The sequence below is a fragment of the Lissotriton helveticus genome, chromosome 6 (genome assembly GCF_964261635.1).
Source record: "Lissotriton helveticus chromosome 6, aLisHel1.1, whole genome shotgun sequence".
NCBI lineage: Eukaryota > Metazoa > Chordata > Amphibia > Caudata > Salamandridae > Lissotriton > Lissotriton helveticus.
Window position 1 is genome coordinate 1,857,890,070 of NC_136067.1, and position 144,179 is coordinate 1,858,034,248.

The following is a 144,179-nucleotide window of genomic DNA, read 5'->3' on the forward strand; positions in this document are numbered from 1 at the left end:
CTTGTGTTGACCACCAACGTCAAACTCCATGAGACCTGCTCTTCACGGTAAAAGCTGCCATTTGTGATGACTGGAAACGCAACCCCACCACTTCTCGCTACAACAATAACAGACGGTGGTGACTGCCAAAGTAACGCTCCAGTGAGGACCTGATCTTCCACTACAGCTACAACTCTCCACAATGCTCTACCTGCTCTTTGCACTGAATATCTCCTCCAACACGAAGGGTACTGTTTGCATGGGACTTAAAAAGGTAACTCTTCAGTTGGATTTACCTAGTCCCTGTATTCTACTAAGCAAAGAAAACAGAAAACAGTGGTCCTGGACCAATACCTATTAAGTCATAAATTAATTTCAAAAGGTACTGATATTCTCAACCGGAGCTACTATTGAGTCAGCTCACATCATCTAAAAACTGAAAAATAAATGTGCACCAAACATAATCATTTCAATACAGTTTCTTCCAAAAGGGCATATATATTTTATTTCACAAAAATGTGTATATAGTACAATAAAATTCTGATTCAGAAACAATCCAGAAGGAAAGAAGAACAGGGTTGCTCCAAGAGGGAAACGTGAAGGAAACTTGTGCTCAAGTAAAAGGAGATTGTAGAAAAAAGGGGAATTTCGAAAGAGTTATAAAGCATATATTTACATACATTAATGTAAGCCTGTTATCTCTTGACCAGTCATCAGAAATGTGGCTCAGTAATGGTTCATGTGTTGTTATTTACAAAATCAATTTCTAAACAAATGGAGGGTTATGTCTCCTTTGAGGAAGGGGCAATGGAAAAGAAGGTCCAGGTTTCTAAGGTTGAAGGGGATATAATGTCGACATTTCGACCCGACTTGACGGCAGATGAGGGAATTTTCGGACCTCAGACACGCGGGTCTACTTCAGGACAGGGGACAGAAACAGGGGTGGGACAGCCCTCACAAGGTCATGGGTGACACCCATATATTTTAAACCTGCCTGATCAGTGAGGTATGATGCCTCATGAATGGGAAAGATACAACGCAACGATTATGCGGGGTGTTTTTTACAAGGAAGGGGCCTGTGTATTCATTTTCTACAGGACCCGCATTGAATACATGTACGAGAATCCCTAAAAAGTGAATTCTTGGAAGGTTGGATAACCTCAACCTAGCTGGGGCTTAAGCCCCGTCAGTCACAGCATCTCTCAGCTGCGGTGTCAACCAACTTGTGGTGAACTGCGAGAGGGTATTCCTCTAGCAGTCTATAATGGTAGGCCTGATCATGTGACTTTCTGCCGGTCTAGCATGAATAGATAACCATGGGTGGTGCTTTCTGCTTCTTGGCATTAATTTCACTAATAACGTGAAAAATCAATATCTTTAGTTCTAGTGATGGGATTTTTGCCATTCTGTATCAGTTTATTTATTACAATTTATTGTATTTTTCTAAATTGGCTTGAGATTTTCTTGTGGTCAGTTTTCACTTTATTACTGTTTGAGTACTGCATAAATACTTTACACTTTGCCTCTAAGCTAAGCCGGAATACTTGAATACCAAGCTACCAGAGGGTTAACCGCATGCTTACTGTGGTGATTCACCCTGACAAGGTTTGTGGTTTCTGAGTGAGTGGGTCTACTATCCCTCTCAAATGACAACCCAATTTCTTACAAGTATTGTACTTACTACAGGCAATATTAATTTTTGGTCTGGAGGGATTTTTTATAGGACTTAAACAATTAACAATGAAATTCATCTGACATGGAAAATGAGAAAGCCCTTCTACAAACATTTAAAAACAGCAAAGCCAGTGGAAGGTCTTACCCTTGTGTTGTTACCAAATGGTCCCTTAAAGAAACGGCGAAGAATTGGACTGAAATGGACAGAGCAAGGGAGCTACCTCTGTGATCTGATTTGGAGGTAGAAACAAGACAGCTCATGAAACGCGTACGTAAGCACACCCATAAGGACCACTCTCACAGTATGGCTCAGGGTGAATGTCAAATCACATTTACCTACTTTTTCCTCCCCACTTACCCCCATACATAACAACCAAGCTTTTACACCCGCTCTTGAACACAGCCCTTTTCATGAATGTAAAAAGGATCATTGTCTCACCAAATCCAATATGCTCCAAGGTTCAGAAAATCTATTAGCACTCTTCACTCCAATTGAGAAATTTGTACAATTAGCTGGGATATTTTAGGGTCCCATAACGTATCTTTTCAGCCTTTTAATTGAGTCTTCTTCACCACCCAGCCATGTAAACATGTCTTTTTGAAATAAACTTTTGAGGGTAAAGTCAATGGGCGTCACTATGACAAGATACTCATAAATATTCCCACTCCAAGGGAGGTCGAAACACGCATTTGAAAGTTATGGACTGTAAGGTCTATGTTGGTAACCTTGGGAACAACGGAAACAAGACCGAGTTGGAGCGCGCTTTCGGGTATTATGGACCACTCCGGAGCGTGTGGGTGGCACGAAACCCACCTGGTTTTGCATTTGTTGAGTTTGAAGATCCACGAGATGCGGCAGATGCTGTGCGAGAATTAGATGGAAGAACACTGTGTGGCTGTCGTGTAAGAGTTGAGCTGTCGAATGGCGAAAAACGCAGTAGAAACCGTGGTCCGCCTCCATCGTGGGGTGGAGGCCGACGTCCAAGAGATGACTACAGAGGTCGAAGAAGCCCGCCTCCTCGTCGCAGGTCGCCACGACGAAGGAGCTTTTCTCGCAGCCGAAGCAGGTCCCTCTCTAGAGACCGAAGACGTGAAAGATCCTTATCCAGAGAGAGGAACCACAAGCCTTCACGTTCATTCTCTAGATCTAGAAGTCGCTCTAGGTCAAATGAAAGGAAATAGCGCCGCAGCCTTCAGAAGGAAATGTACGGAGCATTGCATTTTGGAAATGTTTTGTTTAAATACTTCATAAGCTTGGTGCATTTTTTAAAATGTTTTAGCTGTTGATTTACTTTGTATTGTCTCGTAACCAGTGACTGTTGTAAAGATGTGAATCTGTATATGGTTTTTGAGCAGATCTTATGACAACTGTAAACCTAAACTTTTGCGTTGTAAAATTCCCTTGAATAGCTTGGGCATTCCATTTGTTTTGCATAGACTCCAAATAAAACCATTAATTTTGTAATTGCGACTGGTTTTTTAAAATGAGACTTCGGGGGTTGTATGACATTGTTCAAAGTGATCGGAACTTGCCCATATGTCTATGCAATTAAACGCCCTCAAATAGAACGTGCAGGTACTGACATTTGTGTACTTTGATTAAGTTGCCTTAAACTGAAGTTATAACCGGTTTACTTCATATTCTGTTGGGCTTTTTTGCTGATCATGAAAGTCAGTTTGTAGTCGACCATACTCTGGCACCTTCTGTGAGTTGTACATACTATGTCATTCCAAGAATGTTGCATTACAGCTGAGTACTTTTTTCCCTGTTGTGTTCATGGGGTTCGGAGAAATGATACTGTAAAGTATGTAAAGTGCTATGTAATTGGAATTAAAGTTTTGGTTACAAAATGTAAAAAAAAAATTAAAAAAAAATAAAAAAATGAAAGTTATATTTAACTGATATCTTTATATGTCTAAATCGGCAAAATTGTATCCAACAACTAGCCCGTTATGCTGGAGAGGTTGTGGCATGATAGGTGACTTTAGGCACATTTTGTGAGCTTGCCAATGCATTAAATAGTTTTGGAACGAAATCCTAGCATTAATGACATCACTGTTGTGAAATCCTATCCCAGACGCATAAATTAATCTATCCCTACATTCTCCAGACTTAAAATAATAAACCTTTTTAATAAAGTCGAATTGCCTTGGAAGAAACGAAAACCCCTCACAGGATTACTGTGTTTTTTCAGAGTTTGGCATACTGGCAATGGAAAGCCTCTCAAATGTGCTGTAATGAATGATCACCGTAAAACTTGGAAACAATTTGGAACCCATTAATTGAACACCTCTCTAAATACTGCTTCTCGTAGATCTGTGATCACAATCTATTATATTATCTTGTTACACTTCAATAAAAACTACTTGATTAAAAAAAAAAATGTTTTATTTATGAGTTGGGATTTCCCGAGTTTCACTGAGCTGTTTGCTTTGATTTTTTATTTTTATTTATTTAGGTCATGTTTCTCCCCGAATAAAGCCACTGACCCACATCGCTTTTGCGCTTACATAGGTTGAGGTGTACGGGAAAAGACAGCCTCTTCGCAGAGATTATGCGGATAAAATCACTGCTTCTAAGGAGCCTTTCTGGTGGAAATGTCAGATTGATGTGTTTGTTGCATATTTAGTGCCCTCAATTATAAAAGTTCTCTTTTTTGCTGCTTTATTTTGCCTGATCATATCTGTGTAACCCTGCCACGTTCTGGCAGACAACAGCACATTAAGAGCTTTGAAAAGAAAGTTTAGAATCTTAATGCAAAAAGGTAACCATGACTGAATTACTCTCAAGAGAGCAAAATGCTCTTAGAGTGCCCATTGAAATCAGCATTATCATTTCAATACATGTCAAATATGAGTCATTTCCTAGTTCAGGCAAAACTTCTTTATAAATCTTTAAATTTTCCATTTCTTTCAGGAAAAGGTTAAAGTACTTATAATTTAATGAGACCGCTTTACATCATAACTGTTTGACTACCAAGAGAAAACTTGTCCTTTCCAATTTGCAATTTCCTTTTATTTTGTGGATATTTTTTACATTGTACGTTTTTTATTAAAGGCATATAACTAGCGCCCAGAGAACGGCAACATATAAACATTTCTCCTCACAGCACTAAACTGTTTATTTTAAATGTATTAACATAGGCAAAGCAGAGCAAAGACAGCAAAAAAATGTACCTGTTGTTTGCTTTGTTGCATTGCATAACGTTCGCACCTTTATGCTTCAAGAACAAAAGAGAGAAAGGCAATAAAGGGAGAAAAGGACAACTCGAAAGATGCTGAAGCAGTAGTAACAAAGGAAGAAAACTGGGATGACATAAACATAGAAGGCTTGGAAAAAGACAGGAAGCCTAGAGACAGGTTTTTAAGAGTTCACACAAGTCAATTATTGTCTGTTGTGGGATGGAGGGTGTTCCATAGCTTGGCTACATTATAGCCAAATGACCTTACTCCACTTTCTATTTATTGATTATTTTGTTACTTAACACTACTTTGGGCCTGATTATTTTGTCGGTCGGAAAGCCTCTGACGGGCAGTCGTATTCTCCTAGACTGTGTCGAACCCCATCCCCCCGACTCAGTAGGAAACATTTCTGACCGACAGATTACGATGCTTACGGTCGGAAGAGGAACTGTTCAGTAATTACGAATCGGTTCGGACCGGCATTTGGAGAATCCCAGTCAGTTGGAGCCGATTCATACAGCTCAATGAACAGAGTTTCCAACCAACCGATTATGATGTTGGATTCCGACAGCCTTTTTGACTCGGTCTGTCCAACACAAAAAGGCTGTCGGAAACTGAATTTGGGGGCCTCCAGCAGGCCCCCCTTGACCCTGAGTCTTCTGGTTTGGGGCCGAGAGGGTACCCAGGGGACCCCCCCTCGTAAAACCATGCACAGTGTGGCAGACACCATGGGGTGCCCACTACAGGATGCAAGGTTTTACGCAGACACCCATTTTCCCCATAGGAGCCTGTGATGTCGCTCGGAACGCAGGCTCCCATTGAAGTCAATGGGAGTCCTTCAGAACGGTGTTCGGAAACATCATAATCGGTCGGGAGGAACCGCAGACTGCGAATCCGACAAGTAGCCCGGATGTTTAGTTTCTGACCAACATCATAATGAGGTCCTTTGCTGAAATCGATGCACTTAAGAATTGCTTAAGGCCATTCCCCTAAATGACATATGTTACAAAAGGACATTTGCCTTTCTGTTCAGGGAACATTATTGCTAATGACCTGCTTCCTTCTAACATTTCATATAGATCCTAATTGACATCAGCGTTTATTCAATAGCTGAGGATAGTTTCAAGATAAGATGCAAATCCATACTTTTAATACCTCTACTCTGTGCAGTAACATTCCAAAAATAATTTGAGACAATGTAACATACTATTGACTGGTAAATACTATTTCATTCTCATGAAGAGAAAATTAAAATTGTAAAGATGCATTTAAATTTCAATAATATTGTACCACAGTAGGGGTGATGATTTGCTTAAAAACCCAATTTCTGTGAAGTGATATAATATTTAATAATAAGGCAAAAGTTTGTTTTTGATAAGGTGTTTGACCTCCCAAACATTTGATAATTTGTAGCACTGCTAAACTTAGCATATCTCATTGTTACCATGATTAATGGTATACATCTAGTCAACTCTGGAGGGAAGGAGGGGAGGTGGCAGCCATGGGCAGATCAGAACATGTGGCTCTTACTTTTCACACATATTTCAGCATCAAGGGCCAGATTCACGAAGGTAAACTGAGACAAAAGTGTAACTTTATACCTTTAGGTATTCACAAAGGGCATTTACGAGTAGTAAGGTTAGACTCTTGTTTTGCCCCAATTAAACTTATGTTTTGGTTTTAAGTTTAACTGAAATCTAAGGACTTTTGGTCTCAGTTAAACTTAAGACCAAAACTTAAATTTAACTGAGACCAAAGTCTAACCTTACTCCTCGTAAATGTCCTTTGTGAATACCAAAAATCGTAAAGTTAGACTTTTGTCTCAGTTTACCTTTGTGTATCACCCTTTGTTCTTACCTCACTGGGGGTTGTAATAGGATGACAGCACATGGATCTGAACATCAGCGATGCATTGAGTTTCACCTATCATTTTAACAAGCTTATAGGCACATGCATCAACGGATTTTGCGATCGCAAACGGTGCGAATCGCAAAAATCGGCCGTTTGCGATCGCAAAATCTGCTTTTGGAATGCATGAAGGGTGAAGGCCCTCGCAATTTGAGAATTCGCAAATATTTGCGAATTCTCAAATTGCGATTGCATTTAAGGAATCGCATTTTGCGATTCCCTAAATGCAATGCATGAAACTTTTAAAAATTGCGATTTCGCAATTAGGGGGAGCAAATTAACATGAGGCTGAACCTCATGCTAATTTGCAAAAACTTTGAAAAATGCACTTTTGTGCATTTTTCAAAGTTTCATGTTGTGCACAACATATGTGCACAGATTGATTTCAGGGTTGCAACAGAGTGTCCTTTGGACACCCCTGCACCCTTGAAATCGCATTCTCAATTTGCGATTCGCTAACTGCTAATCGCAAATTGAGAATGTCTTCTCATTCATTACTATGGGCCTCCAGGCCCATAGGCCCATAGGAATGAATGCGGAGGTATACCTTAATTGTGATTCTCAATTAGAGAATCGCAATTAAGGAATATTAAGCAATCGCAATTTATTTAGCGATTTCTTGATGCATTGCATTTTGCAATTCCTTAATTGCGATTCCTTATTTTTCGCAATTAAGGAATCGCAAAAAGCAATATTGATGCATGTGCCTGTTAGTTCTCCTAACTGCCAGAGACTGGTTGAACATAACACTATGCTTAGAACTCAATTCTAATTTGTATTAAGGCAGCTGTATTTTTGGATCGGGTATCAGCTTTAGCTATATGGAAGATTTCCTGTCACTATTCTGTAAAAACGTTAGTAAGAACTACAGAGAGAGAATGGGCTTATTTCTTATTGGGAATTGGATGCCCCCTCAACCAACGCTTTTATGTGTTTTTCACGATTCCCATCGATTGGATTGGCTATCCATCAAGAAACATGGTTTTTCAAGGATAATAACTTTGCTGCATTACTTGAGTTCCCATTATATGTTGGTGAGGGGCATCAAGAGTGGTCCGTGACCAATTCCACATAAATTGAATTTAAATATGTACAATCCGTGTTGCGTGAAGTACTACAACACTAATAATTAATATTCAAAAACGTTTCTACATATATATGCTCAGTAGTCATTCATGAATACACGTGTAGAAGACCCACACAAAAAATATTCAAAACACCAGCCAATTTGGAATGCTTTCAACAACATTATTTATTTCAATTGTCAGCAGAATATTTACTTTACAATATATTGAGGTTGCGAGCAAGAAAAAGGAATAGGGAAGTGATGGTGGAGGGTAGGGAGAAGGGGTGAGTCACAAGAATATATAATACAAAGAGTATTAGATGAATTCAGAGTTACTGGTAAACAAAACCAGACAAAGTAGACCTGTCCAATATGAAATGTTCATTTACATGTAATCTGTAAATATACGAATGTGCAATTTATAATGAGCAACAGCTACGCTCTTTAGCCAGTGCTTACCTGCAGCCTGCTAACAATATTATCATATTACAAGCATGACGGAACTCACTGAAAATAAGCACAGTAACTCAGCCAACCTAGGTTTCTCAGGCATCCCAGACTTCCATGCGACTGCTACGACACTGATGAAATCTAACAATGGGCCGGCTACACACTGCTCACTAATAGGCGCGCTAAGAGTATGAGGTCTTACCACCACAGTTTTCACAGTAAGTCTCGGAGCAAACCAATCTTCCAGGCTAGATGGCAATTATCACACAGATTGTTCATCCTGAGGCAAACATTTGCAATAAGCAAAGTGTATGAGGATCCTAGTCATGAGGCCTGCAGCATGTATGCCTCAGAAGAATGTAAATCCTAAAAGGAGGCACGCGCCATATTTATGTCTACTGTAAAGCTGGTTTCTATAAGCAAATACTTCACAAGAATTGCAAATGTAAAAAAGCAAATGTCAGCAGAAACATTCACATAAGACTTATTAGCGGATGGTATAGGCCTCAGTGCCAGTCCAGCAGAGGCGCTGCACTGCTCCAGCGTGTAATCACCACAAGGGAAGGTGAGCTGGCCCCAGTGAAAGAGCTAATCGAGCTTGCCTCCACTTTGACTCTCATATCGGCTAACAGCGACGTGGCACACTGTGCAGATGTCTGCTGCCAAGGAAGCTCACAACCTACTGACAAGACACCCTCTTCTAATCAGGACAACGTGGACAACTCATTTTTGAGGTCCACCTGTAATAAAAGGGATTCCTTAGCAACACTGCAAAATTATCAGGCACCTAGTGATGAGGCAGAAGACAGATTATCGTACTATACATCCTAAAGGCTCTTTCTCAAACAGACTCCCTATACAAATAGGGCCGAGTACGGAACCTTACACATGAAGACCCTATTCCCAAGTCAGCATAATCGGAGCAACACAGCCCAATCTAACTTGAATTGTACCACAGCCTCACAATTAATTATGGCAGACTATAAATTCAGCAACAGCCAAGATGCCAGCAAACATAAGCAAGCTTGAGACTAGGCTAGAATTTCAAGGCATGGCTTGGCATGCCAATGCACACCAATTTCAGATAAACTTAGCTCACTACCATAGGTGCACTTCTAACAGTCACTAATCTAAAGAACATCCAGAGCACCTAGAGTATTCAAGTGCTGTCAACAAAGCCCGCCATTTGCCATTCAACTCTCACACCTGAGAGTAGCGCTATTGCACAATGCACAATGAACGCACATCAACAGGGAACTATGGGCTCCACCACAAGCAGGGTAGCAGAGAACTTTGGGAGTACAACAACGCTAAGCACAACGCAGCAGGAAGAGGCACCCAGAGTACACCCTACATTCAGCTGACATGCCAACCAGAATGTAGCACCATTCAGCATAGCTCCACGAGCACTACCCAAAACAATGATAACAGACAACCTAACACTCAATAACAGACACCTAACAATCAATTAATTCACCCTGGGACACAGATTAGGGCACTCCAGAGGAGAAACACAGCAAAGACAAGCCCTTATCACGAAGGGGCAGGAAGCGTATGAAACAGCATTGCCTCTCAGTTAAATCCTATTGGCTTCCCGGGACCCAAAGGATGTTGCAATAAGGAAGGAATCCTCTGAGTTTAAGGCTCAAGCTTCTCAATTTATCACAAACACTGCTCAAAAGCTATACCAAATTTTCCAATCCAAACTGGCAGGGAACACTGCATCCACCCCAGAAGCAGCCCACGTAAGTAAGCCACCAACAGCCCCTCAGGTCTTGCAAAATAAATTTAACATATAAGCAGTCCATGGTAACAAATCACCAGAGGCCCTGGGGGGACAGCCTGACTGCTCACTGAACACCTCTCAGCAATCCTCCCTTTAGGGGGGATAACTATCCCTGACGTTCAAGAGGACCAACCACTCCAAGGTAGCCTTGAGATGGCTATAATCAAAAGCCCAGACAGGTCTAGTGACATCACCACCGGATCTATAATGAGCAAGGTCATGGTATTTATTCCTGAATATACTTCAAGTGGAACTTTGGATGTCTTAAACAGGGCAAGCATTCTTCAAATACTGAAACACATTCCAACCTTAGCACACTACACCTCTGAAGATTTCAAATGTGTCCAGTTCAAGACACTTGTCAACCATGCAACTAGTGACTCCAAATAGTCTACCCTGGAATCATGGAAGGACAGCACTCTCACTCAAAAAATCCTGATGGAGAAGACCAAATGTACTAGCTGGGGGATTTTGGCATATGCCCTCCAACCAGAAAGGTATCCACACATGTTGGTGGGAACTGCAAGCTCTCTAACACTTAATTCCCACAAGATGCTGCAACTAATCGACCTAAGCAACTATTTGAAATTATCAAAAACCAATCGACCTGCAAAAGCAATCCCACTTCCTCAACCAACACACCATTACTTAACGCTGAAACCTTTACCTCCTTTTTTGCTGAGAAAACTATGCAACTCACCAGTTATATCGAGAACGCCATCAAACTTCTTCCATATGAACACCCCTACCTAATCATAAAGTATCCTTCAGATTCCCCACCCTTGTCGCCCAAAAATAACGCCTCCTGGTCTAGCTTCAAAACCCTCAATTAAAATGACACCCGAAATCTATTATCCTCCCTGAAATTCTCTAACCACTTCAACCCTCCAAATTGCTAAGTGAGTCCATTCACCTCCTACTCCCACAATGGACTATGATAACTAAGGCCTTTCTCACCCAAGGCTCCATACCCGACTGCCTCAAATGTGGCCAGATTACCCCTGCCCTAAAAAAGCTCAATTCTAACAAACTGACCCAAACAAATACCACCCTTTCTCAAACATTCCTACTTTAGACAAACTCTTAAAAAAATGTGTGCACCTACAGCTCCATAATCACATCAATCAATTCCAACTCCTTCCTCTACCTTTGCCAATCTGGCTTCTGATCATGTCATAGCACCGAAACTGCCATTGTCCACATTGTTTATGATGCACTACGCACACTCAATCAGAACAAATCTTGCCTTCTAATCCCACTGGATCTGACCGCAGCCTTTGACACAATCAATCATGCTACCCTTCTAAACCTTGTAGCACTGAGCTTAAATGGTTCTCCTCTTTTCTACACAACAGATCTCAGTATTTCCTAATCAATCACACTCTTTCCAATCAGTCTTCACTGATGCTGGGTGTCTTCCAGGGCTCTATTCTCACGTGACATTGCTTCACCGATATATGGAGCCCCTCACTGAAATCCTAAAACTCTCCCACATCTCCTACCACATGTATGCTGATGATACACAACTCCACTTGAAAGTCACCTCCCCCAAATACACCTATATCCTCAACAAACTTGATAAAAACGCAACATTGGCTGAAGCACAACCACCTCAACCCAATGTCCTTAAAACTGAATTCTTACTATTGCACCACCCACCACCACCCCTAACATCAAATACTGGCTCCCTTTTCTCACCACCCGGAACTGTTCCCCACAGATCATTGACTCTGCCAAATCCCTTGGTATAACCTTAGACAAAGACCTTCCATGCAGAAACACATCATCACCATCACTAGGAAAGCTAACCATCAGCTAAATATTCTCAGGAAACAAAAATCTTTCCTCCCTGTGGCAGAACTCATAACTGCAGTTCATATACTTGTGTTATCAAAATGAGCCTACAGTAGTACTATCCTGGTGGGCTTCCCATAAACCTTACTTGCACCGCTCAAGGCTACACTGAATGCAGAAGCGAGGCTCATCACTGGATCAAAACAAAAGTGAACCCATCAGCCCGACCTTCAATTACTGAACTTGTTACCCTAGGAGGCAAAGATTTGTGGGTCATTGCTTGCATGACCCACAACGCTCTGCATCACAATACCCTCTCCTACCTGTTTCAGAAACTGGCTGTATCGGGTGGAAACATCTTCTTGAAGCATCAGCTCCTTACTACTTAAGCCACAGAAATTCAAGAGAACATACAACCACTCCTTCTCTGGAATAGTCCCCAAAATTTGGAACTCCTTCCCATCCGAGATCAGATGCAACCTGTCCACATCCATTTTCAGGAATGAAGTAAAATGTTTACTATCCAGCAAATTCCTCTCACATTGAGGACACTCCTCTAGCTCCCCCTTGAGTGATTCATAGGCCTATTCGTTTGCTGCCTTGTGCAATGCCAGAATATGTTTGGGCCAGGACTTATGCTAAAATATATGCTTCTATCTCTCTGTTTACCATATATGCAATTATATCTCTGTTCTATCCATACTCATCTACATTCGTATGTAGTGTATTTTTATATATTGTATCTATATTTCCTCTTTTTAAAGTTCTAATTTTGTACATAACTATAAAGCCCTCAGTCACCCGAAAGGGTCTTGTTCGCGCCACATAAAACTTTTAATAAATAAATAAATAAATAAAGAACAGTATACTGGAAGGAACAGGGAACAATTCATGGTCATTGCAGAGACTTCCCACCAACCCTGAAAATATAGTATTCCTTTGATTCTAGTAATCCAATGACAACTTGTAGAATTATATCAGAAGCATCAGACTTGATGATATTATGCAAATGGGGGTTGTTAACCCCCACTCCGGTAAGGAGGAACTCGAATAACTCCTAGCCTTCCCTCAGCACAAAACAAGGTAGAGCCTCAGAATCTAGCCTCTACAAAGCCATTCACAATCATCTCTTGGAATTTCACAGGGACAAAGTCTTCTACTTCCAACAAAGAGGCTCTTGCTTTTCTTCAGTCTGGCAATTTACTGTGCCTGCAAAAGACTTGGGTCTTCACACTTCCATCGATTCCTGGCTTTACTGAAATTCAACTCCCCACCAAGAAGACCAATCTTTTTTGCAGAGCTCTGGAGATATTTCCACCTACATACATCTGGTGAATGACATAACAGTGGAAAAAGGTGAACTTTCTACTGACTTGGCCCTAGCAGTGCTTCTACAAGGCACAAAGTTAAATAGGACTAATATGCCAAAACTAGTTATCAATGTGTACTTTAACTGCAGAGACTGTCCGAAAATAGATAATATGGAAGTACTAGTGATCACTGGGGACTTAAACACCTGCAGGGTGGTGGGAAATCTGGCAGGCAAGAAAATTAAGGCTACAGCAAAGAACAATCTAAATACATTCCTTAAAAACCTTCAGCTAAACTCGGCCTAAAATAGGGCCTTCAAAGTAAACTTCTCACTAACCATTACTACTGTGTCTACATTGGAGTACATGCCTCCTCTTCTCACAGCTATCGGACTTTGCATCTGAAATACAGGAAACTAGTGACCGTCACCCATTAACTGCCATGTTTGCGCGGCAGCCATGGCAGGCCCAGACAATTAAAGTCATAGGTACCCCAATGCAGGAAGCAACCTATAAACTCCGAAATATAGTGAACAGGAGCAAGGTAAATGGTTACAGGGCAGCTACCACTCCTCAGGAGCAAATACCTTTCTGCAATGACTTAAAACAGTGACAAGTCTGCAAGGGGAATTAAGTGAATAACAGGGAACACATGGAATGGAACACTTCCCCGACGTCAAAACAGCAAAGCTGTGAAAGACAGCAAGAAGAATCTGAGGAAGGCCAAGCGGCAATATTCGTAAAATAGGACCTCATTACACATTAATATCCTAGCCAGAAATCAGATAAAAGGCTACTATTTCAGCACAAACAAAATCAAGAGGAAGAGCAATGGCTATATGTCCTCAGTCTACTGAAATATTCCAATCAGGCAAAGTTCTGGAAATATATCAACAGCCTAAAGGGATAATCGTAACAGGGTCTCAGCCATATGCTTGGTCAGTCACATCATGAACCTGTACTGTAACCCCTCAATTTATTTTATTTATTTTAAGAAGCTTATAAAGCGCGCAGCTACCCCCATGACGGGGGTGTCCCGGCGCTGGTAGATTGCAAGCTAAAAGAGTAAGTACAGTTAGAGGAAGGTGAACAACCAAGTTTTAAGTTTGCGTCGGAACAGAGGCTCCGTCTCAGTAAACCTCAGGTCCAGTGGAAGACTGTTCCAGAGTTTGGCCGTAATTACTCCGAAGGCTCTGCCTCCGCTCCTGGAACGACGAAATCTAGGTACTACCAGGAGGCGGAGGCTGTTGGATCTCAACGTTCTGATAGATTGAGAGAGTTTAAGTCTCTTTTGCAGGTAGACCGGGCCAGAACTATTAAGGGCACGGAAGGCCAGGATAAGAACCTTAAACTGAATGCGGTGGGAAGTTGGAAGCCAATGAAGTTTTTTCCGGTATGAAGATATCGAGTGGTGAAACTGAATATTTCCAATCAGCCTTGCCGCAGCATTTTGTACCATTTGTAGACGATCTGTGAGGTAGCGGGGGGCGCCGACATAGAGACTATTGGCATAGTCTAAATGCGACGTGATCAGAGCGTGGACAACGGTTTTATGACAATCAACTGGCAGGTAAGGAAAAATTTTCCTAATCATGCGGAGTTTGCCAAAGCAGGCAGATGAGACTTTATTGATCTGGGCTTTGCAGGATAGGGCTGTGTCAAATTGGAAACTAAGGTTGCGTACCGTCTGGGCAGGGGTAGGGGGGGATTCAAGACAGGTGGCCACCACAAGGAGCTGGGAAGTGACTTTTTTGGTTAAAAAACAAGACCTCAGTTTTGTCAGTATTTAGAACAAGGTGGTTAGCGGCCATCCAAGAACAAATGTTACTGAGACAATTCCGAAAGTTGGAGAAGTTAGTGTCAGAGTGATCTTGGAATGAAAATACCAGCTGAGTATCGTCAGCGTAGAAGATCACTCTGACCCCCCAAAATTCCACCTCCCTAGCGAGAGGGCCTAAATAAACATTGAAGAATAGAGGGCTCAGGGCAGAGCCCTGAGGCACTCCACACAGGAGAGGTTTGCCCTCAGATTCAAAGGGACGGAGGAAGACCTTCTGTGTCCGGCCGGTAATGAATGATCTAATCCAAGTCAAAACCTTACCGCCGATTCCTAACTGCCTTAGGCGGTCAAGGAGTATTTCATGGGACACAGTGTCGAAAGCGGCGGACAGGTCGAGGAGAACCAACATGGCCTCCTCGCCCCTGTCCACACACTCGCGAATGGTCTCCGACACCTCAAGAAGAGCGGTCTCCGTGCTATAGCTGGTTCTAAAACCCGACTGCGAATCGTGGAGCAGCTGGTTAGCTTCCAAATAGTTAGCCAGTTGGTACTGAGCCGTCTTTTCCAGGATCTTTGCTGGTTTAGGCAGAAGGGAGATCGGACGGTAATTACAGAGTTGTAAAGGATCAGCATCTGGTTTTTTCAGGATGGGAACCAGCATAGCCTGTTTCCATGCCAGGGGGAAAAGACCCGAATTTAGCGAAGAATTCCAGATGGAGAGGAGAGGGTTGATCAGGACAGGGGTAAGATTGCCCATCACCTTCGCGGGGACCGGATCTAGAGGAGACCCGGATTAGCCTTGGATAAATAATTTGGTGGCCAACTCAAGATTAAGCTCTTCAAAGGAGAATAGACCTGTCTGAGGCTCAGTGTCCCTGAGTAGTGGGGGAGACAGAACTTGTTCAAAAGGGGCGATTAATTTAATAATTTTTTCCTGAAAAAATCAGAGAGATCATCACAAAGCGCCTGACTAGGGGGGCACAGAGTCGTCAAGGCAGGAGGGTTGACAAAATCCTTCACAATTTTAAAGAGGGATTTGGTCGAGTTCTCAGCATTTTTAATTAACTGTGAGAAGTAACCTCTCATCGTGGAGCGTTTTAATTTTTGAAATTTATTCAGCGCCAACTTATATATAGCTTTAGAGTCGGCATCGTATGTCTGCCGCCATTTACGCTCCAATTGTTTACACTGGGTTTTTTCCTCACGTAGAGCAGGGGAGAACCAAGGGGCAGAGGGTCTGGATCTAGAAGAGGTAATGAGGTTAGCAGGGGAGATAGTATCGATAGCGGCCAAGAGAGCAGCATTATATTTAGCAACTTCTTCATTGAGGTCCCTAGTTGAATCAAATTGATAGGAGAAGCAGGGATCGATGGCATCCCAGGTGATTTTGTGCCATTTTCTCCCCGTCTCTCCATTCAGAGCAGAATGTGGGGGCGGCATGGGGACAGAAAGATCAAAAGGAAGAAGAAAATGGTCTGACCAGGTAAGGGGCAAAGAGGGGAGGGAGGAAATGCCGGGATGATTAGAAAATATAAGGTCGAGGGTGTGACCGGCTGTATGAGTAGGACCTCTAACTAGTTGGGGCAAAGTTAATCCTAGCAAAGTCTCAGTGAGGTGAGCTGCTTGAGCGCAAGCGGGATTGTCTACGTGCAAGTTAAAATCTCCTAGTATCGTAAAATACGTATGTCTGAGGGAAAGGTCAGCGATCGTGTGCAAAAGGGTGGTAAGTGAGGCAGCAGAAGCGTTGGGGGGATTATAGACCAAGATACCCGCCATAGTAATAGTGGATGAATCCAGAATCGTAAAGTACATGGCGTCAATAAGCCCTAAATTGGGGAGTTTTTTAACAGTTACCTGGAAGTGAGACTTCAAGATAATAGCAAGGCCACCGCCAGCTTTATCGTTATCACGATTGATACCCACCAAGCGGTAGCCGGGGGGGGTAGCCAGGTGAATGTCAGGTTTAGAAGAGTCTTTAATCCATGTTTCAGTAAGGAATAAAATATCCCATGTCAAAGTGACAATAGATAACCAAATATCAGTGGCGTGCCGGGGAAGGGAGCGACAGTTGACTAACGCTGCTTTTATCAAGCTGGAGGAGCAGCAAGGTAAAGAGGACTCCGTAGAAAAGGCACGACATTTGGAAGGGGAAGTAATCATGAATTCAGAATACCTACATTTAAAAGGCTGGTCAACCAGGTTAAGAGGACAGCAGAGGTCAGGAGGAGAACAAATACCTTGTCTCAAATGGAGGAGCTGATTGCGCGTCCAGTAAATTTTTGGAGTCGGACTGGCGCTAGGCGCGAGTCCGGCGTGGACGGGCGCAGACGGGCTTGCCTTAGGCGCCCCTTCGGCGCGCCCGCACGCTGCGCGGACGGGATGTCCGTCTTCTTATATCCAGTCTCAATCGCTGCAAATTGCCCCGCCTGGGACATGCTTCAGAGAAGCCCGGCATTGAACCGTCCATCCCCCAAGGCCAACACCCAACCTCAATGCAATCATATTTCATCTCTGTCCATCGCGAACCATGACCGGGTTATTAAAATGTTGAAGAGAATAAGGAGGAACGGGTTCTAGGCCCAAACAGGCTCCCTGCTTCCTTATTCAAGGATGACTATGATTTCTGGGCATCCTTGCTTCACCCACTGTATCAACAATGCTTTACAACTGCCACAGTCTCAGACTCCTGGTGCAGAACAATTTTACACCCAATATTTAAAATAGGCGTTAAGTCAGACAGAGCAAACTACAGAATGATCACCTTGTTAGATGCTGAAAATAAAGCCTATGCCAGTGCCATATTACAGGACCTGGAAAGCTGGATCAGGGACAAACACATTTTGCCATTCTTCCAGTCAGGTTTTAGGGAAGCAGGATCAACCATTGACAACATTCTAGAACTAGCTTATTTGGTGGACCGCCTCTCAATCCAGCAATCCCTGCTTTTTGCTTGCTTTGTTGATTACACTGCAGCATTTGACGGGTTCGACAGGCAAATACTCTAGAACAAACTAACCAACTGGGGATTCCTGAATAGGTTGCTGCAGACAGGTGTTTCCCTCTATTCACAAGCATGGGTGCAAATCAAGCTAGCACACTAACCTCCAAAGTTCACACTGATAAAGTCCTGCCGTCCATGCTATTGAATTTGTGCACAGCAGATCTTGGGCAATCATTGAAATCCGCAAACCTATTGGTATCCAACATTGGCAAGAAGCACTTATTCCTAATGCAATATGCAGACGACATGGTCATCGTGGACCACAAAAAGAGGGGGATGCAAAAATCCCTGGACGCCCTCAAAATGTACAACATTGAAAACAATTTAATTGTAAATTGCACTAAAACAAAGGTTGCCACTTTTGGCCAGTACCAAACAAGAGCAGATTACAATGGGCTCTATGCAATTACAAAATAACAAGTGGGAAAATGTAATTGTCTAGGCATCTGGTTCAGTGCTAATGGAGAGTCAAAGTTGTACGCCACTCGAATCAGATAGAAAGGAGAGGAAGTGGCCTACGCTCTATGTATAGTACAAAAAAGGCGGTCCAAATGAAGCAAATTGAAAATATTTTACACCCAAAAAGCAAACATAGATTGACAAAAATAATTTATCACATCACAATTTTATTTTAATTTGCTATGAATAAGACCATAATCAATACTTCTAAAGGTTGCTCCAATGCACGTGAAGTGAAACAAGTACTTAAGGGTGTGCTCGTGAAGGGATGGGAATTGATGGTACGAGTGTAGTTAATTACAATATTTAGAATGAATTAATGAGGAACATGTCTAACGATATATACAGTACTAACTAATGTGCTCCATAATTGCAAGACGCTATACATGAATATTGGATCATCTGCATATGACTTTTTCCAGAAATCGCCCATTTGCAGATGATCCAATTCACAGCTATTACTGTGAACAAAGGTCTCAGGGAGCCCAAGGGGATTTCATTCCCTTCGGGCTCCCTGAGGCCTTTGATTTATTTATTAGAACATTCTACCCTCTAGTGGCGGAATGCTTCAATAGCCTTACAGCCCTCCATAACTGGGCTATACCAGCATTAAAGTCCTGCTCAATTGTTAAAGGCCCTCACTGAACCCTGGAGTGGGCCTTTAATGGACGTTATAGCGTGCTATGGCAGACAATAAGGCTATATTATGCATCGCATAATATGACTGTGCCCTCAGGACCATGTTATATAATATAGCCTTATAGCCTGCCGTAGTGGGCTATACTGGCTATTAAAGGCCCACTCCCACGTTAAAGGGCCAAGGGGTTCCTGCATTTTTGGATTTGTTGGCGGCTCTCCGGTCACGATCAAAGGCCCACCGCTGCTGAGGGTCCTTTCAGACATCACGACGATGTTTGAACCTTGGTAGCAAGTAAAGCTGGCGCTTTGCAGGGGGCAGCCAGCTTTTGCTCAACTCGGCACCTACAAAGCATCGTCAGACGCTCGCCAGGATTTCACGTCAACCCACTGGGGTGTATATTTGGTTTTACTGTGTGAGGAAGGACAGCGCACCAACTTGGGAATATAATACACGTACTACACATCCCAGAAGGCCATAGTGAAGGCTACGCCCACCAGGGCAGGTGTTTGTTAAAAAGAGAGCAGATTGAACAGCGCTTTCACTTCTTCAAAGAACTAAACGCCGCTGAGGAAGGGATTTTTTCATTACCCGAAACGCGTCTGGCGTTCTATTTGAGGATGAGCTTCCTGGGCAGGGGGTCTGCCAGCAAGATGTCGAGTTTGGGTTCCTCCACTTTTATATATATATATATATTTATATTTATAATTATATTTATATATATAAAATTCATTGAAAAAAACATAGGTTTCAGGGGTATTCTAGTTAGCTGGACATTTCACTCATACAAAACCTATGAAATTCCTCTGTTATAGTTAGTTGTACTAACTGTAACTCTTGCGCCCGCAATCCACTGGTGATGATGTCACATATTACATCATTCATGACATGGTCAGTGACATCACTGATGACATCTCAAATGACATCACTGATGACATCACCCCCCAGAACTCAACCTTTCACCATTAAACCAGGGAACGAGATCCGATCAGACAGACCAAAAGAGCAAAATCCACTCTTTCTCCTCAGGAAGCGACTTGCCTCATCATATGACCCCCCTCAAACCCCTTCCCCAAATCCACACTTCCTTCCCAGGAAGCAATACCACTTGCCTTAGCATATGCCCCCCTTTGAACTCCTCCCCCAAATCCACGATCCAAATAATTACAGGAGTTAGAAGGGAACAACCCCCCCCCCAAGAGTCCCTAGACCCCCAACTCATCTAACCTCCCTACCTAGAGCCCAACCCAGCAAGTTGAGGAACAAAGAAGACCCCCCCCATAAAATGCATGCTCATCAACTGCAGATCTGCCTCAAAACATGCAACAGAACTAGCAGAAGCTATCCTCTCCCATGACTTAGATGTAGCTTTCATCACGAAGACCTGGCTAAACAACCTATCTTACCCAACATGGACTTGCTGGTGCCTCCTGGACTTACAATGATTAACAAAGATAGACTAGAGCAGAGAGGTAGAAGCATAGCAATTATTCACAAAAGTAACTTCTCCATCACGGAAATTACATCCTGCCTGTATAGCTCCTTTGAGTGCCTCTCAGTCAACATCAAGTCATGCACTAACAGATCACTACTTTACCATCTCCTGTACCACCCACCAGGTAACTACAACGAATTCGGTGAACACCTCTCTGACCTGATCGCCCACTGTGCACTTAGCAACTCCAACAGTATAATTCTCAGCGACCTCAACATAAGGTGGAATGAAACAAAAAACCTGCTCATTCAAACTCTTAACAGCCTCTTTCTAGAAAATAATCTGACCCAACTTTGTTCAGAATAAACACACCACAGAGAAGCAATCCTTGGCGCAATCATTTCTGAAAGCAACACAATCACTATTGACCATATCATTCCCGTGGACTGGTCAGACCACCACATCATTCTTTTCCATATGAACCAATCGTTCCTAACTCAACCCCCCAAACAGGCCCCCCCCAATGGGTCAGGAACACAGCTCAAGTCCCTCGGGACAACCTATAAGAAGGACTAAGCTCGCTCCTCCCCAGCACGACTGATCACCTCTCAACCATCGAACTCACCTCTCTCTACTAGTCCAACTTGATGCTAACCCTGGACCACCTTGCTCTCTTGAAACTAAAAAAATCCAGGATCACCCCCTACAGGTCATCGTTCATCACCGACATCAATGAAGAAAGAAGACATCTTAGCGCCTCAGAAAGAATCTGGAGGAACAATCCTTCCACCCTCCATCGTGATCAACTCAAGGCAGCCCGCAGAAATTACAAAAAGCACATTAAGAACAAAAAGACAGCTTTCTTCTGCTCCGCTTTAGACACCGTAAAAAACCGCCCCAAAGAACTCTTTAAAATTATTAGGAGCCATACTTCCAAACCGACGACATCCTCAATATTGGCATCCAAAGAACAATGTGAAAACTTTGCCATCTTTTTCAACGAAAAAATCGCCAGGATCGATCTCTCTCTTAGCACAAATCTCCCCCCCCCCACTGAGATCAAGACACCGGCAACCAAGGATATCGCCCACATGAATCCCCCAAAACACTGTCCTCTTTCATCCCCATGTAGGAAACAGAGATAGTCAATCTAATCTCCAACGCTAAACCCTCATCCTACACCCTAGATCAGCTTACCCTGAGCCTGGCTAAAGACCTGAAACTCATCTTAGCCCCACTATGGTGCTAGATCATTAAAAGATCACTGAGCTCAGGAATCGTACCAGACTGCCTCAAAGTAGGCCAAGTCATGCCACTACTAAAAAAAACAGGACTAGACACTGAGGATATGAACAACTTTAGACCCGTATCGAACCTACCTATTCTATCCAAAATCCTGGAAAGATGTGTACTCACACAGCTAACCCAACACCTGGATAACATCAAGCTCCTAGAACCCTATCAATTGGGATTCAGAAAGGGCTGCAGCACCGAAACCGCAATCCTCAATGTCATAGACTATCTACATAAGTCACTTGACTCAGACCAATGCTGCCTTCTCATCGTCCTAGACTTATCGGCCGCTTCCGATACAGTTGATCACACCCTGCTCCTCAAAGTCCTTCAAGAAAGAGCTGGCCTTGAAAAGACGGTCCTCCACTGGTTCTCTTCCTTTCTCCTCAACCGCTCGCAAAGAATAAAAATTAAAAAAATTTGACTCCGACCTAACCCCGTCAATAGTGGTGTTCCACAAGGGTCAGTACTCTCCCCTCAACTTTTCAATATCTACATGGAACCCCTTACCACACTACTCAGAAAAATCTAAAATCCCCTTCCACCTCTATGAGGATGACACACAGCTTTATCTGGAAACCACCTCCATTGACGACATACATAGACTAAATGTCACGCTCAAAGAGGTTCAACACTGGCTCACAACTAACCACCTAAAACTCAATCAAGAGAAAACAGAAGTACTCCTCATCTCCAAAAGAGACAAAACCCCCCAAATCAAAGAACGTCTCAGAACTAGAAAACGTGGGGGTCACCCGTCTTGCCTGAACAAAGAAAAATCTTGGAGGCTCGTCTTGATTGATAGACACCCTACTCGTTCCTAACATGTTAGCTCCTGTATCTGAAACCTTCACAGCCTGAACCCTCATGTTAGACCACAATATCTGTATTGTATATATGCCTATAATGCTCATAATTGTACATGCTGTGGATTGTGTATATGCTGATAATGCTCATAATTGTACATGATGTGAAGCACTCTGATACCCTCGGGTCCAGCTAGCGCTATACAAAACTCCTAAAATAAATAAATCACTGATGACATCATCCAGTGAATGAGTTTGGTTTGATATTTAAATATGTAGTATATATACACCAATCTGCATTGAAGAATCAGTGGCTATGTAAATATCTGGATAGGGGATTTAGTCGCAGTGGGATTGATTGTTTACTTGAGTAGTTTATAGTGTCTCACTAAATATATTGGATAGTGACTAAACTGTGAATATCTGTATTATTTTATCAATGGTTTTGTATGAGTGAAATGTCCAGCTAACTATAACACCCCTGAAACCTATGGTATTTTCAATGAAATTCTAAGGTTTTTTTAAATGATAATTCCCAACTATAACCTGCCTGAAACCTATGGTTTTTTGTGTGAATGTCAAAGGTTTTTTAAATTATAATTCCTAATTATAATGTTCATTAAGCATATCTGTTTTTTTCTATCTTTTTTAATTATCATCCCGTTCTCAACGTAGTACAAACTGCAAATATTACCACTCTTCAACGTATTCCTTCCTCCAAGAAAATCGCTATAAACCAGAACCAAAGCTAACGTTAATAATATATAAACTAGGCGTTAACGTAGAAAAAAAAAAAAAAAACACCACTTCCCATACTTTCAACAACAAGCCAAATCTACAATGCTACCCGAAAAAACAGGCGATAGTTCAATTTACCAGTAACAAATTAATATCAACATTTAACTAGTATAAGGACGTCAACTATGTACTGTGTGAATTACATCGAACTCACACCCATATCGAAAGACAAGTATGTAATAGAGGTACTAATTATGCAATTCCAACACCCAACAAAATCACAACACTTAACGCCATCACCACAAGAGCCACCCCTCCTGACCGCTCCCCCTCTACTAACTCAGAGGCAGCGCAAAACAGAACAATGGACCTTCCCAAAATAATATATCCCCTCAACAGCACACTAGCTCAATGTTCAGAGATGTGGCAATCAACTATGTATAAGGGAAGGAACTCGCACATCAACAATAATGTACACACTACTAATACAACCGGTGATATGCTATTCACAACTCACTATACAAACCAAAAACTTTTCTGTGTGTACATGTACTATTGATACGTGTAGTGTACTGCACAGTGGACACAACTATATTATCTCAGACTCTGGGAAATATCTAGGTCTTGTAGCTGTGTTGTCTCCCCCCCTTGAAGCAGAAGCGGAGTGGGCTGATCCAACGTACGCAACTCCAGCGTAAGAGTATAAATAATTAGCCTACGCCTTGGGCGTGGTTCACTACTGCAAAGAGAAAAGACTCTGCCACAGTGAAGGTCCTCACCCTGCCACGTGGCTGCTGCCATTACCATGTGCCTCCTCGATACAGGCCCATTGCGAACTCAGCACCACAGCACCGCAGACTTATGTCTGTATCGACTACTGCCTTCAATCTACACTGCGGACAGCATGGTTCACAACTTGATTTCAGCTTTGGATCTATGCTACGGACAGCATTGACATTAGCCCTGATTTATGTAAGGCAGAGTCAATTCTACTCTATGTCCTCAGACTTTCTAAATAAGTGACACAAATTCTTCTTCGATCATCGAGGGCGAGGAACATGGCGGCAGCAGGCTAGCTGCCGCAGTACTCCGCTCCGAGCTCCGAGCCCTTGCAGAGTGTGATACAGCGGTTACGGGTCAAAATTGATTTCGGAGAATGAAGTGTACTTACTGATACACTTGAAACTTTTAGCCTGTGGAGCTTCTCGTTGTGCGAAACGCTTCTAGTGACTTTTCCCCCTTCGTGCTGTTTTCTTTTCGTCTTGTGCAGTATTGTGCGGTGGCTCTCCCGGGTTAATGTGTTTCGCCTCGGGGGGCGTGGAGCAAGCTGACCCGGCGGCTCTTCGAGGCACCGTCTCGGTAGTCTCACAGAGGGAGACGCCGGGAGGCTTGTGGCCATGGTATCGGGCCGCCCTGGAGCTCCGCCGAGGTAGACGGTTGCGGAGCCTTTGGAGAGACTCTCATGTCAGTGTTACCAGCTCTGCTACCTCCAACAACGCCATATCATCGACGGCGGCGGTCGCAGTGGAATCAGCAGAGTTAAAAGAGGCAGCAGAGGCAGAGACATTGACTGCAGCGACTGCAGCTCCAAGTGGGATTTCTGGAGATGCCGTTTCAGCGCTGGAAGAGGAGGTGAAGGGGAAAGAGGAAGGGGGGCAGCCAGCTGGGGTTCAAGCTATAGCATTAGCTCCTTTAACCCCCTTCACTGCGATGCTATCTGCATTTAAAGGAGCACAGTGTAAAGGTGCCAACAGAGCAAAATATATTCGTAAGAAGAAGGGGGGGAAGGGGACTATCAGCGATTCAGATCTCTCAAACACTTTCTGAGCAGGAACAAGGGGTCCCTCTGCAAGATATTGCAACAACATCAGGGGGCCATGCATCGAGTAAAACCTCCTCATATCTCTCAACTGAGGTTAAGGCCAAACGCTCACGTAAGGGAATCAAGGCAATCAAACCTGTACCTATTTCTAGCTCTAGGATTACGCCGTCACTACGCTCATTTTTTAAAGTTGTTCCTCAAGTATTGGATCTGGTTCAAGATCATCCCCCCCCAGTATGTGACTTCTCTTCCTCTATCTCGGTCACCCCTGGTCCATTCAGTACCCCTACACAGTTACACCTCCCAGAAGTTTTCAGCGCCTCACCCCCAGCAGGTTTTTTGTCAACTCCTGAATCATTTCCACCACCAGCAGTGGATGTCCTAGACACTATACCAATCTCTGTACCGGCTATTTTTTCAGCTTCAAACATGGAGGGGGCCTTGTCGATTCCCCCGGTTTTGGGGGAGAGTGTAGTGTCTTGCCGTAATGAACAACAAAACCATGTTATGTCTCCTTCATCATTGTCTGGGCAAAGCGCCTCTAAGGAAGAGGCCACATTGGTCCCTCCACTTAATTGAGGTTAAGGAGGTTGGTTGTACACCCTCTAGCAGTAAACAGGGTCCCTCCAACTCACTAGTGGTTGATCTAATTTCCGGCTCATGTTCCAGGGGGAGTACAGAACAAGACCAAGTAGGTTATGGGCGTGAAATTCTTGAGAAGCAGTTAAATCTAGATAGCTCTCAACAAACAACTTCCGATATCCCGCCCACTACAGAAGATATGTCAGTAGCTAGTGGTCATACTCTCCCAATCTCTGACTCATCTTCTAGCATTTCAATGGCTTCCCTGCAGCTCATGTTTTCCACCTTGTCAGCTGATATTAAAAGAGGGTTTGAGGAGTCCGCATCGATCCAGAGAGAGATCAGAAATTACTGTGAGTCACTTGACAGTAAAATTGATGGTCTCACTGCGAGAACGGAGGCTTTGGAAGAAACTGTTGGTGGGTTATCCCTGCATCTGGACAATGCCAAGGAGGATATATCAAAACTTAAGCAGGAGGACCTGACAATAGCGGAAAGAATGGAAACATTGGAAAACAATGCAAGGCACTGTAACATTAGAATCCTGAATGTACCAGAGGGTAGCGAGGGTTCGGATGTTAAAGGCTTTATCATTCCGCTTTTAAAACAGTCCCTCAACCTTGATTTGTCTGAAGATGAGCTAGCTAAAGATATACAAAGGATACATAGAGACCCCTTTAGGCGTAATCCCCAAAGAACTAAGCCTAGAAAGATTTTGGTGAACTTTCATACTTATGCTCTAAAAGAGCAGATCCTTAACTTAGCTTTAAGGCAAAAATCTTTAACAGGCAAAGAGTTTACCTTCCAGATACGATCTGACCTATGTAGGACCACCCTAGAAAAGCAGTTGGAATTGGGGAGGAGGATGGAAGCATTCCGGGGCCTGGGCGCAACAGTTCTAATTGGCTTCCCTGCAGCTCTGAAGATCATGTTTAACAACAGGATGTTTAATGTTCGCTCAGTTCAGGCGGCAGATGACCTGTTGTTGTCCTTTGGGGGAAAAAAGGGGGCCTCTGGTTAGATTAGAGAAGTAATTCTGAATTTGAATTGAACAACATAAGGTCCCGTATCAGTGGTTAGTTATTTGTTCTGTTGGTCCCTCCCCCCTCTTTAGCCTTTCCCTAGGTCATAGGTCTTTTAGTTCTTGGGCTTCCTAGCCACTTAGTTCCCTAACTCTCTAGTGAGAATATTTATGTCAGGATGATATGAGGATCTAGGGAAAAGGGGCAATTGATATAATAAAAAACTATAAGGAACTTCACAAATTAGGGCTATTTGACTAAATGTAAAATGTATATTGACTAAAATAAATCAAAAAATAGGAAAAAAAGGGATTATAAATCAAACACACAAAAAGGAAAAAACAACAACAAAAAAACCGCACTCACTCTGCAGGGGCTTGGGTAGGGGAAGGGGCACCATCAGCCAGACCTGATCCGGTTAGATAGTACAAGGGTTCCTCATGGGAGGGGGTGGTAGGTTGGGGCACTGGGGGGGTTAGAAGGCTGGGTAAATAAACACAAAATTTCCTCATTTATGGTTCGGTTTTTGGCTACTCCTTTTGATAAAACATGGGTAGTGGATTTAAATATGGCAGGAGTTAGTGTTGATTCTTTTTTCTTTGGTAGATTTAGCGGGTCAACGGGTAAGACAGGATTTTTGACCTATGAGTAACCTCAGGATCCCCTCCTGGAATGTTAATGGCCTGCGCACCAAGCCAAGAGTGAATAAGATCATACAATCCTCTTCCCAAACACTGAATAGAAGGGGTGTGACTATCCTTTTCAAAAAACCCATGAATACAAGAATTATTTCGCAGGAGGTCGATTCTGGTGGGAGATGGATAATTACTACTGTAGACATAGATGGAGCTCGTTTGACTTTAGTTGGCAACTATGGGCTCAATCGGGATGATCCATCAGCTCTTGAACTATTATTTTCTCATCTTTTACGTTTCCCAGAGCCCATCATCATTGCAGGGGATTTTAACATCGTGCTAGACCCCCTGCTCGATAAGTCGCCAAGTAGTAGGCAGCAAGAATTATCAAAATCTAGAGCTTTTCTTCTCAACTGTATGAGTCAATATGGACTTACAGATATCTGGAGGGTAAGAGCAGGGTTGGAATCTGGATTTTCGTTCAGAAATCTTAAATATCGTCACCAATCCAGAATCGACTTCTATTTAATTAGTCCTAATTTGGTTGACTCGGTAAAAAAACGTCAATTACTTGCCCTCGCATCTGTCCGACCACTCTTCAGTATCTTTGAATCTCTATGGAGTAACTAAACCTCCTTCTAGATCTTGGTCTTTCGACCAATCCCTTCTCTCGTCTCCAGATGAAGTTTCATCTATTAAATCTGAAACCCGTAAGTCTATGCAAGCAAATATCGGCTCTGCGGATAATTGCATAGTATAGGATGCTTACAAGTGCTTTCTTTGAGGTGTAATTAAGAACAAGGTTGTGTTCCGAAGGAGGCAATACACTCAAGAAATAGTATCCATCAAAACTGACCTTCTTGCAGTACAAGCTGAATTAGACACCAGCTAAAATGCCCCTAACCACGATCTTTCATTGCTACACAAAAACTTGCTTGCTCTAAAAGAGAAACTGGCTTCCTGAATCAACGTATCCTCCAGAAATGGGAGGCTAGCAAGTTATCTCATTTCGAATATGGCTAGGGTGCCAGCAAATTACTGGCCTGGAAGTCTAAAACTGAGCAGGCACGCAACATTATAGACTCTGTAATAACGAACAAAGGCACCCTCTCTTCAGACTCAGAAATTAGAACAGCTTTTAAGGATTTCTTTAAAAAATATATATCAGGAGGACAGGAACATCACCATAGACAGTGTAGACAGATGGTTAGAAGGTGTCTCCCTACCATCATTATCTTCTGAACAAAGTGCCTTTTTGGATAAGGAGATTTCCGAGGATGAGGTTGCGTTAGCTATCCAGGGTAGCAAGGGAGGTAAGGCTGCAGGCCCAGATGGCCTGCCAGCTGAGATCTATAAAAACCTGGTGGCAGAAATATCGCCCTTCCTTGCTGTACCTTTCAATCAAATACTGCAGGAGGGGGCCCTTCCACCAACATCCTGGAATGGCGCCTCTATCACCCTTATTTTGAAACCTGGCAAACCTGCTACCAACTGTGGTTTGTACCGTCCCATATCAATCCTGAATGCAGATTATAAAATCTTTGCATCGCTCTTAGCAATCAGGCTGGGCCAGGTTGCCCCCGATATACTACATCCTAATCAGAAGGGTTTTGTTAGGGGTCGCCAACTTTATGAAGTTACTTACGATCTTATAGGCGCCATAGATATAGCGATTAAGGACTCTATTCCATTGGCTATCCTCACGTTGGACGCCACCAAGGCCTTCGACAGGGTCAATTGGACCTTCCTTTCGGGGGCCTTGACCAAATTCAGCGTGGGTGAGGGCTTCCGTAGAGCAGTGGAATTGCTGTACAATAGTCCATCAGCCTCTGTACTGGTAAATGGGACCTTGTCTGAACCCTTTGCAGTTACAAGAGGAACACGACAGGGCTGCTCTCTATCCCCTCTGCTATTTGACCTCTACATTGAGCCCTTTGCGCAGAAATTAGGAGAGAATGATACCATCAAACCCTTTATCTATGGAGAGTGGGAAAAGAGGGTGGCCCTCTATGCGGACGATGTCTTGATAATCAGTACCTCGTTCCCTGCAGCTATTAAGTTAGCCTTGGAATTCGGGGAAGTGTCAGGATACGAGGTAAATGCCTCAAAGACTGAGATTATGGTCTGGAACGACGATGCGAGTGGCCTCAATGGAAAACTTAGTGAAAGCCTGCGTTATTTAGGGCTAAACATCGGTAAAGATATCACTCAGATTGCCCCCTTGAATTTTGCAGTAATCGCAAAAGAATGTCGAAAGCTAATGAGATCTTGGCAACACCTCCCCCTGTCTTTGTTGGGTAGAGTGAATCTGGTAAAAATGTCTATCCTACTGAAGGTTTCCTTTTTATTCAACACAATCCCACTTTTTTTTTACCCTTCCTTGCTGGCTAAGCTACAGGGCGAAATTTCTTCATTTCTTTGGAAAAATAAAAGTCCAAGGATAGCCTGGAAAAAAATCAGGCGCCGCAGGCAGAAGGGCGGTCTGGGGGGCCCAGATTTACAGATCTATGCGTGGGCGTTTCAGCTGTCACACTCACGCATGCTTCTTAAAATGCCAACAGATGAGGGCATTGGTAGTGTCAAGATCTATGTCTTTCCCAAGTCCCCCTCTGCTTGGTTATTTCGTATCATGCTTGTGATCTGTACCAATGCTTGTTTGTATCAATGTTTGTTTACTTGTGACTTGTACCAGTGCTTGTTTTGCCTTATGTCTAGTACCAATGCTTGTTGGTTGCTCTCAGTGTACAGTTCTCCTGGGAGCTCTTTTGTCCCTTTGCAGTACCGGTAGCTTGGCTTCAGGACTATAAATAGTGCCACGCCCTGAAATCCATGCGGATTATTACAGAGTTTTCCCGAGTGAAGACGTCTTGGTTCCCGATCCGTTCCGGAGTCTACTGATTCCTTCGAAGGCCTTCAGTAGCAGTTTCAGACCTATGGTAGTGTCCTACCACGAGATCCGTTGAAAGAAAACGCAGGTAGGATCCTTCCGTTTTCAAGTGCACGAGAGCTGTTTGTTTGCACGTCAGAAAGGGCTCCCGGCTGGGTGCGCCTTTCATTTCTTGGTGCAAAACTCTTCACAGAACTCGGCAATAATTACTCAAGCTGCGTGTTCGCTTGAAACAAAATGCCTTTTAAACACGCAAGTGCATAACTGATATTCTTTCGTTCGAACTCAGAAAAGCCGAACTTGGTGATGATGTTTTAGAGCTACAACAATTATCGAGAGTAATTTAAGAGCTCCATGATATTTGGGATATATTTCTGAATCTTTTATTTACGGAATCAGTATTGGACGTGAAACACTTTTATGCATGAGGTCAAATGCTAATAGGGTGTTTCTTTCGATGATGCTCTATATGCTTATTTGGTTTTTTCTTTCAATGATGGTTTAATGCTTATTTGGTGTAACTTTCACTGATAGCTTACTTAGTCATTATTCTTTGAGTACATGGTGTAACTGAACAGAAGCTGAACACTTTAATCAAGATTTTGACAACAGTAGTTTAAACCCAATTTTACTTTAGAATTATTGCACAGGAAAGCCAAGAAGGTATTTTGCAAATTAATGTATTAAATTAACCAGTCTTTTCCTTAGGTAACTGAGTCTAAGTCATCTACGGAGTCCCTTCAACAGCGTGTTGAAGATCACGTGTTCCAGTTGTTTTATTTTTTCTCGTTCCAGATCTTTCTCCCCGCAGTACCCATCCTTACCTCCCCTCGTCCAGCCACTTTGATCCTCTGCGGAACTTTCTAAGTGCAGAGTCGAAGCTGCTGGAAGGTGGGCTTTTGGGTACTGCTCCTGAGGAACATAGATTACGATAAAATTGTTAAAGTCCCTGACAGGTAGTACGTTTCTGGCTCTATTGAGCTGCGAAGGTGTCGGTCAATCTAATTACCTTTTTAAAATTGGCGATCCCAAATTTAAAAAAAAATGTAAAATTGAAGGTGCTGTATGGCCTGGCAAGAACTTGGGCAAAGATAAGATCTACAATTAACATGGGATATTATTCTAGCAGATGTCCAATATGGGAGTTACCCTTGGCTCCAAGCTTAAGAGAGGCTGGAATATCTGTCTGGGGAGACTTGTTCTTTGAAGGGACTTTGCTTTCTTGGGAATATCTATTAAACAAGGTGGGGCCCAACTTGTCCAGGTTTAAATACTTGCAAATATCGAGTTGGGCTCAAGCTGTTACCACCCAATCTACATGCCAAAAAAACTTGCCATTAGGAGGAGGTTGTGAACTCGAATCTCTTCTGGTAGATAAACCGCCTGTAAAAAAAGAGATCTCTGTGTTTTATAATTTAATATTGGAGGAGATTGATGGCAACTTTCACCTACCAGAGCTATTGTGGGGAGAATCGATGCCAGGCTTGAATGTGAAAGATCTTTGGTTAATGTCCTGCAAAGTACTTTGGGACTTAGTTAAACCACCCTGGCTTCGCAGAAACCATCTTTTCACCCTGCATAGGGCATACTACTCCCCATAGAGGTTGTCCAAGTTTTCTCTGGGGGGTCCCGTGGCTTGTGCAAGGTGTGGTTTAAAAGAGGCCCCGGATACGCATATGTTCTTTGATTGCCCCCATCTAGCTCCGTTTTGGGACTCAATCAGTAGAAAACTTTCATCTTCTCTGGGCTTTAATGTAGTGATTGACCTTCGCATTGTCATCTTTGGAGTCGGGGACCAGACTCGTAGTCCAGCCAAAAACCTACTGCTCTATTCTATCCTGGCGGCCCGCAGAGAAATCTGCAATCATTGGAAGGATGCATCCTCTCCTACATTTCACGATTGGTGCAATTCAAGCCTTCAGATCTCAAAATTAGACCTTGCCAGGGCCGGGAAACAAGACAAAAGCGCTTTTTGGCATCTGTTGGACTGGTCACATTGAACCTGGGTTTTTTTTGTTGTTTTTTTTTCCTTTTCCCCAGGTCCGATGATTACGTAGCCATGGTTTATTCTCTCTGCAATGCCCGCTTATCTGTTGGCATTAGCTATGATAGTAACTGGCTTAATGGTTCATCTGCCATTTGGGCAACATGCTTGGTTTGATGGGTGTGAGCCAGTCGTTGCTGTTGGGAAATTGTTACCATCTCCCGCTCGTCTTCCCTGCCAGTCTCGACTGAGGCAGCACGACTGTTATTTCCATACCTCACTACCTCCTTCAATGCCTGGCAGCTAGAAACCATGAACGTGAATGAGGACAAAAAACCCCCCCAAAAAAACAAATTCTTCTTCGATATCTGTGCTGACTACTGCCTTCGATCTACAGTGCAGTTAGTACATTTTACAACTTGATACTAGTTGAGCATCAGCACTACAGACAACATTGAATTCAGTCTCAATTTATTTAAGGCAGAGGCAATTGTAATATGTCCTCAGATTTTGTTAAAGTATGGACAGTAGGAAATTCAGCCTTGATTTATTAAATGCAGAGACAATTTTACTATATGTTTTCAGATTTTGTTAAAATAAGTGACAAAAAGCATTCCTCGTTGTCTGTGTTAACTACTGCCTTTGAGCTACACTGCAGGCAGCAGGGTTCACAACTTGAATTCAGCTTTCCATCTACACTATGGACAGCATTCAAGTTAGCCTTGATTTATGTAAGGCAGAGAACATTTTGTTAAAGGATGCCACAAAAACATTCCTCAATGTCTGTACTGAGTACTGCCTTCAAATGTACACTGCAATCAACAGAGTTCACCACTTGATACCAGTGGCGCATCAGCACTTCAGACAACATTGAATTCAGTCTCGATTTATTTAAGGCAGAGACAATTGTACTGTGTCCTCGGATTTTGTTAAAGTATGTGACAAAAAAGCATTGCTCGATGTCTGTGTCAACTACTGCCTTCGATCTATACTGCGAACAGCAGGGTTCACAACTTGAATTCAGCTTTGCATGTGTACTACGGATAGTAGGGAATTCAACCTTGATTTATTTAATGCAGAGACAATTGTACTGTATGTGTTCAGATTTTTTTTAAATAAGTGACAAAAATCATTTGTCGATATCTCTGCTGACTACTGCCTCCGATCTACAGTGCGGACAGCAGGGTTCACATCTTGAATTCAGCTTTGAATCTATACTACGAACAGCATGACATTTAGCCTTGATTTTTTTTTAGTTAGAGATAATTGTACTTTATGTCCTCAGATTTTGTTAAAAGGTACGACAAAAAGAATTTCTTGATGTCAGTGATTACTAATGCCTTCGATCTACATTGTGAGGGATCACGATTCAGGTAAAATGGCGATCCATTCTTGAGCTGCTTCCTGAAGGAGAGGTGGTCCTGGGTCAGCCGAAGGTGAATGGGGAGGGAGTTCCAAGTCTTGGCTGCCAGGTAGGAGAAGGATCTTCCTCCGGCGGTGGCTCGGCGGATGCGTGGTATGGAGGCGAGGGCGTGGCTGGTCGATCGTAGCTGGCGGGTGGGTGTGTAGAAGGTCAGGCGGTCGTTGAGTTACTTTGGGCCCAGGTCGTGGAGAGCCTTGTGTGCGTGGGTGAGGAGCCTGAACGTGATTCTCTTGCTGATGGGGAGCCAGTGCAGGTCTCTCAGGTGGCCGGAGATGTGGTTGTGTCGTGGGATGTCCAGGATGAGTCGTGCGGAGGTGTTCTGGATGCGTTGGAGTCTTTTTTGAAGTTTGGCTGTGGTTCCGGCGTAGAGGGTGTTACCGTAATCCAGTCGGCTAGTGACGAGTGCCTGGGTGACGGTATTCCTGGTTTCGGTGGGGATCCATCGGAAGATCTTGCGGAGCATGCGCAGGGTGTTGAAGCATGATGAGGAGACGGCGTTGACTTGTCTGGTCATCGAGAGGGAGGAGTCCAGGATGAAGCCAAGGTTGCGTGCATGGTCCGTCAGATTGGGAGTGGTGCCCAGGGCAGGGGGCCACCAGGAATCGTCCCAGGCGGAGGGCAATGTTCCCGGGATGAGGAATTCCGTCTTGTCTGAGTTCAGTTTCAGGCGGCTGTTCTTCATCCACTCGGCGACGTCTTTCATCCCCTCGTGTAGACTAGCTCTGGCGGTGGCGGGGTCGTTGGTGAGGGAGAGGATCAGCTGGGTATCGTCGGCGTAGGAGATGATGTTGAGGTTGTGTTGGCGTGCTATGGCTGTGAGGGGGCTCATGTAGACGTTGAAGAGGGTTGGGCTGAGTGATGATCCTTGTGGTACGCCGCAGATGACTTTGGTGGCTTCGGATCTGAACGGGGGAGGCGGACTCTCTGGGTTCTTCCGGCGAGGAACGAGATGATCCACTCCAGTGCCTTCTCTTGGATTCCGATGTTGCTGAGGCGCTGCACTAGGGTGCGGTGGCAGACAGTGTCGAACGCTGCGGAGAGGTCCAGGAGGATGAGGGCCGCTGTTTCCCCGTTGCCGAGCAGGGATCTGATGTCATCGGTGGCTGCGATCAGGGCGGTCTTGGTGCTGTGGTTGGCTAGGAAACCGGACTGTGAGGGGTCTGTTGACGATCTTCTTGAAGACTTTGGCAGGAAAAGGGAGGAGCGAGATGGGGCGGAAGTTCTTGAAGTCGGTGGGGTCCGCTGTTGGTTTCTTCAGGAGGGCGCTGAGCTCGGCGTGCTTCCAGCTCTCCGGGAAGGTGGCGGTGTGGAAGGAGGTGTTGATGATGTCCCGGAGATGGGGTGCGATGATGGCCGACGTAGTGGGGGCAGGGGTCGGTGGGGGATCCGGAGTGGATGGTATTCATCGTGCGGGTGGTGTCTTCGGTGCTGACCGGGGTCCAGTTGCAGAGGGTGGTGGTGGCGGGCATTGGTTCAGTGGTTGGGTGCATGGTCTGTGTGCCGAAGCTGTTGTGTATGTCGGCGATCTTGCGGTGGAAGAAGGAGGCGAGTGAGTCGCAGAGGTCTTGCGAGGGGGTGATGTCGTTGTTTCCGGCGTTGGGGTTGGAGAACTCTTTGACGATGCTGAAGAGTTCCTTGCTGTCGTGGGCGTTGTTGTCCAGTGGTTCTTTGAGTGCTGTCTTCTTGGTGGCGCGGATCAGCTGGTGGTGCTTGCGGGTGGCGTGCTTGAGGGCGGTCCTGTTGTCTGTGGTCTGGTCGTGGCGCCAGGCTTTCTCAAGGGTGCGGCAGTTCTTCTTGGAGTCCTTGAGTTCGTCGGTGAACCAGGGGGTTTTCTTGCTGCCGGGTCTGCTGGGAGGGTTCTTTAGTAGTGCGAGGTCATCGGCGCAGGTGGCCAGCCACTGCGTGAGGTTGCTGGCTGCTTTGTTGGGGTCCGTTGTGCTGGTGGGAGGGAGGCGGTTGAGGGAGGCGGTGAGCTGCTCGGCGGTGATCTTGCTCCAGCTCCGGCGAGGAACCTGTTGCGGGTGGTGGTGGGTCGTGGTTCTTCTGAAGCTGAAGTGGACGCAGCTGTGGTCAGTCCAATGAAGTCCGGTGGAGTGGCTGAAGGAGATGTGCTTGCTGGATGAGAAGACGGGGTCAAGCGTGTGGCCGGCGTAGTGGGTCGGGGTGTTCACCAGTTGCTTGAGTCCGAGGTTGGCGAGGTTGTCCAGCAGGGTGGTTGTGTTGTTGTCATTGTTGTTTTCCAGGTGGAAGTTGAGGTCCCCTAGGAGGAGGTAGTCAGCGGAGGGAAGGGCGTGCGGGCTGATGAAGTCTGCGATGTCTTCGCTGACTTGCGTGCGAGGTCCCGGGGGTCTGTAGATGAGAGTGCCTCTGAGGGTCGTCTTGGGGTCGGTGTGTATCTGGAAGTGGAGGTGTTCGGCGGCGGTGAAGGTATTGTCGGAGTTGGTCGAGATGCGGATGGTGTTCTTGTGTACGATGGCGATGCCTCCTCTCGTCTGGTTGACGCGGTCCCTCCGGGTGATCTTGTATCCGTCCGGGATAACGATGGCGATGTCGGGCGCTGAGGAGGCGTTCATCCAGGTTTCCGTGAGGAAGGCGGCGTCTGGTGCTGTTGTGTCGAGCAGGTTCCAGAGTTCGATGGCGTGCCTGTGGACGGAGCGGGTGTTGAGCAGGATGCACTTGAGGTGGTTGTTGCTGGGGCTCGGTTTGGCGGGAGCGGTGCAGGTCCGGAGGCAGGAGAACTTGCAGGCTTGGCAGGTGAAGGGTCCGTGGGTGCGTCTCGGGGTGGCTCGGTAGCAGGCGGGGTTCCGGCCGGCGTTGAGTGCGTAGAGGGTGGTGGAGTCGTAAGTCCGTCGTGAGGGCTGGCATCCTCGGGGGCCAGGGGTCCGGGTGCTGGGCGTGGTCCAGGCGCGGTCGGGCGCAGACGGGCTTGCCTTTGGCGCGCCTTCGGTGCACAATGGGCCCATCCACTGCGCGTGGCCGCTGTGCGTCCTCGCGGTCTCCATTTAAGGTGAAGTGGCAGGGAGGAGCAGCTGGCAGACGGGAGCGGGGAGGACACGGAAGAAAAGGGGGCGGGCCGCGAGATCACGGCAGCGGGAAGCGGGGAGCGAGGCTATCACCAGGGGAGGCAATACAGGGTACAGATATCACAAATGAGACAGCAGGGGAAAGAGAGGCAAATAGCAGGAAAAAACAAGCAGGAACAAACAGGCAAAAAAACGGCAGATCATCACAATGAGCAGCAGCGAGGGGGCACACACACAGCTGGGGGGCCGTGCGGCACGGGGGTGTCCTGAGAACAGGTCACACTCACCTGCGCCGCGCGGTCTCCATTTAAGGCCAAGTGGGAGGGAGGAGCAGCTGGGAGCGGGGAGGACACGGAAGAAAAGGGGGCGGGGCCGCGAGATCACTGCGGCGGGAAGCGGGGAGCGGGGCTATCACCAGGGGAGGCAATACAGGGTACAGATATCACAAATGAGACAGCAGGGGAAACAGAGGCAAATAGCAGGAAAAAACGAGCAGGAACAAACAGGCAAAAAAACGGCAGATCGTCACAAATTTAGTTGCCAAACCACATTCTTACCAGTGCGTTCTGCCTGAACCACGCTTCATCGCAGGCTCTACACAAACCAACCCTACCTTAGTGCACCACAACTCATGAATCCTTTACGATAGAATTTTCTGTGTATTATTACATATATAGTGCTCCTACCTTTGTACAGCAGAAGTCATAAACCGTTTATGATTGAATATCTGTGTATGATATCATGATTACTATTCTACTTGCTACCAACAGCAACGTAATAAAATGGAGTCGAGCACATGTGCCTGTACCAATTTCAACTATCTATCTGTGTCTGTCTACTTATTATGTTTGTAAAATGCTGCTCCTGCACCCTCCCACATTATATTGTGCTGTAAACAGCGTATGCAACCATCTTACCTCTGCCAATAACAAAAACTTTGATTATATAACTTTCGCTCATTCTACAAATACAAACGTACAACGTGGATCATTACAATACTGCAAAGAAACTGTATAGTCAATTTATAAATGTGTACTAATTCTTGTTTTTTTGTTTGTTTTTTTAAGCATACTTATATAGCGACAAGTCAACCCAAATCTATATAAACAATTTACATGACCACCGTATTTACAGTACATTTTCATGCACGCGTTGATTAAGTCATTACTCTACAATAACAGGATGTGAACGCGACTCCGAGCCTCGAACAATGATTTCCAGCACCAAGTTCAACAGTATACCTGAATGACCACATACGTATATATATATATATATTCATGCTATCCTGCTTTCCGCCTGACCACAAGGTTGTCATTCCAAGCACACTACCTACCTGGAGGCAAACTGTTGCATTCTGGGAGTTGCGGTTCCTGACGACGCCTGGAACTGCAACGGGTGGGTCTTCAACATCGGAGGCGGAGTAATGGTCACATGGCTACATTAAGCAGCAGGACAGTATTGTTGCATGGATGGAATTTCCCCGGGCACCTGTGGCGCTGATGAAGGCTAACAAATGCCGAAATGCATTCGCTGAAGTGTGTGAATAAAGAGCTTCCATTTCGTTCCCCTGGTGTGGTCTCCACTCTCTTCAGGTGAAGGGGATTTTTGGATATTATCTGCGTACATGCCAGAAATGCAGTTTGGAGACCCCCGCTCTACAATTGGATCCGGACTCTTCTGGCTTCTGCTTCGGCTTTTCTCTACACCAAGGTATTGGTTTTGCCTGGGTCCGCCAAGAAGTCCAGGCATGTTTGCAGCGGTAGCGAGGACACTGTTCCCGTGTTGGGCAGCGTGCACTGACATTGCGGCCCCCGTGAAAAATTGAACTGTGATTTCGGGGCTGGAGCGGTAGGGGACTTAAGGAGGCATCTTTGTACGCACTGAAAGCAGGGTCTGGGGTCTCACTCATGCTATCCTGCTTTCCGCCTTACCACAAGGTTGTCATTCCAAGCACACTACCTACCTGGAGGCAAACTGTTGCATTCTGGGAGTTGCGGTTCCTGACGACGCCTGGAACTGCAACGGGTGGGTCTTCAACATCGGAGGCGGAGTAATGGTCACATGGCTACATTAAGCAGCAGGACAGTATTGTTGCATGGATGGAATTTCCCCGGACACCTGTGGCGCTGATGAAGGCTAACAAATGCCGAAATGCATTTGCTGAAGTGTGTGAATAAAGAGCTTCCATTTCGTTCCCCTGGTGTGGTCTACCACTCTCTTCAGGTGAAGGGGATTTTTGGATATTATCTGCGTACATGCTAGAAACGCAGTTTGGAGACCCCCGCTCTACAATTGGACCCGGACTCTTCTGGCTTCTGCTTCGGCTTTTCTCTACACCAAGGTATTGGTTTTGCCTGGGTCCGCCAAGAAGTCCAGGCAAGTTTGCAGCGGTAGCGAGGACACTGTTCCCGTGTTGGGCAGCGTGCACTGAAATTGCGGCCCCCGTGAAAAATTGAACTGTGATTTCGGGGCTGGAGCGGTAGGGGACTTAAGGAGGCATCTTTGTACGCACTGAAAGCAGGGTCTGGGGTCTCATTCATGCTATCCTGCTTTCCGCCTGACCACAAGGTTGTCATTCCAAGCACACTACCTACCTGGAGGCAAACTGTTGCATTCTGGGAGATTGCGGTTCCTGACGACGCCTGGAACTGCAACGGGTGGGTCTTCAACATCGGAGGCGGAGTAATGGTCACATGGCTACATTAAGCAGCAGGACAGTATTGTTGCATGGATGGAATTTCCCCGGACACCTGTGGCGCTGATGAAGGCTAACAAATGCCGAAATGCATTCGCTGAAGTGTGTGAATAAAGAGCTTCCATTTCGTTCCCCTGGTGTGGTCTCCACTCTCTTCAGGTGAATGGGATTTTTGGATATATATATATATATATATATTCACTGAAAAAACCATAGGTTATAGACCATATATAGTTAGGAATTAGCATTTACAAAACCTTGAAAATTCACTGAAAAAACCATAGGTTATAGACCATATATAGTTAGGAATTAGCATTTAAAAAACCTTATTTTACTCACACAAAACCATTGAAATTCCATATATAGTTAGTTGCACTAACTATATATCGCGCACCCGCAATCCACTGCTGATGATGTCACATATTACATCATTCATGACATGGTCAGTGACATCACTGATGACATCACTGATGACATCTCAAATGACATCACGGATGACATCACTGATGACAACATCCAGTGACTGTGTGTTTCTGTAAAGTTAAAATATGTCTTACATATTGAAGAATGAGTGGAAGTATAAGTGTCTGGACGAAGGATTTAGTAGGTGCATGACTGAATGTATGAGTGAGTGATTAAATGTGTCTCACTGAGTGCATGGGTTAGTGACTAAACTATCTTAATTTGTGCATCATTATGTCTGTTGTTCTGTAAACTGCAGCATGTGTTGATCAGTAGCTATATGAGTAACTATATGGGTTATTGATTGATTGCCCAAGTATTTGCATGGGAGACTGAGTGTGTGTGTGGCTGCCTGGGAGGTGTGTGACTCTGTGCAGATCAATGTGTACTTGTATCAATGATTGTATAAGAGACTAAGTATGTGTTAGTATATGGTTGAAAACGTAAGGTGCTCTATGTTTAACTGTATAGATTAGAAAATGGAAGTGTGATTGATTCTTTACAGGACTGACTAGGTGTGTGAGTAACTCCATGGATGAGTGGCAGAGTGTGAGTGTCTGTATAGGTGTATGAGTGCATATGATAGTGTTGTAAAGATGATTGATTGTATGTATGAATGATTGTATGGGTGAATGAGTGAATGTGTGTGTAGACGTAGGAATCAGTGAGTGCGTATGTAGTAACTAGTATTGGTGTGTCAATGGTTTCAAAAATTATACTCTGTATTTAACACTGAGTGTAACAGAGGTTATATTAAAATGTGAGGAGATGCATTGTATTGTCACATGAATGATATCATCAGTGATGTGGTCATTGATGTCAAATGAGATGTCATCAGTGATGTCATCCGTGATGTCATTTGAGATGTCATCAGTGATGTCATCAGTGATGTCACTGACCATGTCATGAATGATGTAATATGTGACATCATCAGCAGTGGATTGCGGGTGCGCGATATATAGTTAGTGCAACTAACTATATATGGAATTTCAATGGTTTTGTGTGAGTAAAATAAGGTTTTTTAAATGCTAATTCCTAACTATATATGGTCTATAACCTATGGTTTTTTCAGTGAATTTTCAAGGTTTTGTAAATGCTAATTCCTAACTATATATGGTCTATAACCTATGGTTTTTTCAGTGAATTTCATTGGTTTTTTAAAAGCTAATATCTGTAGCTGTAAAATGTATTCTTCTTTAAATCCAAAAATATATTTTATATGTTTATTAATAATTTTTTTATAAATATTTTTTTTGTTTCGCTCCCGGTTCGCGAACCGGGAAGCTTTCCGTTAGCTCAATTTGATGCCGCGACCCGGTCCGCGAACCGGTAAACGTTCCGTTAGCGCAACTGCCGCGTTAGAAATCAACATCGTGACGCGTCGCGGAAGCGCGATGTATCACGTTGTCGCGTAATGCGTCTTATGACGCGCTGCATTAGCGCACCCGGAAGTGCTCCGGGGCGCGAACCGAGGCGCGAACCGCAGCTCCCCGGAAGCGATCCGCGTCGCGTCGCGAAAGCGCGACGTATCGCATTGCCGCGTAATGCGTCTTATGACGCACCGCGTTAGCGCACCCGGAAGTGCTCCGGTGCGCGAACCGAGGCGCGAAGCGCAGCGACCCGGAAGCGATCCGGGGCGCGTTCCGCAGCGCGTAACATAAGCGTGAGAGGTCATGTGACTTGTTAATAAAACTTTTCATTGGTTCATTTAACTTTTGGTTTCATAATCATGTAAGGCTAGGTCAGATGACCTAAAAATAACACTTTTCATTGGTTTAGAACTATTGTTTTTCCCAAATGATGAAAACCCCTCCTTCTTTCCTCACTCTGACTTTCATCATTGTGAGAGGAAGACCTTTATTCATAATAGAGCAATGGCTTCAGTACTTGCTTCAGCTGGTGCACCCCCACCACCACCTCCACCTCCTCATGGGAAGAGAGGACCACCTCCCCAGGTCATCACCAACACAGAGGAGGAAGAGGAAGAAATAGAGGAAGAGGAGAGAGAAGGACCACAGTTCTTGGAAGAGGGGCCCCGGGTTTCCCATAGGAAAGCCAGTTTCATTTGGCAGTTTTTTTCAATGCCTCCAGGGCAGAAGAAAGTGAATGCGAGGTATGTCACCTGCCTCATTTGCAAAGAGAAATTATCAAGAGGGACTGATAAAAAGTATAGCTATGGGAACTATACCATGCATAGGCACATGAGCAGGTGGCATCCACTCAATTACAGCCGGGCGGAAATTCGTGACATGGAACAAAACCCAACAGCAACTCCTGTGGCCAGGTCCACCTCGTTAATATCATTGACAGCAGCAGAGGCACGGGAAACCGTGCCAAACATCCAGGATAATTTTGGGCATATGAAATGTACTTGTCTGCACTGCGGTGCATTGATATCATGTGGCAACATGAGTATTAATTCCATCAACCTGGCTTATAACAATAATAATTGCCCTAACCGCCCCACACAGTAATTTTTTTTTTGCTCCTGTTGAGCCCTTTTCAATGCCTGTTTTTTGTTGTTTCCCCCCCCAAAAAAAAACCCCAAAAATATAAAATTGTTCAAAAAATACAAAAAAAACAAAAAATAAAAAAAAATATAAAACAACAAAAACATTAAAAAAAAGTTCTTTTCAGAACTACCTCCCCTTTCAAAAAAAATTGCTAGAATGTTTAGCACTCTAGCAAGCTCTATTTCTTTTAGTTCGCTTCCCAGTTCGCTTCCCGGTTCGCGAACCGGGAGCGAACCCAAAATTAAAAAAAAAAAAAAAAAAAGAAGAGTAAGTATAAGGAACGTAAACAGAGAGTGATGTTAAAAGAAAGACAGCTATAGGGAGTAAACCAGAGATACTGTTTAATAGATCTATTTACCGAAGAAAAGACGGAAGAGGGTATAATTGTGGAAAACAAAATAGATAAGGAAGTGAAAGAAAAAAAAGAGAGTAGAACAATAACAAAGAAGAGTTTCTTGGAGAATGTGAGTGAATGTTCAAAATAAGATTAAAACATGGGGAATAACAGAGAGAAAAAATAGAAAACAGAAAACAAAAAATAACAGAAAAAGATTAATTGAAACAGCAAAGAAATGTAAATCACATAGAGCCATATCATCAACATAGGCAATAAAAGTTTTGCAGCTTTTATCGGCAGAAATATGTCACCAAAGCCGCTTTTGCGGCAGAAAACTGCCGCTAAAACCACTTTTGCACCAGTTTTCTGCCAATAAAAACAGCAATAATTTTATTGGCTGTGTTCATAATATGCCCCTTAGTGTGCTTCAACTACACAGAGAAAGAATTATGAAGAAGTAGTGAAAAAGTGATCAGTCAAAGACACTAAGAGTAATAGAGACGGAGTGAGTGAACAAGAGTGAGGAACTATGAGAAGAGAGGGACTGAGAAAAAGAGTGGAAGGAGTTGAGTAAGTAGGTAAAAGAGAAAGGAATGAGGAAAGTAGCAAAGGCAGGAAACTGAGGGTTAAAGAAATAAAGCTGTGGAACTAATAGTAGGTGAATGTGATAGAAATGTAACGAAAAGAATACAAAACATTTACCTTATAATTGTCGTTAAATTACTCACTTTTTGTTTTTATACTTTCAATCTGTGAAAGAGAGAACAGACATTTGAAAAATATTAAAACATGTATTTAAAAATTACAAAAGACAAGGGAAAAGATTGAAGGACAAACAGTTTTTCAACAACTTTGACACTGACAGAAGCTTCTGCTTCTCCAGGCCCCCTACACAGTCCTAAAGATATACATTTTAAACTAACAGTATCTTGATGCAGATGAAGTGAGGCCTATCTTAAAACATGGTGCATCTTTTGCACTGCTGTTGTCTCAGAAAAGTGTCGCAAGACACTAACATTTTAAATGATTGCTTCAGGATGCCAATAAGATGTGTCCTATCCAGAGGTTTGTTTGAGGTGAGACCTACTCAGGCTTCCAAATGAAATTTCGAGTTGTTTGAGGAGAACAGAGGACATAATACATGTGGAGGCCTACCAACGAAGTGATTAATGTCCACTGCACTCTTGAACAAATGTCAGACCTCCTCTGTCTCCAGGAACAGGCCTAAACCTCATCTACACAATGTGGTGTGTAATGTTAGGAAACACAGGTAATATAATTGAAAAACATGCAAATTTTTTTGCTCATTCCACAATCATATGACCTGTGTTTCCTTTGCTTAGGTATCTCATTGTGGAAATGTAGTCTATCATATGAAAGACTACGTAGAATATGAGCACTGTATGCAAGAACTTTGACACTTACAGAAGCCTCTCCTTCTCCATGCCTCCTACACAGTTCTAAATGTACATCATAAATGGAAACAGTACAGAATTAATTATACATGTTAAATGGTTTATTTTTGCTGTTCTCAGAATGTATCAAATTTCACTAAAAACAGTGACTTGAAGGTATTCATCATATAACAGCGGGGAAAAAAAACACAATCAAAATGATTGTGTTTAAAAAACCCATACAACATAACAAATCAGAATTCAGAACTCTTTAAAGTTAACTTACTTTCCATGACGTCAAAGGATGTCCTATGAACAGCTTACACTCTGTTGTGCTGTTATTACTTTCAGCCCGCCACTTTCTGAAAGAAAACCTCCATCGTTTTGAAAAACATGTTACATACAATAAATGACTTCTTGCTCTCTACCACAAGTTTCCACAAGGCCAAATCTTGTCAGAGCCATTTATAACTCTTGGATTTCTTGTAAGCCAATCCCGTCATTTGGCATCTCCGCAACTTTCAGAATTAAAATGTTGAAGATCATTTTCACAATCCTGGACTAGTAATATCTTCCCCTTCTTCCTCAGTCATGTTCTACATTTCCTATGACACTGATACTGCTTACTATGAAGCAGACTTACACTACCTCTATGACTACTACAATTATTTAATTCTCTACATCACTTTTAATCACAAAGCAATGTAAAACAGTAGACAGCATTGCAGACTTACATTCCCTCTACTCTATGTTTTGATTGGCTGCTTCAATTAGCTTATAAAAAGAAATAGTTTTTCTGAACTCATTCAAAGTGCACTTATTTCTCCATGACGTCCAGTCTTATGGTTAGAAGTTATGTCTCTGAACTACACTTATCCTCAAGGCCAAATCGTGTAGGAGCCATTAGAACTTCTTGAAATTCCTCAGAGCACATCCCGAGATTCTTTCCCTAAAATTTTGGTTTTAAAAACACCAGGTAAGAGTTTTTAAGGTCATACGGCAATTTTTTTTTGAAAATTAAAACAGAATCATTGCAGATTGACCAGCCATTTCTAGACTTTAAATAAGCTGTGTAATGTCCTGATGTTATTGAAGGACCGTCATGATATATAATTGCTGCAGTTACAAAAGTCCTTCCTGATATTGACAACTGCGAAGCCACAAATTTTTTAATTAAAGTTGTCAATTTTGTTCCATCAGGCCTACATCGTTGGAACATTAAAATGACATACTGGCCATATGTTCGTATAAATAATGTGGACATCATTTCAGATTTACATTGGCTACACTCCATGTTGTGATCAGCTGCTTTTACTAGCTTATTAAAGGAGACTGATTTACTGTCTGGCAAAGTTAAATATATAAATCTTTCTGAGTCTACACTAGTAGTACTTGATACCATACAGTTCTCGCAGTCATGCTGCCATTGATAAGAAAGCCCAAACAGCTGATCTACATCTACACCTTCAGCATGCAATACATCAAGCATATACATTAAAAACTCCTGACAATCTTGCTGAATATTTTGAGAGAATTGTGTTTGGCCTGAACATCTGTCTAACAGATTTCGAATTTCAGACACACTTTCTATGTTTGTTCTATCAGTGCTACATTTTTCTAAGACAGAATTTAACAAACTGCAAAATCTTTGATCAGAATTGACCACAATCTCTTCTTTTACATTTTCTAGAGAAAACAAAACATTAACCACTACATTAGCATAGCAGTTGACACCAGAACTGTTTTCAAATTGAAAACCAACAACATCTTCAACAGAATCCTTTTTGTTTCTGCTTATAATTTCAGGTTCATCGACTTTTCATCTTTTTGCTACAACCTCCCCAGTATTGGTCACATTTCTTCGTTTCCGGCCTACCACACGTTTCTCAAACAAAGGATATTGAGGCAAATGTGGCGCATACTCTCTTCTTAACCTATTGTATTCCTTAACACAATCTAGATCCGCACAAATGCTTGTGACATCACACTCAATCAAGTACAATCCCGATAAAGTTCTAACTCGTGACAATGCCACATATGCCATACCCTCCTTGAACACAGAACTGCCAATATTCACCAATGCACTGTCTACACTTAAACCTTGCGATTTATGGATTGTCACCGCATATGCTAAGCAAACAGGAAACTGCTTACGGCGAACATATAAGTCTTTTACAAGCAAAAATCTAGCAGAACAACGACCAATTAGCTGTACTTCCTCAATGCCATCAAATTTAATTTTTAAAAATTCAATTCCATCTCTATTTCTGTATTTTACAAAATCAACAACATTACCCATTGATCCATTTACCAGACCTCTTTCAACATGTAAATTCCTTCTTAAAATTATACGGCAGTTCAAGCACACATTCAGAGTCTTTTCAAAACCTGCAGTTTTAGATATACTCTTCTCTAATGAATCCAATTTTGTTTTCAGATTCTCAGACAAAATAATTGTTGATCCCATATACTCTACTCTGTCAATAGCTTCCAGTTTCACAATCTCTTGCTTTTCTAAATGCAACATTTTGTTGTTGAATTTGGCACATTCTGCAAGAGTTGGCATCAAACATATTCCAGATTTCTTCTCAGTAATTTTCTGAAAAATATTCTCAGGCACAACATCTTGTTCTGGATATAAATTTGACAGTAATCGTGCATGTAAAGCTTCTTTCCCATGCTCGGTCACTTTTCCAATTCTAACATCTTGTAGAATAGTCTTGTAAACTTCATCCTTCGCCTGACGCATATTTTCATGCAGTTCAGCATAATTGAAGTTTAACCATATATTGACGTTGCCAATGCTGCCTAGGCACTTCCTGGTATCTTCATGCGTGAGCATTTTGAACACAGGTTGCCCTTTCACTGGTGTCAGCTGCAGAAGGTCTCCGAAAACAATGATGTGTTTGCCACCAAATAACACATCATACTCTGTTTTGAGAACTTCTTGCATTCTCAAATGCACAAAGGCAAGCATGACATTGGAAACCATGCTTACTTCGTCAATGATAAGAAGTTTCATTTTCCTCAAGATTCTTGAAACTTCAAAACAAGCATCTCCAGATAGCTTGTGATATTGTAATTTGTTGTCATGCTCCACTGGCAGCATCAGTAAACGATGTAAAGTAATCCCTTTAATGTTATGTGCTGCCAGTCCAGTTGGAGCGGTGACAACACAAGACAGCGATGACTCTGTCCTTTCCTGCAAATAACATGAAATTGCTTTAATAAGGAAACTTTTTCCAGTTCCCGCTTCTCCACTCACGTACAGTCGGACAGGCTTCAACGACGTACATGAGCACTCTTTCTTGTCATGGCTTAATCCATGATCAATTTGCATGGTAACTTCGTCATATATTTTCCTCTGCTCAACGTTGAGTTGTCTTTCCAACTCTTCTAAGTTAACCGCATCCTCCTGAGCATGTGCCATGGCTCTTTCCACTTCATTCATAGCAGTGGCAGCTTCATTTTCGATAACAGGTCCTCCTAGTGGATCCTGACTCAATGAAGCAGAACTCTGACTGTCCTGAGAACTGTCTCTGGCAATCTCGGCTGCAATCATTGCTTCCTGCTCAATTTCCGCATTCAACATTTCTACATATTTGGGAAAAGCAGGACATTCTATGGTGTCCTTGGCGGCATTGAAAGAGTCTTCGTAACAGAGAAAATCTCCAAGCAGTTCCTCTTCTGCACGCCAAGGCTTGAAAAGTTGCAAAAGTGCTAAATAGAAAAACTCCTTTTTTTCAGGAGATTCGCCACTCAATTTTCGATGGTTTACCAAGTGGCATTTTCTTTGCTTGACCAGACATCCCTCACTTCCTATTACAGCATACACTCCTTTCTCAGTATCTTCTTTGATGTTCCTCTTGAATATGTAATTTTGAAGAACCTCATATAAACAAACATTCTCGAGGTGAATGCTTCGATTTCGATAATATGTATCCAACATGTTGGTCTTCAAAATGTCGGTACTGTTTGGCTCCTTTTCCGCCAAATACTCAATTTCCCGCACAGGTTTGAGAACTCGATTACGCGTTGCAGCAAGACCAAGACTCGCCCAAACGATACTCCTGGACTTGGCATAGAGACTTGCTGAAGACAACCGGTCAGAACATTCGTACGCTCCAATTTCTCGATGCGACAACATCTTCAGACTGAAACTGTACAACTTCTTGCTGAGGCTCTTTTCATGGGAAATGTCCTCCCACATATCCTTCAATTCTGTCTTCTCTTTTTTGGTGATGTAAGACGTCACATACCGAGCCACAGCCATACAGTTATCAGCCACAAACTGTATATCCATGTTAGCATTCCACATGGACAAAATCACCGGGTTGTAGTCGTTGATGTACTTGGACTCTTCGTTCCTCTTCAAATTGTATGTGTTTTTAGGTGATTTCTTCATCACATTATGTCGCAGCGAAGACATCAAACTGTTTACTCTTCCTTTAGAAATCACCGGTCGTGGAAAGCCGAAACGACATTTGGTGTAGAACTTGTCCTTGTTTCGGAATTTACGACGACAGTACTTTCCACATCGATGGCTTTGGAAACGCAGAACTTTTTCTCTTAGGCTTTTCTTCTCCTTTGCGTTTGGAACAGCACACGTAGAATACTGTTGTATAAAACTCATCACTGAGTCTTCTGGATCCGTTCCAAATTTAGGTGCATCCTTGATCCACAGCAACATATGTATATGAGGAGCACCTCTTGCTTGGTACTCCTTTCTCCAGAAGAAATCCAACACCTCTCCAAGAGGTGGATTCTTCTTATTCATGATGAAAGACATCATAGCTTCAAATCTATGATTGAAGTACCTACATACATTGACTGGATCCAAAGAGCACAGTTCTCCAGGTGTCTTGAATTCGATGTTTTCTACGTTAGCATTTGCCTCTCGTAGAAATTCAAGTAAGTCTTCCCAGCCATACTCGGCACAGCTCAGAGTGAGGAACCATGTGGGAGTTCCTAAGTTCCTCAGCATACATTTTAAATCACCATGACGACGGTACCAGTACTCATTAGTACCACGCTGACACGCCATGAGATTAATCAGGTGAGAATCCAAAATACTGTCTTGGACATTGACTTTATCCATAAAGTCACTTGCCGAGATGTTTTGCATGTGTATACCACTTTTCAAGATGTGGTTCACTGCATATGACAGTCCAGACAGATCGCTTTCAAACAGGAGATGAAACAAATAAGGAATGCATTGTCGAAACCTAGCATCTCCTGCATACAATCGCAAAGTCCGGTATTCAGAAGCAGGAATTTGATGAGGTCGCTCATCATATCTTCCTCCCTGACCTGTTGGAAAAAGCTGTGGGAAACACCGAGCTTCCAAACTTTCCTCCCAAACACTAATGGGACTCCCTTTGGCTTGTTTCATTTGAAACAACTCAATAGCATTCCCCATGACTTCCTTGGAATGCAAAGGATGAACACTATAATGTTCATATATTTCTTCACTAGTAGAGGGTTCTACTTTCTCAATTTGACCAGCACACAAATCGCTATCCTCTTCCTCACTTACTTCCTCTTCTGCAACATATACATTCTTATAGTATTTATAATTTTTTTTCAAATACAATGTTGCCTTTTTAACTTTCCTAACATCCACTAAATCTTGCCATATTTTCTTATTCTTTGTCGGAACCCCATTAACTAAGATAACCAGAGGTTCCTCTTCCACTTTTTCTACTCCAATTGTGTTAATGTTTTTCTTCAAATCTAGAGGTAAATAAACAACTCTTCCCTTTAATCCTCTCTGTAAATCTGATGGAGGCAATTTCCCTGTCTTTGGCTCCATTCTTACAATAGCCTGAAAGGGATGGATACTTTGAATCAAAATAGATTCATAAGTATTTAAATCCTTCAATTCAGAAGGAATCTCAACCAATTCCAGATTATTATGAACTGCTCTAGCAGGCATCTGGTTTTGATTTAATTTGTTACAACAATAAGTACACACACGTTGATCCAATCCCAAATCAAAACAATTTTCTACCATCAAGTATGTTGTGAAATCCTTCCATTCACTATTATTTTCCCTTTCACTTTTTGCATATAAATCCACTAACTTAGTCTGATTCTTATAATAAGTGCGTCGACAACACACACAAGTGAAATTTGGCCTCTCACTTGATTTGACCTGAAACGTCGCAATTTCCCTCTGGAAATTATCTGTACTGGAAACCTGTACACTATCTTCCACATTACCCGCTTCTTCTTGGTCAATTTCAACATTCTCCTCTTTACTTCCAAAGTAACAAAACTCAATTTCTTCACATATATTCTTCACATCTATTTCAGAACCATGCAAAAGAGCAGCGCATAATTGTTTAAGCATAATTGCTGGACTCTTAGCATAATACAACATTCTAACTAATTTCCTCACTTTATTATGATGCACTGCTAGCATCCTGAAATGATGAAAAACACTCTGGCATACTCTCCTGGAAAGACAAGCCAGTGAATGACCATGCAAACCTCTGCAAGGATCTAATTCTTGCAACAACCTAATTTTCTGCTTCAAACTTTTCTTATTAAATGACCGTACAAAATCACAAAGCAAATTGATGGAATCCTGTCGCACACTGCAAATACTACTACACTTCCAGGTGTACACAGGACCCTTAGCACATCTTCCTAAAACCTCATTACCTAACACCTCTTCTGCCTCTGTTGTCACAAGTTTTTCTTTTTCAACTGGACAACCATCTTTCACTTCATAAGCACGACCACTGGTGTCAACTGCATGCACCAAATCATTATCCTGGAAATAACTCTCCTCATTAAAAAATGCCTCACAGCTTGAACTATGCATCCATTCTCCAGAAAAAACTTCACAAAAATTACTACGATTAACTATTCTCTTCCATTCTACTAATTCTTTTGAAATCATAAATTGCCTTGTTTAGCTTCCTAATTCTATTGATTATCAAAATAAATAACTTACGTTTAATTTCAAATGCCTGATCAATAACTTTCTCAACTTTTTTTTTTCTCTTATAAAAAAGCACTTTCTGTTGACCTTTCTTAATATTTTTTAACAAATTGCCGAATGTCCCTAAACTGTTGTTTCCTTCTACTATCATGCACAGAGTTATCTCTTGCTCTAGCAGTAACATTTTTGATTGGCCTTTCCTTTCCGTTTGAATTGCTTCTCTTTTTCTGGACTGAAACATTTTCTGTAGTAATATTTTTTTTACTACAAATATTTCTTATGAATGTTTTTGTACTCTTACCCGGTGCTTTCTTGGTGACTTTACAAATCTTTTTGTTAGAGGACTGCTGCTTTTTTTCATTCACCTGCTGTCTTTGACATTTTGCAGCCTTTCTCAGTCTTTCTTTCGTTGGCATGGTGAAATGTTGAAATGATCTGCAGTTGAATCTGTGGTAAAATATATTAAAAAATGTTATTAACCACTATTACCCAACAGTACATCAATAACAGTAATCAAAAACTTAAAACACTACTTGACATTTTTACATAGAAGATTTTTTAGTGCTTGGCAAATTTAGAATACAAAAATAGCAGAAAAGAAATGGAATTTATATTCATGTTACCTGTGCTATTTTATATGTGAATCTGATCTAATTTTATGAGCATATTTTAATATTTTATTGAAGACACTACACATAACCTGTTTTTGAAGGTGTCTTTATTTTTAAATTAAACGGTTTACATTTTTACTTTTTATTTATTATAAATTTTAAAAATAAATGTTTATAGTTCCATAGGCTCAAGCAGGTCAGCTTCCCACCCTATGTCATATAATTCGGACAAATCTGCATCCTCATCACGTTCTTCTTCATCCTCAGGATTTAAATCATCCAAGGGATCAACATCCACTGATGTTTCAATTACGAGTTCAATGATGAGGTCAAAATCAACTGATTGCTGATTGTCGCTCATGTTGATGTTGTCTTTATCTTTAAAGAAAGATAACAACAATGAGATGTTGCAGAGTAAGAGACAAATCTCAGAGATTATAATAGTAAAATTGTTTTACAAGAGTAACATTTTGCAGCTATTATTTAGCCATGTCCAGCGATGCTGAGCAGGTGAAGCCTATGTCTAATTTTTCAGTGAACAGGACTCATCTCTTCTTAACCTTGGATAAGCCTCACCGACTCTGTGTCCCCTGCACATACTTAAATGTAAAGGGGCAGATTTATGTTAAATGGCACATCCCCAGGCATGCACCAGTTAACGTGCACCACTGCTCTGCCACCCATGGTGTGCCGCATTTACAATCAGATAGGACAAAGCTGCGTCAAAACCCTGCGCCTGCTTGAAGCAGGCATAGGTCTTGACGCAACATTGTGGAGATGGGGCACCCCTGAGCCTTGCTGGAGCTGCATCGCACTTGCGATACAACTCCAGCAATGCACCACCTTTACGGCACAGATGCGTCACGCATCTGTGCCGTTTTTGCCCCATGGTGCGCCGCATTGTAAATGCAGCACACCATGGGTGGCGGAACAGCGGCGCAGGATGACTGGCACATCCCTGGTGATGCGCCAGTCATCATAAATCTATCCCTAAGCTTCTTATCTTGTTAGAGATGAACCGCCTTATGTATCATCAAACTATTTTGCATTTCCTAAATAGCGAATTTTAAGGAATAAATAGCGATTCTTTACCATTCCTAATTTGCGATGACCAAATTGCTAATTGCAAATTACCCATTCATTTCCATGGGCCAGGAGGCCCATAGGAATGAAGGTGCAATTTGCGATTAGCAATTAGCTCATCGCAAATTAGGAATTTTTCCAAGGGTGCAGGGGTGTCTCAAGAACACCCTGCTGCACCCCTGAAAAAGAAATTTGGGGGCATATGGCGCACATACATGCCCTAAGGTCATATATGGGCGTCATATGGCACCTTTTGTTTTTTGGAAAAAAAGCTTTTTGAAAAGAATTCGCAAATTACCACCAACTAGAAGTTGGTGGTAGTTTGCAAATCCTTAATGGCATTTTTTGCATATTTTTTGTTTGATACATTGCATTTAAGGAATCGCAAAATTTGCAAATCCTTCAGTGCAATCGCAAAATAAGGAATAGCAAATTTTGCTATTCCTTACTTTGCATCAAACTTGTTTGATACATACCATTTGTCTAATTAGCATTCGCAAAGGCCGAAATTCGCAGAATTTTGACCTTTGCGAATGGTAATTAGCTTGATACATATGGCCCCAAGTGAGGCCTGTCTTGCAACATGGTGCATCTTTTGCATCACTGCTGCATCGGTTTCATGTGGCACGTTTTTTTTACACCATGACACATCTGCCTAAATGCATCAATTTGTAATTTTGTCGCCTCATAGCAAATCTTTTGCACCACCGCTGCATCACAAAAGTGACGCACAGTGGCGCAAAAGAGGCATACACCTATCATAAATCTGTCCCTAGCATTTTAAATGATTAATTCAGGATGACGATAAGGTGTGGCCTATCCAGAGGTTTGTTTAAGGTGAGGCCTACTCAGGATTGCAGATTAAAGTTACGCTTGATGAAGAATACAGAGGAGATAATACATGTAAAGGCCTACCAATGAAGTAAGTAATGTCCACTTTATTGCGCCAGTCATCATAAATGTATCCCTAAGCTTCTTATCTTGTTACAGATGAACCGCCATATGTATCATCAAACTATTTTGCATTTCCTAAATAGCGAATTTTAAGAAATAAATAGCGATTCTTTACCATTCCTAATTTGCAATGAGCAAATTGCTAATTGCAAATTACCCATTCATTTCCATGGGCCAGGAGGCCCATAGCAATGAAGGTGCAATTTGCGATTAGCAATTAGCTCATCGCAAATTAGGAATTTTTCCATGGGTGCAGGGGTGTCTCAAGAACACCCTGCTGCACCCCTCAAAAAGAAATTTGGGGGCATATGGCGCACATACATGCCCTAAGGGCATGTATGGGCGTCATATGTCACCTTTTGTTTTTTGGAAAAAAAGCTTTTTGAAAAGAATTCGCAAATTACCACCAACTAGAAGTTGGTGGTAATTTGCAAATCCTTAATGGCATTTTTTGCATATTTTTTGTTTGATACATTGCATTTAAGGAATCGCAAAATTTGCAAATCCTTCAATGCAATCGCAAAATAAGGAATAGCAAATTTTGAATTAAGGACATTTTAAGTCATTTCCCTATGTGCAGTGTTTTCAAATTATGATTTGAAAATCGTTTTTGGGGAAAAGGAATGGTTTGTAAATTTATGACAAGGACATAATGGTGTATGCTTCTTTATAAGGCATTTCAGTCTCTCTGATGTCATTTTTCCCATATTACATTAAAAGACCTTTCCCCGTGGAGCACATTCCTTGTAAATATGCTCCCACCTGTGCATGGTAAATTTAGGTTTTGACTGTTTGAGTTACATAGCCATGTTAAAAGTGACCCAAAAAAGTTGCAAAGGCTTTAAAAAAACACTTTCATGTGTCTTAAGGACATTTTAAGTCATTTCCCCGTGGGCAGTGTTTTGTAAGTGGCGCAAAAGAGGCATACACCTATCATAAATCTGTCCCTAGCATTTTAAATGATTAATGCAGGATGACGATAAGGTGTGGCCTATCCAGAGGTTTGTTTAAGGTGAGGCCTACTCAGGATTCCAGATCAAAGTTACACTTGATGAACAATACAGAGGAGATAATACATGTAAAGGCCTACCAATGAAGTAAGTTATGTCCACTTCATTGTGCCAGTCATCATAAATCTGCCATATGTATCATCAAACTATTTTGCATTTCCTAAATAGCGAATTTTAAGGAATAAATAGCGATTCTTTACCATTCCTAATTTGCAATGAGCAAATTGCTAATTGCAAATTACTCATTCATTTCCATGGGCCAGGAGGCCCATAGGAATGAAGGTGCAATTTGCGATTAGCAATTAGCTCATCGCAAATTAGGAATTTTTCCAAGGGTGCATGGGTGTCTCAAGAACACCCTGCTGCACCCCCTGAAAAAGAAATTTGGGGGCATATGGCGCACATACATGCCCTAAGGGCATGTATGGGCGTCATATGGCACCTTTTGTTTTTTGGAAAAAAAGCTTTTTGAAAAGAATTCGCAAATTACCACCAACTAGAAGTTGGTGGTAATTTGCAAATCCTTAATGGCATTTTTTGCATTTTTTTTGTTTGATACATTGCATTTAAGAAATCACAAAATTTGCAAATCCTTCAGTGCAATCGCAAAATAAAGAATAGCAAATTTTGCTATTCCTTATTTTGCATCAAACTTGTTTGATACATACCATTTGTCTAATTAGCATTCGCAAAGGCCAAAATTCACAGAACTTCGACCTTTGCAAATGCTAATTAGCTTCATACATATGGCCCCAAGTGAGGCCTGTCTTGCAACATGGTGCATCTTTTGCATCACTGCTGCATCAGTTTCATGTGGCACGGTGTTTTTTACACCATGACACATCTGCCTAAATGCATCAATTTGTAATTTTGTCGCCTCATAGCAAATCTTTTGCACCGCCGCTGCATCACAAAAGTGACGCACAGTGGCGCAAAAGAGGCATACACCTATCATAAATCTGTCCCTAGCATTTTAAATGATTAATTCAGGATGACGATAAGGTGTGCCCTATCCAGAGGTTTGTTTAAGGTGAGGCCTACTCAGGATTGCAGATGAAAGTTACGCTTGACGAAGAATACAGAGGAGATAATACATGTAAAGCTCTACCAATAAAGTAAGTGATGTCCACTTCATTGCGCCAGTCATCATAAATGTATCCCTAAGCTTCTTATCTTGTTAGAGATGAACCGCCATATGTATCATCAAACTATTTTGCATTTCCAAAATAGCAAATTTTAAGGAATAAATAGCGATTCTTTACCATTCCTAATTTGCGATGAGCAAATTGCTAATTGCAAATTACCCATTCATTTCCATGGGCCAGGAGGCCCATAGGAATGAAGGTGCAATTTGCGATTAGCAATTAGCTCATCGCAAATTAGGAATTTTTCCAAAGGTGCAGGGGTGTCTCAATAACACCCTGCTGCACCCCTGAAAAAGAAATTTGGGGGCATATGGCGCACATAAATTTTAACAACATTCCTTTACGTCAAAAACGATTTTCAAGTCATAATTTGAAAACACTGCACCCGGGGGGAAATGACTTAAAATGTCCTTAAGACACATGAAAGTGTTTTTTTAAAGCCTTTGCAAGTTTTTGGGTCACTTTTAACATGGCTATGTAACTCAAACAGTCAAAATCTAAATTTACCATGCACAGGTGGGACCATATTTACAAGGAATGTGCCCCACGGGGAAAGGTCTTTTAATGTAATATGGGAAAAATGACATCAGAGACACTGAAATGCCTTATAAAGAAGCATACACCATTATATCCTTGTCATAAATTTACAAACCATTCCTTTTCCCCAAAAACGATTTTCAAATCATAATTTGAAAACACTGCACATAGGGAAATGACTTAAAATGTCCTTAAGACACATAAAAGCGTTTTTTGATTGCCTTTGCAGCATGGTTGGGTCACTTTTAACATAGCTATGTAACACAAACATTCAAAATCTAAATTTGCCATGCACAGGTGGGAGCATATTTACAAGCAATTTGCTCCACAGAGAAAGGTCTTACATTAAAATGGGAAAAATAACATCAGAGACACTCAATTGCCTTATAATGAAGCATACACCATTATGTCCTTGTCATAAATATTATAACCATTCATTTTCCTCAAAAACGATTTTCAAATCATAATTTGAAAAGACTCCACAGCTCCTATGCACAATAACACCCTGTCAGTACTAATACTTCACATTTTCTCCAATTACATTTTCTCAAAGAAACAAAATCTATTTGTAAAACACTTGAGACAAAGCAACATTTGAAGAACACAACTTTCTTCATAATTTTCTCCTTAAAGCACACTATTCTCTATCTAAATTAAAGAAATCTTTTCTCACCTTAGCAAATACTTTGAGTTTCAAAACAGTCTCAGAAACACACCAATTTGTCTTCAGCAGAGCAAAAGGTATGCACTCCAGAGTCTGCAGCTATCAAAAGCACAGAAATGCTGTAATTCTTCACACATATCTCTCATGTCACCCAATCAAAACTCTTCCCTCACTTTTTTTCAAATGAAAACCCTTCCCCCCTCTGCCATTTCATGCCTTTTCTGCATGGCAACCACCTCTTGGAAGACTTCTGGTGTTTGCAAGTTCACACAACAATGTTGCAATTGAACTCTGAACTCTCAGTGCACCTCATATCCAGTGCATTCTTTCATTTAATGATTTTTTTCTTGACCACTCAAAATACATCTTTCAAACAACTCATCCATGCACCCTAACTTTCTGTTTTCAGCAATCAAAATCCACCAATCACTGTTACTGCTTCATTAACACAGAAACTCCACAGTTTTTTTCATTTTAAACTCTTATTTTTTCAACTGCCATTTCATTGCCACACTTTATCTGACTGCAGGAGAACCTTCTCTCACCATGTTTTCTGTCTGGATTGTTGGACATAGTTACATCTATTGGGCTCAGAGGTATGCTGAGAACAGGAATTTACCTAACCTCAATTTACAAGATGTGGAAATTAAGTGGTTTGGCCACAGAGGATTAAAATGTCACCAATTGATACCATTGGTGAAAACCTTTATGCATTTGCCAAAACCTGACCTGTTAATTGTGCACTGTGGAGGTAATGATTTGGGCACTTTGACTGGGGTAGGTCTGGAAATGCTTTTAAAGGACACCTTTGAGCAATTGATGGCACTTTTTCCTCAGACTGCCTTGGTATATTCAAATATATGCCAAAGACAGAAATGGAGGTGGTCAAACCAATTTTGTCCACAAATTGAGAAGTCGAGGAAGCATGTAAACAAATCTGTTTCAGCTTACATGAGAGACCATGGAATGGGCTCCCTGTACAACAATAACTTGCGTTACTACATGCAAGATATCTACAGAGGAGATGGAGTTCACTTCTCAGATGAGGGCAACCGAATTTTCATTCTGAATTTAAGACTGTGCATTGGAACCTACTTATAAGTACCTAAATGTACCATAAACCCAAAAGCTCTTCTCAGAGCTACCCTACATCTGATCACTCACAATTATTATTTTACTCTAACATTTTTCACTAATTTTCAACAAAGTACGCTCCCTGGGGCGCTACCCGGTACGCGAACCGGGAGCTAACCTCGGTAACTTTTTAAAAAAATGTTTTTTTTCGCACATATGGGCCTCCTCAGCCACCCTCAGAAAACCTAGGGGGTCAAGATAAGTCTACCGTGCCCCCTTCTACCCATTCTGAACATTATTTGCCCTCCATCTTGTATCTTAATTCGACCGAAACACAAAATGGTGGACTCCCGTAACGCTTAAGGTTCGCGAACCGGGGCGCTCGCCAGTTCGCGTACCGGGTCGCTCCCTGGGAAGCGCACCATCAAAAAAGGTGGGAAAGTAGTTTACAGAAAAGCGACTGGAGACAATTTCACCAAATATAGATTAGCTCATACTACATACCAATGCCTACCATTTTCACAAATTTGATTGAAATTCCATTTAACCATTTAGCCTGTAGACCTCTCTAAATACCCTGAGGTAAATTACTTCACAAAACACATCTGAAGTGTTGGAATTCACAACCAATTAAAATATTACTTTCATTTTCTACTTTTTTTACCTGACATTTGATTGGTTATCTACCTGAATATATATAAAGGAAGAGAGAGAAACACAGCCATTTTGACTACTACTTCCTGAACTACATTGCAAGATCATTTTCACTCACAACTTAAACTTCTTTTTAGAAGGTGAGATATTATTTTATAAATTTGAAAACATTTTCAGATAGTTATATACTATCCCTCTGTAAGAGTTAGACATTGAGAAAGGCTTCTTTATTATAATTATGGATTGATTTAGGTTTCTGTGGTATAATTATGAATTTATTTAGGCTTCTTCACAGGCACTTTTTAATAGTACTACTTCACGCCTGAAACCATACAGTGCCCATAGATTACTTCTCTGTTATAAACTCACAAGTACCTGTCTGAACTTAAACCCAACAGTAGCCTATCTCTACTGATATATTTATTTTTTATGCAAATTACAGCAATAAAATGGAAGGTGAGCAGAATGTTTCCTTCGAAATTGTTCTGGAGAACAACACAGAAAAAGATATTGAGGACAATGATGACTCAGATTTCATGGATGAATCACGGGACCATGAATTAGTTCAATGTGTAGAATCTGTGGATCATTTACTTCATTATGATGACGGTCAAATGTGGGAACTTATGTTCACTCAACAAGAGGACATATCGGACAGTCAAATGCTAGACGTTCTATTAAATTTTGAAAAACAATCCGAAAAATAAAATTGTATGTAATATTAAAAAATTGTTTGAGTCTTTAATCATTTTTATATGTAATTCATAAACTAGTTAAATGTTAGAAATGTTATTAAATTTTCAAACACAATCACAATAATAAATAATTGCTTAAAAAATAAAAAAAATTAAAAAATAATCAACAAAACCAACAATCAATTAACATACAGTATTTGAAAAGTCTATCATTCTTTTTTCCTTATAGTACGCTGCCCAGAACGCTTCCCGGTTCGCGAACCGGGCGCTACCCACGCAAAAAAAACCAAAAAAAAAATTATATATTTTTTTGCCCCGCGGGGCCCTTTTAAAGCCTCCACATTAAACCTAGGGGGTCAGGGAGGATCTACTATGCCCCCTTATGGTCATTTCCCCCTTTGTTTTGGCCTCCTCTTGTCTCTCAATCCTACCGAGAGACAAGATGGCGGCCGCTCCGGACTGTTTAGAATGTTGACAGACACCGGAGAGCCAATCAGCTTCGCTACGCGAAGTTCCGTTACGCGTAAAGTACGCGAACCGGAGCGCTGCCCGGTCCGCTGTTACAGATATATATCTTTTTTTGAACGTTAATTTCTCAAAATCCACTGGAGCACATATATTGAGACCTAGCAAAGGCACATCGGGCTACCAGTCCCTACAATTTTGCCAAGTTTCGTGGAAATCCATTCAGCCGTTCGGGCTAAAAGTGAGGCCAACCGCCCTATGGAAAACTCAATGTTAAAAACACGTTTTGGGACCCCCCTTTTTTCTTGGCCCCCCCTTGACAAACCCCCCCCAAATTTCCAGGGGCTGCTCAGAAACAAAATGTTCCATTTTCCAGAAAATTTCAGCCAATTCCGTCCACAAACGCCAAAGTTATTAGACATAGAATTTTCAAAAATCCCATAGGAAAAAAATCCTAACTATATGTACCTACTGGCGACCGCCAGTAGGTAATATATGATGCTCAAGGTTTCACCATGATTTGTAGGAACCACGCACTCCAGGGTCGTTTTCTCCAAACAATTTTATTTCGTCGTTTGTAACAGACGCGTTTCGGCGCTCCGCCTTCCTCAATCAGAGACTGACAGGAAAGTGAGCGCGGATATATATATATATATATATATATATATATATATATATATATATATATATATATATATATATATATATATATATATATATATATATATATATTATCTGTCCTTCATGTGCCAAAAACTGCAACCTCAACCTTTCACAGCCCTTTCACATTAATACTGCTACAACACTCCACTGTATGTACAACAAACATTCATATTCGCAGAAATGCGTCATATCCACCATCTTTTATGTGTGCAACTATGGATGAATATAAGGTCAATGATACTCCGTACCTTCCATGTTAGCCATTTTGTGAGACTTTACAGACATAATGACACATTTTCGTGTAAGACCCGGTTGACAGCAGCACTACAACACGGATACCCGAATCAGTTGATTTTTCATTTACCTCACAATGAAACCACATCCATAGCTCCAAAGTCATTGTTCACAGCCTCGCGCAGCTCTGGCATACGTCAGTCCAGCCGACTCCGCTTACGGTTCCAAGAAAACACAACAACGGTACGTACATGACCCAGATTTCCACTGCAGTGATTTCTTATTTCCAGTTCTAGTTGTCAGAATGGCACACACACACTCCCTCATGGCTGGTATACACCCACACCACACCATCCAGCACATACGTCACTACACATGTGACCCTACCAATAAAAAAGACAGGGCGCACGTGCTCTACGCCATTTTAGAGTTGCTCCCATCACAAGCGCTGTGATGGCCTGTCCTAGTGGTTCGGATGCCTCATGTAGGCCCGAACCACCGAGCAGGGGGGCCCACCAATACGGGTGTGGCCTCTTTGGTCACTGAGTTACTGGTACCGCAAGGAGTGAGCGGGTGAGCAACCTGCGATGATGATGGGAGCACGAGTATGTCCTTAGCCATAGCGATATCAAGAGTCAGCACCATATGTGAGACTTCTTGTTGGCAGGGCGGGACTCCATGATGTAGAAGGTGCCCTGTCCACAAAAAGGTGAGAAGTCAGGCCTGAGTGCGCAGCACAGGGAGTAGATGAGGTGCAGCAGACTGGATACAAAAAGGTGACGCAGCGATTTAGGCATACGCAGTCATATATTCAGTATCTTATTGCATTTGTATTTTTTTCCAATAGTAGGAACGTTTTTATAATCGGTCAAATGTCCGTCACTTGTGATGATCGAAACCACGTGTATCACTGCGCACCACTTGCTTTCACAACCGGATAAAAAACATTACTACTATACTAATTGTACAAAAATCGAAGCCTATTAAACAAGTTGGAACTGTACAAATAGTTGTTTTTTAAATGCGGAAGGGAAGGTGTGTGAAAGGGCGATGTAATTCTACTCCAACCATAACATCTTTCTTTTACTATCTTTTAGATGTACAGCTTCGGGGTGCATTATGTCCCGGCACTTGGTGAAAGACACACCGGTGTCAGATAGGTGAGCTGTGAATATTCTTTCCAGTCACTCTTTCACTTCCTCTCTCCTTTGATAAAGAAATGACGCACAATGTTAACTTCCTTTTTATCTTACAGGTTGTGTTTCACAAATTCGTGTCTCCCCTCCAACACCTCCAAAGCTCAACGTTCGAGGATTCTGCGTTGATGCGTGGCCATCGTAACAACGTCTGAGAAGGCTGCGTAACATGTGGTGCACCCTCTTTGAATCATACCAATGGCACAAGGTGAGCAAAGAAGCTTGTTTCCGAAGCAACAAGTCACCTGTGGGCGGAGGGAGTGGGTGATGTGCAGCAGCTTGACTGCGTAGGAATGTACAATTACCTCCGGGCAGTGAGAATGGATAGGTTGCAACAGTCTGAGGGGCAGATTTATAAGCTCCTTGCGCCACTTTTACGTCACTTTTAACATGGGAAAAGTGATGCAAAAGTGGCGCAAGGAGCTTGTAAATCTGCCCCTGAGTGCTCAAGAAAAGGCACTCACCTCCGGACTCTGGGAGTCTATGGGGTGCAACAGTCTGGGTATGCAGTAATGAGAACTCACCGCTTTGCAGTGGGAGTGCATGGGGTATAGTACTCTGGGAGAAAAAGAGTGCACAGACGCCTCCTTGCAGTGGAAGTTGATGTAATACAGTTTCCTGAGTGTGCAAAGACAAAAAGCAGAAATATACTTGTGCAGTTGTATGTACTCTGCTATTACTAACTCTATATTATCTTTCAGATCACTAAACTTGAGGGTGCACTATGAACCGGCACGTGCTTGGACACACAGCGGAGGCAAAAAGGTGAGATTCGAAGATTTTCTCCAGTAACACTACCTCTCCTGCTCCATTAATTACTTTCTCTCTCACACTTTTAGTGTTGTTTTTTCTCTCTTTCTCTCTCTCACTCTCTCTCACATTGTTTCTCTTTCTCTTTTAAAGTTATGGGCACAGCTGTCCACTCTGCCAAAAAAAATTCTAGGCTGAATTTAATACAGTTTGCAGTGTAGAACCAAAGCAAAAGTCAAGTTGTGAACTCTGTTCGCCACAGTGTTCACACAATGTAAGCAGAGCGGCCTAGATTCACAATGCCTCCAATTAAATGTGTTCCAAATAAAAGATATTGTCCTGCATAATGACGTGATCTCTCACCTAATTTTGTCTCATTTCTGAATCATTTTAAAGACCTGTTGGTCCATACTGTAAATCTGACGTAGTAGGCACTTCCGTACAGACACCTCTTCAAAGCGGGCCTATAAGAGAGGTGGAATGTATCAGGCACACTGCAGACGTGCAAATTAACTAATATTGCAACATGTTACCTTAATTGGTGATCTTTGACCTCATTGATGCAGAAAATTAGGGACATAAGGCATCTAAGGTGGGAGATGAAGGTGATGAAAAATTGGGTATTCAAAAGCATTGCTCATCCTTCTCAGACAAAACCATTCTCTTCTATGAGTTATACTGAAATCATTGCAAAATGGCTGGGCACCAACTTGGAGAGGGAAGCGCTGGCAGAACAAAGTGAAATGGCAAATAGCTTGTTTAGAAATGTGTATGAGCCTAATATGCCCATTTCCTCAGAAAAATGTCTTTGCCCTTGAGCAACAGGCATAAGAAGAAAAACCATGTGTTTAACATCCTGCCCTTGATCTACCTGGTGCTCCCTTCTCTGACTCCTCAGCATGGTGTCATGGATTGCACACAAAGTAGACCACTTCCAGTGAGAATGTTTTGAGGATGCTACAGCAGTGGGTTCATGCAGATGCTAGCTCACAGCCCAGGGAGAATGTGGGGTCTGGGGGTGGCATTTAAAGAATGTCCACCCCCGGGCAGCTTCGAGCACGTGGTATCGCCCAGGAGCGATCTCATGCCGATGAGGCACTTGGTTTAGAATGTCACGTTTGAACGCACGTTCTAATTAATGCCAGTTGGGGGCTGAGAGGCAGGTAGGCAGGAGGCATGCTGTTTTTTTGCCGCACCCACCCTTCCCCTTTAGATGTAATTTTGCAGGTGCTAAATTTTTGTTAGTGGAGGGGTGTGTTTTTTCCCTGGGTTTTTCTGGGTAGGCATCACCTTTTCTCATGAGGGGCAGATTGGGACGGGGTTGAGGCAGGTAGGAAGGGTTGGGGCAGGCAGAATAGCTTAGGTCACAAGGGAAACAGAGATAAGAGGTTGGGGTAGAGGTTCAGGTGGGGGAGAATTGGGGACATATGTGGCGGAAATATTCATGGAGGAAATCTCTTGGGGATCTATATGGGGGAAACTTGGCGTAAGGGACTTGAAAATCTGCCCCTATGTACATTACGAGCAAATGAAGTACACAACTCTTCGAATTCTTTATCGATCACAATTAGACAGTGTTGCTTCACGATTCACAATGCATTTCACTAAATACTTCGTGCCTATTTAAATGGGAGACTGGATTGTCAACATTACAAAACTTAGGGAAATATTTACAAGGACGGCGTTAAAATTGTCGCCGCTTTAATGGCAGCAAACTACAACTAAAACGGCGATAATGGACGTCAAAATCCTTTATCTGACCGGAAGATTTTTTCAACGTTGCTGTATGCTATGCAAGAGTGAAAACCGAGGCTCTCGCCCTGCTATAGCAAACTTGGGGGCATATTATCAAGAACAGCGTTAACATGTTCTGGTGTAAACCTGGGCTTCTATTGGAATTCTCATGAATTCTCAAAAGCCTATTATTAAGCCATTCTGGCTGCTTTAACAACACTTTCCTAACGCTAAAGCTACAATAATTTTAACGCTGTCCTTGTAAATATGCCCCCAATATCGCGAGAAATATAGCGATGATTTATGTTCGCAAGTGAAAAGCTTATTAATATAAGACTGTGGACTCAACATATCAATCTACCTTGCATATTAAACCTGCTTAAGTCTACTTCAGAACAGATGTTAGGATCAACATAAACCATAATTAGCGAGAGTTTTTCTATCGGTCCTCAAATCCAGTGCCGCCTTGCAAATACAACGCTATTGTCATACCTCCCTCTTCCTTTTTATATTCTCATAGAAACACCTACTTTGCCACTGAGAACACCTACATTGCAACTCACTGGAGATACGAGGCAAACCCTTAGCAAACCGGCCGCTAACATGCATTAATGCATCTTAGCGGTACCTAGTAAATAGGGCGATATAATTTTCACCGCATTTTTGGTTTTAAAAAAAGAATTGTGGTGAAATGGCACTTGTTAATATGCCCTCAAGCTTGCTATGACACAGCGGGAACCTCGACTCCCTCCCTGCCATAGCAAACAGCAGTGTCTTGGGAGTAGACACCCGAAAACACAGCAGGAGCTGCTCCTGGAGTATGGTGTTACCCAAGGCTTTCGACTGCTCTAGAATGGAGGCCACGTGGCCCCCCTCTCAAAATATAAAAAGCCCCGGAGGGTGGTAATCCCTGGGGCTTAGACGGACCTTTGAGCTCCCTCACCCATTTATTTTGTAGCACTGAGGAATGGCGGTCCCCAGGCTACTGTGGAAAAGTAAATTTTGCCATGTTATATGTGCCTACGTGTTCCCCATGTTATGTTATATGTGCATGATCGATATGCATGTATTCCCCTCTGATCGATTAAAGACGCCATTACAGTTGTGTCCATCTCTAGTATGTCAGTTTCCAGTTATCGTGAATACAACGAATATCAGGCCTATGTAAAGCTACGTTGCCACGTTTCACAGTGTGCACGTTAATTCATTGAATTGTCCCCGTTTCTAGGCCTCAAAAGGGCCCGGACTCAGATTCAGCTCCTGTTTCCTGAACCCTCTCCGAGGAGTGATACAGCCCCCACCTGTATCCCTGACCCTTAGCTTACTTTCATGCTACGCAGTGCCCGGCCCGGCCTGGCTCTGCCTCCCAGTCTGCCAAGAGTATGTTATGTTTCTAGTTATCAGTCCAGTCCTCCTTCTTTGCATTCCTAAGCTACTGAATCGCATCAATAGTTTCCGTCATGGTCTAGCCTTTATGTCTCCATGTAAGAGAAATACTGTATTAATATTCATAGAATATTCCTCGCACACACACTACATGTAGAATAATGCATGCACCAGTCTTAGTGTCTGTTAGCCTTTGCCCTGATAACTTTTGGATTCTATCAACATGTTCTCTAAACACTAGATACTAGATAGGCTTTAGGTACATGTCGCTCTGACACTCCAGACTTTCGTCTCCTCTTCTAGTGCAGAAGTCATAGCCCCCCAGTTCTCCCTGGTAACACGTCATTGTTCATTTGCGCGCACCACTAGGTTAGAGGTCCCAGCTGCTCAGGTAGCCCCCTCCATGTTTCTGCCCCGTTTATGACATATTCTGTTACGTTTACATCACATGTCTATGTATACGCCCTGTACACACCTCTTGTTACACCCACTTTATGCCTTATCTTTCGCGACTGCTACAAACTCCGCCTACTGCTACGCCTACTGTATTGAATACAATGTATTTGTTTAACTATAAATATTGTGCACTGTTATTAAAGTTTGCTAGCCATTCCCAGATCCTGCCCCGGCAGCTGCCGGGCCCTGCCATCCCATCCCCGTACAGGCTGTCCTGTTCCAGTCCTTTATGCTTAATTAAAGCCTGTCAACTCTAGCTACCTCGTATCTTGACTCTTATTTATTGAGCTATCTGTTTATATTGCATCCAGTCAAAAATAGAACCGGTAATTAATTATTTATTTACCACATAATGGCGCCCGAATAGGGACTTGCCCTTTCCCCACGCGCCGGAGAAGCCACGCAGGCCCCCTGATCCTCTGCAGCCGTGACAGAACCATACCGTGCACGTGCAGATATTTCTGCTTCAAGTATCCCTCAGGCCCACGGAGGAGACGGAGGTTGCGGTCCAGCGTCCAGACGAGGCGGTGGAGGAACGCGGCGAGTCCCGACCAGAGCCCAAGCCGAGAGTTCAAGGTCCGAGGTATCCGGAGGCCCACCTGTAACTGAAGTCCGAAGTTCGTCCGTCCGTCGTCGTAGCAGTCCAGTCCAGTCCGAGGCCTTCCGTTCTTGCTGCCCGGTGAGTACCGTTGCTGGGGTAGTATCTAGACAGGGTCAATTAAATTGTCTCTGGTCCGTGGGTTTGGGTACGCAGATCCAACACGAAGTGTCCACCTAGGTGGATGCGGGTCCTGACGTGTCTCTTTAAGGGACCGGTAAGTTTCGTGCTGTTTTAGCAGTACATCTAGTCATTCTAGTCAGTTCTGTTCTCGAGAAATTCATGTGTTCTGTTCTCAGTATTTCAGGTAGTATTCTGTCCGAACTGTTATCTTAAATGTTATTTCATGTGTTTTCAATGTCGTGGTATGAGTGATTTGTTTTCTTAAAGTTATTATTGTGTTTATCGTGTATTGTACTGTGTCCAGACTCTAGCCTAGTTATGCCTCTGTTCTCGAAGTTACGTCAGTTAAAAACTAGAAAAGGTCTGCTCGAGGAAGCAGTTCCTGTCCCGCCTAGGGACAGTCCAGGTCATTTTATGTATCATAAACATGGCATAAGTGCCATATTATATCTAGATTTATGGGTAGAGTACACCAAGGAATTAGAAGAGAAATATAGATGGCCTGTATCAGGTACGTGGGATGCCGAGTGCATCATGCGAGTAGAAGAAGCATTATGGAAAAAGAAATCCAGACAGTCCCAGAAAGATGCCATCGAGTTATGGCGCAAAGAATCTCACAAAAGAACAGAGAAAGAAATCAGAAAGTCTGAGTTAAGTAGAGAATCCTCAGAAAGAGCCCAAGAAAGGGAATTAATCGAAGTAGGTGAACGAGTTAAAGCCGAACAGTCAGACAGACAGAGAAATGCCCTCATTAAGGGTATGTATCCTCTTCTTGCCGAGGGTTTGCCAAAAGCAACCCCGGAAGCACCATGTAATTTTCCGCCGCCATTAGTTCCGATTAAGCTACGTCACAAACCGACCGCAGCTGATATTTTTCTCTCGTCCTATTTGGACGACACAGTCCCAGAATATGCGAATCCTGCTCCGCCCGCTCCTGTAAATAATGTAATTCCTGTTCTTCCAGCCACCGGGGCACCTGTTACAGCACCTGTTACGGTACCCCCGGTCCAGCCCGTAGTACAAGTTCCCGCTACATCGGTCACTCTGCCAGCACGAAGAGTATCAATCGACAATTCCAGTTTAGGGGCCGCGGGAGGAGGTCCTCCTGGTACCCCGCCGCCACACAAACGTGTAACATTAGTCGAGTTACATGAACGTGCGTTACAGCGTACGCCCAAATATCAGTCCGTTGCAGATATCAGACGAGCTCTTACCGAATGCCGCTATGATCCAGTCCCAGGCGATGATAATATGGTTATATATTCATTGCGTGTAAGACGGGTGACCGAGTATTTGGACACCCTACCGAATATGAAAGAAGATCTAGACAGAATATATCGTTTCATCCGTACAGGAGACGATCCAGAAAGTATTGGTGAAATCATGTCTCTAAGGAAAGCTGAGACCCAGCTCATGCTATTAAAGTTTTTAATCAATTGTTTAGTAAGGGAACAAGATTGTCCGACTAAAGATCCGACCGAAATGAAAGTTCTGACAAGGTGGAGTGATAATATAGCCGAGGGTAGACACAAGACACTCAGTAGTATAGAGAGTATGTACAAGAAAATTCGCAAGGAAATAATAAGGTTACACGACAATCGTAAAGCACAAGTAAACGAGAAAGAAAGTAACTCAGATACCGAAGAAGTAGAAGACGAGAATACCGCAAGAATAGCGTATGTAGGTAAATCTAGATTTCCAGACCGACATTCACGTCCAGAACACAGGAAAGTCTTTCATCTTCCAGCGCCAGAACAAGGTTCTCTAGAACAAGTATTTCAAGCTACCGATCACATTCTGAAATCACGAATCGGTTATAGTGAACTCAGTACCATGCATGAACAAGAACTAGCCCGATCAGCAGTCCGATGGGTTACTGATTCTACCACTTTTCCAGATGAAATAGTGGCACAAATGTTTCTGAAACTGCCCCCAGCCGAGCAGCGACTGGTGGGTATGTATATGATCCAGCACCTCATTACACTGTATGAGGGACAACATTCTGATCCAGGTCCGTTACATGATGTTCTGAACGAATTACTCCAATATAGATGGAAAGGTCTAGGTACCGATTTAATTAGTGTCATTCTAGAACAGCGCCACAAATATAGAACGTTTCTGAATCCGCATTTTGTTCACGTCTCACCTCCAGAAAGTAAACCATTTTATATAGATAGACAGCATCCGTTACGAGAAGTACATCCAGTTAGGACACCGGATGGTGAAATGCAACGAGTATTTGTTTACACCCCAGTTACCAAGATGGAACTCTTAGAGATGAAGAAATTAATTCCCTGTCACGACAAAGATCCAGCAGGGTTCCATCGAGAATTAAAAGACATGCTCCGTATGGGAGAATACACGTATCCAGATATTATTAAAATGCTAAAGGTCCTGTTGCCCGCAGGGGTATATGAAAAACTCAAGGAAAAAGAATGGGAGGTGGGAGAGAAAAAGATCGATTGGGCAGTTCTAGAAGCTGAAGATAAGATACGAGTACCAGGTACCGGTCTTGGAGAGAAATGTAAAGAATTGCCAGAGTTATTGATTCAGGTTCTGCCAAGGTTATTAGCCACGAAAAAGGAAGATTGGGATGCAATCTCAGCATGCAAACAGAAACAGGATGAAGATACTAGTGATTTTTATTCTAGATTCGAGAAATGTTTTATCATTAACAGTGGTTTGAAGACAGGTAGCGAGTCATACCCTCATCTTTTTGTTACTAAACTAGTCGAGAATTCAAGCCCACAAGTTAAAAATCGAGTTTTGAAAGTCGAAAGTACTTGGCAAGCTAGTACTCCGTCCCAGATGCTCCAGATGCTCCAGTATCACCAGAATAGAATCAGGGAAGAGCAAGAACACGAAAGGAAACGTATGAAAGACACGAAAATGAAAGTACTAGTTGCACAATCTGTTCCACAAGACAGTCAGAAGAGGGGTCCGAATCAAGCCAGTCATCCTACAGCTCCCGTTAAAGGGACATGCAATTATTGTAAACAGCCAGGTCATTTTATAAACGAGTGTGCAGTTCTGAAACACAACATAGCCACTGGTAAGACTAAAGAAAGACCACGTCCGCCCAGACAAGAACAAGTTTCACAGACTTCTCAGTCACCACAGAATGCACAACAGCCAGTTCCAGCATCACAGCCTATCGCTGCAACACAGCATGTTACACAACAGATGTACCAGTATGCTCAGACAGAGTATCCAGAGTATCAACAGTATTCATGAAACAGCCTAGAGAGGGAGGTAGGCTTGCCTCTCATCGAGATACCTGTAGATCAAGAGGGTCCCTATGTACATAGTCAAGTATTAGGGAAAGACAGAAAGTTTTTGATTGATACAGGGGCAAGTAGGACTACTATCAGTCATGACGAGGCTCCAGGGGCTCCGCTCTCAGGCTCTAGAAATGTTTCCCTTGGATTTTCAGGAAAGCCTATTGTGAACGAGATTTCAAAACCAGTTTCTCTAGAAGTTGGTCCATTGTCCCGAACTACTGATTTGTTACTTACGAAATCATGTCCAGAAAATTTGTTAGGTATTAAAACATTAAAAGAATTAGGTGCAGTAATTTGCTGCTCCCCAGAAGGAATACGTTTGTTTTTAAGGGACTATAAAGGTCACTATGTATTACGTGATTTTGATCCAAGATTACTGAATGTCCCCCAGCATTTATGGGCGCAAGGTTCAACTGATGTAGGTTTTATGCGAATCACACCCCATCGTGTGACCCTCAAGCAAGGTATAGTCTTGCCACGAATCAGACAGTACAGATTGCCACCTGAGGCTGTAGCAGCCTTATCCAAAATTATTGACGAGCTCATTGCTCAAGGAGTGGTTGTAGAAACTGACTCCAATGTATGTAATTCTCCTATCATTCCAGTCATGAAACGTACTGATCCAAATGCACCTCCAGTATATCGATTAGTGATTGACCTTCGAGAACTTAATAAATGTATCATACCCCAGTATCCAGTAGTCCCAGATATTTCATCTCTGTTGACAGCTATTGATTCTGAGGCCATATTTTTTACGGTAATAGACCTCAAGAATGCATTTTTCAGTGTTCCCATTCATCCAGACAGCCAGTACCTTTTCGGTTTTTGTTTAAATGGAAGGAGCTATAAATTCACACGAGCTCCTCAAGGTTTCACAGAAAGTCCTAGTATTTACAGTCAAGCACTTAAGAGACAACTAGACAATATTCACATGCCAACTGACACTGCCCTGTTCCAGTATGTCGATGATCTACTGATCACAGCCCGTTCTGAACGTGACTGCGAGCGAGCGTCACTTACGGTTCTGTATTTTCTGGCCGAGCAGGGGCACAAGGTGTCCCCTTCCAAATTACAATTCTGTGTCCAGCAAGTGGTATACTTAGGACACTTACTGTCCAAGTGGGGTAGGCAGTTGACACCAGACCGTATCCAGTTAATAGCGAGTCTTCCACAGCCCAAGACACAGAAGGAGGTACGTGCTTTTATCGGCCTTACTTCTTACTGCAGACAATGGATTCCTCAGTACGCATTTCTAGCAAAGCCACTGATACAGTTAACGACACAGGAGGCAGCCGTATCGACTGTCCTCCCTTGGACATCTGAACATACACTTAGTTTTAATGAATTAAAGAAAGCTTTATGCCAAGCACCTGTTCTAGCAACACCGAACTACAGTAAGCCTTTTACACTTTTTGTCACAGAACGTGATGGTACTGCATTATCTGTTCTCACACAAGATCAAGCGGGACAGTACAAGCCTTGTGCTTATTTTTCGAGCACACTAGATCCAGTAGCCCAGGCTCTGCCTGCGTGCCTCAAGTCAGTTGCAGCCACAGCTCTAGCAATCAGACAAAGTGATTCCATAGTATTAGGACACTCCCTGACAGTACAAGTTCCACACTCCGTGGAAGTTCTTTTAAACCGAACACAGACTCAACACTTGACAATTGCACGTTTAACAGGTTATGAACTGACACTGTTCCAGCCACACATAGAAATCAGACGCTGCAACGTTCTGAATCCCGCTACACTGTTACCGTCAGTTACTTCCAATCCTGCCACACATGACTGTGTGGAAGTTGTTAACACCATGACAAAGCCAAGACAAGATTTGACAGATATTGCATTACCAGATCCCGACCTGACACTTTATGTGGATGGTTCATGTATGAGAACAAGTACAGGAGAACTAGTAGCCGCGTATGCAGTGACTACTGACACAGAAGTTATTGAAACACACCGTATTGACATCCTGTCTGCTCAAGCAGCAGAGCTAGTTGCTCTGACCCAAGCCTGCATACGTGCCAAGAACCTGAAAGTAAACATATATACAGATTCACGTTACGCATTCGGAGTTGTACACGACTTCGGAGTGCTCTGGCAAGAGAGAGGTTTCATGACTTCTCATGGAACCAAGATTCAGCATGGTCTCCTCATTCAAGCTCTGTTAGATGCAATACATTTACCGACAGCTATCGCTATCATGAAGTGCAAAGCACATACGAAAGTTACTGATATTATTTCCCAAGGTAATGATCTAGCAGATCGAACAGCCAAGCTTACAGCTCAGACACCAGACATTCCAGTTAACAAGACACCGACATTCATTCCAGAACAGACTACATGTATGACAGTTAAGGACCCTACACAAGATGTCATAGACATACAGTTACATGCTACTCCTGAAGAAATTAAGAAATGGTCCGAACAAGGAGGGGTCGAGACAGATCAGGGATGGGTGATGAAGGGAAAAGCCACATGGTTTCTCCCCGACTCTATGGTTCAAGTCATTATCAATACCGCACATAGTCCAGCACATCTAGGAGAAAAAGCTATGTTAGACAGTATACAGAACCTTTGGTTCAACAAGCACTTACAAGCTGCAGCCAAGCAAAAAGTCCGTACCTGTATGATATGTTGTCAGTTCAATCCAGGTAAAAGTGTCCCGGTGGAACAAGGTGGATTCCAACCCCCTGACCACCCTTTTGAAGTCCTCCAGATGGATTATATTCAGATGGAGCGATGTCGAGGTTTCAAGTACGTTCTTGTAGTTGTATGCGCTTTGTCCAGGTGGACAGAAGCATATCCAGTTCCAGACTACACAGCAGCGACCACTGCCAAGCAGTTGGTTCGTGAATTCTTCCCCCGTTATGGACTCCCTAGGGTCGTGTATTCTGATAACGGCCAGCCATTCTCATCTGAGCTCATGAAGCATGTTTCCCTTTTGTTAGGGTACCAGTGGAACTTCCATTGTGTGCGCCATCCTGAAGCAGCCGGTCTCGTAGGGAGACATAATCAGACCCTGAAAATCCGTATTGCTAAGACATGTAAAGAGAAAGGTGTAGACTGGCTAGTTGCCCTGCCAGTTGCTTTATTCTTTATGCGCATGGTCGCACATTCCAGATCAGGTCTGTCCCCTTATGAGGTCGTATTCGGCCGCCCCCCAAATATGTGGGGTACACCTAGACCCCGCAGTATTACAGATGTTTCCAGTAATATGTTGAAAGATTACCTAGCTTCCTTGATGTCTGCCCTACACTCTTGTCGTTCACAGGTTGCCGCCGCATTTCCAGACAATACTGAAGTGAAACCACATGAGGTCATTCCAGGCGACCTCGTGTTGGTCAGGAATTTTGATCGTTCAAGTCCGCTGGAGCCTCGCTGGAAGGAGCCGAGACTAGTCCTTCTGACCACCCGCACGGCCGTGAAGTTGGAAGGCTGTAAGGGGTGGGTCCACCTGTCCCACATCAAGAAGTTCCATGGATTACGGACTAAAACTCTATCAAAGGATTGTTCCATTTCGAAAGACTGCCCTATTCTCAAGGACTGTCCCGCTACTGACTTTGAAATCAAGCCCTCCCTGTTAGAGAAAACTCCGCAGCAGGAGTATAAATCCAAACTCCGGTCTAGTAAATTAAGTCAGCCAGTTTAATTGTCTAAGTCCCTCTCGGGTGAAACGGTTAGACAGGTATCTGACATGTATGAGATAGACCCCCATAGTGAGAGAGTTAGTCAAAACTCTATCAGATGTATCGTTTTTCTAAGTTTTCTATTGTTTCTAAGTTTGATGGTTACCTGCACAAGTTATGCATTGCATTTATGTTTCCCCATTCCTCATGTAAATAAGTCTTCTAATGCTACAGTAGAGCACACATTTAGTGATCTGCCTCCTCACGAGTTATCCTATCGTCTTGCTATGCGTAATAACACATTCATCAGAATGTTACACTATTCACACCAGACCAGCAATGCTACTAATTGTTGGGTGTGTGGTCGACTCCCCCCTTTCCAGACACCGAAGGGAGATCTGCCACTCTTTCCTTATCCGTTTTCACATAATGGTTCGTGTGGAGCATGGTCCACGTTAACGTCATCTTCAAATGATATGTCCCTTCTGAATAGAACATGTTTTCCAGACAAGCAAGGTCTCCCCCATAGAACAGGGTTAGATCTAGAAAATGAAGTATATGATTTAGGTAATTATTCCTCGAATTTTTTGGTATTGAATGTTCAGTCTGATACTACTCCAGACTTACCTGCTATTTCAGTACTACCAGTCAAAGGCGAATTATGTGTCAGAAATAATGGTTCCGCACATGTAGGACATAGTGATTGTACTACTGTGGTCGAGTATAGTGACAGTGGGAAATCTATTTTCAAAACCTCACGTCATTCTTATTTTGTTTGTGGTCAGACCGCATATGTTCGTCTGCCCCTCGATTGGGATGGAACATGTTACATTGCCTTCCTACTGCCACCAGTTTTTCTAGCCCCATCTGATTATCATAGAAACACACATCTAGTACACGTCAGACATAGAAGGGAGATTGAGTCCCCGATTGTCGATCAAACTGAAACTGCTCTAGAACAGTATCAAGACTTTAATAAAGGTTTCTTCTTCTTTATAGGACCTGTCCAGAATAGTAAGTTAATACGTAGGTTAACCAGAACCCTTGAAGCAGTAGTGAATGAGACTACTTCTGCTCTAGGTAACTTAACCGAAGAGCAATCTGCTATGAGATTTGTCGTGCTCCAAAATCGTCTCGTTCTTGACGTCATACTGGCCGATAGAGGAGGAGCATGTAGAGTCATCGGATCTAGTTGCTGCATTTTCATTCCTAATAACGCGCCGTCTGTTTATTCAGCTATAACCAGACTTCATAAAATTGCCCATCAGTTACACCAGAATCCAGGCACCTGGACATGGTCCGGTTGGCTCTGGGATATCCTATCTGCCTCGGGATGGAAAGTATTGTCATTCCTAGGTATTGCAGTAATGATCATATTCAGTTGCTGCCTCTGTATACAATGTGGCCCTGCGATTTGCGGCATTTGTGCTACCTCTTGTATTCCTAGTCCTAAGTCCCGTTCCAAGACAATTCGAGACGAGCAAATGATGCTATATGAAGTGATAGATGGTATCATGAATATTGATGTTTCCTGATGGAAACGTAGGGCACAAGGAGGGAATGTGGAAAAGTAAATTTTGCCATGTTATATGTGCCTACGTGTTCCCCATGTTATGTTATATGTGCATGATCGATATGCATGTATTCCCCTCTGATCGATTAAAGACGCCATTACAGTTGTGTCCATCTCTAGTATGTCAGTTTCCAGTTATCGTGAATACAACGAATATCAGGCCTATGTAAAGCTACGTTGCCACGTTTCACAGTGTGCACGTTAATTCATTGAATTGTCCCCGTTTCTAGGCCTCAAAAGGGCCCGGACTCAGATTCAGCTCCTGTTTCCTGAACCCTCTCCGAGGAGTGATACAGCCCCCACCTGTATCCCTGACCCTTAGCTTACTTTCATGCTACGCAGTGCCCGGCCCGGCCTGGCTCTGCCTCCCAGTCTGCCAAGAGTATGTTATGTTTCTAGTTATCAGTCCAGTCCTCCTTCTTTGCATTCCTAAGCTACTGAATCGCATCAATAGTTTCCGTCATGGTCTAGCCTTTATGTCTCCATGTAAGAGAAATACTGTATTAATATTCATAGAATATTCCTCGCACACACACTACATGTAGAATAATGCATGCACCAGTCTTAGTGTCTGTTAGCCTTTGCCCTGATAACTTTTGGATTCTATCAACATGTTCTCTAAACACTAGATACTAGATAGGCTTTAGGTACATGTCGCTCTGACACTCCAGACTTTCGTCTCCTCTTCTAGTGCAGAAGTCATAGCCCCCCAGTTCTCCCTGGTAACACGTCATTGTTCATTTGCGCGCACCACTAGGTTAGAGGTCCCAGCTGCTCAGGTAGCCCCCTCCATGTTTCCGCCCCGTTTATGACATATTCTGTTACGTTTACATCACATGTCTATGTATACGCCCTGTACACACCTCTTGTTACACCCACTTTATGCCTTATCTTTCGCGACTGCTACAAACTCCGCCTACTGCTACGCCTACTGTATTGAATACAATGTATTTGTTTAACTATAAATATTGTGCACTGTTATTAAAGTTTGCTAGCCATTCCCAGATCCTGCCCCGGCAGCTGCCGGGCCCTGCCATCCCATCCCCGTACAGGCTGTCCTGTTCCAGTCCTTTATGCTTAATTAAAGCCTGTCAACTCTAGCTACCTCGTATCTTGACTCTTATTTATTGAGCTATCTGTTTATATTGTATCCAGTCAAAAATAGAACCGGTAATTAATTATTTATTTACCACACTACAGGGCCCCTCTGGACCCCCATCAAATGTAATATTTTAGACCTTGGGATTTGACTCTCCCAGGTAGGTAATTTTTAAACAAGCACAGGAGCCCCCGCTTCATTTTTTTTTATTACGGCGGATCCATGCACCCAATGCACATTTCCCAGATTTTTCCCCCAAAAAAATAATAATTTTGGGGACCTTAGGGGTCCTTGTGGGACCCCCTAAGCAGGTCTAGATAATCAAAATATTTCTTACATGCCACATTTATACATGTTGAACACGTGTCCCACTATTTTCTAGATCCTCGCTTCTACCGAGGCACAAAATGGCTGCCACAATTCCTGGTTTTGAATATTAACAACCACTTTACAGCCAATTAGCATTCAGCGCGTGATCGGGACGGTGCGCTTAGAGCAAGATGCGCGGATCCACTGAGGTCATAGATATATATATGTATTTTTAATTATAATTTTCTCAGGAACTACTGAACGGATTTACACCATTTAAGTAAAATGCACAAATCTGAACCAAGAACTACCACTTTGCCAATTTTTGGTGTAATTCCGTTCAGCCGTTCAGGCTGTAGCCGTGATGAACGATGAACGATTCCTATGGAAAATTGCATGGGGAAAACACGTTTTGGAACCCCACTTTTTTCTCAGCCCTGGCTTCAAATGCAATATTTTAGACCCCAGGATTTCTCCTTCCCACGTAGCTAATGTTTAAACAAGCACAGGAGCCCACGCTTTGTTTTTATTTTTTTACGGCTTATCCATGCACCTACCGAACATTTCTCGGTTTTAAAAAATATATATATATCTTTTTTGGGCCCGAGGGGTCCTTGTTGGACCTCCTAAGCAGGTCTAGAGGGTCAAAATATTTCTTACCTGCCTCCTTTATACGTTTTAAAACACTTGTTCCACTAATTTCTAGATCCTCGCTTCTACCGAGGCACAAAATGTCTGAAAACACTTCCTGGTTTAGAATGTTGACAATCACTTCACAGCTAATCAGCATTCTGCGCGTGATTGGGACGGTGTGCTTATAATCCGCGCAAGATGTGCAGATACATCGAGGCCATAGATAAATATGTACTTTAACTTGTAATTTTCTCAGGAACTGCTGAACAGATTTATACCATATAAGCAAAAGGCACGAGTATGAACCAAGGACTACAACTTTGCCACATTTGGTGTTATTCCGTTCAGCCGTTCGGGCTGTAGCCGTGATGAACGGTACCTATGCAAAATTGTTTTGGGACCCCCCTTTTTTCTCACGAATCACCCCAAGACTTTCAGGATAGGAGCGGACCGGAGTGCCCCACTGGTTTTGAAAATGTCGCTAAGATTCGTCAACCGGCGCCAAAGTTATTCCAAATCGAACGTTGCGGATTTCCTATGGAAAATAGGTCCTAACTATAACTATATATATATATTTATATATCCAATTACAGCTCTGGTGCTTGAAACCACCTTGTAGAGAAAAACGGACACTTTGAAATGCCTTTTCGTTCACTGCTGGCAACAGTGACTTTTTATTCAGCCATTAGCGCAAATATAACGGACAAGATGGCGCGTTTCGGCCAGCGGGGTGGCCTTGCTCACATATCCGCATTGCTTTGAAAATGTGATTAAATACACAGGTGTCACAGTCACGTGATAGTGAAAACTATAATTATAATCAAAAGTGAAGAAATACTGACAGGTAAAAACTACACATCTTAGTTTAAATAACAGCTTTGAAATAGCCAAAGTAAATGGTCCAGAAATAAAGACAAATATATTGAATAGCTTCATATATGCATGAATGAATTGCCGATTAACAGCCAGTATTAAAACAAATGCATTAGTTGTTAACATCTCACCTGTGAACTATATTTGATTTACTCAAAATGTTTGTACTCAGATGTCAATGTACAAATACATATCGATTGTATTCTATTCCGTCTTCCTTGGGCATGGGCATTAATAAAGCAACATGTGCGAATGGCAACATAAACAGTGGTAACAATTGTCCCAACAATTACTGACAAAATGTGTGCATACTTAAAATTCTATTGTTAACGGCATAACCGACAAACAATGTCATGTAATGTGGTTACATTTTAATATCTGCTCACATGCAAAAAACCTCATATTAATTTGGAACTAACTCTACAACACATTTAGGTTGTAAAAATGTAAGTGTCAGTCATTATTAATCCAAAGTTAACTTTTATCTGAAAGATCGATTTTGTTGATGGGAACAAAATAATAATGCAACCCAAAAAGTGGCCATGATGTCCTTATATGATCCTAAAACCCTGTCAGCGGATACTCAGAGCCATTTAAAATAATTTACAATCTGCAACAAGCAGAAAAATCTAGTTTATGCAAAAAAACAACAATACTTTCCGGGACCTTATTATGTGTAGTAGCTAAGCACTGAACCTGTTCAGCCTAGTGTGATAACAAATAAAATGCTAATAAAGTGACTTGTGTGAAATATAAAAAATGTGTAAAGTTAACTTTTGTTAATTCTCATTCGAGAGAAGAAGATGCGGCCATGAACTGGTAACGAAAATACTCATATTTACAAATATTGGCAAAGAATCCTTCAACAATGGTCCTTAACATAAGAGGGAACTGATTGGGAGGATAATGTCCATATAATCAAGTACATAACTCTCATGTGTATAGAAGGAAATCTTAGATGGTATAACAGAAAGAATCACCATAAGCTAACGGAGGCCATAGCTGCAGAAAGTAGCTGGAACAGTCAATTGACAACGGCAGCACTGAGTGTCTAAGTAGGAACCCTGCACTAGCATGCAACAATGTTCTAAAGGTAATGGTGTATGTCTTCACACATATTCAACCCCTTCGGGGACTTCGTGTCAAGCTCCATTATATACTTTGTCTCTAGCTGTCTAAGCTTCTTCTCGCGGTTACCTCCTCGCTTGCAAGGAGGGACGCTGTCGATGACGAAGTATTTAAGGACATTGAGATTATTGGCATGTTCCATATTTACGTGCCTGGCCACTGGATAAGTGGGATCAGAATTTACTGTTGCACTGTCACTGTTGCAAGTAGATGTTGTAGGATTCTCTGATATGTTGGCAGCTTCGTGCTGCCAACATAACGTAATCCGCAAGCACCTTGAAGGATATACACTACATGGTCGATGCGGCAAGTGTAGTGTCCCTTCAAACTGATAGGGGCATCAGAGAAAGCAGTTGTGTAGGTCTTAACATTCGTACCGAATTTACATGCTCGGCATGTGCTGCACTTATAAAAGCCTTTGCTGGCAGTTAACCACCCTGCTTTCAAATCTGATTCAGGACTAGTTCTGACTATGTCACTACGCATAGAGCAAGCTTTTCTATATGTGTAGTTGGGTTTCGCAGGTAAGACTTGTGATAACACTGTGTCTGTTAGTACAATCTGCCACTGAGCATTGATAATGCTCTTGATAGAATTGGCCTGCCTGCTGTACGTGGAAATTAACCTACATGAGATTGGTAGACTAGATGTAGGAGTGTCGCTCTGAATCAAAGTCATGTTGGAATCAGTCACTGCCACTTCACATGCGGGTTGTGTTGGTAATAGATCCAATCTATCGCGTGCATTGGCCTTGATGAGGGCTGAGTCAAGTTATTTGGCTCTGTAGCCTCTTTGCAGAAACCTACTTCTTGCTGCTTGCTGAGCTATCAATAATGCCTCTGGTGTACTGCAAGCTCTGCGTATCCTCAAGAATTCACCATATGGTAAACTTGTGATCGTATGCTGGGGATGAAAACTGCTGGCATGCAGCAGTGTGTTTCCTTCTGTGGGCTTGCGAAACAGCCGTGTTTCCACTTTGTTGTTTTCAATATACACGGTGATGTCTATAAAATTGAGTGTACACTTATAACATGGGCTGTGAAATGCAGATAGAGCTGATTGTTATTGATGATATTAACAAATTCTAAGGCTTGGTGTTCTGTACCTTTCGAAACGACAAATATGTTGTCAATATACCTCCAAATGTGTACCAAATGCCTGTCTACAAATGTTTTGTGCTCCTCCATGAGTACATGCCTCTCCCACCAGCCTACGTGCAAGCACGCATAGCTGGGGGAGAAGCATGCACCCATGGCTACACTCTGTCGTTGTCTGAATATCTTTCCCTCAAACAAAAAAAAGTTATTAAACAATATATGTATATATATATATATATATATATATATATATATATATATATATATATATATATATATATATATATATATATATATATATATATATATATATATATATATATATTACCTACTGGCGGTCGCCAGTAGGTATATATAGTTAGGATTTTTTCTCTATGGGATTTTTGAAAATTCTATGTCTAATAACTTTAGCGTTTGTGGACGGAATTGGCTGAAATTTTCAGGAAAATGGCACATTTTGTTTCTGAGCAGCCCTTGAAAATTTGGGGGGGGTTCGTCAAGGGGGGGCCGAGAAAAAAGGGGGGTCCCAAAACGTGTTTTTAACATTGAGTTTTCCATAGGGCGGTTGGCCTCACTTTTAGCCCGAACGGCTGAATGGATTTGCACGAAACTTGGCAAAATTGTAGGGACTGGTAGCCCGATGTGCCTTTGCTAGGTCTCAATATATGTGCTCCAGTGGATTTTGAGAAATTAACGTTCAAAAAAAGATATATATCTGTAACAGCGGACCGGGCAGCGCTCCGGTTCGCGGACTTTTCGCGGTACGGAGCTTTGTGAAGCGAAGCTGATTGGTTCTCCGGCGTCTGTGAACATTCCAAACAGTCCGTAGCGGCCGCCATCTTGTCTCTCGGTAGGATCGAGAGACAAGAGGAGGCCAAAGCGAAGGGGCAAATGACCATAAGGGGGCATAGTAGATCCTCGCTGACCCCCTAGGTTTGATGTGGAGGTTTTAAAAGGGTCCCGCGGGGCAAAAAAAAATTAATAATAATAATATTCGAACGGCTGAATGGATTTGCACGAAACTTGGTAAAATATTAGGGACTGGTAGCCCGATGTGCCTTTGCTAGGTCTCAATATATGTGCTCCAGTGGATTTTGGGAAATTAACGTTCAAAAAAAGATATATATCTGTAACAGCGCTCCGCTTCGCGTAACGGAGGTTTGCGAAGCTGATTGGTTCTCCGGCGTCTGTAAACATTGCAAACAGTCCGTAGCGGCCGCCATCTTGTCTCTCGGTAGGATCGAGAGACAAGAGGAGGCCAAAGCGAAGGGGCAAATGACCATAAGGGGGCATAGTAGATCCTCCTTGACCTCTTAGGTTTGATGTGGAGGTTTTGAAAGGGCCCCGCGGGGCAAAAAAAAAAATAATAATAATAATCGAACGGCTGAATGGATTTGCACGAAACTTGGCAAAATTGTAGGGACTGGTAGCTCGATGTGCCTTTGCTAGGTCTCAATATATGTGCTTCAGTGGATTTTGAGAAATTAACGTTCAAAAACAAGATATATATCTGTAACAGTGTTCCGCTTCGCGGAGATAAAATTATATCTGTATTACCTAGCTGTTGCTAACACCAGTTAGCGACGGCTAGTAGGAGATAGCGACCATCTTGGGCCCCACTTTGCATGTGAGTGATATTTATCACTAATGACATGCAAAGTGGGCATGCCAAGATGTTAGCGACTGGAAACAGTCGCTAACATCGCTATCTCCTATTATCAACTTTTGGAAATATTCGCGATAAGCGCGAATATCTCCAAAAGCTAGCACCTGCCCTGAGCAGTTCTTAGCCATGTTATCCAATGGGAGGTGGATAACATGGCTAAGAGCATTAGCTCGGTAATGCATGAATATCGCTGAGTTTTCAGCGATATTAATGCATTGCGGTCGTTTTTTATCGTATTTGCGATAAACCTTCATAATAGCAAGGTTTATCTGCGATAATTTCTGACGATGCTTAGCGGTAAAAAAATCGTTGCTAAGCATCGTTAGGGATAAATATCGCTTAACTTTGGTAATATGCCCCAACGTCTGTTAACGTTCGATTCGAAGGAAATCAGGAAGTGTTGAAAAACATTGTCTGCGCCATCTTGTCTTTTTTCAAATGCCACACTTTTGTCGTGCACGGCAGTCATTTTAGATGCCTTGACCAGACCCACTCTGTGCACGCTGTCGATCCTTAGCATGGCTCCCCACCCTCGCAAGCATCTCCCCCAGGCAGTGGTCACCCCCGCTCTCTGTCTTATGCATGGGTAATAAACCTCCCCCCATCTGCGCTGCTCTTCCCTGAGAATCACACCCTGTGCCCGCCCGACACCTCCCTTTCGCCCTATTCACTACCGCACCCTCTGACACTCCTTTTCCTCTGTGTCCGATTGTCCAGGCCGGTCCTAGGGTATCAGCTAGCCCTGCAGATGTAGTTTATGGCCCCAGATGTAAAGAATCACCCCTCTTCAAAGGAGTTATAGTAGATCAAGGCCCACACTCGATGAGATCCGTCACAGCAGACGCGTTCCTATTATCTGAAAACCATCCTGTATTGTGATTGGGGAGGGGACCGAGCCTGAAGCGGAAGATTCCAGGGATGACTCTTTGTACATCAAAGTTTTTACAATTATGTTTCACATTAAAAATATATAGCACTCCGACAAAGTAGTAAGATTATAAAACTTTAATAACTTATAAATATATACAAGAAAACAAAAACAGTAATAACATATAAACATTTTTAGGGAAAAACAACGAAGTAGCGGTCGGCTGTGCGAATAGTCCCAACGCAGCACAACGTCCAGATTTCTGGCGTGGGGCGTCACGGGGGGTGGGTCATCAGTAGCAAACTGTTGTGCGAATAGTTCCAAGGCAGCAGAACGGTGGCACCAAGGTGATGTCCAGTAAGTTGCCGCACTGGTTTTGGTATCCTACAATGCTGCTCCGAATAACGGCGTGGGGCGCCCCGGGGGAGGAGGCGTGAACGGGCCTCTCCAGGTGGAGTCTCATCTGTTGTAGTGGGGCGCCCCTTTACCGTTTCAGTTGCCATTCCGTCCGTTTTTGGTCCACTGTGTCAAAAGCCGCAATTCAGCTGAGTTGCGCCCACTCTTGCGGTGCAGCGATAGGCGGCTGTCACAGGACTCTCAAAATGGCGGCAGGCTGTTTCCTTTTTGGGCCTGGTCCACTGAAATGGCCCTGGGACACCTTGGAAATCGGACGCTTGTCTGCTAGGTCTTGGACCCCATTCTCGAAAGCGTCCCCTCCGCCTTGAGGATTCATCAAAAGTTTTGGGGGCCCCCGACTCCTGTAGGCTTCTGGTGGGGAGCGGCTGCCATGATTGCTCGCGGAATGACCACGACGGAGCTACGAGATGGTGGTGCTCTCATGCTGACGCCAGCTTCAGTCTGAAACATCCAGAAACAAGGTGGGGCTTTCATCGTTTGGGGAAAAAAAAAAGTTTTCATCCAATGAAAAGTGTTGTTTTTAGGTCATATGATCAAGCCTTCCATCATTAGGAAACCAAAAGTAAAATGAACCAATGAAAAGTTTTATAAACAAGTCACATGACCTGTTATGCGGCATAGGGTATAAAATGCGGAGAAAATACGTTGGCACGTGAGGCGGCGTCAGTAGCGGACCGATGTGCGAATAGGCCGAAGGCAACACAACGCGCCAAGATCCGGATGGCACCGAGGTGGTGTCCAGCAAGTTGCAGCACTGGTGTGGCCATCCTACAATGCTGAAAGTCGGCGTGGGGCGCCCCGTTGGCCTGTGAGTTTGCTTCAGTAGCGGACCGATGTGCGAATAGGCCGAAGGCAGCACAACGCGCCAAGATCCGGATGGCACCGAGGTGGTGTCTAGTAAGTTGCCGCACTGGTGTGGCCATCCTACAATGTTGAAAGTCGGCGTGGGGCGCCCCGTTGGCCTGCGAGATGGCGTCAGTAGCGGACCGATGTGCGAATGGGGCCAAAGGCAGCGCAACAATATTTTCGGAATAGAAGACACCACAAGGCGCTGAGATGCCAAGATCCGGATGGCACCGAGGTGGTGTCTAGCAAGTTGTGGCACTGGTGTGGCCATCCTACAATGGTAAAAGTCGGCGTGGGGCGCCCTGTTGGCCTGTAAGATGGTGTCAGTAGCGGACTGATGTGCGAATGGGGCCAAAGGAAGCGCAACAATATTTTCTGACTGACACCACAAGGCGCTGAGATGCCAAGATCCGGATGGCACCGAGGTGATGTCTAGGAAGTTGCTGTACTGGTGTGGCCATCCTACAATGGTAAAAGTCGGCGTGGGGCGCCCTGTTGGCCTGTGAGATGGTGTCAGTTGCGGACCGATGTGCGAATGGGGCCAAAGGCAGCGCAACAATATTTTCTGTATGGAAGATACCACTAGGCGTTGAGATGCCAAGATCCGGATGGCACCGAGGTGATGTCTAGCAAGTTGCTGTACTGGTGTGGTCATCCTACAATGCTGAAACTCGGCGTGGGGTGCCCCATTAGCCTGTGAGATGGCGTCAGTAGCGGACCGATGTGTGAATAGGCCGGAACCAGCACAAGGCGCCAAGATCCGGATGTCACCGTGGTGGTTTCATAGTTGAGAGGCACTTCATCTGCAGTGGGGCGCCGAGATCCGGATGGCACCGAGGTGATGTCTAGCAAGTTGCTGTACTGGTGTGGTCATCCTACAATGCTGAAACTCGGCGTGGGGCGCCCCATTAGTCTGTGAGATGGCGTCAGTAGCGGACCGATGTGCGAATAGGCCGAAGGCAGCACAACGCGCCAAGATCCGGATGTCACCGTGGTGGTTTCATAGTTGAGAGGCACTTCATCTGCAGTGGGGCGCCGAGATCCGGATGGCACCGAGGTGATGTCTAGCAAGTTGCTGTACTGGTGTGGTCATCCTACAATGCTGAAACTCGGCGTGGGGCGCCCCATTAGCCTGTGAGATGGCGTCAGTAGCGGACCGATGTGCGAATAGGCCGAAGGCAGCACAACGCGCCAAGATCCGGATGGCACCGAGGTGGTGTCAAGTAAGGTGCACTGGTGTGGCCATCCTACAATGTTGAAAGTCGGCGTGGGGCGCCCCGTTGGCCTGTGAGATGGCGTCAGTAGCGGACCGATGTGCGAATGGGGCCAAAGGCAGCGCAACAATGTTTTCTGAATAGAAGACACCACAAGGCGCTGAGATGCCAAGATCCGGATGGCACCGAGGTGGTGTCTAGCAAGTTGTGGCACTGGTGTGGCCATCCTACAATGGTAAAAGTCGGCGTGGGGCGCCCCATTAGCCTGTGAGATGGCGTCAGTAGCGGACCGATGTGCGAATGGGGCCAAAGGCAGCGCAACAATATTTTCCGAAAAGAAGACACCACTAGGCGTTGAGATGCCAAAATCCGGATGGCACCGAGGTGGTGTCTAGCAAGTTGCTGTACTGGTGTGGTCATCCTACAATGCTGAAACTCGGCGTGGGGCGCCCCATTAGCCTGTGAGATGGCGTCAGTAGCGGACCGATGTGCGAATGGGGCCAAAGGCAGCGCAACAATATTTTCTGAAGAGAAGACACCAAAAGGCGCTGAGATTCGGTTACCACCGAGGTGATGTCTAGCAAGTTGCCGCACCGGTGTGGCCATCCTACAATACTGCTCCGAATAACGGCGTGGGGTGCCCGAAGGGGGGGGGGGGCGGCGTGAACGGGCCTTCCTAGGTGGAGGCTCGTCTGCTGTAGTGGGGCGCCCCTTTACCGTTTCAGTTGCCATTCAGCTGAGTTTCGGCTGCTCTTGCTGCTACAGCGACAGGCGGCTGCAACAGGACTCTCAAAATGGCGGCCTGTTCTTTGGATTTGGGCCTGGTCCACTAAAATGGCCCTGGGACACCTTAGAACTCGGACGCTCGATTTTTTTTTCCTTTCCTGTACATGCAAAAAAAGGTAAATGCCCGGTACGTTACACGCTTCATCTGCCACGATGAACTCTCCAGAGGAACCGAAAAAATATATAGTTATGGTAACTATACCATGCATCGTCATATGGAGAGGTGGCACCAATTAATTATAGTGCTGCATAAAAGAGAGATTTGGAGGAGAACCCCTGACCTGCTAGTACATTCATCAAAGAAGTGGCACTGACAGCATCAGAGGCAAGGGAAACGGTCCCAAATATTTAGAAGAACTTTGGAAAGATTAAAATGACATGTTTAGATTGTGGCAAATTAATTTCATGTGGACAGATGAGTGTTACTCTAATAAATACAGCATATGAACATCATCATAGTCGATGGTTGGTAGAGACATTTTGACTATATCCTGGACCTGCCCGTCCTCGCCCAAAATGGCGCCGGAATAAATGGGACTCGTAACTCCTTGTTGTGTACTGGTTGCAGAACATTGAAATCACGAGATACGTATGCAGTTTTGAAGCACATGGCGGGCGGGGACGAGAATTGATTGAATATTTCGACATCCCTATTGATATTAAGTTCTGATGTGTTATTGATTACTGTACTATTAAAAGTTCGAATTAACGTCACCCATGGTACTTGCCCGCAAATGTATATCTAGATAATTTTATTGTAACTGGCCCTGTCGTATTTTAATTATAAAATGTACGTCCACCGATTCCGTAACTGTTAGACACCTTAGTTCTTGCAACCTAATGGCCCGCCCGTTACGTTCCTCTACAGTGTAAATGTCTACTCATCATATACGATTACAGTTTGCTCCGTGGCCGGCCCACGTGGTTATAGGCTCGTATTTGTATAATAAAATTTTCACAATAAAGGTTTTTAAAAGAAAACATGGTAGTAGTATATACATTGGTAAAGTTTTTAATAATAGTCACTGTTTTAGAATCATTAAAAGGCAAGTGAAATAAAGCAGACCAATTACATGAAGGGTAAAAGGTATAATACGAAGGAACGCAGTAAAGATAAATGGTCAAGGGCTGTTGTGTTTTCTATTCCTGCAACATAAAGTGATCGATAAGAATCTCATATTCAGGCGTATCGGCGACTAAGACAGCAGGTCGACCCTCTTTTGCTCAACGGCTCCGTCATGGGACGAAGAAACGCTCTTTTTCTCGAAAAAAGAATATATTTTACTTGCAGGACAGTTGTAAATTTTCCGGGAAAGTACATTAGCCTGGAACATTATAACATATATTTAAGAAAAAATAATGTTCGGAAGTAATAAAAAGCGTAATTTTTAGGTCATATGACCAAGCCTTTCATCATTAGAATAAGAAAAGTAAAATGAACCAATGAAAAGTTTTATTAACAAGTCACATGACTTGTTATGCTTACGTTACGCGCTGCGCGCCCCGGATGACTTCCGGATGCGCTAACGCGGCGCGTCATATGACGCATTACGCGACAACGCAGGTCCAGAATATAGTCAAAATGTCTCCACCAACCAGCGGTCGGAACACAACCCCTTTCAGCAGGCTAAATAGTTCTGTTAAATGACAACAGAAGGGACAGGCAACAAGAACCATTAGTCAAAGAGGGGAGGGCTAGTTCTTCTCTACCGGGTTACATTGGGGCGCTACCGGAACTGATCGAATTGGTAGTCTACAGTGTTTCTCGATGTTTCAGACTGAAGCTGGGGTTAGCATGAGAGCAGCACCATTTCGTAGCTCCGTCGTGGCCATTCCGCAACCAATCATGGCAGCCGCTCTTTATCGTTATTTTGGGCGGGGTGGGTGGCGGAGCCGAGCTGTTTTGCAGCCATCATTGTGTGGAGTTCAGTTCATTTCACTGGTTTTGTATTTGTCATGAGGGGTTGTTCCTAATGTTTCTATTTTAGCGAGGTCAAAAAGAGATCCCATTAGTGGCCTACTGATTTTGCTCGATTCCTTTTCTTTTTTTTTTACACGATTTTTCGTTATCTGCAAAGACTAAACAGAGTATTGCGGCTCTGTGTTTGTTTGTAAATAGAGAATGAACCAAAGAGAACCAATTCTAAAACAGTAAATACTTGGATAACAATCAATCAAATGGAGAGAGAAGCAGGCATGACGTATTACAACGGGGGCAAAGGCCTGCGTTAACTACCCTTCACTATGTGCAAAGAGAGAGTACTCCTAATAGAAATGAGGGGGGGGGGCACCATTCAAAGCAGATCAGTGTGCATAAACACGAAAATGTTTTCACTTACCACGTACTTGACATTCGACAGCTTATGATATTTGCTATTAAAAAACCATTGAAATTCACTGAAAAAACCATAGGTTATAGACCATATATAGTTAGGAATTAGCATTTACAAAACCTTGAAAATTCACTGAAAAAACCATAGGTTATAGACCATATATAGTTAGGAATTAGCATTTAAAAAACCTTATTTTACTCACACAAAACCATTGAAATTCCATATATAGTTAGTTGCACTAACTATATATCGCGCACCCGCAATCCACTGCTGATGATGTCACATATTACATCATTCATGACATGGTCAGTGACATCACTGATGACATCACTGATGACATCTCAAATGACATCACTGATGACATCACTGATGACATCTCATTTGACATCAATGACCACATCACTGATGATATCATTCATGTGACAATACAATGCATCTCCTCACATTTTAATATAACCTCTGTTTCACCCAGTGTTAAATACAGAGTATAATTTTTGAAACCATTGACACACCAATACTAGTTACTACATATGTACTCACTGATTCCTACGTCTACACACACATTCACTCATTCACCCATACAATCATTCATACATACAATCACTCATCTTTACAACACTATCATATGCACTCATACACCTATACAGACACTCACACTCTGCCACTCATCCATGGAGTTACTCACACACCTAGTCAGTCCTGTAAAGAATCAATCACACTTCCATTTTCTTGTCTATACAGTTAAACATAGAGCACCTTACATTTTCAAACATATACTAACACATACTTACCTTGTTATACAATCATTAATATAAGTACACATTGATCTGCACAGAGTCACACACCTCCCAGCCAGCCACACACACACTCAGTCTCCCATACAAATACTTGGACAATCAATCAGTAACCCATATAGTTAATCATATAGCTACTGATCAACACATGCAGCAGTTTACAGAACAACAGACATAATGATGCACAAATTAAGACACTTTAGTCACTAACCCATGCACTCAGTGAGACACATTTAATCACTCACTCATACATTCAGTCATGCACCTACTAAATCCTTTGTCCAGACACTTATACTTCCACTCATTCTTCAATATGTAAGACACATTTTAACTTTACAGAAACATACAGTCACTGGATGTTGTCATCAGTGATGTCATCAGTGATGTCATTTGAGATGTCATCAGTGATGTCATCAGTGATGTCACTGACCATGTCATGAATGATGTAATATGTGACATCATCAGCAGTGGATTGCGGGTGCGCGATATATAGTTAGTGCAACTAACTATATATGGAATTTCAATGGTTTTGTGTGAGTAAAATAAGGTTTTTTAAATGCTAATTCCTAACTATATATGGTCTATAACCTATGGTTTTTTCAGTGAATTTTCAAGGTTTTGTAAATGCTAATTCCTAACTATATATGGTCTATAGCCTATGGTTTTTTCAGTGAATATATATATATATATATATATATATATTTTAAAACAATTAATAAACTATTAATTTACATTTCTTTTACAATTTAAATGTATTTAAAAATACATACATATATATAAATACACATCTAAATTATGTATGTATATTTGTATACCAATAACATAACATCTATTAAAAAAACATTCTAATATAAATTAAAACATTAAACTAGTTAAAAATCTTTAAACTTAAATGTACCACTCCAGTCAGAGCAACAGTAGGGAAAGTGTTGGATAGCGGAGGGGTAAATATTACTATTCCCACTCCATTGAGTGCAACAGTAGGGAAAGTGTTGGCTAGCGGAGGGGTAAAACTTACTATTCCCAAACCAGTGAGTGCAACAGTATGGAAAATGTTGGATAGTGGCAAGAGAAAATTTACTATTCCCTCTCCAATCAGTGCAACAGTACCGAAAATGTTGGATTGCAAAAGGGTAACAATTAATATTCTCACTCCAGTCAGTTCAAAAGTAAAAACAAACAAGATATCAACAAAAATATTTTAAAAACTAAATAAATAAGAAAATATATAAATATATAAAACAATCTAGATACAAATATATTTATTATTACATTAAAAACAAAAAACATATTATAATGTTAAATGCATACAACAAACACCTACAAATATTATATTAAATAAAATAGAAAAGTAATACATATTTTTAATTAGACATTATTTAGAATCAAAAACATTATTACATGAATTTACTTTTGTTATGTCCTACAAAAAAACACCACATAATTCACAACCCACATCTAAATTTTATTTTAAAATGTACTTACACAATTAACATAATTAATTACCAATTAAAAACAAATTGACACACATAAAAACAAATAAATGTCCCCTGCTATAATCCCCACAAACCACTGGTGAAATTAAACTGTAAAAAAATTAATTACACTATTAAAACGTATTTTTAATTAAAAAACTAATAGTATATAAAAACTAATTATAAAGTAAGTAAAATGTATTTACTCCCCACCCTTTACCCGTAATAAAGTAAAACACACACACACAAAAAATATAAACCAATAAAATTAAATATCAATTAAATAATTAACATTAGTGATCAACCAATTATTAATACCGGAGTTTCTGGTGTGCCGTGGCTGAGTGGGACTGAGCGGGACTTAGCGGCGTTTAGACCCTTGGAGAGCCGGCGTTAGCGTCCGTGTCCGAGCGTATTACCGACGAGTGGCTGGGAGTGGCTGGAAGTGTTGGGAGCCCGCCCTGCCCTCCAACCGTGGAGCCGCAAAAAGTGGAAACCAGGGCCGGTGGTAGCAGCCCCTTTGACCCGCGTGAGTCCTGCCTCTGCAGCGGGAGTCGCCGGCGGCGGGAGCTGTGTACCGCGAAATCCACCGCACTGGCCCACCCACTGAGTGCTGGGGGAAGAGGGCGTTCAGGCTTGACTCCGCACACCGACTGCCCCGTCTCTCTGGAGCTTGGTCGCTAGCGGCAGCTGGCCAGCTGCGAGTGAGTGGAGGGCGGTGCAGACCCCGCGACAGAACCGTGGCACAGCAGCAACAGGGGAACGGGAGCACCGTAGCACTGTCGCTGCACGGTGAAGGTACTCTGGAGGATTGGGGCACAATAGGAGAAGCTACACTGGATCCACAGTTCCTGTGAGCCCTGCGAACTAAGACCCGCAGGGAAGGGTGAACGCGGTTGCCTGTAGAGGGTGCCGCTAAGTGTGAGCCCAGTGCGCCCGTGAAAGCGGTACAACTAGGTCGGGTGCGGCCAGCGGGCCGCCAGCGTGCCCTGCTCACAGGCTACACTTGTCCATCTAAAGCTTCCCCTCTTGCTCCAGGACCAACCAACACACTAAGGTGCACATGCCCCAAGATGCCAACAAGGATTCCAGTTACCAGGTCAAAGTCAGCTGCAGGCGCCAATGGTGGTGCAGCCCCAGCAGGATCAACAACGAATGGTTCAAGTACATTTTGCACAAATGCTCTGAACCCAGGCAAACTCCCTGGGGATTCTAAGACACTAAATAATAAAAAATCTATCAATTCAGGCCTGATAACTAAATACTTGTTTCCAATGTCTCTAAACGACGTATCAGCTAACGACAGGACAGACCATCTAGGATGCAGTCTAGTGTCAAGGAAGACTTTTCTCCTACTGCAATAAATACCCTGGGCCCCTGTCAAATGGAGACAAAATGCCGATCACTTTCTTACCCCAGTATGGACACTACCAACAGCTCTACCCAATTATTAATTAAACATATATTACTTCCCACCGTTTACCCCATAAACCCCACAACCCACACCTACAATTAATTACACAATTTCCATAATTAATTTTCAATCATAATTGTCATATAGCTACTATATATCTTTATAATGCGTTAAGTTAGCATAGGCACATTACATGTTTAAACGCCATTTTTCCTTTTGCTGCTTCTGCACACGACACTTAATTGTTGATTTAGCTTTCAACCTAGTAGTTCGTTGCGATTTACAAGAGAATAATATGTTATTACTCTGATATCAGCTTTGCTCAATAAACTATGTCTGTACAGAGAGTGCTGAAGCTTCAGGAACAACAAGATACTGAATTGTTATGAGGTCTGATCTTCGCGCCTTCATAGACATAACATAAGTGCAGCTTCTGCCAACTTTGGCTTTAAGGCGGGTTTTATATTGCTTTGCTTGAGGCACACATAACACACTTGATGCTGTTTGCATGCAGAGAGAGCTGTTGTATGCTGATGTGATCTCTTCATTCTAGGATCCTGAGGTATGGGCCCGCCCTAATTCAACCCAAAGAGACCTTCTTAGCTATTAATATAATATATGAGTTAGGGAGGGTGAGAAATAAGTGTTGTTAACCCTTATTCATTTACAGCATGTTAACATGCTGTCACCATTTGCTTTTTATGGACTAGTAACTATGCTGATAACTTTGCTTTTGATAATATGTTTCCTTGTATTACCTAAGATACTGCGCCTGAGAAGACGACATTAGTAAAAAATATTTCAAATGTTCACGTGTTCTTCTTGACTCCACGTTCTGGTTTGAAATGATTGTATAACGAAAGAGTGCTCATGTGTTCCACGTAACCTGAGGTATTGTAAGCTCATGTTCTGGTTTGTCTAAACATTGGGAGTTTGTTATGACCAATGAGACACTGTAGCTAGCTCGGTAAGGGGTTTGTTGGATACTAAGGTGAGTTTTGGGTCACCCTAATTCGCTGAGGTTCCAATCCTCTGTGCACAGTTCTGTGGGAGAACAGAAACCCTGCTACATGGCGCCCGTACGTTGGTGGTCTTATATCATGACACTCGAGTAGTATATCGTTCAAAACTTAACCCCTTCACTATCGTGTCCGGAAAACGGTGGTGTCGGTGAAACCTACCTATTTTTTGAAATAGGTCTTTTCAAGCTTGATTCTCTTTAAAACGGTTTCTTTGACTTACTACCCAGTTGTGCTACAAAGTTTTCTTTGTTATTCAGTAGTTCCGGTGATATCATGGCTGTGGCCATTGCGCAGCATAGTCGCATTGCGGTGCGCAACCATTTACAAACTTACCAAGTCCCTTTGGAAGGCATGGCTGTGATTTTGGTGGTGTGTGCAGACCCGGCGTACCCTTTTGAGCTGTTTTACTCGTGGGTCACATTTCCGGAAGTGGACGCGAATTCTCAAGTGTTCCTCCACTACACACCCTCCCCTGTACCGGCTGAGTATACACCGTACAGGGCACTGGAAATACCTATTGATCATTGGCAGCATCGTGTTTGGTTTGATGGCGCCCTCCCCCACTCTTTGTCAGCTGCGAGGTTAGGTCCACTTTCCATTCCAGGTACAAATTGGCCTGCTTTGGGTGGATTCACCCCGCACCCGAATCACGGCGCTTGTCCCCTTGCTGATATTCGCAGACTACACATTGTCTCGATTGCTGTGATTCGTGCATTAGTGCAATACATAGGCTGTCATCTCCCGGGTGGTCCCCCGGGGGTGCGGCCGTTCAAACGGAACGTGGCGGTTTACGCCTCAATCCGGTTATGGTAAATTCGGTTTGTGGTCAGCGTCCTGTTGATAACGATGACTTCCCTTTCTGGCTTGCCGAGAAGTTTGACCAACTGGAGGCTGTGTTTCCGAATTCTACTCCTGCTGATAAACATAGAATGTTGACGATCACTTTACCTAAGGATTTAACTCCTGAGCTCGTTGACTGTGAAAGCTGGGGAAAAACTTTTGCGGCCGTTTATACGAGGTGTTTCGGCACCCCGTCTATGACCGCACTGCCTGAGAGCGTAAACGTGTTCAGGATGATCACGGACCGGAGGCAGCGGTTGAATTGGGTATGCGCCTGTGTGGTTCGTTTGAGATAGTAAGTGATCTCATACTCTCCAATATTAAAGGAGATGCGGTGAACTTTCAGGTGTCGAATGCTTTGGCTGCTCTGAACGATGCCGATAAACCCCGACAGTTAGCGAAGATAGTTGTGGCCGCCTATAAGACGATTGGCCGCACAAGTAGAGGTCTGAAATATTTTCCTGTCAAGGAGAAAAAACAACCACAAGGACAGTCTGCTGCGGCAGATGTCCAGCCCAAGTCCAAAAAACAAAATTGGCCTAAAAAACAGACACAGGGGAAGCAACAAAAGCAGACTCAGGATTCTTATCCTGCAACACAGGTTCCTGCGCCGACTGAAAAAGTTTATGATTTGCGCGATCACGCGATGATTAAATCGCCTGATCGATTTCAGGTTTCTGATCAACGCTCTCCTCGTTCCTTTCAGGACTCATCGGCCCCGAAAACCGGTGGAGGAGGAGGCGGTAGGGGACGTGGTGGCCAACAGGGACGTGGCCAGTCCCGCCAGACAGACGGCGCGGCGAAGCAGGAGGATTCTACGCCTAAAAGACCACAGTTTGCAAAAAAGAAAGTCGCGGCCTTAACAGCGCATCGATATGCCACAGATAGTGAGAACGCGGCTTCGGAATCTGACGTGGGCTCTGACCTTGCTGGACAGCGCGGCGGAGATTACCATAGTGAGAGAGGCGCTGCGTCCACTACTGAGGGTGACAGCGACTGATGTCTACGTTGTAATAGAAACAGCAGATACGAGACTTGCTCCCCCTGAAAGACTTTATGAAATTGTCCTGTTAATTGAAGGTGACATACAGCGTACCGTAAAAGGGGTGTTTTGGGAAAATCTGTCTTCTATGTATGATATTTTGCTTTCGGAGGCTGACTGGCCCCCACCTTTTGTGCTCGCGGCGCTGCAAGGGGAGGAGGTAATCCTCCCCAGTTTCGCGAACACTGTCTCGAAAGAGCATGCGCAGCATTTTGCAGGAGAGTGGGCTCGGGCTCTCGCACCGGCTCTGTACCGTAACCAATGTGGTTGGGACAGATTATCCCCTTGCCACGAAATTCTGTTGCGGTCTCAGCCGCAGCCTCAACCTCAATATCCCATTCGGCGTGAAGCCAAAGCTTCCTTCGCGGAAATCCTTGAACAATTAGAATATCAGGGAGTTATTGAAACGTGTGTGTCACCGATGAATAATTCTCTTTTTACTGTGACCAAGCCTGACGGATCATATCATTTGGTATTGGATTACCGGCATTTGAACTCGCATTGCCGTAACTGTGCAGTACAGAATTCTCACGGCTCTGCCCTAGTGGATAGTCTCGTGCGTAAGCGTTTTAAGACAACGCTTGACATATCCAACGGTTTTTATGCCCATAGATTGGACAGCTTTAGCTCCCAATGGACCAGTTTTACATGCGCTGGGGTCCAAAAACAATTCCGGCGTCTCCCGATGGGCTATAAGAATAGTCCAGGTATATTTACCGCACGCATTGTCTCTATTCTGGAGGCACTCGACCCAGATGCTTATTCGTATGTGGATGACATATATCTCACAGACAACGATATTTGGGAGCATCTGTGTCGTGTAAATTCTGGTATATGTAACTTTGCAGACATGGGTTACAAATTTAACTTTGCAAAATCGCACATTGCTGAGCACACAGTGTTGTTTTTGGGCTATGAGCTCAACAATGAAGGTAAAGGTTTGGCTCCACACTTCTTGGAGAAATGCGCACAGTTGCGCGCTCCAACTACTCTGAAAAAATTACAGTCTTTACTGGGCTTTTTAAATTTCGGGAGGACATACATTCCGGAATATGGCCAGCGTATCAAGCCTTTATATGCTTTGATACAACCAAATTTTTCTAAATCATGCTGGCTGCCTGAGCATTCAGCCATTTTGCAATCCTTGCAGGCTGATCTGCTCGCTTCTAAGTTCTTACTGACTCGTGACAACCATACCAACCTGGTGATAAGAATAATACCAGGGATGGTAGGTTTCACGTACCTCACTTTTAATGAAGGAGACACAGTTCCTATTGCTTACAAGTCACACTTGTACACTTCGGCTGAGATGCGGTTTCCCACTGTGGAAAAGGTTTTAACAGCTGTGCAGATGGCTATTCTTAAGGAACGAGCTCTGTCACAGGGGAAACGCATGTTGGTTGTAACACCCTGTCCTCATTTGGAGGCAGTCACGAAAGCCAGTGTACCAAATTCAAAAGCTTTGCACCCTCGGTGGATTCAATGGGCTGCGTCCTTGACGTCCACGGATGTCACGTTTATTTTTGACGCCTCGTTGCGGTCGCAGGAGTACTTGCAGTATGAGTTTGTTCATCACGCTCCTCTAGCTATGCGACCTTTGGAGGACTTCCATTGCATCATTTACACTGATGGTTGCGCATGGCTCTAAACATGCCTACGTTTCCGCATGCGCCATTGTGGTCGGTGCTATGTTGAACGATGAGTTCATATCCAGGGAAGTGCACACGTTGCTACTGGGAGATTGCACCGCACAATTGGCAGAGCTTCGTGCTCTCTTACTAGCGTTGGAGTACGCAGATCCTAGTGTTCCTACTCTTATTGTAAGTGATTCTTTCTACTGTGTCCAGTCTTACAATGAAAACTTGTTCTTTTGGATTCAGAATGACTTTCGTGATTCCAAGGGTAGCACAATAAAACATAAAATGATCTGGGTTCGAGTGGCTGAACTTAAGGCTTCGTTGCCGCTCGTTTTTGTAATTCATACTCTTGGCCACCAGCGTGTGGGAGTCCACGCTGTCGGTAACTCGCTTGCTGATGAAGCAGCGAAATCAGCAGTGTCTACATACTTAGTTGCAGCAGTTACACGGTCCAAAAGTAAGATTGATAGTGACATCTTGGCAGCTGTTGCTGCCACTGAGAAGGGAGGTAAACATCCTTCGGGGTTCCCTTCGAAGTACACATACCACTTAAGTCCCGAAAAGGTTCCTTTTGTGAAAATTCCTGATGTTGGTGAACGTTTGATTCCCAACTCGGATCGCAGGGCAGACTTGATTACAGCCGCTCATGAAGGTGTGGCGTCTGCGCATGCGGGCGTCTCAGCCACTGTAACTCAATTACAACAACGTTTCTGGTGGCGGGGACTGTACAAACAGACGCGTGATTATGTCCTTCTTTGTGACATATGTCAGCAGATTAAACCTTCGACTGCTGCGCGTCTGCCAAAGACTCAGTTGTACATTTCTAATAAACCACTAGGTTGTGTTTATTTAGATCACTGCGGTCCTTTTATTATCTGATACTGCGTATAAGTACATCTTAGTTGCAGTTGATTCATGCACACGCTTTGTGTGGGTCTGGCCCCATCGCAGCGCTGATTCACGGACTGTCATTAGAGATTTGCGCATCTTTGTAGGGATTTTTGCCTGTGGTACCTTCCATTCGGATCAGGGTCCGGCTTTCGCCTCTAAGGCGTATAAGGATTCCATGAATTCGATGGGGGTCCAAGTCAAGTTTTCGTCTCCCTACAGACCTGAGAGTAACAGTGTAGTGGAGCGAATGAACCGTGATTTAAAGCAATCTTTGACCGCTCGAGTTATAGGCACTGTCAGAAACTGGCTAGCCCACCTCAATGGCGTGCAGCGTGCTCTTAATAATCTCCCTAGAAGGTCTCTGGGTGGGCGGACCCCATACGAAATGCTCTTTGGCATCAAGATGTTCGTCCCTGACCTTGACGGTCTAGACTGCGTGGCTCGCGCCACGACCTTTGACGTAGATGAACATTGTACTGTTTTACAGAATCTACAAAAGACCAGAGACAGTCTTGCAAAGGAACATTTGCCCTCCACGTCGGATGTTGCGTTGCAGATCCCGGTAGTCGGCTGGCTACCCCAAGTTGGAGAACTGGTTCGAGAGAAGATCGACAACAAGAAAGAATTTGGTCCTTCCTATCGAGCTCCGGTTCCAGTCCTTGGAGTGAAGGGCACAAGAACAGTCATTTTACCACCACTTCCTGGCCGTAAAGAAAACAGGTTGATCTCAATTGACAATGTCAAGATACACAGAGTGGCCGATTCTTCTTAGTATGACACCGGCGGTTTCCTGTCCTTCCATTGTGAGAAATTCAGTTTTGCCCACTGCTTCTAATCATGAAACTGAAGTGGCAATCGAGTTGCCTGCTATTTCCAGTCCTTTATTAAGTACTTTGCCCGGTACTGACCTTGCTGAAATAGACTATACTTACCCCACTGACTTGTCCATGCCTGACCTGCAAGCCCGTTTGGCCACAGAATCCAGATTTTCATTTGACTCTGTTTCCAATGCCTCGAAGAAACCCTCACGTTTTGCAGTTTATGCCAGCTTGTTTAAAAAACATTTTTTAATTCCGCCTTGGACATATATTTGGCTGGTGCTTTTTTCAATTTACCTTTTTATGTCAATTGGGTTTGTTTTTTATTTTTTCCGACTTATGAATGGACACTATGTCGAAGAAAGAACATGCATTCGACATCTAAATGGAACTTTGGCCCCCCTTTCCTCATCGCATTCTGCACACAGATTGAAAAGAGACTTGACATTTGTTAACATCACTGCTTGGCCTGTCCTTGATGGGATAGTGTGGGATGCCGTTAGGTTTCAAATTCATGGCCCTACCGAGGTTGTTAATGTCCCCAATGTGCTTAGAGTTAACATGGGGGATGTGGTGAAACAAAACATACGTTCTGATGATTGGGATGTTCAGGCCGTAGAGTCTTTGTTTTCTGATTTGAAATACTATGCTGCCTTTGATGCGGAAGATTTGTACTTAGAATCTGCTAATTATGGTGATTTGTTTTGCTTTCAACATTTTGGCAATCACTTCTTACTTAAAACAGCGTCCAGAAGGGATAATGTAAATTATACACAATGGGAGCATTGCCCAGCTCCTAAACAAGGCAGTTCGAGTACTTTTTTGAAAAAGTACACTTATTTTACTGACTTCAATCAGTCTAATCCAGAGTCCTTTTATTTTAAAATGACACAGAAGCCTATGTCCAAGGTTAGACTTACCGATACCAAATTATTGTATTCGAGGTCCTTTCTTGATCAGCTGGCTGTTGGCGGCTATGAATTGTGGAAGGATACTATTGACCTAAAATCAGTTTGGGGTTCTAAAAGCTGGCAGGTTCAAGGCACTGAGGCTTTGCACCGTGCTTGTCTCATCCCGAATCAGATGTTGTTTTTGAATTCTTCTATTTCCCAGACAACTTCCTTTGGATTGGCTACATCTAAAAAATTAAATTCTCCGACCATCCCTGAGTTAGAAGAATATTCTGGCTGGAGTAATTATACTCAGTTTTCGATTAGGGACTTACAAACCCTATTGCTGAATTCATCATTTAATATATCCAGTATGGATCCTAATGGTTGGCTGGTGTGGCACAGAAGTGCAGATTTATGCCAGCACCGTTTTCTTGGTTTATCTGATGGCTTTACACAGGTCAGACCTGATCCACGTTTTGAAACTGAGCGTTCTGTCACAACTTACTCTGTGGGCAAATTGTGTCAGAATTGGCTGAAACATTCCTCATTGTCCGCAGTTAAATTACATCTTGCAAAGCTGAATAATGATATAGATTTAAATGATTTCATAAAGGGCCCGGCTAGTGGTAGATCAAAACGATGGATTTATGCTGTTTACAATGAAATCTGGAAGACATCACAGATTGAAGCTGCGACACGCCTTAGAGCTATAGTTCAGGCAAATTTAGAAAAGGTGCTTGCTGTGGTAGATAATAGTATTAACATGCTTTCTTCCAGCATTTACACTTTGGATGATATTGTGTCTTCTGTAGTGGATATTGTGCATGATGACGTGTCTGTGTTGTACCATGGTCAGAATCAATTACGTTCTGTCATGCAATTTGCATGGACCCTTCAAACGTTGAAGGCTGGCAAGGTGCCATGGACCTACATGAATGTTTCTTCTCTCTTTGCTCCCTTTAATTTGACTGACAAGCAGCGCTTGCTTTCCATGCGGGATGCTTCATTTTCTATGTTACATATTGAGAAATTGGAGTCCTTGCCTTTCTCTGTGGCAGAGGCCAACGATGCAACGTGGCTTATCCACGGTTTAATAACTTTGCCTTTTGCACTGTATAAATTTACAAATTGTATGCGATATGTTGCCATAGGTCGCTATGAGCCCTTAGGTAGTGCATTTCTCCATGAAGTCTGGTCCCTTCCTTTCACTTATAGATGTTTGAAAGACGGCCAGGAAGTTTATCTGAATGGGGAGGAGTGTACAGAAACACCAGATCATTCGCTAATGTGTAGGCATATACAATTGCACGGTTCCTGTAACCAAGACCGGCCGAACTTGGCCTGTGTTTTAAAAGGGACTCCGGTTCCTGCAATCACACCGACTTTTACCTTACTTGGGAACGGAAGTTATTTACTTTTAAATAATGAAGATTGTTGCGGGTTAATTAAAGGTGTAGCTTATGTGGTAACCGTAACTGAGCGTGTCGTTTGCTGCAGGAATGTCCTGTACCCACCCACACATGAGAATAGGGAGGTTTCCATTTGGCCACGCATCCCAACCTTGAAAGCAGAATTCAGCGGCATGAGCAGAATAAGGGCGCTATTGTCCCAGAAAGAAGTGGCCTTGAGTTCGGCTAGGGAAACTTTCGTTCTTCACATTGCTAATACACGGACAGAAGTTCAGGCCCTTTTAAATACTGATTTACCATTACATTTCAGCGAGATGGTACATTCTATCTTCAACGCGTCCTCCACAAATGGGCTGGCGCATTTTTTTAAGTCTGTTAGCAGTGGTCTTCATTTGAAAAAATCTTTGGAGTCATCCCTGCTTTCTTCCATTCCATTTTTTTGAGTTTATTTGGTGGATTCCCGGTTATCCTGGCACTAGCGGCAGCCGTTCTAGTGGTTGTTTGCTTCCTTAAATATGGATGCCCCACGTGTGAAAGGAGCAGCCCAGCCCCTCCTAGCGCTGTTTCGTGACCGAATGCTTGAATATTATGGCACGCTGCCGCTTGCGATTTTAAGCACGGCATATGGATTATCGTTTCGATTTTCCTACTTCACCTGTGTCCAGCCTGTATTTCACTGCCTAAGCTGTGACTTCGATTGGGCCATTGATTTGTGTCTCTGCGGACCGGTTTCTCCTGAAGTCGACTTTAATCAGCTGATGAGTCCCATCGTTACTCACGAGTTGGTTTGTACTGGCGACAGGATTATGGCCTTATAAGCGATGCATGGACTAATGGGTCCTTGGAACGTTGTTACAGCAGCGCAGGATTTCTTGGCAATGAGCTTTCTTGAAAACCCTTGGGAGAACACGTTTGCTCTTTTCCTCTTTTGAATTGGATGGCTGAACTGTTTTCGGATGAAGACGGTGATTTCCTGTTGGAGGCTGTAGCTGCATATTTTGCATATTCGGTCCTGCCTTGAACAGTCTTCCTGGTTTTTGGAGATGCCCGATTTCTTTTGCGTTTTTTCACCTCCCGGTCCTATTGGCTTGAGTGCTTGTGACTTTTTAAATTTTGATTTGGTTGCTGCAGTTTTTTATACTTATAAGGTTGTTCATGGTTGTTGAACTCTGCTTTCATGAAGTTGCCCTTATCTTATCTTATCTTATCCGTCCTCGGATCATGGGGGGGGTGTCATATAGCTACTATATATCTTTATAATGCGTTAAGTTAGCATAGGCACATTACATGTTTAAACACCATTTTTCCTTTTGCTGCTTCTGCACACGACACTTAATTGTTGATTTAGCTTTCAACCTAGTAGTTCGTTGTGATTTACAAGAGAATAATATGTTATTACTCTGATATCAGCTTTGCTCAATAAACTATGTCTGTACAGAGAGTGCTGAAGCTTCAGGAACAACAAGATACTGAATTGTTATGAGGTCTGATCTTCACGCCTTCATAGACATAACATAAGTGCAGCTTCTGCCAACTTTGGCTTTAAGGCGGGTTTTATATTGCTTTGCTTGAGGCACACATAACACACTTGATGCTGTTCGCATGCAGAGAGAGCTGTTGTATGCTGATGTGATCTCTTCATTCTAGGATCCTGAGGTATGGGCCCGCCCTAATTCAACCCAAAGAGACCTTCTTAGCTATTAATATAATATATGAGTAAGGGAGGGTGAGAAATAAGTGTTGTTAACCCTTATTCATTTACAGCATGTTAACATGCTGTCACCATTTGCTTTTTATGGACTAGTAACTATGCTGATAACTTTGCTTTTGATAATATGTTTCCTTGTATTATCTAAGATACTGCGCCTGAGAAGACGACATTAGTAAATAAATATTTCAAATGTTCACGTGTTCTTCTTGACTCCACGTTCTGGTTTGAAATGATTGTATAACGAAAGAGTGCTCATGTGTTCCACGTAACCTGAGGTATTGTAAGCTCATGTTCTGGTTTGTCTAAACATTGGGAGTTTGTTATGACCAATGAGACACTGTAGCTAGCTCGGTAAGGGGTTTGTTGGATACTAAGGTGAGTTTTGGGTCACCCTAATTCGCTGAGGTTCCAATCCTCTGTGCACAGTTCTGTGGGAGAACAGAAACCCTGCTACATAATTAATACAAATTAACAACTAATTATTAATTCAACAAAAATTAATTACTTCCCACCCTTTACCTCTATAAACTCCACAACTCACACCTAAAAAAATAAATTACACAATCATCATAGTTAAATTTCAATCAATTAATTAATTATTAATTAACAACCAATTGATAATTAATTACAAATAAATAATTACTTCCACAATACTATAAAATCTAAATTAAATAAATAAATAAAAATAGTCATTAATTTGTTGTAATTAAATTACTTCCCACCCTATTCCTCTATAAACCCACAACCCGCTACGGAACTAAAAATTGCTAAATTTAATTAAATTAAAATGTATAACTACTAGAAATTGAACACATATATTAAAAATCATAAACAATACTTATACAAAAATCAAACATCACATACATTTATAATATATATATACTAAAATACATAACACTAATTAAAAAAAGATATTTTAAACAACCATATTTTTGAAACAATATTAAAACTTCTATATTTTAAAAAACAATATTTCTTACCTTAAATTTGATATTCTTGACCTTGATATTCTTGCTGTCGATATTACTGAATCACAATATTTCCAACTCGATATTTGTGTAAGTTGACATTTCCTTCTCAATAGTCTGTCTCAACAACTAGTTTAGTACCTGCGTTCCAATTCCTTAAAGACACCCATAGAGAAATACCTCTAACAGGATTAAGAGAGGTGTGGTACAACCATAATAAGTTTTGTATAGATTTCTCCACCTGGTGTCTATTTGTACATATTAATTAAAAAAAAATGTTATCCTACGGTTAGCTCTTTCAACCAGCCCGTTAGCTTTAGAGCTGTTTTTTCATGCTTGATAGACAATTTGTGCAGGAATTCTTTAATTTCATTGGAGGTGAATTGTAGTCCGTTATCGATTACTATTATGGATGGAATACTTTTCACACACCAGTCCTATAGGTACTCTATTAGCTCTTTGCTTGTAGTCTGGTATACCATTTTAGTTATAATCCATTGTGAATTATAGTCTATTAATACAAATATACATTTCTTATTTACTCCTTTACAATTTCTGAGTTCTAAAATGTCAAGGCCAAGTTGTTCCAGGGTTTACTCAAAATCTTTACAGGAGATAATGTTGATATCCGTACAATTAAGGCTGTATCACTTAATGAACAACTAGAAGATTCTTTTACATTCTGTTCAATATAAGCATCTATTATGTGGAAGCAGTAAATGCATTTAGCTCTGTTTTCTGTAAAACTTATGCCTAATGACCCTCATGAGTAAGATCGGCTATTTAGTCTCTTACATAAACCGGAGATATGACTTAATGTTATGAAGAACCATACATTAAATTCATGCCTGATTTTCCAACAGTTCCTTAGAGCTTCCACTAATTCACTGTCTTTTTCTGGCCAAGCACTTATAATATGTTCCATAATAGATTTAAGGACCAACTCTTTTTCCATGACTTCTTCCCACTAATTTTCAGAAATAGCACTTGCTTTACTTTCTAAAACAGGACAATCTAGGGTTTCCTCAAATTCAGTGTTTTCCAATGGTGAGCTGGAAAGGAATTCAGCAGCAAAAGTTTTAATGCCAGGCATATATTCAATTTTGAAAAAAGAAACCTAAACCTAATGCCCATTTTGCAATCTGAGGTGTACTTTGAGATGCTCCTTTAGTAGAGAAAATGAAGGTTAGAGACGTACGATCTGTATGAATAGTGAAAAGGAAGCTTCACAGATAGAATTTAAAGTGTTCTGCAGCCCAGAAACAGGTTAACATTTCTATCTCCACTAGAAATTAGTTACTGTCTGCTTTAGACAGACATCTGGAGGCAACCTCTATGATCTTTTCTTCCTCATTCACTATTTGGGAGTGAGTGACACCTAAATCTCTGTTTCTAGCATCTGTCACAAGAAATGTTTTCTTTTTGTATTAAAATTCCCTAATGAGAGTGCACCAGGAATGGCCACTTTAGGCCCTCAAGAGCAGATTGGTATTTGTCACACCATTCAAATTGGGCATTTTTTTAGCAACATGAAGATTTGTGCTATGTTTGGTGACATTTTTAACACACTTCGACATGTAATTCTGCTAGTACTAAAAAGGACTTTCATTCTGTCTTATTATTCGGATGTGGCCCTTTCAAAACAGCATCTACTAAGTTTCCTTTTGGATTGAAACCTTCTTCAAAGATAGTGTGACCAAGGTAATCAACTGAAGTAACAGCTATCTGGCATTTCGCTGTTTTACCTGTTAAACCAGCCTCAGTCAATCTCTTCAAAAATTTGCTGAGAGTTTTGTTTTGCTCTTGAATATTTCTACCATATACTTGTATGTCATCTTGAAAAGAAATGTGTTATTTATACCTTTTGAAATCTGTTGCATGATCTTTTGAAAGACCAAAGCTACTGATGCGAATCCCCCAATGGTGTTATAAAATACATCAGGCCTCTCGAGTCTGGATAAGTTAAACTTGGTGGTCTGCAATTGATAAATCTTTGCTAGCCTCACCCCTAGTGCGTAAAAATTATTTTAAACTCTTTAAGAAATCAATGACACTCTACCCAAATATTCTCATTTAAACTACCTAGGTTGACAGATAAGCATAAACCTTTCCCATTGGCTTTGGTGGCTATAACTACTGGTGCTAGCCATTCTGAATATTTCTATGGGTTAAATTACAACTAGATCAGTTAATTTGTACAATTCTTGTTCTAAGGTTTCATTAATGATAAATGAGATAGGATGTAGTTTGTATACAAATAGTCTTGTACCTTCTTTTATCTCCAGGTTATGTTGGTAATAACACAACAAATGTAAATTTTCAGAAAATAATTCCAGAAGCTCCTCATAAACGCTCTTGTCATTTGCAGATCTTTTAGTTAAAAGCACATGTTCAATAATATTGGGGTCTATGGCAATTCCCAATTATTTTTTAAGTTGCTGCCCGAAAAGATTTGACCCTCTTGACACCACATATGCTTTTCAGTCAGACAAGGAAAGCTTTATTTTGACCGTACAAGCCATAAAAGCACATAAAAAGAAGGAAAACAATACATACAATATAATACATAAAAAGGGCAAGAAGAAGTAACAAGAATACAATTTTTTCCATTATGAAAACTACAAACGTAGATGTATATGTTTTTTTTAAAATGGAGTAGTCCAAGTTATAGAAGCATTTGTTAACTTCTTAGATGTACTCTCTGCTCGAGGTTCTATAGTTTGATAAAGTGCACTGTACAAGGTATTTGTAGTTACTATATTCATTTACAAGATAAAATAAAGTAGCGCATATTGTGACTAAAAGCTGATTCATTGATAGATAAAATGCAAGCATTTTGACTTTATCTAAAATATATTTGTAGGGGATGTTAAAAAAGGGTCAGAGTTAAAGTTTTGCTGCCTTAAAGATTTGATCCTCTTGACACCACATATGCTTTTCAAAAAATTAAGCGATCTTTAAAGGTAATTGCGCCTGAGCAACATCCTCTAAAGGGATAGGATCCTGACTGTAATCCACAGGAGAAATGTCAGGTGCTTCACACGTTACTTTTTCATTTCTATGCATTTGTTTGAAATCAGCTATTGTAAGTAAAATAAAGGGAGAACATGAACTGGCATACATAGATACCTCATTACCTTCTAAAAACAATTTGCACTTTGGGTATTTCATTATTTGACGGTATCTGTTTCTTTAATTTGAAAGACAATATTTTCTTCTTCAGAGAGATTATATTCTGTAAAATTCACCAAGTTGACCACTCCATTCCTACATACTCTTGAGAAAAGCCAGAGTATATTGCATTTCCTACATATTCCTCCTCTTACTTGGCACATTGTTTTATTAGCAAGTTGATTTTTGCTACCACACCTGAAGCATGTAAGTTTATTCAGTCTAAGGTTCACCTTTGTTTTTATAGTTAGGCTAATTTTTTATTTTGCATACTTCTAATTCCTGTTTTCTTTTTATTCCACATTTTCTGCAATAGTTTTAGGGCATTTTTAGAAGAAACAGCGGTCCTGGGACTGCCAAACTCACAGTAGCGGTCTGACCACCACTGCCCACCGCCCTATTATGAGTGTGGTAGTGGGACCACCACAAGACAGCCGCCTCTGCCAGGATCAAGCATCCCGCAGGTGCAATAGTCTTCAAAGGGCCTGAATATATGGGCACAGCATATTATGACCTGCATTTTCACCACCCAAGTGGTGACCCCGCTATGAAAAGGGGGGCGGAAATGTAGGTAAGGGGGGCCAAAAAGGGCCCCCATGTCATATCTGGCAATGGGTGTGCGTGCGGGAGGGTGCATGTTGTACCCACCTTCGTTCCTGCTTGTTGTGGCATGCCAACATAGTGCATACCACACCATGCAGGAATGTACTACAGAGTCTCTCACAGCGGCGATAGGCTTATTAGGATCTCCTATGAGCCTAACGTACCATGGCCGTGAGGCCATCGCAAAAACGCCCACCCGCCCTGGATTAATCCGGCAGGTGGGTGCATCACTGGTTTGGCGGTCTTTCAGGGACCGCCAAACTTTTAATAAGGCGCTAAATCAATGCACTGAGCCATGTGGTGAACAGATGTAGCAATTTATAAAGCATCTCGAAAGGAAGGAGGTTTGGACAATAATTTCTCTTGAATTGTTGGATTGTTTGTGCATCTAACCAGTTGGTCTCTTAAGAGGGAGTCATTAAGGCCCTCAAAACCGCATTGTTTGAAAGACCTCCCAACACTGCTACATAAATGGTCACCATTTAGTTTTTCCCTACATTCTACCAAAAAACTTAGACCATTCTAAAACTACATGTATTTTGTCATCAAATTGCTATTCTAGTTTAACGTTATGTCATACACATCCACATCATCACTACTTTCGCTTACACTTTCCACTGGTTCATGGAAGATCTCATATACTTTTCTCCCAAGTATACTTAAGTTATGTAACAGCACCACATTGAATTGTTCCCCTCACTTGCTATCAAATAGGATTCAAATAATTTCAGCCATTGGGGGTATGGAATATATCAATATGGGGAAGGAAAGGAGATGGGGAAATAACATATCATAGACACATACAATGCAAAATTAAATACAAAACACTTTGCCAGGCGTAAACCTTTCTTTTTAATACCAATCAGTCACCCCTAAGGTAGGCCCCGAATATCCATAGAGCAAGGCACATGTCATTTGAAAAGTAGGATATGTACATATGAGGCCTGAGTTACAAATGTGAACCTACACAAAGGGTATGTTTACTCTTATTCTGTATTCACAAACAAATAATTTAATAGTAACCATACAACTATAAAGACTTTGCAATCATGTCAGAGAATGCCACACTATGGAGGCTCTGCAGTAATAAAGTTACTATTAAATCATTTGTTTGCGAATACAGAAAAAGAGTAGCAGAACACATTATCAAGTAGGTTTACACCTTAATACCTGACCTCTCACAACCTCTATCACTCTCTTAGGAGCTTACAGATTCTGCAGGGTGCTGTCTGGTTGGCCTCTAATATGGTTGAAAGACACAGGGTAAGTGAACAAATTCCAAAATGGAGTAGGGTTAGTAACACAAGTTATCTAAAGATTGTGTACAGCAACATTGTCTCTGATTGAAACTGTAGGAAAACAACATCCAAAGGACAAGAAGCAGCTCAAACCCTTCCTAGTACTTGAGGAGTACTAGTTTTAACTTGTCAATGGGTTGAGAGGCATGGTGGAAACATTAAGGGCCCCATTATGATTGCGGGCGGATCGCCACCGCCCGTATGGCAGTGGCGATGAGACCGCAGAAAATCTCCGCCCGCACTGAAGTCTCCACTCGCCACATTACCATGGCGGGGGAGTGCCCAGCGGACGGTCATTCTGTCCGCCGGGCTCGCCGGGTCAGAGAGTCGACCGGGCGGAAAAGCTGCTAACAGTCCGCCTGCCATCCTAATGTGCCCCTAAGGGTTTAAACATATTTGCACTTTCCAATCACTCAAAGGAAGGAAAGCGAGTACTAAACTATCCTCTGGATAGTTAGTTAATAGAATGGAAATGGTGGTGGACAGTAATCAAGTGATGGAACGAGTTAAAATGGATGTACTTAAGACCCATCCATGTGGGTAGGTGGTCTTATTGTGGTAAAGGATGCTAGTATTTCCACAGTAAATCTTCTAAGTTTGAGGGCCTTTTAGAATTATCAAAGTAATGAAAAATGTGTGTAAGTAGGGACATGGACAAATATACACAATGGACAGAATTTGTCAAATGAATAATAAAATAAAATACATTCTTGGCACTGGAAAGTCCATACCTTCAGATTTCAGTAAGTCCCAACGTCCAAACAAGAACCCATGCCAGAGGTAAAGACTATGAGTAGTTTTTCTGTCATGACAAGAAGTTACTTTCAGGAATTTCTGTCTCTTTTGTGTTTGCTCTATACTAAGAAGTAATAATATTCTTCTGAGATGTTATTGGGAGGAAACACTTCAATTGCTCTGTGGTACACCTCCTTCGGGTAGATAAGTGTTGTAATGTATTGTTTATAACATTCGCCTGTCTGCTACATTTCCCCTTACCCTATTCTAGAGTTTTACAGCTCCTGCTGTCTTTTCTATTCACCTTCCTTAACATTCTAGACTACCAAGTTCTGCGTAAAAAGACTTGATTCCTGGTAGGTGGTACCTGAGGATTGGTGAGTAATGGTTATCTTTGTTAATGTTAAATTTCTGACAAATGAACCTTGAAACGTTCTACCTTGGGTTTGCAGCTTCTTCACAACTTACAGTTACAGCAGACATACCTTCACAAGGCCAACTGTTAATTAGCTGTGAATGGATCTTGAAGCACAATTTATGTAGTTGCATTGGGTAAAAAAGCATATTTTCAACAAGTAGGCAAACCCTGAGAAATAGATGTCCCAGAATTCTTCCTTGCAAAACAGAGTCAAATCAAAAGACAATATGCCGCTGTTCTAACACCAATATACTAACAGTGTCCTTTTACTTAATTCATACCTTATCACAAGTGCTTGTGTAATTCTCATAGACTCGGTCCAGTAATTCTGGCGTGGTCAGTAATACTCCTTAACTCCAGCCTCTAAAGTTGATAATGCCCTAATATCAGCAACTCCAGGGAAGGGAAATATATGGTACCTCCCTGGGTACTTTGAAATGAGGTAATTTGATGTGTAAGGGTCTGAAATGGCTCGTGGCACTGCACAACTTTCTGTGATTTACACATTCAGTATTGGTTACTAACAAGTAAACAGCTAAAATCAATTCTGTGGTCCATGGTGTTAAGAGCAGTTGCTCCTATTACTTCCAGTTAAAAATCTCAAGAAATAGAATCACTCAATTGCACACAGCTCACATTTATTGTTAATATTCATGATCATATAGCTTGGTGCAGAGCAAGTCTATTTTCCAAACCCAAGAAGGTGTCCAGTAAATTTTGCACTAGAAACAATGCTACTCATCAACAGCAAATCTGCTTTTTTGTTAGATGTTCAAATTCCAAATATCTGGTACACATTGTCAGTGGTGCTTTTAAATGGGTCCCCTATAAAATATCAAAATATTTTTGTGCTTCCTCCAATTTGAAATATTTTAACTATTATGTATCTGTACTGTTCTCACTCACCTGCACAACAATGTGAACCCACTGCTCCATAACAATTCTCCCCAGCGTCATAACTTTTATTGAAGCCTGCAAGGCTTTTACTGTTTTGTAGTGAAGCACAATTTCTTTTTCAGAGATTGTGATTTTGAACTTGGGCCGCCCACCAACTGCTTTCTCTGCAACACACCTATGGAAAATTAAATACAGAAGAAACAAATCAAAAACATGTACAAATAAATGATTGTGTAAAACAGCCCTAAAGAAAACAATGTGAATGTGATATACAATGTTTTTTCAACTCGTTGCTCTGTGATTTTAATGTATATAAATAGTTTTCCTTGTGTTACTTTTGTAATCCTATTGTAATTTCTTTTGTAGCTCTTGGTTTTAATTCATATTAGGAGTAAGAGATGGGTTTTAGCTATGCTTGTGTAGGCGAGTTTATTGGGGAAACCTTGGTTCCATTCAGCAAATCAAAGTTTCCCAGGTATGGCTGTCATCACTCAAGGCATAGTTAATGCCTCAGGACCCATTTGTGAAACATTAAATCTGGACTAATGCTGATTAAACCCTTCAAGTCATCATAAGAGCTGAGGGGAGGGGCAGTTAACATAAAAGTTAAGCAGAGAGGGTAGTGAATATAACAGTTAAAGGGAGGAGGTAGCGTAAGTGGAGAAGGAAATTGGAGGCCAGAGGTTTTGGGGATGGTGGGGAGTGGCAGGGTTAACAGGGGCTTGGGTGATGGGTGTCAAAGTGGAGTGGTTATAGTCAGGACATGTATTGGGAAATGCACTGCCCACCAAGACAATAAACAGAGAAGGGAATTGACCCTGAGCAGCTCCATACAGATGCAGAAGTTAGTCTCACTGCTGCAATTTGCTGATGAAACTGACCCACTTTAGGAAGCCAACAAGATATTTTTGGAATCTGCAAGTTTGGAGATTTTGCAAGTTCCCATACACATAGTTTGTATGTTTACCTTGCAAGTCAACACATTATCAGGACCTACTTTTAAGAGGATAAGAAAATGTCCTGCAAGACCAAAGGATTTATAGTTGAGAGCTGAGTTGCAGAGTGTACAACTGTCCACGCACAAATATAACAAGCAATTATAACTAATATAATCATACATATTTATTCACTGAAAAAAAAACTGAATGTTAGGAATTCCTTGATTTTAGCGTACGTATTGTCAAATTTACAACAGATAGCCCTGCTACACCTCTAAAGATAGTTAAGCAATCATAGCTCTACCAATGCACTACTTTAGACCACACATGAAACATCACATGACTCAGTATGTGGAATCGCAAACTATATCATCAGTAAAATTGAGGAGTAAAAAAGTTTGATTGCATGCATAATTGTGTGGGAAATATGGTTCCATTGGCCAAAAAAGGGCAATGGAAAACGTCCCCTAACCTCAGGTTTCAAGATCTGTATGTTAAGTGTAGCTACATAATGAAGAGAGGCATCTGATACCCTGCTGGGTCATGTTTGCACTTAACTTTTCAAATAAACAAATAACTAAATAAAATCCCATCAGATAAACACAAGACAAATGTAATTTTTAATGTCCCATGTGACAAGACTTTTTACTAATGAATTAGGAGGGTTGGAAGCAGGATTGTGGCCATGTGGGTCTCAAAAGACAACAGCCTTTCACCATTAAAGCAAACCTTCACAGAGTCAACCCCATAAAGGTTTATTTAAATGTAAACGTAATTACAAAAGGCAAAAAGTAGTTAGTTAGAAGCTAATAGCATATGGTAAACATCCAACGTAGGTAAATAGCCAAAACCAAAATAAATATCAGCAGGACTAGCATACATGTCCTCAATTAAAGGTCAAGGAATGTCTAAATATAAATCAAATTGAGAGACTAACATGGAGTTTGCACAGTTTAGAAAGTAAGACATTTGGCCAATCTCCCCAAAACAGCACTTTTTATAGGTTTCAGACAGTGAAAGGCACACTATCGACAGGGTGAGATGAGACATAATAGAACTGTACTAATAATGTTTGATTTATACAGACCAATAGCAATACAACAAAATGTTATACATCAAAATAAAAACATTTAGGAGCAAGTACTTTCAGACATAATTATACATAAGAAATGAGAAAATGTGACATTAGTGCAACAAGTATAAAAAGAAGACACACAGTACAACTGCAAACCCCAACAAAGGATCTTGAATACGTTGCAGCTACCAAAACGTTCTGTCCATGGCTTCCTCTCAAGGGAACACAATTTAATGCATTTTAGCTCAGTTAATACATTACACCATAAAATGAATTATACTTCACTTATTTTCCAAAAAGTCAAAACACAGAAGAGAAACATGAATGTACAGAACTCATTGATGTAATTGTAAAAAGCCACATTTTTTTTCACTGCAAAACTAATGTCAATACAGGCTCACTGTGGACCTGACTCTGGCAGTGGCCCAGTAATGCGAACCTAAACACATTTAAAATTAGGCATTATTTATATTCATTAAAACACTTTAACATCCAAGTTTGATGATTTCTAAATCCTTTCCACCTACTGTAGACTACACTACACCACTTTATCAACCATTCTCAGCATCTACGTTTTTGTCTTCTCCAAAGACTCTGGCTTTGAAGTCATCACTTTTTAAAATGTTCTCTCTTTCTTTTCTGGCCTTCTTTTTCTTTCCATAATTACAATTCACCTCCCCTTCCCCCAAGACAAACAACTTCTAAAAAATGTAATATTAGAATAGACCTATAATGGTTAACAACATTTTCTTAAGTAAGCTGCTATCCATATCACCAAACCATTTACCAATGTTTCCAATTTCAGTTTTACTAAGCCATGAAGCCACTGTTTCCATAGACACTATTCTCTCCCAAAGTTTTAGCTTCACTCACAATATTAGCCAATTTTTAGTAAATGTATACATTTCCATGCAGTTATCATGCACAAAAATAACACACTGTTGAACCTAAATTACACAGCACACTTCCCCTTCCTTTGACAACTAAATATACAGGGTTAATCTAATCTGTATTGTCGTCACATAAACTGCAACCATTTCATAATTTGTTTGACATAGGCGATCTACCAAGCTAGATAGTTTCTAATCCTCACATTATTAAAGCCAAACTAATAGCAGGAATCAATACACAAGCACATCCATAAGCACTTGACCAAGTCCACATTTTACTCTCTTAAAACTCACTTCATTGTTTCAACTTAGCTCATTAGAATGATATATTCAAGGAAACACAAATGCTAGGTAAGACAAACCTACTCAGTGGTCTGGAATACTAAAGTAAGCGAGTTTACCACAATTATGATAAATATCTCTAAATATGGGATCATTACCCAACATAAAACTTCAACTCCACTCAATCATTCCAAGTATAGCTGTAGCATTCATTCTCCCATGTTTTCTTGCATCATACACCCAACGTCTTAATTCTCCTGTAAAATCCTTAGTTAGGATGCACCAGTGGAGTTTTAACACCTTGGCTGCTAGGCAGATTATCCTGCTGTGCTGCAGACCCTTGTTTCCCATTGTTCATGACGAGCTAAGTGCACTTCCCGTAGCTTCGCATAGCGCTACTTCACGAACTACGCCCAGGGTTATTAAAATAGCACTTAGATATGTTCATGATTATTTAATGTTTCTTTTGCAGATCTGCCTAACTATTTGGTTGAACATTTCCATTAGAAATACCTCTATGATTGAATTATCTAGCCCTAGTATAAATATGTTGCACAATATTTTGATGATGTGAAGCATCTTTAACAAGGCAAAACAAACACACTAAAATAGCAATCAATACTAATGAAATAAAAATTATTAAAACCATGTTTAAAGCCAAGTTATATCTTCCTTTAAAGACAACTATTGTCTTTCTATGAAACAGTATTTCAGGAAAATCTCATTCTCCCAAAGCAGGTGCACAATTCTAAACATTCTCCAAAATATTAATTTAAAATGATTCCACTTATCTAGTAAAACAGTCCTTCAGAAATATTGAATGTGAGCAAAACAAGAATGATGTGGACATAATATTCTTGATAATTCTGTTGTTCTTATTACGAGGGCTGATACAAAAAATTGTAGGTCATATAGCATTAAGCTCAATTGAGAGGTAATGAAAATTATGTAGACACAAATCTATCCTCAACTAGATACCTAATTAGAACAGAATCAGTCTTCTTCAAAAGCAGGCATTGAGATACAGGCAGAATGCTAAAATGTTGGCGTTGACAAAAACAAAAATTGCAATTCTAACCTATTAGAGTTATGCAATCACACTTATGAAACAATAAAAAAAAAATATTTCTCTTCTTAAAAACTCAGAAATTCATTTGCATCCTTCTACCTGGAAATGATTCAATGTCGATCATCTTCACTCTCGGTTCATTCCAATTCAGGGAGGCTCTTCCTAAAGAAATTAATAGTGCATCCAGGCTTTCTTCTGGTGCAACGTTGTCAATTATACCCATTCAGGAACTGTATATTTCTTGTTTAGCACTCCTGCTCTTGATGATCTTCTAACTTCAGACTTTTCAAGATCTTTGTCATTCAGATCTGTTATTGCTTCAACTGACGTTGCTCCAATTTTCTCAGATTGTCAAGTCTTTCTAATACTCCTCTTTCTCTCCCACCTTCAGACAATCAGCTTGCACCAAGATTTAATTTTCACTCAGATTTGCTCCACTTGTCTCTTGTTCATCTTCAATTGTTTCTAGATTTGCAACCCTTGCAACTCCTTAGTTGCTCCTGGGGTTTTCAGAGTTCTCATTTTTAAAGTTTTATTTTACTGTGTTTGATTCTGTGGCTCATATTTACCATGCTTTTTTTGTTCTCCCCTCTCTGGATCCATGTAGCAAACTTGAGTTTGATCCTTCATCTGCACTCTTCATTCCTTTCTAGTGAGATGCATAGATCCAACGTGGAAAGCCTCCATATTTTACAGCAGTGTTGGTCACCAAGATCATTTGATCCAGGCCTTTTCAGGAAGGCTCCAAACACATCTTCCTAACGTGTTTCTTCACAATGACCCAGTCTCTAGGCTCTAGGTCATGGTATGGCTCTTCACTTGTTGAAAGTGTTGCAAATTTTGCCAGGTGAGGTATAGAGCTTACCAAATCAGCCAAGCCTCTACAAGTATCCAGAACCAGAACATCATTAATACTCATAAGAGCAGCTGAAGCAATTCCAGGAATCCTTCTTGTGCTCTCCAGCAACACTTCATGTGGGATTGATCCTGTGCATTTATTTTGTGTGCTTCTCATACTCAGTAGAGCTGTAGAAAGGGCATCTGGTCATTTTAGTGATGTTGAGACACAAATTCTAGTAAATTTTGCTTACAGACTGCTGACGGCCCTTCCAACTACTCATGATGCTGTGGTATGGAAACTACAATGGAATTTCTGGTTGATATTCAGTGCCATACATAAAATGAGTTTCTCTATCTGATTCCAAAGAAGTTGGCAGGCCAAATCTGAGGTTTCAATTCCCTCGACAATAGCTTTACTAGAGTGAGTGTATCACAATGCCTAGTTCGGAATTCTTAGATCAATTTGCAAAATAAACCACCAACATATAACATAAACCATTATTGAGTGGCATCTTTGCAAAATCTACTTGTAATCTTGTGAAAGCACCTACTGATTTTCCCAAGCGATTCATGTTCACCTGTCTTTTTGACAACATTTGCTTGCTGACAAATGATAATCTAACACATGAAATGTTGAACTGTATGAACTGACAATGACAAAGAGCTGTTGATTGTACTCTCCTAAGTTTCAGAATTTTCACTCGTCTCTAAAGGACCAGACAAAAGAGCACAGAACTTTGCATCTACATCTACAAAGTTATTGCCCAATGTGATGATTTCATCTGCACTCTTGTGGGCTGCACATTTTCCAATAGTAAGGCAGCAAGTAAACTTAAAATTTGCAGTTCCTAATGGGAGTTCCAGATGATATCACAAAATCACTTTGTGACCACAACTGTCCAAAGTTGTGGATCACTTCAAAACCACATTGGCTATCTATGTAAATTGCAACACTCTATTCATTGGCCACGCATCATTCTCTTGTAATTGCAATCAATTCTGCTACTTGTGCTGAAGTTACATTGCATAAGTATGAAGCCTCCAAAATATGTGTCACAGTGCTACTACATTACTGCGTATATGCCCAACTACACTGGTACATCTTGAATGTATGGTGTTGGTTTGGTGCACCAATACAGGCATGATAACCATCGTCAGCTTCGTCTCGCTTATCCACCTTTGGTAAATGCAAGTGTGTGGCTGGATTCGGGTATTACACTGTCTAATTGAAATAGTCTCTGTTGCCAAGATTATCCGCTCATACTCAGTCAAGTGACTATTTGTGAGATGCTAGGAGCAGGTGAGAGTCAGCAATGTCTCAACTGAATGTGGAACAAACGCAAACAACTGCAGATCTATCAAATGGCCAACAGTGATAGCAAACCAAGACTCTCTTGCTATGGGTTACGAAGCCTCTGTTGAGGTTTTATCAGTCCAAACTATGCCAATTCTTGTCACAAATAAAATAGCAGACAGGTGATCTCTCTGAACAAGATCTTGACGAAACCCCCACTAACAAAAAGATGGTTAGGTTCCATAGTGAGGAAAGTAATTTGTGGTATAAAAAGCATTGATAACTAAGGGTGGGCCAAGTTGGTGTACTGCCTCCAAGCGGAATTCCACGTAGTTGGCTAACAAGTCAGTGTAATTCAGTTCCGCACCGCCCTAACCATGCATGCAGGCAGCACCCTGGAGGGTGCCTTACCCCCAGACTACAACCTGGTTATAGCTTACCTGGATCTGGCATTCTTAGCCATGCCCGGGGTGCCCTCCTCCTCCTGTCTCCCTCGGCGGCAGTGCAAAACCCCTGCCCTGTTCGACTTGGGAGATGTACAGTTTTGCACCGACGAAGAGATTGCCAGGAGGAGAAAAGCCTGGGCATGGCGGAGAATGCCAGATCCAGGACCAGGTATGACTTCTAGGGCTGGGCGGCAAACTCCGCCACGCTGCGGAATCGGGGTTTTTGCCAAACTCTGCATTTCCAGTAGAGCATGGAGTTGTCAAAACTCTGAAAACTCCACTGGTGGAGAGGAGCTCGCCACCAACCCTTCTTGATAGCTGCATAAAAAACAAAACTTACAGGAGGTTTGAACATTAAGTGGGACATATAAGGAAACAACCAGAATGGCAAAGTGTGCTTGGGAGGATAAATGCTGGTGTGATCTAGTGATGGCTGCCAAGATGGGGTACAATGCATTATTTGGAATATAACTGCCAAAGTGAGTAGGTCATCAAACCCTCAGATAGAGTGCCATTCTAGCCCTAATGTACGGGTAGAACATTTCACCTGTCTATATGAATCTTCACCTATTGACACTGCACCATATTTCTATGTCTCTTCACAGGATACTTCCCCTGAACCCTACTTCTCCAATGAGGACACTAGAAGTGCAATTACCTTAATCGAACAGGGTAATGCCCCAGGTCCAGTTAAAATCCCAGGCGATCTATTTCACCATGATTTGTCTATATGGGCCCCATATATTAATTGTTTGACCAATGCCATAGGGGAGGGAATCCCCATTCCTGACACATGGAGACAAGGGGCTTCCCACAAACTATAGGCCTATTAGCCTTATGGATACTTCCCAGAATGTGTATGCTAGTCAATTGCTCGATAAGCTTAATGAATGGATTCAGGGTAGGGAAATTATGATCCCATACCAAGCAGGATTGAGACCAAACGTTAACACTATCGATCAAGTGCTAAGGCTGTTGCTTTTTCTTTGTAAATATACTAAACTTAGAAAAGAACATATTTACATTGCATTTGATGATCTCAGAGGAGTCTTTGATCTTGGTCCTAGACAGTTGTTGTGGGTATTGTTAAAGGAACTGGGAATCCCCTAGTCTTTACTTGGGCAGATAATAAATCGCCATCAGAATAATTATGCCCAGGTTTGTTGGGGCAATGGGAGGCAATTAACTGAACGTTTCCAATCTCTAGAGGTGTGAGGCAGAGTTGTGTCCTGGCCCCCACTCTATTTACTCTTTATGTCAATGATGTAGTGGATGCACTTTCAAAGGGGAATATAGATGCACCAAATCTAGATGGAGTGGGTGTTCATGCCCTTCTCTTTAAATAAGATACCCTCCTACTATCCCAGACTCCAATGGGCCTCCAACAGCTTCTGGTTAATTGTAATGTTTATTGTGTATCTAAGGGATTTGAGATTAATATTTCCAAAACAAAGTTTTTGGCAGTTCAACCCCATTAGGCATTTAGGTTACCCTTAACCTTGGCAAATGAAAGTTTGGAGTGAATGCATATATTTGAACATCTGGGAATAAGGCTTGTTAGTAAACTATCATGGCTACCCCATATTGAGAAGAAAAGGGCAATGATACAGCATCAAGCTTCAGTATTTAGAGAAGGTATCAGGGGACAACCTCAAGGGCAGTCCTCCCCGTTATAGAGTCGTATAAGTTAAATGCCCAATCCGCTGCTCTATATGGGGCTAATATATGGAGTCAAGTGAAGTCAGATCATCTCACAACTAGTGAATTCAAGTTTGTACGCTCGCTCCATCACCTCCCAACTAGCACTCTATTAATCCCTCTTGTTATATCCTGTGTCTCCTAGCTCCTTGCTGCTCAGCCTGTGTGAGTGTGATGTAATAGAATGTTTGGATGAGTGGTCAGTTGGAATGAGTGGGGCTGAGCAGCAGGCTGTTGTTCCCGGTGGGGCTGTACCATCTTACCTGTAAAATAAACCTACATAATCTACACTGCTGGCTACTGGACTGATTACCTACAAGGACCCTACTTCATTTACAAAAGTGGCAATGATTTTGAAAAGAATCACATGTGAAGAGGCAAGTAATTTCACTAAAACTAAAATGGATTTTGCCAGAATCTGAAAAGAAGCCTGAGCAACACCTGGATGCCCCACCAGTGTCTTCCACAACAGACAGCCCACACATTGGATGTTTTGTGTTTTGGACCTTGTATGGCCTGAAATCTGACAAATTGAAGATCTGATGTGTGACCTGATGTTTAAAATCTGCCAGCTAACAGACAGTCTACACATTGGATGTTTTGGGCGTTGGAATTTGTGTGGCCTGCCATCTGCCAGACTGCATTCAACCTACTTAATTCATGATTTGATGTATGACCTGATTCTTGAAACTTGCCAGCCTAGAAACAGCCTATTAAATTAAGCTTTTCTTGTACCTTTAAAACAGTCTACTCGTCGTGCTTCAGCACCCTGCGCATGCTCCGCAAGATCTTCCGCTGGATCCCCACCGAGACCAGGAAGACGGTCACCCAGGCACTCGTCACCAGCCGACTAGACTACGGGAACACCCTCTATGCCGGAACCACAGCCAAACGTCAGAAAAGACTCCAACGCATCCAGAACGCCTCCGCACGACTCATCCTGGACATCCCCCGACACAGCCACATCTCCGGCCACATGAGAGACCTGCACTGGCTCCCCGTCAGCAAAAGGATCACGTTCAGGCTCCTCACCCACGCACACAAGGCTCTCCACGACCTGGGCCCCAAGTACCTCAACGACCGCCTGACCTTCTACACGCCCACCCGCCAGCTACGATCGACCAGCCTCGCCCTCGCCACCGTACCACGCATCCGCAGAGCCACCGCCGGAGGAAGATCCTTCTCTTACCTGGCAGCCAAGACCTGGAACTCCCTCCCCATCCACCTTCGACTGACCCAGGACCATCTTTTCTTCAGGAGCAACTCAAGACCTGGCTGTTCGTGCAGTAACGTATCTACCCCCCCCCCCCCCCCCCCCCAGCGCCTTGAGACCCTTCCGGGTGAGTAGCGCGCTATACAAATGTCTTGATTGACTGATTGATTGATTGATATTGGTCTGCTGAACGTTTGTGCATTTAATTTTGGTGGCTGAAAGTCAGATAAGCCAGTAGTCATATCATTTATGAAACCAACTAGCAGCATTGTATTGGGACACTGTCATTGTTTTATTTTGGGTGGCTGGAAGTCATGTAAGATAGCAGTCTTCATATAATCCCATAAACTGGCACATTCAGTGAACCAGCAGCGCTGCATGTATTTGGTACATCGTTTCGAGTTTAAACTGTGAGTAATCTGCATTTTTACCAGGTGATGTAACTGTGGCGGGGAGCCAGTAACATAGGCAATGTAAAACTCTTCCAGCGCTATGCGTCAGCGTGTTGTTTAAGCGTTTCAACCAAGATACCATGGATGTTTGTATTTGAAAAGTTACATGCTCGTTGTGACACGGAACGCTCAAGTTATTATGCGTGGGGCTGCGGATGCCATTTACCTATGTAGCTGCGAGGTTGGAATCCACGAGCAAGCTGTGACATGAATTCAGGAGGGAAAGAGTCTTGCCGTTGTCTGTGGAGGGAGTTTCTATGATGCCCGCCGTGAGAGCAGAAGGGCAAACCTTCTAAACTGAAGCACCGAGCTCAGGAGGGCACGAACCGTGGCATTGTCTGCAAGTAGGGAGTTTCCTTGACCAGCTCTCCGTGAGCATAAATCCGAGCTTGCAGTCATCATATCGGGACATCTGGGATGTCATAGAAACCTGTACAGTGCAGTCGCGCTGAACTGATTAAGCACATATGCTCCAGTCGCTGTGATTGGCTGTGTTGCGTCCTTAGTTTGAGTGCTGGGTGTCAACTGGAAGGATATTTATTTGGGGAATATGACTGCATGCAGACATTCTGGGATCATCGGAAAAGACTCACCAGAATGCTGAGACGTGCATGTAGTTCAGATATTAAGGTGAAGTCACTCTTGTGCTGTTTGGGATGGCCCTGGTGTGCGATCGTTCTCCTGGCTTTTGGGACAGTTAATGTTTTTGAGCCAATTTTTGCGAATAGACTCATGGAAGGTATCTATGCATAGTGCCAACTAGATGCTGGTATACAGATTTCTCTTAGTAGTATTTTAAGTCAGGAGTTTTTAAGTCATACAGCCAATGTTGGATTTACTGTTTACCATACTTATTGGCTGTGGTTTGTGTTTGCCACATGTGATTCTGTATTTGGGTGTGTGCATGGGTATGTGTGTGTCTTATAAAGTATGGGGTGTGTGTAGTTTCCTATGTGTGGGAGTCCGTAGGGTTCGAGGTGATATGAGACTTGCTGGGTGCATTACACAGTATTGGTGAAGTTATTTGATAGTCCTTTTTGTGTGACTTTGTGGAGCATTTTACTTGAGTCTCTGGTGAGTTTGAGTTTTATGTATTCTTGGTCATGACGTGAGGGGACTGTGTAGTTTGTTTTCCAGCCTAGCGAGATATGCAGTGCTTACAGTTGTGGGGTGCGGAGGTTGCATCCTACCTGGAACCTGTATGTTCCTTTGCTTAGTGAGATGTGGTGTGTTGTAGTGGTTCTGCAGTACATACTGTTGGGGAGTGTAGCGGTTGCATCGTGCCTGGAACATGTGCGTTCTTTTGCTTAGCGAGATGTGGTGTTCTGTAGTGGTTCTGCAGTGCGTACTATTGTGGGGTGTGACGGCTGCATCCTGCTTGGAACATGTGCGTTCCTTTGCTTAGCGAGATGGTATATTTATTTATTATATATATAGATCAATTTTTGGGGGGTTAATTAACCATGTTCATATTATGAGTTTTATATTATATATATGTATGTATGTATATATATATTCACTGAAAAAACCATAGGTTAGAGACCATATATAGTTAGGAATTAGCATTTAAAAAACCTTGAAAATTCACTGAAAAAACCATAGGTTATAGACCATATATAGTTAGGGCTTAGCATTTAAAAAACCTTATTTTACTCACACAAAACCATTGAAATTCCATATATAGTTAGTTGCACTAACTATATATCGCGCACCCGCAATCCACTGCTGATGATGTCACATATTACATCATTCATGACATGGTCAGTGACATCACTGATGACATCTCAAATGACATCACTGATGACATCTCAAATGACATCACTGATGACATCATGACACACCAATACCAGTTACTACATACGCACTCACTGATTCCTACGTCTACACACACATTCACTCATTCACCCATACAATCACTCATACATACAGTCACTCATTATTACAACACTATCATATGCACTCATACACCTAGTCAGTCCTGTGAAGAATCAATCACACTTCGATTTCCTCATCTATACAGTTAAACACAGAACACCATACTTTTTCACACATATACTAACACATACTTACTCTCTTATACAATCACTGATACAAGTACACATTGATATGCACAGAGTCACACACCTCCCAGCCAGCCACACACACACTCAGTCTTCCATACATCCACTCATTCTTCAATATGTAAAACATATTTAAACTTTACAAAAACACACAGACACTAGATGATGTCATCAGTGATGTCATTTGAGATGTCATCAGTGATGTCATTTGAGATGTCATCAGTGATGTCATCAGTGATGTCACTGACCATGTCATGAATGATGTAATATGTGACATCATCAGCAGTGGATTGCGGGTGCGCGATATATAGTTAGTGCAACTAACTATATATGGAATTTCAATGGTTTTGTGTGAGTAAAATAAGGTTTTTTAAATGATAAGCCCTAACTATATATGGTCTATAACCTATGGTTTTTTCAGTGAATTTTCAAGGTTTTTTAAATGCTAATTCCTAACTATATATGGTCTCTAACCTATGGTTTTTTCAGTGAATTTCAATGGTTTTTTAATAGCAAATATCATAAGCTGTCGAATGTCAAGTACGTGGTAAGTAAAAACATTTTCGTGTTTATGCACACTGATCTGCTTTGAATGCTGCCCCCCCCCTCCCCCTCATTTCTATTAGGAGTACTCTCTCTTTGCAGATAGTGAAGGGTAGTTAACGCAGGCCTTTGCCCCCGTTGTAATCCGTCGTGCCTGCTTCTCTCTCCATTTGATTGATTGTTATCCAAGCATTTACTGTTTTAGAATTGGTTCTCTTTGGTTCATTCTCTATTTACAAACAAGCACAGAGTCGCAATACTCTGTTTAGTCTTTGCAGATAGTGAAAAATCGTGTAAAAAAACAAAAGGAATCGAGCAAAATCAGTAGGCCACTAATGGGATCTCTTTTTGACCTCGCTAAAATAGAAACATTAGGAACAACCCCTCATGACAAACACGAAACTATTGAGATGAACTGAACTCCACACCATGATGGCTGCAATACAGCTCGGCTCCGCCACCCACCCCGCCCAAAATAACGATAAACTCTATGCAAATATTACAAATATATACAACACACCAGCAAAGTAACAGGGTAAAACATTTTATTAAACAACTATTTACATAACTATTTTATACTTTTTGTTGCCCGATCCGGCTAGCTCAATCGATCGAGCATGAAACTCATGCACTCTGATGGTTCAAAGTTTTGAGGAGTGCTTGTAACACTGTCTGAAGCCTATTTGCACTTGCTTCAGCTTCACTATTGTCAAAGTAAAGTGGGGACTGTTTGAGGACGTGACTGCATTTGTGAACAATGTAATGCGGTGCCACCCTGAACCGCTTGACGGAGGCCCCCGAGGGACGGTGTGATGGCGCGGACTCGGAGGGGGCGCTTGGCTCCGGCTCCCTCCCCAAGTCGTGTTCTCCTGGTGTAGCCTGAGATCGCCCCCGACATAGGTGGCCGGCTCCCGGGATCAAGCGGAACTTTTTGCCTTTTGGTAACTCTTCCATTCTTGACCTTGTCCCACAATCCGTTTCACCTAAAGACACGCTGTAGTGGGGCGCCCCTTTACCATTTCAGTTGCCATTCCGCCCGCTTTTGCTACACTGTGCCTCTTCCGCTATTCAGCTGTTTACCGCTCGCTCTTTCGACTACAGCGTCTCGCTCACCATGTAGTTGAGTTGCTCCCGCTCTTGCGGTGCAGCGATAGCCGGCTGCCACAGTACTCTCAAAATGGCGGCCGGCTCTTCAGATTTGGGCGTGGTCCACTAAAATTGCCCTGCGACACCTTGGAACTCGGACGCTTGTCTGCTAGAGATTGGGCTCCATTCTCGAAAGCGTCCCCTCAGCCTTGAAGATTCTACAAAAGTCTTGGGGGCCCCCGACTCCCGCAGGCTTCTGGTGGAGAGCGGCTATCATTATTGCTCGTCGAATGGCCACGACGGAGCTACGAAATGGTGGTGCTCTCATGCTAACGCCAGCTTCAGTCTAAAACATCCAGAAACACTGTAGACTACCAATTCGATCAGTTCCGGTAGCGCCCCAACGTGACCCGGTAAAGAAGAACTAGCCCTCCCCTCTTTGACTGATGGTTCTTGTTGCCTGTCCCTTCTGTTGTCATTTAACAGAACTATTTAGCCTGCTGAAAGGGGTTGTGTTCCGACCGCTGGTTGGTGGAGACATTTTGACTATATTCTAGACCTGCGTTGTCGCGTAATGCGTCATATGACGCGCCGCGTTAGCGCATCCGGAAGTGATCCGGGGCGCGACGCGCAGCGCGTAACGTAAGCATAACAGGTCATATGACTTGTTAATAAAACTTTTCATTGGTTCATTTTACTTTTCTTATTCTAATGATGCTTTCGAACATTATTTTTTCTTAAATATATGTTATAATGTTCCAGGCTAATGTACTTTCCCGGAAAATTTACAACTGTCCTGCAAGTAAAATATATTCCTTTTTCGAGAAAAAGGGCGTTTCTTCGTCCCATGACGGAGCCGTTGAGCAAAAGAGGGTCGGCCTGCTGTCTTAGTCGCCGATACGCCTGAATATCAGATTCTTATCGATCACTTTATGTTGCAGGAGTAGAAAACACAACAGCCCTTGACCATTTATCTTTACTGCGTTCCTGCGTATTATACCTTTTACCCTTCATGTAATTGGACTGCTTTATTTCACTTGCCTTTTACTGATTCGAAAACAGTGACTATTATTAAAAACTTTACTAATGTAAATACTACTACCATGTTTTCTTTTAAAAACCTTTATTGTGAAAATGTCAGTATACAAATACGGGCCTATAACCACGTGGGCCGGCCACGGAGCAAACTGTAATCGTATATGATGAGTAGACATTTACACTGTAGAGGAACGTAACGGGCGGGCCATTAGGTTGCAAGAACTAAAGTGTCTAACAGTTGCAGAATCGGTGGACGTACATTTTATAATTAAAATACGACAGGGCCACTTACAATAAAATTATCTAGATATACATTTGCGGGCAAGTACCATGGGTGACGTTAATTCGAACTTTCAATAGTACAGTAATCAATAACACATCAGAACTTAATATCAATAGGGATATCGAAATATTCAATCTATTCTCGTCCCCGCCCGCCATGTGCTTCAAAACTGCATACGTATCTCGTGATATCAAGGTTGTGCAACCAGTACACAACAAGGAGTTACGAGTCCCATTTATTCCGGCGCCATTTTGGGCGAGGACGGGCAGGTCCAGGATATAGTCAAAATGTCTCTACCAACCATCGACTATGATGATGTTCATATGCTGTATTTATTAGAGTAACACTCATCTGTCCACATGAAATTAATTTGCCACAATCTAAACATGTCATTTTAATCTTTCCAAAGTTCTTCTAAATATTTGGGACCGTTTCCCTTGCCTCTGATGCTGTCAGAGCCACTTCTTTGATGAATGTACTGGCAGGTCGGGGGTTCTCCTCCAAATCTCTCTTTTATGCAGCACTATAATTAATCGGTGCCACCTCTCCATATGACGATGCATGGTATAGTTACCATAACTATATTTTTTTTCGGTTCCTCTGGAGAGTACATCGTGGCAGATGAAGCGTGTAACGTACCGGGCATTTACATTTTTTTGCATGTAGCGAAAGGAAAAAAAATTCGAGCGTCCGAGTTCTAAGGTGTCCCAGGGCCATTTTAGTGGACCAGGCCCAAATCCAAAGAACAGGCCGCCATTTTGAGAGTCCTCTTGCAGCCGCCTGTCGCTGTAGCATCAAGAGCGGCCGAAACTCAGCAGAATGGCAACTGAAACGGTAAAGGGGCGCCCCACTACAGCAGACGAGCCTCCACCTAGGAAGGCCCGTTCACGCCGCCTCCCCCCCCCCTTCGGGCACCCCACGCCGTTATTCGGAGCAGGATTGTAGGATGGCCACACCAGTACGGCAACTTGCTAGACACCACCTCGGTGCCTACCGAATCTCAGCGCCTTGTGGTGTCTTCTATTCAGAAAACATTGTTGTGCTGCCTTCGACCTATTCGCCGCAAGTGCGCACGCAACTCAGCTGCATAGCTTGCTAGACACCACCTCGGTGCTAACCGAATCTCAGCGCCTTGTGGTGTCTTCTATTCCAAAAATATTGTTGCGCTGCCTTTGGCCCCATTCGCACATCGGTCCGCTACTGACGCCATCTCACAGGCCAACGGGGCGCCCCACACCGACTTTTAGCATTGTAGGATGGCCACACCAGTGCGACAACTTACTAGACACCACCTCGGTGCCATCCGGATCTTGGCATCTCAGCGCCTTGTGGTGTCTTCTATTCAGAAAATATTGTTGCGCTGCCTTTGGCCCCATTCGCACATCGGTCCGCTACTGACGCCATCTCACAGGCCAACGGGGCGCCCCACGCCGACTTTCAGCATTGTAGGATGGCCACACCAGTGCAACTTACTAGACACCACCTCGGTGCCATCCGGATCTTGGCATCTCAGCGCCTTGTGGTGTCTTCTATTCAGAAAATATTGTTGCGCTGCCTTTGGCCCCATTCGCACATCGGTCCGCTACTGATGCCATCTCACAGGCCAACGGGGCGCCCCACGCCGACTTTCAGCATTGTAGGATGGCCACACCAGTGCACCTTACTAGACACCACCTCGGTGCCATCCGGATCTTGGCATCTCAGCGCCTTGTGGTGTCTTCTATTCAGAAAATATTGTTGCGCTGCCTTTGGCCCCATTCGCACATCGGTCCGCTACTGCCGCCATCTCACAGGCCAACGGGGCGCCCCACGCCGACTTTCAGCATTGTAGGATGGCCACACCAGTGCGACAACTTGCTGGACACCACCTCGGTGCCATCCGGATCTTGGCGCGTTGTGCTGCCTTCGGCCTATTCGCACATCGGTCCGCTACTGACGCCGCCTCACGTGCCAACGGATTTTCTACGCTTTTTATACCCTATGCCGCATAACAGGTCATGTGACTTGTTTATAAAACTTTTCATTGGTTCATTTTACTTTTGGTTTCCTAATGATGGAAGGCTTGATCATATGACCTAAAAATAACACTTTCCAATTGGATGAAAACTATTTTTTTTTCCCAAACGATGAAAGCCCCACCTTGTTTCTGGATGTTTCAGACTGAAGCTGGCGTCAGCATGAAATCACCACCATCTCGTGGCTCCGTCGTGGTCATTCCGCGAGCAATCATGGCAGCCGCTCCCCACCGGAAGCCTACAGGAGTCGGGGGCCCCCAAGACTTTTGTAGAATCCTCAAGGCGGAGGGGACGCTTTCAAGAATGGGGTCCAAGACCTAGCAGACAAGCGTCCGATTTCCAAGGTGTCCCAGGGCCATTTCAGTGGACCAGGCCCAAAAAGGAAAGAGCCTGCCGCCATTTTGAGAGTCCTGTGACAGCCGCCTATCGCTGCACCGCAAGAGTGGGCGCAACTCAGCTGAATTGCGGATTTTGACACAGTGGACCAAAAGCGGACGGAATGGCAACTGAAACGGTAAAGGGGCGCCCCACTACAGCAGACGAGGCTCCACCTGGGGAGGCCCGTTCACGCCGCCTCCCCCCCCCCGGGGCGCCCCACGCCGTTATTCGGAGGGCGGCAACTTACTGGACATCACCTTGGTGCCATCGTTCTGCTGCCTTGGAACTATTCGCACAACAGACCGCTACTGATGACCCACCCCCCGCGACGCCCCACGCCGGATACCGAAATCAGTGCGGCACCCAGGCAACATCACCTGGGTGCCGTCCAGAAATCTGGACGTTATGCTGCCTTGGGACTATTCGCACAACCGACCGCTACTTCCTTCTTTTTCCCTAAAAATGTTTAAATGTTTTTACTGTTTTTGTTTTGTTGTATATATTTATAAGTTATTAAAGTTTTATAATCCTACTACTTTGTTGGAGTGCTATATATTTTTAATGTGACACATAATTGTAAAAACTTTGATGTACAAAGAGTCATCCCTGGAATCTTCCGCTTCAGGCTCGGTCCCCTCCCCAATCACAATACAGGATGGTTTTCAGATAATAGGAACGCGTCTGCTGTGACGGATCTCATCGGGTGTGGGCCTTGATCTACTATAACTCCTTTGAAGAGGGTTAATTCTTTACAGCTGGGGCCATAAACTACATCTGCAGGGCTAGCTGATAGCCTGGGACCGGCCTGGACAATCGGACACAGAGGAAGAGGAGTGTCAGAGGGTGCGGTAGTGAATAGGGCGAAAGGGAGGTGTCGGGCGGGCACAGGGTGTGATTCTCAGGGAAGAGCAGCGCAGATGGGGGGAGGTTTATTGCCCATGCATAAGACAGAGAGCGGGGGTGACCAGTGCCTGGGGGAGATGCTTGCGAGGGTGGGGAGCCATGCTAAGGATCGACAGCGTGCAGAGAGTGGGTCTGGTCAAGTCATCTAAAATGGCTGCCGTGCACGACAAAAGTGTGGCATTTGAAAAAAGGCAAGATGGCGCAGACAATGTTTTCAACACTTCCTGATTTCCTTCGAATCGAACGTTAACAGACGTTGGGGCATATTACCAAAGTTAAGCGATATTTACCCTAACGATGCTTAGCAACGAATTTTTTACCGCTAAGCATCGTCAGAAATTATCGCAGATAAACCTTGCTATTATCAAGGTTTATAGCAAATGCGATAAAAAACGGCCGCAATGCATTAATATCGCTGAAAAGTCAGCGATATTCATGCATTACCGAGCTAATGCTCTTAGCCATGTTATCCACCTCCCATTGGATAACATGGCTAAGAACTGCTCAGGGCAGGTGTTACTTTTTGGAGATATTCGCGCTTAGCGCGAATATCTCCAAAAGTTGGTAATAGGAGATAGCGATGTTAGCGACTGTTTCCAGTCGCTAACATCTTGGCATGCCCACTTTGCATGTCATTAGTGATAAATATCACTGACATGCAAAGTGGGGCCCAAGATAGTCGCTATCTCCTACTAGCGGTTTGGCATGCCCACTTTGCATGTCATTAGTGATAAATATCACTGACATGCAAAGTGGGGCCCAAGATAGTCGCTATCTCCTACTAGCGGTCGCTAACTGGTGTTAGCGACAGCTAGGTAATACGGAGATAATTTTATCTCCGCTTTCTTGGCTTTTAAAGCCAAATAAGCGGAGATAAACCCCCTTGATAATATGCCCCGTTATCTCTCCCACACTACCGGTCCCCCTGGGCTTAAACGCCGAGATGGTAGGGACTGCATCCCGTGAAGATAGGCCGAGACGTCACTCAGCAGAAAAAAAAGTTTTAAAAAAGTCTATAAACATACAATAAGTTAAAAGTCAATCATTCTTCATTCCTTGTAGTACGCTCCCCAGTCCGCTTCCCGTTACGCTAACCGGGCGCACCCCACCAAAAAAACGAGCCCTTTTAAAGCCTCCACATCAAACCTATGGGGTCAGGGAGGATCTACTATGCACCCTTATGGTCATTTGCCCCTTCGCTTTGGCCTCCTCTTGTCTCTCGATCCTACCGAGAGACAAGATGGCGGCCGCTACGGACTGTTTGGAATGTTTACAGACGCCGGAGAACCAATCAGCTTCGCAAAGCTCCGTAACGCGAAAAGTACGCGAAGCGGAGCGCTGTTACAGATATATATCTTTTTTTGAACGTTAATTTCTCAAAATCAACTGGAGCACATATATTGAGACCTAGCAAAGGCACATCGGGCTACCAGTCCCTAATATTTTGCCAAGTTTCGTGCAAATCCATTCAGCCGTTCGATTATTATTATATTTTTTTTTTTTGGCCCGCTGGGCCCTTTTAAAACCTCCACATCAAACCTAGGGGGTCAGGGAGGATCTACTATGCCCCCTTATGGTCATTTGCCCCTTCGCTTCGGCCTCCTCTTGTCTCTCGATCCTACCGAGAGACAAGATGGCGGCCGCTACGGACTGTTTGGAATGTTTACAGATGCCGGAGAACCAATCAGCTTCGCTTCACAAAGCTCCGTAACGCGAAAAGTACGCGAACTGGAGCGCTGCCCGGTCCGCTGTTACAGATATATATCTTTTTTTGAACGTTAATTTCTCAAAATCCACTGGAGCACATATATTGAGACCTAGCAAAGGCACATCGGGCTACCAGTCCCTACAATTTTGCCAATTTTCATGCAAATCCCTTCAGCCGTTCGGGCTAAAAGTGAGGCCAACCGCCCTATGGAAAACTCAATGTTAAAAACACGTTTTGGGACCCCCCTTTTTTCTCGGCCCCCCCTTGACGAACCCCCCCCCAAATTTTCAGGGGCTGCTCAGAAACAAAATGTTCCATTTTCCTGAAAATTTCAGCCAATTCCGTCCACAAACTCCAAAGTTATTAGACATAGAATTTTCAAAAATCCCATTGAGAAAAAATCCTAACTATATATACCTACTGGCGACCGCCAGTAGGTAATATATATATATATATATATATATATATATATATATATATATATATATATATATATATATATATATATATATATATATATATTACCTACTGGCGGTCGCCAGTAGGTAGTTATAGTTAGGATCGTTTTCCATAGGAAATCCGCAACATTCTATTGGGAATAACTTTGGCGCCGAATGAGGGATCTGCCTGTAATTTTCCTAAACTTTGCCTCGCTGCGCTCCGCTCCTTCCCTGAAAGTTTCAGGGGGATCCGTCAATTGGGGGCCGAGATAAAAGGGGAGTCCCAAAACGTGTTTTCCCCATGTTAATTTCCATAGGGCGGTTGGACTCACTTTTAGCCCGAACGGCTGAATGGATTTCCACCAAACTTGGCAAAATTGTAGGGACTGGTACCCCTATGTGCCTTTGCTATGTCTCAAGATATATGCTCCAGTGGTTTTTACGAAAATTAACTTTGAAAAAATATATATTGGGCTACATTGGGCTATATATATGTTAGAGCCTCAATGTAGCCCAATGTAGCCCAATGTAGCCCAATGTAGCCCAAAGATGGCCACCAGAGACAAAAAAAAACAAATGTAGCCCGAATATCAGCCAGATGTAGCCCAACTATAGCCCAATGACAGAATGTCCCAGAGTGTTCTAAAGAACAACTAGAGCGCTAACAGTCTTACTTATGACAAAAGTATGGCACACCTGAAGTCATCTTGATTGGAATAAAGTGTTAACACTTAAAACATTTAATTTGCAAAGGAACAAAATGAGGGGGTTCATTTTGCCATAGAAATTATGATTAGTGCTGAAGAAAGAAAAATTAGGGCACATTTTGAGTGACTTCTCAAATCCTCTTATATTTCATTAAAAAAATTCTGATATGCAGTCTCCCAAGATGGCCACTAGAGACAAAAGAGCCCAAATGTAGCCCAAATATCAGCCAGATGTAGCCCAACTATAGCCCAATGACAGAATGTCCCAGAGTGTTCTAAAGAACAACTAGAACGCTAACAGTCTTACTTATGACAAAAGTATGGCACACCTGAAGTCATCTTGATTGGAATAAAGTGGTAACACTTAATACATTTAATTTGAAAAGGAACAAAATGAGGGGTTTCATTTTGCCATAGAAATTTTATATATATATATATATATATATATATATATATATATATATATATATATATATATATATATATATTCACTGAAAAAAACCATAGGTTTCACACCAGTTATAGTTAGGTGGAAATTTTACTCGCATAAAACCATTGAAATTCCCACGTTATAGTTAGTTGGACTCACTATAACTTGCGCGTGCAATGCACTGCTTATGACGTCACATATTACATCACTCATGACATGGTCAGTGACATCACTCATGACATCACTGATGACATCTCAAATGTCATCAGGCAGCTCAAAACAGGACAACAGACCTTCCCAAAATAATATATCCCCTCAACAGCACACCAGCTCAATGTTCAGCGATGTGGCAACCAAGTATGTATAAGGGAAAGAACTCACACATCAACAATAATGTACACAATGGCAAGACTACCGGTGAAATGCTATACACAATTCACTATACAAACCAAAAACGTTTCTGTGTGTAGATATACCATTGATACGTGTAGTGTACTGCATAGTGGACGCAACCATATTATCTCTGACACTGGGGAATATTTCGGTCATGTAGCTGTGTCCCCCCCCTTTGAAGCAGAAGCGGAGTGGGCTGGTCCAACGTACACAACGTTAGCATAAGACTATAAATAATTAGGCTACACCTTGAGCATGGTTCACTTCTGCAAAGAGAAGAGACTCCACCACAGCGAAGGTCCTCACCCTGCCACGTGGCTGCCACCATGACCACGTGCCTCCTCGATACAGACCCATTGCGAACTCGGCACCACACCACCGCAGATTAATGTTTGTATCGACTACTGCCTTCGAACTACAGTGCTGACAGCAGGGTTCACAACTTAAATTCAGCTTTGGATCTACACTACAGACAGCATTGAGGTTAACCTTGATTTATGTAAGGCAGAGACAATTATTGAAGTTGAAGTTGAAAATATGTGTAAAGCGCTCTGTGGCCAAGCGGCTTCCTGGCGCTAGGAGATTGACTTGAGCAGGTGGAAGAAGCACAGGAGTGGATTAAGAAGAGAACGCTTGGGAAAACAGATGGGTTTTAAGTGCCTTACGGAAATGCAAGTAAACAGTGATGGATCTGATAGTCAGTGGGAGGCTGTTCCAGAGGTGGGGGGCAAGGATGGAGAATCTGGTGCCACCTACTCTAGACTTGCGAAAGCGAGGAATGCTTAGAAGTGCCTGGCTAGAGGAGCGGAGAGTGCGGGAAGGAAGATAATGGGTGATCATAGAATTAATAAAGACAGGGGCCGTACGAGCGCGGGCCATAAAGACCATGCAGCCCATCTTGAAGAGGATTCTCTGCAGGATGGGAAGCCAGTGGAGGGACCTGAGTAAAGGGGTGGTGTGATGAGATTTGGGAAGCCGATGGATGAGGCGAGCGGCCTGATTCTGGATGGACTGGAGGTGCCGCAGTTCGTAAGCAGGAATGCCCATGTATAGGCAATTCCCGTAGTCCAGCCGTGAGAGAATCATGGCCAAGACAATGATTTTGAGGGCATCAAAGGAGAAAAAACGGGAGATCTTACGGATAATCCTCAGAGACAGAAAGCAGGATGAAACAACAGAGCTAAACTGGGAAAGCATGGAGGGGTCCTGGCTGATTTTGATTCCCAGGGTTCTAACTGAGGCAGAGGGACCCGGGGGAGGACCAAGAATGGAAGGCCAGAAGGTGGAGGTCCAGGGGCTGGTGGAACCACCGGTCAGGACCAGCTCCGTCTTGTCCGGATTGAGCTTTAGATGGTTTTGGTTCATCCAGTCAGAAATAAAAATGAGTGTGGTTTGAAATTTAAGGATGGAGTCAGGGTCGTGGGAAAGGTCAAAGACAAGCTGAAGGTCATCAGCGTAGTTGTACACGGAGACCTTCATGTTTAACAGGGAAACAATAAGGGGATGAATGTGAAGGTTGAAAAGGAGAGGGCACAGGGCACCGCGTGAGGGGGGCGGAAAAACCAGAGAGACGGACAGCCTGCGTCCGACTATGGAGGAATGAGGCGAGCCAGGAGAAGGCGGTGCCCTGGATGCCCGCTGCCCTGACGCGGTCGAGAAGGATGGAATGGTCGACCGTGTCAAAAGCAGCGGACAGATCAAGAAGCACCAAGGCTTGGGGGGAGCTGGAATCAGCCTTACTCTTCAGCTCGTCCAAAACAGAGAGGACCACAGATTCGGTTGAGTGAACTGGGCGAAAGCCAGCTTGATGGGAGGCCAGAAGATGGTTGTCCTCGATGTAGCCCGAGAGACAAGAGGTGATGTGGCTCTCCAGGATCTTGCCTAGGTAGGGGAGCAAAGAAATGGGCCTAAAATTGGCAGGGAGAGTGGGGTCTTTTAAGATGGGGATAACCATGGCCGATTTAAAGGAGGCAGGAACTATACCCTGGAGGATGTAAGCATTAAGGAGGGAAAGGGGGGTGTCGGGACAGCCAGAAAACAACTCCCTTAAAATGTGAGCAGGTCCACAGTCGGCAGGGGAGCCTGTCTTAACTTTCCTGAGCAGGGCGAGGAAGGATTCCTTCGAGATGGGTGGAAATTGGTTAAGGGAGGAGGACAGAGGGGGAAGGATAGGGGAGGGGAGAAGAGAAGATGGCAGGGGGATGTTCCGTTTGATGTTAGCGATCTTCTTGAGGAAGAAATCATTCAAGGAGAGGCAAAGAGCTTGGGATGGGACAGGATAGGGATTGACTCTGTCGGATGCGGCCACGTTGTGAACAATAGAGAAAATCTCTTTGGGTTTATTAGTCGCTGACAAAATTTTGACAGAGAAATATTGTAATTTGGCTGAGAGAATAGCTCTCTTATAGTTGTTCAGGAGAGACCTATACCGATCCCTCAGAGAGGGGCAGTAGTTGCGCCTCCACTGGCGTTCAGATTGTCTGAGAGCCAATTTTAGGGCTTTAAGATCGTCAGAGAAACATTTACTGGCTTCGTGGAGGCGACACGCCTTGACCCTCCTGAGGGGGGCAACCAGGTCGCATGAAGTAGACAGCCAGGAAATAATGGGGTCAACTTGATGGTCAAGGGAGAGGTCAGATAGGTCAGGGAGGGAAGTCGCCAGGGAAGAACAAAGAGTGTTAAGATCCACCCGGTTCCAGTTCCGTGCTAGGATGTTTTTGGGCAGGGGGGGCTTGTCAATAGCTCCAAGGTCGATGGAGAAGGAAATCAGCGAGTGGTCCGACCAAGTGCAAGGGAGAATGGTGGTGGGGGATATAGCCCGACTAGCCGACCATAACTGGTCGAGAATGTGACCATGTACGTGAGTGGGGGAGTGAATGTGGGAAATGAAATTGAGACCACACAGAGTGTCAGAAAGGTCTTTGGAAGTCTGATCTTCCCTGGGGTCTCCAGGCCAATAGTTAAAATCACCCAATAAGAGAACCGCGGAGTTATTGACCACAAGGGTGGCCAGCAGCTCCTGTAGGGCAGGCACAAAGTGAGGCATGGTCTGGGGACGATAAAGAAGGACTACAGTGAGGGGGACCAAGAGGTTTACCGAACGGGCCACTAAAAGGTCTACATTGGGTATGGAAGGGTAGGAGAGCGGTTGGAACTGAAGGTGGGATCGGATAATCATAGTCACGCCGCCGCCGACTTTCCCATGGGGGCGATCGGCCAAGAGGGCATAGTAGGGATCAGGGCGCGCAGATAGGACATCAGGCAGAAAATCTGCAGAGAACCAGGTTCCCGAGAGAAACAGGAAATCAGGGGTCTCTGTGTCCAAAAGATTAAAGAGTTCCAACTGATGCCTGCCCACCGAGCGGGTGTTAAGAAGGTAGGCTGGGGCCATGGTGGGCGGGCAGGAGGGGCGAGGGATAAGGGAGGCAGGGAGGACAGATGGCTGGTGCCCAAGCAGAGGGGCCGCAGGGGAGGGGACGGAAGGGGCAAGGAGTTCAAGGGCACGGATGCGTTTGAGCGTAGAAGGACAGAGGGGCCAGTTGCCTTGGTGAGCAAATAGCTTTATGGAAGTATAGAGTAGAAAAGGGGCAGGGTCTATGGCCCCGGGTCCCGACCGGGCGCAGACGGGCTTGCCTTTGACGCGCCTTTGGCGCGCCCGCTGCGCGGACGAAGAGACATGGTTCTTTTATACGATATGGAGGAGGGCAGGAGGCGTCCTGCAGCTAGACCGCAGCCCCTTCCTCGTCGTAAGATGGCAGCTGTGACCCCCTGTCCCTCGGCGTCAGCACCTAGTCGGCTGCGCAGGGGATCAGGATTTGAGGTGCAGGAGCTCAAGGTACAATTTAAAAGCACACATCAAATAAGTGAATCTATTTGAGGTGAAAACGGCGAACATTAAGTATAAATGCACAAAGTTTTTTTAAAACAGTGGGATAGAAAGTAGGACCCCCGGCTTCCGCCTCAGGGGAGAACACGCACTAAGTCTGCGCGCTGCGCTCTACTGGCTGTTTAAGTATCCCAAGAGGGCGGGAGGCGTCCTGCAGCTAGACTGCAGCCCCTTCCTCCTCGTAAGATGGCAGCTGTGACCCCCTGTCCCTCGGCGTCAGCAGCTAGTCGGCTGCACCGGGGGTTCAGGGTTCGAGGTGCAGGAGCTCAAGGTACAATTTAAAAGCACACATCAAATAAGTGAATCTATTTGATGTGAAAACAGCGAAAATTAAGTATAAATGCACAAAGTTTTTTTTTAAAACAGAGGGATAGAAAGTAGGACCCCCGGCTTCCGCCTCAGGGGAGAATACGCACTAAGTCCTCTCTTGTACTCTATGTCCTCGGACTTTGTTAAAATAAGTAACAAAAAGCCTTCGTCGATATCTGTGGTCACTACTGCGTTTGATCTACAGTGCGGTCAGTAGAGTTTACAACTTGATACCAGTTGCGGATAAGCACTACACACAACATTGAATTCAGTCTCGATTTATTTAAGGCAGGGATAATTGTACTATGTCATTAGATTTTGTTAAAGTATGTGACAAAAAAGCATTCCTCGATATCTGTGTCAACTACTGCCTTCGATCTACACTGCGGACAGCAAGGTTCACAACTTGAATTCAGCTTTCCATGTACACTACGGACAGCACTGAAGTTAGCCTTGATTTATGTATGGCAGAGACAATTGTATTCTATGTCTTCAGACTTTGTTAAAATAAGTGACAAAAATTAATCGTCAATATCTGTGCTAACTACTACCTTTGATCTACAGTGCGGTCAGTAGAGATTACAACTTGATACCAGTTTCGGATAAGCACTACAGACAACATTGAATTCAGTCTCATTTTATTTAAGGTACAGACAATTATACTATGTCCTCAGATTCTATTAAAGTATGTGACAAAAAAGCATTCCTCAATGTCTGTGTTAACTACTGCCTTCTATCTACACTGCGGACAGCAGGGTTCACAACTTGAATTCAGCTTTGCATCTACAGCACGGACATCATTGAAGTTAGCCTTGATTATGTAAAGCAGAGACAATTTTGTTAAATGATGCGACAAAAAAACATTCCTCAAATGTCTCTACTGAGTACTGCCTTCAAATGTACACTGCGATCAAGAGTTCACTACTTGATACCAAAAGCGCATAAGCACTACAGACAACATTAAATTCATTCTCGATTTATTTAAGGCAGAGACAATTGTACTGTGTCCTCAGATTTTGTTAACTGTGACAAAAAAGCATTCATCGATGTTTGTGTCGAGTACTGCCTTCGATCTACACTGCGGGCAGCAGGGTTCACAACTTGAATTCAACTTTGCATCTACACTACGGACAGTAGGGAATTCACCCATGATTTATTTAATGCAGAGACAATTGTACGGTATGTGTTCAGCTTTTGTTAAAATAAGAGACAACAATCATTCGTCCATATCTGTGCTCAGTACTGCCTTTGATCTACAGTGCGGACAGCAGGGTTCACAACTTCAATTCAGCTTTGAATCTATACTACGGACAGCATGAAAATTAGCCTTGATTAATTTAATGTAGAGATAATTATAATGTAATGTAAATTGATACTTGTATAGCGCACTACTCACCCGCAAGGGTCTCAAGGCGCTTGTACGAATACCGCTGTGGAACCCATCCTGGCTTTTCCTGTGAGGTGTCCACTCCTGGGCACCCCCAAGGTGGAGGCCAGGCATCCTTAGCATTGTGGGGGCCGTTGTGGAGATTAAGCAAGCTATTGCCCAGAGTGGGACTCCATGATTGGAATAGGCACGGAGGCACGAATTATCAGGTCCGTGGAATTTTTGATCCCAAGACCCGCCGAGGCGGGGAATTGAACCCTGGTCCCGGGCTAGACCTCTGCATCAGGGTCTGCCGCTCTAACCATTGAGCCACACTTCTCCATTGTACTTTATGTCCTCAGATTTTATTAAAGGATATGACAAAAATAATTTCTTGATGTTTGTGATGACTACTGCCTTGGATCTACATTTTGAGGGCTCACGATTTAGTTGGAATGGCGATTGCACATGACGCATTCCAGTAGGCAAGAGACATTGTACCAGTGCGACCCGCACGAACCACGAATCATCACAGGGTGCGCACACGCTGAGTTCTTCAGGTAGCACTAACTCACTGCACCGCAAGTCATCTCCCCGTGGCCTTATTAAGACAGAATTCACTATGCAAAGTGCGGCTGGCCCATACCACGCATCATCGCTGGTTGCGTGGATGCTGAGAGCCACACCTACCACTACCTCTATACAGCTCAAGTCAATGCCACATGGATGTGGGCCCTTCCTAACGACTGCCTCAGGTCGATACTGCGAACAGTAGGGCTCACAATTCAAGATTAGTACCAATGCAAATTGTGTAAGAGACTATAATCGGTTAAGAAAACCAAATGCTCCCAATCTGCAACATTGCCACCAGACATACATACCCATTTTTAGAAAGTTAGAATGCACTGCGTGAAGTGCAATCATTTAATTTGTTATGGGGAGCAATCAGTAGACCTAGTTTTCAGAACAATTGATAACCATCGATGGTAGTTTTTTTTCCCCTCAAAGTACATGCAATCCAGTATAGTATGCAACATTCAATGCTTTGAGTGCAGCCCGTTCAGACCACGCATCATCACAGGGTGAGCACACTCTAAACACCATAAGTACCACTAACTCAGTACACCATAAATAATCACCACATGGCTTTATTAAGGCAAAATTCAGTAGTCAAAAAACATTACCCCCAGTGCGGCCTGTCCGGACCATGAATCATCGCAGGTTACATACTTGCTCAGTCCCAAAGGTACTACTAACTCAGTGCACCATAATTCATCGCCACATGGCCGTATTCAGGCAGAATTCAACTGACTCTTCATTCATTATTTGCAGAGTGCAGTACCAAACTAAATAAAACGTATATAAAACCCTATACAATATCCCTTTAGCAGCCTTCCTTCAAAAACTTCTTTTATATCAACTATGAATGAATGTAGAGTCAGTGATACCCCGAACCTTCCATGTTGGCCATGTTGTGGAACTTTACAGATATAATGACACATTTGCATTTAAGACCAGGTGACGTCAGCACTACAAAACGGACACCCGAATCACTTGATTTCTCATATAGCTCACGACGGAACCACGCCCATAGCTCCGGAGTCAACGTTCACAGCCCACTCCGTTTACGCTTCCAGGAAAAAACCAAAATGCAACATTGCCCAGATTTCCATTGTACTGATTTCTTAGTTCCAGGTCTTGTTGTCAGAACGGCACACACACACTCCCTCATGACTGGTACAACCACACCACACCCATCCAGCACATGCGTCACTACACACGTGACCCTACCATTTAAAAAAGACGGGGCACACATGCTTTACTCCATTTTAGAGTTGCTCCCATTGCAAGCGCTGTGATGGCCCATCCTAGTGGTTCGGACGCCTCATGTTGGCCCGAACCACTGAGCAGGGGGACCCACCACTACATGCATAGCCTCTTTGGTCACTAAGTTAGTGGTACAGCAAAAACTGAGCGGGTGAGGAACCTGCGATGAAGATAGGTGTATGTCCTTTCCCATAATGATATCAAGACTCAGCACCATATGTCAGACTTCTTGGTGGCAGAGCGGGACTGCAAGATGTACAAGGTGTCCTGTCAACAAAAAGGTGAGCAATGATGCCTGGGTGCGCATCGGAGGGAGTCAATGGGGTGCAGCAGACTGGATACAAAAAGGCGACGCAGCGATTTAGGAGTACGCAGTCCTATATACGGTATCTTATTGCATTTATATATTTTTTTCCAATAGCAGGAACGTTTTTATAATCGGTCAAATGTCCGACGCTTGTGATGATCGAAACCACGTGTATCACTTCGCACCACTTGCTTTCACAACCGGATAAAAACATTACTACTATAGTAATTTTTCAAAAATGAAAGCCTATTAAACAAGTTGGAACTGTACAAATAGTTGTTTTTAAGTGCGGGAGGGAAGGTGTCTGAAAGGGCGATGTAATTCTACTCCACATTAAGATAGTAACAATTACCAATCATAACATCTTTCTTTTACTATCTTTTGATGTAGAGCTTCAGGGTGCATTATGTCCGGGCACGTGGTGAAAAGCACAACGGTGACAGAAAGGTGAGCTGCGAATATTCTTTTTAGTCACACTCTCACTTCCTCTCTCCTTTGATAAAGAAATGACACACAATGTTAACTTTCTTTTTATCTTACAGGTTGTGTTTCACAAATTGGCGGGCCCCCAAACACCTCCAAAGCTCAACGTCCGTGCATTCTGCGATGATGCGTGGCCATCGTAACAACATCTGAGAAGGCTGCTTCGACAAGTGGCGCACCCTCTTTGAATCACGCCAATGGCACAAGGTGAGCAAAGAAGCTTGTTTCCGAAACAACGACAAGTCATCTGTGGACGGAGAGAGTGGGTACTGTGCAGCAACTTAAGTGTGTAGGAATGTACAATTACCTCTGAGCAGTGAGAATAGATAGGTTACAACAGTCTGAGGGGCAGATTAACAAGCCCCTTGCGCCACTTTTGTGTCACTTTTAACAGGGGAAGAGTGGCGCAAGGAGCTTGTAAATCTGCCCCTGAGTGCGCAAGAAAAAGCACTCACCTCCGGACTCTGGGAGTCAATGGGGTGCAACAGTCTGGGTACGCAGTATTGAGAACTCACCGCTATGCAGTGGGAGTGCATGGGATATAGTACTTTGGAAGAAAAACAGCGCACAGACACCTCTTTACAGTGGAAGATGATGAAATACAGTATCCGGTCTTTAAAAAGATATAAAGTAAAAATATACTTGTTTAGGTGTATATACTCTGCTCTTACTAACTGTATAATATCTTTCAGATCACTAAACTAGAGGGTGCACTATGAACCGGCACATGCTTGGACGCACAACGGAGGCAAAAAGGTGACCTACGAAGATTTTCTCCAGTATTAACTGCTCCATCTATAACTTTCTCTCTCTCACAGTTTTAATGTCGTTTTTCTCTCTTTCTCTCTGTCACATCATTTCTCTTTCTCTTTTAAAGTTATGGACGCTGCTGTCCACTCTGCTGATAAAAAAAATCAAGGCTGAATGTAATACAGTCTGCATTGTACAACCAAAGCTGAGTTCAAGTTGTGAACTCTGTTCGCCACAGTGTTTACAGAAGGTGAGCAGAGCGGCCTAGATACACAATGCCTCCGATTAAATGCGTTAGAAATAAAAGGGCTTTTTTACAAGCCCCTTGTGCCACTTGTGCGTCACTTTTAACATGGTAAAAGTAACGCAAAAGTTGCGCAAGGGGCTTGTAAATAAGCCACAAAGAATGTTGTCCTGCATAATGACTTGATCTCTCACCTAATTCTATCTCATCTCTGAATCATTTTAAAGACCTGTTGGTCCATAGTGTATATCTGACGCAGTAGGCACTTCCGTACAGACACCTCTTGAACGCGGGCCTATAAGAGAGGTGGAATGTATCCTGGACCTCTCAGCAGCCTTCGACACCGTCTGCCACCGCACCCTGATACAGCGCCTCAGCAACACCGGAATTCAAGGAGCGGCCCTGGAGTGGATCATCTCGTTCCTCGCCGGAAGAACCCAGAGAGTCCGCCTCCCCCCATTCCGATCCGCGGCCACCGAAGTCATCTGCGGCGTCCCACAAGGATCCTCACTCAGCCCTACCCTCTTCAACGTCTACATGAGCCCCCTCGCCGCCATCGCACGCAAACACAACCTCAACATCATCTCCTACGCCGACGACACCCAGCTGATCCTCTCCCTCACCAACGACCCCAACACCGCCAAAGCCAACCTCCAGGAAGGAGTGAGAGACGTCGCAGAATGGATGAAGATCAGCCACCTTAAACTGAACTCAGACAAGACGGAAGTCCTCATCCTCGGACCATCTCCCTCCGCGTGGGACGACTCCTGGTGGCCCCCTGCCCTGGGCAGCACACCCAAACCAACGGACCACGCATGCAACCTGGGCTTCATCCTGGACTCAACCCTCACTATGACCAAGCAAGTGAACGCACTCTCATCATCCTGCTTCAACACCCTGCGCATGTTCCGAAAGATCTTCCGATGGATCCCCACAGAAACCAGGAAGACGGTCACCCAGGCCCTCGTCACCAGCCGTCTGGACTACGGGAACACCCTCTACGCTGGAACCACAGCCAAACTCCATAAAGACTCCAGCGCATTCAGAACGCCTCAGCACGACTCATCCTGGGCATCCCTCGCCGCAGCCGCATCTCTGCCCACCTGAAAGACCTGCACTGGCTCCCTGTCAACAAGAGGATCACGTTCAGACTCCTCACCCACGCACACAAGGCTCTCCATGACACAGGCCCGAAGAACCTCAACAGACGCCTCACATTCTACACACCCACCGGCCAGCTCCGATCCGCCAGCCTCGCCCTCGCCTCCGTCCCACGAATTCGGAAATCCACCGTCGGAGGAAGATCCTTCTCCTACCTGGCAGCCAAGACATGGAACTCCCTCCAGACTCACCTACGGCTGACCCTGGATCACCTCTCCTTCAGGAAACAACTCCAGACCTGGTTGTTCGAGCAATAGCGACTCCCCCCCCCCAGCACCTTGAGACCCTCATGGGTGAGTAGCGCGCTATACAAATTCTTGTGATTGATTGATTGATTGAGGCACACTGCAGACGTGCAAATTAAGAAATATTGCCAAGTATTACTTTGACATGTAATCTTTGACCTCATTCAGTCACATTGAACTTATTTTCATTTTTGTTTTGCAGATTACCTACCCTGCTTCTATTGGAGTCCATATAACATTTTGTTTATTATATTGTTTCGTTAAAGTTATGTTTCTAGTTATTTATTATAATGTTACCTTAAAGTTACGTTTCTAGTTATTTATTGTTTTAATAAAAATGTATTTAAAAAAAGTATATACATCTTCTTTTTCTGACAAAATTTCACTAATATTTAGTGTGATAATCATATACTTAGAAAAAATGTAAAAATAGAAATGATATTTATTCCTAGAAGTATAATACTCAGGCGAACTCTTTACCAGCTCTTTACCAGAGGCTATAGCTACGACTAACCGTTCCTATGGAAAACCTTTAAAACTCCAGCACAGAAGCTGTTTCGATTAGCAACATTG

General features: G+C 43.1%; 1 pseudogene; it reads left to right on the forward strand.

The window, feature by feature from the left end:
• The first annotated feature begins 2,352 nt into the window (after window positions 1-2,352).
• On the forward strand, window positions 2,353-3,118 carry LOC144763822 (serine/arginine-rich splicing factor 3 pseudogene; annotated as a pseudogene).
• Window positions 3,119-144,179: the final 141,061 nt, after the last annotated feature.